Genomic DNA, 111,469 nt, shown 5'->3' with positions numbered 1-111,469 from the left:
AACATTCTCTGGGGTTCGCCATGCCAAAGGAAACTACGACGTAATCTGTTGATCCTCTTGAGCACCCCTTTCCGCGCCTGAAAAACTATGAAATGGTATATTGGGATGGAAGAAAGCACCATTTTTACTAGTGTTTCCCTTCTAGAAGTTGACAAGAGCTTTCCTTTCCAACCTGGCAGCCTGGCGCCAATTTTATCTACTAACGGCTGGAATTCGATTTTTCTTAGCTTTCTTGTATGAAGAGGTAGCCCTAGGTATTTTCCTAGAAAAGTTCCAATTTTCCTGGGGAAATTCTGGATGAGTGCCGGGATCGAGTCGGGCTCCACTCTTATCGGAAAGATCTCCGTCTTCTCCATGTTGATTTTTAGCCCCGAGCATTCTCCGAAGAACTTTAGGATTTTTTGAAAATTCCTCAACTCTGTAGCAGTCGGGTTTGCAAATATGGCAACATCATCTGCATACAAAGAGCATCGCAAATTTGCAGCCTTGGGCAATACCGGATATAGAATGTTCCGTTGTGCCGCATGCTCAATGATACGTTGTAGCGGGTCTATGGCAATAATGAACAATAATGGTGATAATGGGTCGCCCTGCCTGAGACCTCTTGCATGAGGAATATTCTGAGCCGGTTTGCCATTGATGAGAATTTTTTATGATGAGGTGCCCAACTGCTCCAAAGCAAGAGAGTTGGAAAGAAGGCAGTCTAGCTCATCCCCATTGATGCTCACAACACGCAGACACAGACTTGTTGGGCTTCTCAGGGGGCCAAGTTCAGGTGCGGGATGGAGGCCACAACTACGAAGTTTAAGGTACCGAATTGAGTTCCCAATCCCATCAGATAAAAGTGAGCATGGGAAGTTGTACTCTGTCTTGGTGCGACGCACCATGAGAGTGAGTTCTTCGATCCCTGGTTTAACAGCAACCTGAAGCCAACTGTCGAGATAACGACTGATGTCATCGACTTCGCAGATGTAACTGCAATCAAGCTTGAATATTTTCACGCCAACGCCAGAGTGGTTCCTGATAATGGTGTCAATTTCACGGCAGAAGTTGACGCGACACACACTTGGCTTCAAGCCAATCATATCTTCATTGAAGATGAGATTTGGACGACCTCTCTAGGACCGTAGAAAGGCACGAGACACGCAAGCAGCACGAGCAGCTTCACGCACTGGCATTAGGCAATGTATATAGCCCAAGATATCCTGCATGCACAAAACACAGGATAAAATCTATATATGGTGGTTGTAATTTGTAAACCTAAATTGTGATCTTCTTTATATTCTTTCTGTCCTTTTTCGTTTCTTGAATTCTGTTGCTTGGAAACATCTTTTTCTTCTATTAATTAATATATATTAACCAGTAGGGGGCTACCCATCCTGTTTCCTCAAAATTTTTTTTTTGTAAAGCTAAATTCTTACTTCGACCAGAGAAACAAAGCAGTAGAATCACACAGGGTAATGGTTTCACAAGGAGTGCTGCATTACATTTTGATGGTGTAGTAGAAGCCTAGAAGGTAACCATTGTACATATAGATGCTTCCGTGTCATTCTATATAATACAATTGAGAATGGTTGCACATGAGTGTGTTCATCACATGCTGCCAAAGTATAGGAATCAGGTTATTGGTGCCATATGATGAGAATTTTTCTCCTTGTTCAGGTGAATGGCACAAAGAAGAACAGAATCCACTATTCAGGACCATTGATGCCTCCTGGAGTGAACAAGGATGAGATTCTTAGGGAGCATGAGCGACAGATCCAACAAGCGGTGCGAAGAGCCCGCCTTGATAAGGGAAAGGGAAAGCACAACGGTGAGAGAGACCAGTCAGAGGCACTGCTGTATACTACCGGGAATGTCAGGGCTGATCGCTAAAAAGTTCAGTTTGGCGTCGACCCTGATTTGAGCTGTCATCAAAAGCACAGAAAATAGCATTGAATCCCTTCTATTTTTCCGTCCCCACCTCAAGTGGAGAGGTTTTTGTTTTGCCAGAAACTCCACTCCTGATGCGGTTTGGTACCCAGGAGACAGCTGACAAAAGAAAACCTGTTTCTGTAGAGATTTACCGCCCCAGAGTTTAACATAGGCTGTCTGAAATATTTTTCTGAAGATTTGTTGGTTATCAATAGTGGTCAATTGTATATCTCAAGAGTACTCTCCCCAAAAATGAAAATTGATCCATACACTTGTTTTGGCATATGACAAGATGAATACAGATCAAAATACAGGCCACTGCTATCCTCTGACGTTGTGATTCTGAATGTACTGATGCCTGAGTGATGTGTTTTATCCAGTTTAGATTCCTTTGAGCATCGAAAAACCAAAGATGGATGGTTTTCTTGAAAATCACAGATCTTGAAAACCAAAGGCCATAGGAAACAGGATTTGACATTAGGTTGGTTCAACCACTAGTTGCGACAAAAACAAAAGCTGGATGGTTTTCTTGAGAATCATCCTGGTTTCATTGAAAGGGCATCTACATGCACTTGTGTTGTCACATTGCATCTCTCGCTGTCTCTTATTCTAGCAATGCGTAGTGATCTTGGAATCAGTGTGCGGCAACATAGTACATTTATTGAATCATTCGTGTTCATGTTTGCCCCTGAAAATAACATCTTCCACCAAAGGGAAATTAATCCTAGCCAATCTCTACTTGTTTAGAAGTTCTGTTTTTTTTCCCAGGGTTTAACGGTAGCGAGGAGGACAGCTCCCAGACATCAGCATGTCAGAGGGACCGTATGCTGCTGGAGGTATTCTTGAGCTCAAGCTGGAGTGGGATGTGCTTGTTGCAAACCACATGGTCCGACTTGACAGGCGTCAGATCAACGATGTTCTTTCGCCGAAGATTGTTCTGAAACGAAAAACCCATTGCTGTATGGGCAGTACACAGCCAGCCGAAGAACTGAACTCCATCCTGTGGTGCTGCTGGAGCGCAGTTTCTCCACAGTCCACACGAAGTGGGAAAAGGGCCACTGATGTTGAAATTACCCGGCAGTTGTTTGCCGGCCATCGTCCCAACTGCCGGTCAGGCTCGCAAGACCCGTTTCTGGACGCACGGTGAAGGGAAGGCCGAGGTATCTGCGGGAAATTCCCATCCGTGCATGCATCCAAGGATTCCCAGGAATTGTTAAAGCAAAAGATCTCACAACTCAAATTAGCTTACTAGCCAATACACATCGTCACATCGGGGAACACCACTGTGCTGTAGTAGGCCACATCATCATGGTTAGACGAACAGACGAACAAACAAGTTATTAGGTGATAAAAAAACATGAACATGGATAATCTTTCCATTTTATTAGTCTATATTTTTATTGTGCTAATTGTTCTGCCAACGAAAACCATGATAAAAAATATGGACATGTGCATAGAGTGAGTATGCGTGCGTTGTGAGTGTCTGAGTTATACGGTGAAATTAGAGAATTGTAAGCCTATATTCCTCCAGCCGTGTTCTTTAAGTGCGAAGGGACCGTGACGCCTAAGAGGAGAAGAGGGTCAATTAACTTGAAAATTATTTCTAAAACTATGGCATCTAATTTTCACTTAGTCAAAACCTATGCAATATGAACTATCTAGATGTTTTTTTTTAAACGACCGGCAGGAGTTCTGCCCGGCATATATTAATAGAGAAGAAGAGTAAGTTCAAACATGAAATAGAAGTTCCAAATTGGAGTAAAAACCATAAAGTCAAAAAGCTCCGCTAGAGGACTACTCTCGAGATAATCTCCTTGAGCCTCTTGGCTCCCGCAAGGCACCAGGTCCTCGCTTCCTCCTTGATTTTCGCAATTAGGCTTTCCGCAGTGGAATGGTGTCGTTGAAAAATCCTAGCATTGCGTTTCTTCCAGAGCTCCCAAGTCACCAGGATTGTCAAGGACCGAATGGCTTTAATAGGCATACCCTCAGCCTTTCCGACTGCACGCCACCAAATGGACACAGATTCAAAGGAAGCCCAGCCTGAAGGGTCCGGGAACTGTCCCTCGGTCGAAGTCCTTACTGCAGACCAAACTCGTTGGCTGTATTGACAATGTGCAAGCAAGTGTACTATTGATTCATCCGTGCTATGACAAAGAGGACATAAACGTTGGTTTGGCCATCCTCTTCTAGCCAAGCGATCTGCTCTCCAAAGGCGATCTTGGACAGCCAACCAAGCAAAAAACTTGCATTTTGCTGGTGCCCAGGACTTCCAAATTAGAGTATCTAGTTCGGTGTTTATCGAGCCGTGAAATTGCACCATGTAAGCTGATTTTGTTGAATAATCACCATTGGTGTTGAGCGTCCACTCGATATGATCAGCTGTGTTCAAATTGAGGTGCACATGCTGAAGACGATCCCAAAGGGCGACAAATTGTGTCAACTGCTGAACCGTGTTGATTGCTAGAATGTTTATGTCCTGCACCCATGAATTGCCCTGCAGCGCCTGTTGTACTGTTTTGTTCTTCCTTTTGCTTGCTGAAAAAATGGCTGGGGCTATGTCTTTTGGTGATGCACCATCCAGCCATGCCGAATGCCAAAAAAGAGCCTTGGCACCATCCCCAAGTGTAATCTTTGTTGCTGCATTGAAGAGTTGCCGATCAGTTTCATCACAGGGTACATCCATTCCTACCCAGGGTTTGCTTTCAGATCGCCAAGCATGCCATGATAGAACTGATAGCACCTTCTAGGCGTAGATCTAGTGTGTAAAACATAACTTAGATAAGGACTTGGTGATGTACCTCGCCGCATGCAGTGGCAGCCATGGCGCCGCCGCAACGTGGCCACTAATGTCGGAGTAGAAGTAGCATCGTAGTAGGGCGCGGTCCAGTAGCGACACCGATGGAGCTTCCCGTCGCTCACAGCACTTCCCTCTTGATCAGACTAGGGTTAGACTCGATGGGGAACTGGCGGCGGCAGTGAACCTCGTGTCTTGTGCCCCGGCCCCCACCTTCCTCTTTATAGTGCTGCGCGACGGGGGCCCATCAGCCAGGAGAACGGCTGGGCGCCCCCCGGTCAGGGCGCGGATCAAGGGCCAAATTGGCCGTTGGGCCAACTTGATAGAGATCAACCTAACATTCTCCCCCTTAATCTCACCTTATGACTTAAACTTAACTTACTTTATCTTTTTCGCATTCCATCACAAATCAGTGCATAGAGCGTGTCTCATCGTCATGGTCAGTTGCCATTAGATTAAACAGCTACAATGCATTTCTCTGTTTTGAAACAGATTCTCAACTAGGCCCTTAGTATCCAGAAGTCATAGGCTTTCCCGTAAACCCATGTCGGCTGTGTGTTCTCTGAACGCACTGGGTGGTTAGCCTTTGGTAAGCGGATCCGCAAGTACTTGCTTGGTACTTATATGCTCAATGCTTTCAAAATGATTCTAGATTTTCTCCTTTACAACATATAACTTAATCTCAATGTGTTTGGCAGCATACTTGACCTGTTGTCTTAGGAGTTAACTACTTTAAATGGTTATTGCTGTTGACTACCATTGTTAAATCTGGGTACATATTCACTTAACCACTTTTGCCTGTTTCTGAGGCATCATGACAAGCTATACTATGGTATGCATCATTGATAACACAACAACTGTTTTATTGGAGCTTTTCCACAATAATACTCTAACTATGAGTGTTAGCAACTACTGTGGATTTCACTACACATCTCGCCAAAACTTAACATTTGTACCCATAACTATTTGAGAGTACTTGTTCTTTCTTACTCAGTATGAGGTCTATGATACTTTGCAAAAATTGTAAGACATTCTTAACTCCATTCCAGTGATCTATATTTGGACTGGACTTCTGCCAAAATATCCCGGATACGTAAGCTACGTCAAGGTAAGTTCTTACTTATACATTCATTAAGCTTCCAATAGCTGAAGCATATGGAACCATGTTCATTTGATCGATCTCATATCGGTTCCTGGAACACTGAAAGTTTCCAAATCTATTACCCTTGACTATATGAGCAGGAGTAGGTTTACTCGCATGCATATTGTCGGGTTCATAAACCCGGGGTCCCTCGGGGACCGGCTTCCACGCCAAGGCTTGGCCCAAGAGTCTAAAAACAACAGGCCGGAAGGGCGGCCCAGTCACCGACCGGAAGGTCTGGCCGAAGAGGAACATCGCCCTCTCGTTGGCTGTTTCGGCCCACCTCTCCGACCGAACGGCCTCTCCGATCAGAAGGCCTAGCCCAAAAACACTACTTCTAGCTCCGACCCCGTGTCTCCAACCGAGGATCGTAGAACCCTGCTCACCACTCTTCTCCAATCGGCGCACTCAGAGCCGACTGGAGCCATCCGACCGGGGACGCCCACTCGGTAGGAACCAGAAGACGTGCGGAGAAAGGCAAGGCAAGGCTCACAAGTCAAAACTATTGTACCAGGGACCATATCCTGCACGGAACAGTACTCTGCAGTCACCCTGACACAAACAGTATTGTAGGGGCCGCTAAAACTCCCATACGGTAAGGCCCCCCACGTGCCTCTAGGCATCGATAGCGGTATGGGCGCCAGGATTTACCGTACCGGGTGAACATAGCAAAACTCCTAACATGACTCTAGGCATCAAATAGTATTTACAGGTACCGACGTCCACCATCCCTGAAAAGGCAGCATGACCTCCCATGCGCATCTGACATTCTACAGTTACATCAATAGTGTTGTAGACGCCTACCACTATCTTGTACCCGTCGGTGTGGGCAACAAGGCTCGGAAGGCGTGGGCAACAAGGCTCGGCAGCATACGTACCCTCACCCTCTCACTTGTAAAGCCACCCCCTTCATCTATAAAAGGGAGTGCGCTTCCTCCAACGGAAAAAGACCGATTCTAGTAGGCCAGAGTTCATTAGATCGATAGCTCACAACCACAGAACCACCTGGTTCGGACCTCAAGCACCCGCTTGAACACTTAGCTCATAGCGAAGTTCCTGTCACTCTCGGCCCTTCCGACCGGAGCCGACCGAACCTCTTGTATACCCCCTCTTTCTCCTTCCCATTTGTAACCCCACTGCAAACTTTAAGCACCTAGGCTCAGGAATAAAGTCACCGACCGACCCCAACTGGATGTAGGGCACATTGCCTGAACCAGTATAAATCCTATGTCATTGAGTGCTAGGACACCTCTGATCACAACGTACAGCAAAACTACAAATATTCACTAGTTGGTCACTTTTTGCACCGATAGTTGGCACCGTCCATGGAGAGGACGTTGTACGTTCAACACTTTTTGGTCATTGGATGGCCCACTTTTCCGCCACCCTCGCCGTGGTGGGCTCGGGCGATACGATTCGCTTCGGCTCGCTGGAGTTTCCCGCACTCTCACCCACTGGGATGTGGGTTCCACCCATCTTCGAGCTATCCTAGGCCTTCCTCTTCGGAAGCCTAAACTTCATCGCCGACCGGCTCGGCGTGCTACATCTCCGTGAGGAGGCTCATGCCCCGGCACCCATCGGAGGAGCGCCCTCCATCAACTCCGGGACGCGTGGCTTCAACAACGCGGCATCTGCGCTTTTTTTCGAGCAAACTCTCTGCTCAAACCCCGCTATGAGTAATATACCCGCTATTATTTACTTACTATTCTCTATCTTCCACCGATTACCCGGCGGAACCCCGCCCGTTGTCCCCAACGCAACTGCCGTATGGCCAGTTCCCCTATGGCCTCGCGTCTTCCGTGGACGCATACACCTAGGGGCTCCGAAGGATGCCTGCGCCGCCCCCTCTCGCATTCGAATTCATGGGAATGGTGAGCTATGCTCCCACCTGTTTCCTCGACCTCATGGATGACGATGATGAGAGCGACGGCTCTAGCATCGGCGACATGGCACCTAGCCACCGTCCATCCCGGAAGTGCGCCATGGTGGACCCTCCGGGACACCCACCGGCGGAAGTGGAGTCCTCACGGACTCACACCTCTCCAGACCCTCACGCGGAGACCCCCGAGCTCACACTTGAGCACGGGGAGGAACTACGACAACGGTGGCTGCATCAGCCACCAACTACGTCGGCATGCCAGGCGCACCACACTGCGCCCTGCGCACATAGACCGACAAGCGGCGCCCGAGGGCACACCCGTCAGGTCCAGCACAACACCATGGATAGGGGGAACAATCCCCCGCACTTCGCTCGGGCGAACCAGGACATTGCCACCACGACAATGCTTCTGCGCGGCCTATCCGAGCCGAACGACCCTCATGAGCAGGCGATCCACCGGAACCTCCGGGCTCTAGTGGAGACCGCCGCCATTCAACAAGCGGAGTGCTCCATATCGCGACACTGATACGCATCCTCACTCTCCGCTAGGGGAACGAGAACATGACAGATGGGTCGCTCCACCCGATCATTGCTACAATCGCCAAGTGCGGTACAGGAGGCCGCACTGGCACCTCGTCTTGACCCAGCGACCGCTCTGCACCAACCGCCTATATTCGTGCAGCTTGGACTGAACCGAGACACACTGCAGCAGCGACCGGAGTCCCAGCCATGATAGCTCGGGACCACGGACCTTTGGCCAAAACCCCCAATAAACGCTGCTCCCGCCGCACTGCGACAGATTCCAGGGCAAGGGCAAGGCCAAGCGTTGGGATCAGAACGAAGGCCCCTCCTTGCAGAGGGGGAAAAATAGAAATAATCATCGCCGACCGGCCAACTCTGCGTTGATCGCCACGGCTGATCATGCGGGCACGTAGCCCCAGCAGGGCCATTCCGGCCACTTCCATGAGCTCATGGAGAGCCCATGCACCAACCACGACTACCCCGTAAAACACCTCTACCAGGACTGCCATCTCCTCAAGCACCTTCTACGGCAGGCTGGCAGGCCGAAGGAAGAAAAAGGCAAGGAAGCAGCAACCAAGAAAGGGGGCGTAGCGGGCTAGGATTCGGACGACTGAAGGACGAAGTGATCTGACCGGACACGCACCGACCGAAGGACGACAACAACGCCCTTCTCTCTGAATGCCTGGAACAACTATGTCGCTTTTTCCCTAAGCTTCAATCTTACCATTATTACTTAGTATATGCTCCGGTAAAAGCACCCCGACCCGAACACTTTTTGGCCTGGGGCGCTCGGGGGCTCCACTAGGGTACTATCATTATGCTTAATGACTACCTCCCCTTTTTGTTTACATGTGGTGGAATTTCTTCCTACCCAACCAACGGGATAGTTTGTTCCTGAGTTTTACTTTACGTAGCTTTGCTTTAAAAACATTCCAACCGATCGCACCCCGCCTTTCCCTACGGTCACGAGCAGCCGAGCCTCGCAGGGCCACGCCCCGGGCTCCCAGGGTCGTGGCCTACGGGACAAATAGGCAGGTATGAGAAAGAAAGAATAAAAAATAAAATTATGCTAAGGAAAACTAAGGAACGAAAGGGAACAGGCTCCCCCCAACGGAGCAATTCCATCACAGAAAATAAAACAGACTATAGTCATTAAGCACACAGTAATATTTACATGGGGCTCCCCCATAAACTTAAACTTCTACCTTCACTAAACTACTTATATTTTGCAAGCTATTGGACCGGCCTGGCGGCATCTGCTGCCGGAGCAACCGATGGAGGCGCAGGCTGCTCACTCCTCAGCGGCACGACATTTGACTTGATCGGGGCTGGGGCAACGTTCACCTCCGACCCAGGCTCCACGCCGTCTGTAGACTGGGCAGCGTCTTCTCCGCACATGCTTCTGGCCATGTCTTCACGACGGATGTCCATCACCCACTGGGCAGAGACTTGCTCTACCACCGACCTTGCGTGCGGTAGCAAGCCCTCCCCGATCGACTAGATGTCCTCCATGCTCAAGCCTTCAGTATACCCGCTATAGATGGCAGCGAAGTCCAAGTTTGGATAGTGCAGTCGCCACCGATGTCAGCACCCCCGACGCCCCATAGAACAGCCCACTCCTAATAAGGTCCCGAACCACATTCAAGACCTTCGCCAGCTAGACCGCAGGAGCGCTAGTGCTGGGCACCGACCCAAAGACGTCTGAGACGACAAGATGGGCAACGTTGCGGATCTAGTCAAGATCCCCCTCAAGAGCATGTCGCTCTTCATGGGACTTGGCCAGTTCCTTCGCATTCTGACTGACGGTCACCTTGATCATTTCCAGGTCCTGCTCCTAGCGTCTTCACCTTTCCACCCAGCTCTGAGAGAAGAGCGACAAGCTTAGAAACACGCTGAAGGAAAAAACCAACAACAAAGAACAGAAAAAGCACGTACCGACATGGAAGTTCTCAAGGATGGAGAGATCCTCCGCTTGCCGGGCCACCTGCTCACGCTATCGGGCACTCACGTCCTCTATCTCCATCACCTGGCCCCGGAGAGCGAGCACCTCCTGGTCCGCCTCCGACCGGTCCATCCGCTCTGCCTCCAGGGCCTCCCGTGCCGACTCCAGGGCGGCCCGCTCCGATGCCAAAGCGCTCCGCTTTAGCTCAAGGGCCGCCAAGGCCTCCTAAAGCCCCGCCTTGGTGTTCGCCAGGGATGCTCACAACCCCACCTTAGTCTCTGCCTAGTAGGCCTTCGCCGCCTCAAGCCCTTGCTTGGCGGCAGTCGCCCGCTCCGCTGCACACTGCCTCTCTACCTATGCCGTGGCCGCCTCGGCCACCCAGTCTTGGGACTCGTGGCGGGCGGACTCCACCTGACACTCGAGCTCGGCCATCCGAACGTGTTTCCGTCTAGAGGAAGTGAGACTTGCGGGATGACATCTCCTTTAGACTCTATGAAAAGCAGGCGCGCTAAGGCAACCAACAAAAGGTTCAGACGTCAAGGACAAAGTATGGAAAACTCACCACCACGGCAAGCTGCAGGTTGACCTCCACCAACTGCTGAGCAAACCTAACCTACCTCTAGGCGTTTTCAAGCTTCTCGGATAGGTTGGTGAGCTCGGACACCGTGGCATGCCCTTGCTCCCCAAGGATCTCCCAGAGCTAACGCTCCTGGGAATACTGAAGGACAAACCATGCCTCCGTTTGGTCCTCAGGGTAGGCCCACTCTAGGTCACCCTCCGACAACTTGCCGAAGGGCCCAGCCTCTGATTGGACCACCGCCAGCTCCCACGGTGACACCGGTGGCCGCGCCACGATATCTGCCTCGTCATTAGACAGATTGTCCACCACTTCATCCGCGTGGACCACCACCAGGCGTCCTAACTCTGTCCTAGATGCACTTTCCTCCAGCACCTTTGGCCTCGACGGCTAGGATGAGCCGGGCGGCCCTCCGCCCGGCGAGGCTGGGAGCTTGGTCTCCCTCTCCTCTTCCATCATGATCGGTGGTGGAGGGGCCGTGAGGGTTACTTCCGACGCAGCCTCCACTGTCGGCACCAGAATCGCCGCCAAAGTCAATGCCGCCGTTGTCACTATGGCAGCAACTGCCAACGGAAGGGAAGGGCTAGCCGCCACCATCCTGCTTCCCCCGTCGCTCACCACAGCATGTTGTAGGGTGGGCCTCTAGGTCTCTTGCAGAGGAGTCGAGGTAGTGCTTAGCCCCATCATCCCTCGGCCGCTGATAGAAAACTGCAGGTAAGTCACACTCTAAAAAGACTCAACCAGCAAAAGATTGAAGAGCAACAAAGGGAAACACATCGAGAGGTGAGCGACATGACTCTAAAGGTAGGCCCTGATGATGATGGACCTGCGGGATGAAGACCGCCCCTAGGCTACGACCCGTGCCCCCTCGCCTCAGACGGGGGCAGAGTCATCCTGACCGGCTCCTACCTGGCCTCCGGGTCGCTACGACCTTCGGCTCAGGACTCCCTGACCAGAGCAACAGGCAGAGCATCTACCGGTTGCAAGTCACGCGACGTACGGGCACCAGTCTGCTCCTCAGACCGCCCAACTTACTCAACCGTGTTTGCCACGGGCGATGACGGGACCGGCGACACCGCCAAGGGGTGCAGTGACCATGTTCATTTCGCCGCCTGCCCGCCAACGGCGTCCGTGCTCGCCGTATGCTTCCTTGGCGCGAGAACCACCGCACGCCACATGGCCTCATGCTCCTCACCAGCGGACGTCGCTGTAGGGTCACGACGCTCCATCGAGGTCACAATGACCTCCCGACTCTCCTCATCGTCGGAGAAGACCATTCTGTCCACATCCGTAGGATCATCCGACATGAGTTCTAACTCGACGTCGCTCCTACGTTCCCCGGCCTTCATGTGTCGGGCGACCTCCCGCTCCTCCTACTTTCGCCAAACCTCCATGGTTCTCTTCTTCTTCCTAGCATTTGCTGCCTCCTTCTGGGCAGCCTGCTGGGCCATGCCCTATGGTCCCTTAGGAAGGTGCGGCTAGGACTTGTACTTTTCAAGCCCCTATGGAACAGATAACCTAAAATCAGGAAATAAGAAAAGCAGAGGAAGAGGCACAAATGAAAAAGGGATCATACCAGTCTGGATACGACCGAGGCATTGAACGGTATGGGTTTCCCCACAACTGTCTCCTTAGGCCTCAGCTGCAGCACCCAACCTAGGTGACTCCAGACCTCGTCGTCTGGCAGGTCCTTCCGGCGATGCACGATCTAGGTCCGACTGGCCGCTGTATCTCCACATCGGTCGCATCCTCTCCGCCAATGGCGCAACCCGGCGGCGGTAGAGGGTGTGGAACACCCGCACCCCATCAAGGCCCTGCTTCATGAGCCCTCGGAGCTCCTCCTCGATGACTCCCACCTTATGCTTCTTTGTGCGGGCGCAACCCCACGACCAGCTATCCTACTTCTCCGGCCTCCCACCGGTGAATGTCGGGAACGGCGCCGCCGCCAGATTCCTGATGTAAAACCACTCCCTGTGCCACCCCCGGTTGGAGTCACAGGGGGTGTACGCGGGGTATGAACCTCCCGTGCTCGGCTTCCTCTATAAGGCAAAACATCCCACCAAAGCGGTTTTGGCCGAATTCCCCACCATTAGGGTCCTCCCGGAGAACAGTCATCGGAAGAAATCCACGTGTGGCTCCATCCTGAGGAAAGCCTCATAGACGGTGACGAAGTCGGCGATATGTAGCACCCCATCGGATTAAGGTGCTGCAGCTCCAGACCCCACTCATTAAGGAGTCCACGCAAAAACCAGTGCGCGGGGTATCCCATCCCACGCTCATGGAAGGTGAGGAAGGACACCACCTCATCGGCCCGAGGCTGTGGAAACTCCTCCCCCTGGGAACCCTCTAGTGCGCCACCTCCTACGGCGACAGAAACCCCTTCTTGATGAAGGCCTCCAGCACCGACTTTCTCATGGTGGACGACCTCCAGTCCGACATTTCACTCCAAGATCGCAAAAGGATTGGTGAGTTCTTCTCTTCCCCCTCGCTCTCTCCCCTTTCTTTCCTAGAAACCTCTGTGGCTCTCAGAAATGCTCACGGCAAGAAGGAAGAGGGAAGGCGGCGGTAGACGAGGAACAAGCAAAAGAACAGAGTGAAAAAACACTCTCCCTTCTCCTACTTAAGGAAAAGGGAACAACAGTCAGGGAAGGGTGCGCCGATCGGGGAAGACAGAACGGCGAAGCGAGGAATTCTCTCTCTCTTTCCCATTTAATGAAGATAAGACACGCCCTGACCGATGAGATGTGCCCTGCGCGATAGAATGGCTCCTGATCAGAAGGGATGTGGCCCGGCCATGGCCCACCACTACCGCACAACCAACCACTACCGCACGACGAGCACAGGAACCAAAGCGCCACCACATGCGGGTAGCTTCCTGCTTCCCTAGGCCAGACCTAGAAGAACCCAAAGCAAAATCTTCCGTCGAAAGAAACAATCCAACCCCCTGAGTCGGTTGAATCACTTAGGATAGACACCAAATGATAGGTAAGGAAGCGAAGGGGCGCCCCATGTAGGCCATGCCGACTCCATCACAAACGATGAGCATGGGTCCCGATCAGACATTTCTGACAGAAGCTCTCTGAACCCTGTCACTTAGGTCATCAAGGTGAGCATGCATTCATTAATACAAAAACTATTCGCACAAAGGCTCACCCATGATTGACGAGCGCAGGTCCTAGTCGAACATTTTTGACTGAAAGCTCTCCAAACCCCGTCACTCAGGCCATCAAGGTGAGCATGTGTTCATTAATACAAAAACTATTCACACAAGGACTCACCCATGATTGATGAGCGCAGGTCCCGGTCAGACATTTCCGACTGAAGCTCTCCGAACCCCATCACTCAAAGCCATCAAGGTGAGCACTACCAACCCCCTCTATTTCCTTACAATCATTTCATACATCCATACGCGCATTCATTCCATACGCCCAAACCTCTTGGATGATTTGGGCCCTGAACCGCCCGGGGGCTCGGAAACTAAGCATCGCACGTGCAGCAAAATGCATCACAATGTTTCAGTGTTGCATCACAAAGTGGTGGTTGCCTCATTCGACATGAGCAACCAACAGAGCCAGGGGAGAAAAATGTAGATGAGCCCCGTGCGGCCCTTGCCCGGTCAGGCAGACCGGGTCATCTCAACCTTCTCATTCGATCCTGAACCTCTCGCCAAGCCCATAGAATCTCCATCGAGGGGAGGCCATTATGCCACCCGGGTCGGTCTCCGGAATGACCCAGGCATCTATCGGGTTGCAGGTAAAGGAGTAGTGGAATGTCACAAGAGGGCTATGCCGACCCCGTCATGAATGACGGACCTAGATTCCACTCGATCATACCCGTTAGCGAACTCACCGAGCGGCGTCATTCGAGCCCGAGCGATCGGGACAGGCGAAAAGACTCAGCCCCTCCGGTTGTGAGGAACCGAGGATGGGGTAATGCACACAACTCACATCGACCCCTATGAAGGCCCAACAGGGCTCGGGGGCTCAAGACAAACACTAGGGACTATGACCCAAACTCGCTAGGATCCACGACTCTGACTTGCCCAGTCCCACGGCGCGTACCGACGCTAGGACCCACAGGCACCGCCTCGTCCGATCTGTAAACTAACCAACTAACTACACTTCCAACTGTGCTCCAAAAAACTAGGGACCATGACTCCAAACTCGCGTCGACTCTGAACTCACGTCATCCGTCTACGCTTCCAACTACGCTTCAAAAAACCTGGGTTTGCGACCCCGATCTTGCCCCACGACTCCAACTCACTCGATCCCACGGCGAGCATCGACGCCAGGATCAGTGAGCTCTGTCTTGTCCAAAATACGACTCTGAGTCGCTCGATCCCACTGACGTGCAACAATGCCAACATCAGTGAGCTCTGTCTCATCCAAGACTGACTCCCTCGTTCGATCCCACAGCGTGCACCGACGCCAAGATCAGCAAGCATAGTCTCGTCTAGCACAAGACTCCGACTGACTTGATCCCACGGTGTGCATCGATGCCAGCATCAGTGAGCTCTTGTCTCGTCCAAGACTGACACCCTCGCTCGATCCCACAGCGCGCATCGATGCCAGGATCAGTGAGCTCTGTCTTGTCCAAAATATGACTCCGACTCGCTCGATCCCATGGCGTGCAGTGACGCCAGCATCAGTGAGCTCTGTCTTGTCCAAGACTAACTCCCTCGCTTGATCCCGTGGCGTGTATCGATGCTAGGATCAGTGAGCTCTGTCTCATCCAAAATACGACTCTGACTCGCTCGATCCCACGGCGTGCAGCGACGCTAGCATCAGTGAGCTCTGTCTCGTCCAAAACTAACCTGCTTCACCCGATCCCACGACGCGCATCGACGCCAGGATCAGTGAAGCTCCGTCTCGTCCAAAACCCTTGACTGACTCCCTCGCTTGATCCACGGCGTGCATCGATGCCAGGATCCACAAGCTCTCTCTTGCCCAATCTCTCAAAATAGCTAAAAACCACCTTGGCTGCACAACGACACCTTGGTCGACAAAACTCCATCTCAAAATGAACCCCCCCCAAACGGTTCTGCCTGAACCACATGGGGGCTCGGGGGCTACACCCACGGGTGCGCTTGTGCGCACCCGCCAGCAAGACAAAAATCCCTCAGACGATTCTACCCGAATCACCTGAGGGCTCGGGGGCTCCTATCAGGTTCATAAACCCGGGGTCCCTCGAGGACCGACTTCTATGCCAAGGCTCGGCCTAAGAGTATAAAAACAACAGGCCGGAAGGGCGGCCTAGTCACCGACCGAAAGGCCTAGCCAAAGAGGAACAACGCCCGCTCATTGGCTGTTTCGGCCCACCTCTCCAACCAAACGGCCTATCCGATCGGAAGGCCTGGCCCAAAAACACTACTTCCGGCTCTGACCCCACGTCTCTGACCAGGGATCGCAGAACCCTGCTCACCGCTCTTCTCCAACCGACGCACTTAGAGCCAACTGGAGCCATCCGACCAGGGACGCCCGCTCGGTAGGAACTAGAAGACGTGCGAAGAAAGGCAAGGCAAGGCTCCTAAGTCAAAACTATTGTACCAGGGACCATACCCTGCACGAAACAGTACTCTGCAGCCACCCTGACACAAACAGTATTGTAGGGGCCACTAAAACTCCCATACGGTAAGGCCCCCACGTGCCTCTGGGCATCGATAGTGGTATAGGCGCTAGAATTTATCGTACCGGGTGAACATAGCGAAACTCCTCACATGACTCTAGGCATCAAACAATATTTGCAGGTACTGACGTCCACCATCCCTGAAAAAGGCAGCACGACCTCCCGTGTGCATCTGATATTCTACAGTGATAGCAATAGTGTTGTAGGCGCCTACCACTATCTTGTACCCATCAATGTGGGCAACAAGGCTCAGAAGGCGTGGGCAACTAGGCTCGGCAGCATATGTACCCTCACCCTCTCACTTGTAAAGCCAGTCCCCTTCATCTATAAAAGAGGGTGCGCTTCCTCCAACGAAAAAAGACCGATTCTAGTAGGCCAGAGTTCATTAGATCGATAGCTCACAACCACAGAACCACCAGGTTTGGACCTCAAGCATCCGCTTGAACACTTAGCTCATAGCAAAGTTCCTGTCACTCTCGGCTCTTCCGACTAGGAGCCGACTGAACCTCTTGTACACCCCCTCTTTCTCCTTCCCGTTTGTAACACCACCGCAAACTTCGAGCACCTGGGCTCAGGAATAAAGTCACCGACCGACCCCGACTGGACATAGGGCACGTTGCCTGAACCGGTATAAATCCTGTGTCATTGAGTGCTAGGCCACCTCTGATCACAACGTACAGCAAAACTACAAATATTCACTAGTTGGTCATTTTCTGCACCGACACATACTTTATTTCTTTAGAATCTTTTCTAAGTATGCCTTTGCGATAGTCCTAATACCCCTTTTCATCTATATCGGTGAATTTCAATTTCAAGAACTAATGACACTTCACCAAGATCATTCATATTAAAACTTGAGGACAAGAACTTCTTCTTCTCCAATGGCAGATTAACATCACCACTAGTGAGTAGGATGTCATCTATACATAGGATGTGGAAAGTGAATTTTCCATTCTTGAACTTCGCATAAACGCTATTGTCCTTCTCATTTTCTTTAAAACCCAAACTTTCTTATCATTTCTTTAACTTCAAATACTACTATTTATAGACTTGTTTTAACGCATAAATGAATTTCTACAAGCGGCATCCCATACATTCTTTTTCTTCCATGACTAAACCTTTGGGTTATGCCATGTAAACGTTTTCATACAAATCCTTGTTGAGGAATGCTGTCTTTACATCGATCTGATGTAACTCTAAATTGTAATGTGGCAATAACACCATTATGATTCTAAAATAATCATTGCATGAGACTAGAGAGAAAACTCTCATCGTAATCTATTCATTCTCTTTGCTTAAAGCCTTTTGGTACAAGTCATGCTTTATATCTTTCCACATTCTCTTTGGAGTCATATTTTGTCTTGTAGACCCTTTCACAGCCTACTGTTTTGGCTCCATTAGGAATTTCTTCTAAGTCCCAAACATCGTTGGTATTCATCGAATTAATTTCAACTTCCATAGCTTCTTGCCATTCAAACGAGTAAACGCTTCTCATGGCTTCTTCAAATGAGGTCGGATCACCCTGCATTTGAATTTCTTCACTAACACAGACTTGATAGTCATCAGAAAACTGGTTTACTAATTTTTTGAGACCTTTTGGGGCCTCAGCTACTGGCACTTTCATATAGGGCTGTTGTTGCACTTCATTGCTAAGAGGCAATTGATTCTACAGGCTTCTGTATCATAAGATCCTTGTTTACATTATTCATCTTCTTCGAAGAGCCAACAATAGGTGTTGTATAAGTCATACAACATCAACAGGTATTGAGAAAATTCGTTGTTTTAAATCACTGAAGTGGGCACGCAGTCTCACTTCTCTTCAAGTTATAGATCTCTACATACCATGCTCCCCCAGATCATCCCATCTTTTATAAAGATAGTGTATCTTCAAATTTCTTATTTGGGTTTAATCTGTTAAAACCTTATATGATGCTTTAAGCACCGCCTTAATATCCTTGATGGTGACTACGCTATCTTCCTCTCGGAACTTAAAAAAAATCTAGGAATTTAGCTATTTATCTGCTTAGAGGTATCGTTATTGTGACCGTTGTACTCATCTAACGGTCACATTCATCTTAATTAATCTTTATCTCACTCTTAATGAAGAGTATCTTTCTTAATTGATCTTACTATTCCTCTCCCTCGAAATATGGTATGAACTTTACTGCCATAATTTCAAGAACTATTTATAAAAACTATGAATGAGGAGACACTTATAACTTACTTCATTCACATGACTACGTCATACAAACAAAGTTATTTCTTAATCTGTATAGGAGTACACTTTCTTCATTCCACTTTAAGAACTCATCGAGGTCTTTTATTAGTAGTACTTTTGCAAGTCACGCTTGCATCTTTTTCTTATCTTTTGGTTAGTATTGACCATGATGGTGCATTTCTATTGTGCCATGGTCAATACTAGGATAGCATAAGAGCTACCTAAACTTCTCTCGCTATACGGGATACAATAACATATGAGTCATCACAAAAACTTCTCTCGCCATGCAGGATGGACTAGCATAAGTACTATGCCAAACTTCTCCCCATGCGGGATAAATCTATATACAAACATGCATGCTTAATCCAACGTTGGTCAAATTTGACATGCATGTTACTTATTGCAACTCAAATCATAAAGCATTCACTTATACTTTATTTTCTAATTAAATCTTTCCATTGGTTCTAATTTAATCAGAAAATTAGTAAACTAACAACCAAAAAAGCAGTCCTGAACTGGCTTGACTCAAGCCTTTTCATTCACATAGCCCAGCATTATAGCCTGTTGGCATGCAGCCAAGTGATCTCATCGGTTAAAAAATAAAGCTTACAAGATGCTTCTGTAACAATTCTACATCACCGTTGGGCAGAAAATAGAATTAATGCACAAAACTCATAAATTAACTTGAAAGACATATAACTACTCTTCAAAATTAAATTCTCTCGTTAGTTCGAATTTAATTAGAAGATAATCAACATCATTGCAGCGAAAACTTGATAATAAAATACATTCTATTAGTTCAGGAAGCATTTCTTGGTCCTTATCTACTCTTTGACAAATTAACCATATTGGTGTAAAATTTATCAGAGATTTAAACCTCAAACTTAAACTCATTATAATATTGTCATCATGAACGTTGGTCAGAAAATGACAATACAATAATCTGACTTAAAAAATTGAACTACTCCTTCAATTTAAATTAGAGGATAAACATAATCATAATTTACTGAACCAAAGTCAACTGCTCTTCAAATTAAATTCTCCCGTTGGTTCAAATTTAATTAGAAGATAATAAACATTAAACTTTGCAGCGGAAACATGAAAATTTGTTTATCTATTTTTTAGAAGTATTTTACTGTACTCAACTACTCTCTAAAAAAATTATTCCGTTGTTTTAAAATTTGACAGAGATTTAACATCAAAACTTGTCAAAATTCATCTAAACTGCTTATGAAAATATAAAACAAAAGTTTTGCTACTGTGCTGCGCTCTCAGCGAAATTTGGCCCAACGACCCATCCGCCAGCGCTCTCACGTGCGTGGCCCAGCGTGCTACCGCGCTCTTTCGCGGCCCAGCATGGCAAAAATGGCCCACGACGGTCGCTCGCGTCACGCTCCCCTCCTAGGCCAGGATTTCCCTCGCCTGTGTGGGCTGTATTTGGTCCAGTGAACGCCGACCATCCATCGTGATCCGATGGCTAGGCGGCGACCATGAATGAACAAACCCCCCTCCCGTGCGACGCTCCCCAGAACCCTAATTTCACTTTCTCCCTGTCGTTTCTCTCTCTATGCCACGGCACCGGCTTTCTCTCCCCTTCTCACCCCGAAACACAATGGCCAGAGAGAAGAGTGGTGGCGTCGCCATGGCGCCCTTCGTCGGTGCACGCGCGCGGCTGCAGCCGCACGCGGCGCCATTGAGCGGCACCGCGGTGGTGCTCTTAGTCCCCGACACGCGCTGCAGTGGGGCTCGCCCTAAACCCTAGCTCGAAGTGTGGCGCCACCACGGGTCCCCTCGCTGGAGCGTGCGCTCCCTAGTGGGTGAGCGCACCGCCATCAAGCGGTAATGTGACGGTGCCCTCGATCAGAGCTCGCGCGCACGGCGATGAGCGCGGTTCGGCTATCTCCTCGCGTGCCGGCGAGGCGACAGCAGGGCTTCTTTCCGCGCGACGGCTGTGGTGACGACGGCAAGAAAACCGGGTAGGTCCCTCCCCTCTCCGTCCATTCTTCTAGGGTTAGGGTTAAGGTTAGGGTTTCGGGTTAGGGTTTCGATCTGTTTCTACAAATCGAATCACCTCCTTCTACTCTATTTTCTACCTCGATAAGCTAGATCTACGCCTAGTTAGGCGCTCTAGGTACCATTGATAGAACTGATAGGACCTTCTAGGCGTAGATCTAGTGTGTAAAACATAACTTACATAAGGACTTGGTGATGTACCTTGCCGCCGCGACATGGCCAATGATGTCAGAGTAGAAGTAGCATCGTAGTGGGGCGCGTTCCAGTAGCGACACCGATGGAGCTTCCCTCTTGATCGGGCTAGGGTTAGACTCGGTGGGGAACTGGCGGTAGCAGTGAACCTTGTGTTGCCCTAGCCCCCACCATCCTCTTTATAGCGCTGCGCGATGGGGGCCCATCAGCCAGGAGAACGGCTAGGCACCCCCGATCAGGGCGTGGATCAAGAGCCCAATTGACCGTTAGGCCAACTTGGTGGAGATCAACCTAACATGCCACAGCCAATGTAGGCGAAGTGCTCTTGCAAACTTGTAGAGGTCAAGGATACCTAGACCTCTGAGCTTGGTAGGGTGGTTACAGTGCTTCCAATTTACCTTTCATTTGCCAACTGGAATGTGGTGAGCCCCGACCCATAGGAAGCGGCGTCTTTTGTAGTCCAGTTCCTTGAGGACGTCCTTGGGAGGGTTGAGAGGAGTTAGGAAATAGATAGACTGAGAGGAGAGGACAGATTTCACAAGAGTATTGCATCCTGCATGGTTGAGTAGCCTCCCTTGCCAATGAGCTAGGTGACCTGCTGCCTTGTCTAGAGGTGTCTGGCACTCTACTTTCTTCAAGCGGCTGAGAATGAGGGGCAAACCAAGATATTTGAAAGGGAAGCCAACAAGAGCTGTCGGTAAGTCTGTAAGAACCGCTCGAACATTGATGTTACTACATCTGATCGGCGCGACCAAACTCTTGTTAAGGTTGGTCACTAGTCCAGTCACCTGGCCAAAGTGGTGAAGGATTTCCTTGAGTGCAGCAACATCACTTGCAGTTGGTTATAGGAAGATGACTGCATCGTCAGCGTAAAGGGAGGTTTGCAACCTTGCCCATCGGCCCCTGAGCTTTGTTAGAATCCCTCGCTCGGTGGCTTGATCCTAAATGGATACAAGTGGATCAATGGCCAAGACAAATAGGAGTGGTGATAGAGGGTTGCCCTGTCGTAGGTCTCGGCCATGTGAGATTAGTGGGCCAGGAATCCCATTGATGAGGACTTTGGAAGTGGAGGATCCCCAGAGCAAGGCAAGCCAATTGTGCCATCTTGTTGGGAAGCCTAATCATTGCATCAGATCTAGTATGTACTCCCAACGAACGGAATCAAAAGCCTTGGCAATATCAAGTTTGACCAACAAGGTTGGGGTGTTCGATCTGTTGAAATATCATGCAAGGTTGCGAACATACATGAAGTTGTCATGGATTGCTCTCGTTTTGATGAAGGCAATTTCGTTGTTGGAGATTAGCTAATATATGTAGGGTTGTAGTCGAAGAGCCAATAGTTTGGTTATTATTTTTGCAACCCCATGTATCAAACTTTTTTGAAAGGACGGCAAAAGCTTTCCCACGGATTTTATTAGACAATGAAAAAGGAAAAAACGAGCAAAAACAACTCTCTATTTACATCGGCGTGATGAGCTAAAACATGAAGAAGAAAGGCCGTCAACTGACAGAACTACAAAGGGTCGGGAAAAGAAAAACCCTAGCTCGTGCACCACCAAAAACAAGAAAACCGCGACTACATGAAAACAAAACGGAGAAGGATCTACTGCTAAATTGCCGTATTATGTCTTGGGGTCATCGCCAAAGAAAATTGATTGATATCATCTTTGCATAACATCGCGACTTGTCTTGGGCTTGAGCTTCTTTGTTGGAAAGTTCGCCTATTTCTCTCTTTCCAAATGTTCCACCAAAAGTAGATTATGATCCCATCAAAATGCCGCCTTTGATTTTTGTTAACTTTTCTCCTACATCTTCTCTAGTAATTATGGATCGAGCCACTTGTGTTTATAGAGCTGAGGTCTGTTAACCCAAACCACACCTTGATCAACTCCCAAACTTCCTTAGCGAAAGGACAATCTTTGCATAGGTGTGTTGGCGTCTCTTGATCATTTGCACATAGTTTACATATAGGGTCATCCGTCCATCCTCGCTTCATCAAGTTGTTTGCGGTCAAGATTTTTTTGTGTATTAGTGTCCATGCGAAGAATATGCATTTTGGTTCCGTTCTTGCCTTCCATATTGGCATAATTCTGAGTTTGGAAAAAGTCCCCTGGAACTGAATTTTATAGGCGCTTTTTGTGGTGTACTCTCCATTTTCTATCCAGCGCCATCGTATATCATCTTCCACATTGTCGATCAGTTGTGTATCCTTGAAGGCCTCCCATAGGTTGACAAACTCAGAAATCTCTTCATGTGAACTTGGAGGGTATATGTGGTCTATCCATCTGTTGTTTCCTAGAGCCTTTTGCACTGAAATCTTCTTCCTGCGTGTCTTATGAAACAAACTAGGCGCGATTGTTTTTGCCGCAGCTCCACTTATCCACGAGGAGGTCCAGAACAAAGCTGTTTTTCCATTGCCAATGGTTACTATGGTTGATGCATTAAAAAGCTCATGATCGGTCTTGTCACATGGGACTTCCAGTTCTGTCCATGCTCTTTCCTTTTGTTTCCACTTGAACCACAACCATCTCAGTCGCAAAGCTCTTGTGAATCTCTCTAAATCCATGATACCAATTCCTCCATTTTCCTTTGGAAGGCAGGTGGTGGGCCAGTTAATCAATGAATGTCCTCCGGTAACATTCTCTGGGGTTCGCCATGCCAAAGGAAACTACGACGTAATCTGTTGATCCTCTTGAGCACCCCTTTCCGCGCCTGAAAAACTATGAAATGGTATATTGGGATGGAAGAAAGCACCATTTTTACTAGTGTTTCCCTTCTAGAAGTTGACAAGAGCTTTCCTTTCCAACCTGGCAGCCTGGCGCCAATTTTATCTACTAACGGCTGGAATTCGATTTTTCTTAGCTTTCTTGTATGAAGAGGTAGCCCTAGGTATTTTCCTAGAAAAGTTCCAATTTTCCTGGGGAAATTCTGGATGAGTGCCGGGATCGAGTCGGGCTCCACTCTTATCGGAAAGATCTCCGTCTTCTCCATGTTGATTTTTAGCCCCGAGCATTCTCCGAAGAACTTTAGGATTTTTTGAAAATTCCTCAACTCTGTAGCAGTCGGGTTTGCAAATATGGCAACATCATCTGCATACAAAGAGCATCGCAAATTTGCAGCCTTGGGCAATACCGGATATAGAATGTTCCGTTGTGCCGCATGCTCAATGATACGTTGTAGCGGGTCTATGGCAATAATGAACAATAATGGTGATAATGGGTCGCCCTGCCTGAGACCTCTTGCATGAGGAATATTCTGAGCCGGTTTGCCATTGATGAGAATTTTTTATGATGAGGTGCCGAGAATGGCTGATATCCAATCACACCACTTCAGGCTGAAACCGAGTGCTTTAAGCACCTCAAGGAGATATGGCCATTCTATTGAGTCGAACGCTTTTGAAATGTCCAACTTGATAAACAGTGCCGGCTTCTTGTTCTTGTGTAGGAGTTGGATGACCCTTTGCACATAAATGAAATTGTCATGAATACACCTCTTCTTGATGAATGCATTTTGAGCATGTGACACCAATTCATTCAAGTGTGGCACCAATCTTTTCGCCAACAACTTAGTGATGATCTTAACCATGCTGTTGATGAGGCTTATGGGTCTATATTCGGATAAGGTCCTTGCTTCCTGTTTTTTCGGCAACAATACTATATTGGCCTCGTTGAACAATCTCATCTTAGCATTTCTGTGGTTATAGAACCTAAGTATTGCTGCGTAAAGATCATCTTTAATTATTTCCCAACATTTTTTTGTAGAAAATCCCAATGAAACCATCTGCGTAAAGATCATCTGGAAGGGAGCGTACGCGGGAGCCATGGAGCATATGGCACTACTTGACTTGACTTTGACTCGCACCCCACAGACACACATCCTGCATCGATCTATCATCACTACTTGCTCCTCACTGTACAACCGCGTAGCGTCCAGAAAACACCGTCCTTATCTGGGAATCGACTTCATCCAAGGATCGGATCCGATGGGTTTGCAGTTGCAGTAGGTTGGGATCGTCCGGAGACCGATCGTCGGTGGCATCACCTTCAGCAGCGGGCGCGGGGCGTCCTCAAGGTAATCATCAGTTAATTAATCACACTAGACGAAATTCTGCGTGCGTGTGAGTTGATTGATCGAGTTACGTTCGGCGCTAGCTGCAGCAGCTCTTGTTAAGTTTTTGCATGGTTAATTAGATCGGTTCAACGTACTGCTGCGCTTAATCATATCGTGCGTGCCTCATCTGGCTGGATGCGTCTCACTTACGATGTCCAATAAATATTGCACATGTCCCACAGCTACCTCTCCGATCCCTTCTTCGTCATCTTGTCAGCTCGGCTGGCGACAATTGGAGGCGGCGACGCCCCCACAGGCCACAGGCCACATCCCATCCCACAGCTACCGATCGTCCTCGCCGGCGCACAACACGCCTCCTTTAATGGATGCCTGCGGGCCGCTCTGCAGAGTGCCTGCGGGCCGCCGCATCATCCGCCCTAGATTTTTAACTATATACCTGCAGAGCCTGCTAATGCCTGCAGTAGTTCCTGCAAACGTCCTGCTGGGCTTTGCGGCAAAACAAGCAGCAGGTTGCAGACATCTGCAGACGCCTGCATGCTAGTACAACTTATTGTTCCTTTTGGCTAATTCATTAGTTATTCCAACCATTTAGACTTCTCCATACAGCTCAAACATGAGCATACGTCAATAGTCAGTCACATGATCATTTCAGATATTCAAAGAGGATATAAGGTTGCTCGTCTAATGGAAACATCGCAAAATTCATATGCCAATATAGGGAAACGGAGAACTAAACATTGCTATAGCCCACAAGTACCAATTAATTTCTGCGTCTACAGCTTCAAGTGAGGAAGAGTGTTGAACAGTGCCTGAAGGATGAATATGGCATACACCAAAATTAGAGCTTCAGAAACGTTACCGATCCATAGACACATCAGTATTCAGTAACCACTACTGCTAAATTACGAGAAACATGAAGCAACCCCACGCCGAAGCCACTCTCTAGTGACCATACTTCTGGAACTCCCACTCACTGTTGTCTGCAATGTCAAATTACAAATTAGAAGGTGAGACGGTGTGGACGGGCATGAGTAACAGATAACAATCACATTGATTAAGAGGTAGAACCGCCAGGGCTACTGACCAAGAGGGCACACCTGACGGGTCTTTAGCCAACGACTGATACAGTGGAAATGGAATGCATAGTTGCAAACTCCTGAAAAATACAAACAGATTATCAGTTCTTTCCAAGTCAAGTTGACTGCTAAGAGTTCCAACACTTTACAAACCAGTCTAGGAATGCAATTAACAAACAAGGGGTAAGCTAACCACTTAGGCTAGAAATATTAAAGTACACACATGATCGCAGAAGTCTACTTATTGCCCTTAACTAGAAAACCATTTGAATAACACCCTCATCTTTCAATAATTTTGCAGCGGTTGAGAAAGGTACACAAAGAGAATGTTTGGCTACAGAGTGTGACCTTGTTTTTTTGAGGAAAACTAAGATTACTATGCATTCATACTGCAACATGCGTAAATACCTAAACAAGGAAGAATTTGCCAGATATAAGATTAGCCAAAGTGCACATTCCTAACCAAAATAAAAGGTGTCAAAGATAGATAAAGCATTAACAATAGATTTGATGGATAGCTATATGAGCATACATGCAATTTTTTGGAGCATTGGCAGCTACTAAACTAAATATCAGGACTGCAGGGTAGTAAACTACCATAAGAACTGCAGGGTACAAATGTACAAGACTGCATTCTACTACTAGTAGCTTCACTGCAACCCATCGTTCCGAGGCTTGCATTCTACTACTACTAAAAGCCGTCAGGGACTGAAATCTGGTACTACTGCTGAATGCTGATCATTTGGAGAAGGAGAGATTGGCAAATCGCCGCGAAGGCGTAACTGCCCAAGCCCAACCAGAGCGCTAGAGAGACTGTGAGTAAAGCAGTGTACAAGTGTGTATGTAGACTGTGTACAACTGTATGCGCTAGAGAGACTGAGTAAGGCGTACTCCTACACGGACAGACCAAAACCCTCCATGCCTTTCTTGTTCAGTAAAAACTCGGATCCTACAGATGATCCTTGTGCTCTCAAGATATATAAGTACATTCTTAACTGTTCCAGAAATTGTTTGTGGACAGTGGCAACGACATTGTAGAACGATAACAGGCTACTGAAGAACAACTAAACTATTTCACTTGTTTGCTACACTGACACCCAATATGTTTTCCAGAAAACATGACAAAACATGGACAGTAAGAAGAGAGAGAGAGAGAGAGAAGGAGAGAGAGAGAGAGAGAGAGAGAGAGAGAGGCAGCATACCCATGTAGTTGATTCTTATGAAAAATCTTCAATGTTGCTATCTTGAGTGGTAATTGATATTATATCCAAGTAAGAAGAGCCTACAAAATTAAAAAAATGAACATATTTGAACAAATCTAAATGTCTGAAACACATAAAAGGACTAAAGGCTTTAGTCCTTTCCCTTCTTCCCAGCAGTTCCTTCCTTACTTATCCGATCCGCTGGCGTCGGTCGGCCCGTACATAACTAACAGAGCCCAAACTGCGTCATCAATGTAAAAGATTCAGACTCAGGAGGATCAAGTATAATCTTGCAGGTTCTGTCTGCCAGTAATTCTCATGCTCCCAAGTGAACCCTAGCAGCGGCTACAATGGATGGTGAATCCAGTGCCACAAAAGATTACCTGGAGCACATGCTACTCGATCAAAGTGCAAAGCCAACGAAGCTGCCGTTAGCACTACTGGAAGCCATCACAAATAATTTCTCTGATGATCAGGTGATAGGCAGAGGTGGGTTTGCAGTGGTTTACAAGGTACGGTATGGGTAACCCTTAACTAGTAGTCTCCCAATTCAGTTACGCTTTTGATTAACTGCAGCTGTCTTGCAAATAAACTTATCTTTCATGCCTGTCACAAATGCAGGGAATGCTACGAAATGGTCCGATCGCTGTGAAGAAGTTGTCTAAAACGCTTGATATGCAGGAGAAGACATTCATCCAAGAGGTTCAATGTCTCATGAAGTTGCAGCACAAGAACATAGTGCGATTTCTGGGATACTGTGCTGACACACAAGGAGAAATGACAGAATATGAGGGGAAGTCTGTCTTGGCAGAAATACGAAACAGGGTGCTCTGCTTTGAATTTGTACCTAATGGAAGTCTCCATGAGCAAATCACTGGTAGGGTCATGTGGTATGTAGTGCATAGTCACAACATTATTTGTTTTTGTGGAATTATTATATATAATCATATATATATACATATATATATATATATATATATATATATATATATATATATATATAGTAGTGTAGCACATAGTATGCAGTTTTTATATTTATATGATATAAAAAGGGCGTACCTAGTGAAGAGAGACCCCGCACAGAGTGGGAGTTCTCTGCACTGGGTACGCCCTTTTTATATCATATACATATAAAAACTGCATACTATGTGCTACACTACTATATATATATGGCATCAGAGGACGTACATTATTTGAAACATGAAATCCTTCCTACTCGCCCTTTCACAGATGCATCCTGTGGACTTGAATGGAGAGTGCGCTATCAGTTGATCAAGGGAATTTGTGAAGGTTTACACTATCTTCATCAGAATCATATTGTTCACTTAGATCTCAAGCCTAATAATATATTGCTAGATAATAACATGGTGCAAAAAATTGCGGATTTTGGTCTCTCAAGGTGCCTTGATGAAAACCAAAGCAATTCTATTACTTCAAAACTGATTGGATCAATGTAAGATTTTGAAACCCTCTTGAAGGCTAAGCTTTTAGGTATGAAATATATTGTATTCTCTTTTGCCATTCGTCCAGCACATTAATTATATAAATGTTCTTGCAGGGGCTATATGGCACCAGAATTTTACAATCGGCAGATCACATTCAAGCTAGATATGTATAGTCTTGGTGTTATATGGAGCTGTTGACAGGACAGAAGGGATATTCCACGGTCGATAAAGTAAGAGAAATTTATGAATTGGCTTTACAATAAGACATAGATTTTCAAAAAGCTTGTCACACTTTTACTGTGCACAATGTACATAATTTCTTGGACATTGCATAATATCATTCTCAGGATACCTACACTTTGTCTGCCTATTTTTTGAAGGCACACTTTGTCTGCCTATTGGCAAAAATTCGACTTTTTTCTCGCACATGTAGGAGCTGTGTATCAATATATTAAGAAGAAAAGGGTTTAAGAAACCCAAGGTACAGCCATGTTTTTAAGGAAGAACCTAGAATGAAAAAAACCCAACACAAAAAAACAGAAAGATAAAACACCTAATACCAAGAGGGGTAGGAGGACAACTCTTCTTCTTAATACAATGATATGCAAATCTTTTGCGTATTCGAGAAAAAAAGAGAGGTAGGAGGACCCGGAGAAAAAAATCAACTTTATATGTTGCAAAATATTTTATGCAACATGATGTAACCTTTCTATTTGCAACAGATAGTTGGGCTTTTGCTGATAGACCCAAATAATGACGAGTGGTGTCATAAGCACGTCTAGGAGCGAAATCACATTTTTTATTTCAAATGGAAATCGTGAAAACATTTCTTATTGAGTATATCAAGGCAATGACACCGTGTCTGTGTGGTCGAGGTCGATGTCTGCCTAGAAAAAAGGTGTTTTTAAGGTTTTCTTGCGTGGGTGTGCTATGTAAGGGCTCTTACTGTCGTGCGGGACCCACAGGATACCCGCAAGGGAGAGAGAAGATCTAGTCTAACTAGGATTCTTCCCATGTAATCTTAGTAGTAGTATTATTATTCAGTAATCCTACTAGGAACCCTCATTGTAAACCGACTAGAACTCTGGCCTCCTGACTATATAAAGGAGGGCAGGGCTCCATAGATCGGAGGATTCTAGAGTTCAGCAGAACAACAGAACGTAACACACGACACTTTACAATCAATCCAACGCAAAGGCTAACGCCGACTGGACGTAGGGCTATTACTCGATCAAGAATCGAGGGTCCGAACCAGGATAAATCGATTGTCCCTTGCGTTTACCGTCGAGTTCTGCATACGCTGAAGCCCGAACATACTGCCCCTGGGTACTCCCGTGGCAGGCTATCGGTGGTGAAACATCGACAGCTGGCGCGCCAGGTAGGGGCTTTCGGCGACTTTGCATCCGAGAGCTCGATGGACCACAACAACATGATCTTCCCGACGGGATCAACTTTCATCTTCGGTTCATGGCGGCAAGCTTCAAGGCTGTTTCCTCGAAGATTCGGATCATCATGAAGAATTTCCTATTTCGACGACTACGACAGATCAGCTCGCCAGAAGATTCGCGCAGCTCATAATATCCGATTCAAATCAGATTTCGCGGATGTACGCATCTGACTCGAATTCGAGTTCCGTATCCAAGGTGAAGTTTTATCCGAGTTCTTTCGAGAAACAGAGTTCTTTTCCGGCAGGATTCCAGAGCACAGCCTCAACCTATCAAGAAAACAACTCGGATTACACTCAGAGTTCTTTCAAGAAGTCGATTCCTTTTCCGTTTGGACTCCGCAACGTGGCAGAATCCTATCAGGCACAGTTCGAAAGATCCTTCAATCCAATGCTTGGGATACCACTGACAGGAGCTCAGGAGGGTCTCATGCTAACTATAACATCGCAAGACTATATCGTCCACTGGCCAGGTTCCGTTCCTGAAGATAGCGGAACCCGACTAGTCGGCACGACGACAACAGCAATTCTACCCTACCAAGAAGGGGATTCGATCTGCGACCTTGAAGCCTCTACTGAAGTTATCAACGACTGCGAGAGCATGGAAAACAACGCCAATGGCAGATCAACTCATACGCGAGAAGTGTTCATGGTCCGCCGTCCCCGATCACCATTGGTCCCCCCAGAAGCACCCGACATCAGGTCATCGGACGAATCTAAGTCCAACATATCACTCTTTATCCAGGGGTACGATGGTGAGACCAAAAATCAGAAACAAACCAGAGAAACAAAAAACAAATTAAAACAAGGACGTCAACGCCGTGCCCAGCAACGCAAGGAGGCTTGGGTCAGATACGAGTCAGATCTGGTCGAGTATAATAGAAGAAAATCTGAGCAAGAAGTCGAAGAGAGGCGTGCGGCGAATACACCCTATGATAGAATCCGAGAAGCACTAGAAGAACTCAGAGCAACTGCACATCTCGATGAAAGACAGGAACAACTCTGGGATTTTTTTCGGACAGCAGTTCAAAAGACGCATGACGAAAGAACCCGCTTAAAACCACCTGCCAAGTCAACATCTCACGAACAGGAAGGTCAAAGTAAAAGGAAGTCTGCTTTTATGAGACTTGTACCAAGTGGAAGTCACAATAGAGAAAGTAAAAGGGACCATAGCCAAAATTACCGAGTTGAACAATCAAGAAAGACCAGAAGCAGGGTACCTGCCCAGACAGCATCACAGAACTATTCTCACCAAAACAATAGTTGGTAGGAAGGAGGTGCTGAATCAGAATACTAAGAAGCTGGGATGCACGATAGATTCCCCTGTTTCGCAAACAGACTAGCTTCAATACGACTACCTCACAAGTTTAAACCATCCAACCACTCTAAGTACGATGGCAAGACTGAACTAAGGCAGTGGCTCAGGATATATTCGCAATCAATCGAACTAGCTGGAGGAGACGACGATATCAAGACTTTGTTTTTTCTCATGGCCCTCGAAACTATGCCCCTACAATGGTTCGACAAATTGAACCCAGGATCAATCAGGAATTGGGAGGACTTGCAAAGAGCTTTTTGTGAAAATTTCGCGGGTATCATTACACACCCAATCACCCACGCAGAATTAAAAGGACTGAACCAGAAAGGAGGCAAAAGTCTTAGAGATTACTATCGACGATTTGGCGAACTACGTGCTCAAGTACATGACATCACCGAACGAGAAGTAATCGAAGCTTTCTCTCATGGAATCATGGCTAGATGGCAATTTTAGGACATCAGCAAGGAAAACCCGAGAAGCAATGAAGAATTCAGACGAACAGTAGAAAAGATGATTACTGCAGAAGAGAAGACACAAGAAAGGTTCCCGGATAGAAACAACCGAGACAACCCGGACAAGCAAAATCATCGAAACAACAGACATCAGGAAAGAAAACATGGACCAGACAACACAATAGCAATGGCTGACAAATCAAAGAAATTTTCAAAACCTAGAAGGTATGACGACATTGAAAACATGCGTTGCATCTTACACCCCAATGGAAAGCACACCATCGGAAATTGCTACACCTTCAACGAATGATACACAAGAAAAGATAGCAAGGGAAACAATAAAGAAGACAATCAGAAAAAAGAAGAAGACAACACTGAAGACAAGGGATTCCAAAAATCCAGGGGACGGTAGCAGTGATCTTCGTCGAGGCCCTAGATTCTAGAAGCAAGCATCAAGAAAAGTTAGCTCTATAAACAATCATGGCAGCAGAGCCGGCTACTCCAAGATATCTCAATTGGTCACAGTATCCAATCCAGTTTTCAAGAGAAGACCAATGGACTAGCATAGGAAACGCAGGCCACTACCCACTGGTTCTAGACCCAACTATTGCCGGTATGACTGTCACCAAAGTACTAATCGGCGGGGGAGCTAGACTCAACATCATCTTTTCAGAAACACTAAGGAAGATGGGACTGCAACTCGCTGGGATGATCACACCAATAAGTACACCTTTTTATGGCATAGTACCCAGCAAAGCAGCCATGCCACTTGGACAAATTACTCTACCAGTTACTTTTGGAACCCCCTCAAACTACCGCACAGAGTTCATCAAATTTGAGGTTGCAGACTTTGAGTCATCATATCACGCAATACTCAGACGACCTGCACTAGCAAAATTCATGGCGATACCGCATTACCCGTACTTACTGCTCAAGATGCCAGGACCTAATGGAGTCCTTTCCCTTCGAAGTGACTTGAAACATGCTTTTGACTGCGACGTTCAAGCAATCCAGATTGCAGCCAAAGCACAAGACGCCAATGGTAGAAAAGAAATAGCCACTATTGCTGCAGAAATGAGCCCAGAAGAGCTAGAGATACCGGCTAAAAAGCCCAGCATCCTAGCACCACCAAAAGAAGCCGACGTCAAGCAAATCGACCTGGGCACCAGTGATGCCTTCAAAACGGCAACCATCAACGCCCACCTCTCGGCAAAATAGGAACTCACGCTCACCAACTTTCTTCGGGACAACAAAGATATCTTCGCTTGGAAGCCGACCGACATGCCAGGTGTCCCAAGGGAGTTGGCTGAGCACGGAATCAATGTCAATGAAGGCTCCAAGCCTGTAAAACAACGGCTATGACGATTCTCACCCGACAAGAAGGCAGCGATTAAAAAGGAAATCACAAAACTGATGGCAGCCGAATTCATCAGAGAAATTCTTCATCCAGATTGGCTGGCAAACCCGGTTCTAGTGCAGAAGAACACAGATGAGTAGCGCATGTGCGTCGACTACACAGATCTCAACAAACACTGCCCAAAAGACCCATTCGAGCAACCACGCATTGATCAGATAGTTGATTCAATGGCAGGATCTGCCCTATTATCCTTTCTTGATTGCTATTCAGGATATCACCAGATCGCGTTAAAAGAACAAGACCAGAGCAAGACATCTTTCATCACTCCGTTCGGTGCTTACTGCTACAAGACCATGTCGTTTGGACTCAAGAACGCTGGCGCCACATACCAAAGAGCTATCCAAACTTGCCTTGGGGATCAGATAGGCGAAAACATGGAGGCATATGTGGATGACATAGTAGTAAAAACAAAGAACCCGGACACTCTAATTGAAGACTTAAAGCAAAGCTTCGAAAACCTGAAAAGGTGGAGATGGAAATTAAACCCAAACAAGTGTGTATTCGGAGTTCCCTCAGGACAACTACTCGGATTCCTGGTCAGTCACCGCGGAATTGAAGCCAGCACCAAGCAAATTCGAGCCATAACAGAGATGGGCCCACCTCGAAGTATCAAAGATGCGCAGAAACTAACAGGCTGCATGGCGGCCCTCAACCGTTTCATATCAAGACTCGACGAAAAGGGGTTACCTTTCTTTAAACTACTAAAGAAAACAGACAAGTTCGAGTGGACAAAAGAAGCCGACGAAGCCTTCAAAAGACTTAAGGAATACCTTACCTCCTCACCTGTCCTCACACCTCCAAAGAAAGACGAAGACATGATGTTGTATATTGCGGCCACTTCTACCGTGATCAATACGGCGATAGTCGTAGAAAGAGAAGAAGAAGGGCGCATGTATAAAGTACAATGTCCCATATACTACATCAGCGAAGTACTATCAGAATCAAAGATCCGGTACCCGCATGTACAAAAACTACTCTACGCCCTACTGATCACTTCGCGCAAGCTTCACCGCTATTTTGAAAGCCACAAGATTACCATGGTGACAGATTTTCCACTCGGAGACATCCTATGCAATAAAGACGCAACGGGGCGCATATCTAAGTGGGCAGTTGAGCTTGGTGCTCTCAATGTCGATTTCACCCCATGCAAGGCAATCAAATCTCAAGCCCTTGCCGATTTTGTTGCTGAGTGGACAAAGATTCAACAACCTATGTCAAATACCATCTTTGACCACTGGAAGATGTACTTTGATGGATCACTCAAACTAGGTAGAGCCGGTGCAGGTGTTCTCCTCATTTCTCCAGACGGAAAACAACTCAAGTATGTTCTTCAAATATTATGGCAAGCTACAAACAATGAAGCTAAATATGAAGCCCTCATCCACAGGCTACGAGTGGCAATAACCCTCGGAATCAAGAGATTACTAGTATACGGCGATTCAGCAGTGGTCATCAACCAAGTCAACAAAGATTGGGATTGCACCAAAGAAAACATGGGTGCTTACTGTGCTGAAATACGGAAACTTGAGAAACATTTTCAAGGATTAGAAATTCTACATGTCCTGTGCGATTCCAATATTGCAGTAGATGTCCTCGCCAAGCTCGGATCAGACAGGGCGAAGGTCCCACCCGATGTATTCATAGAAGAGTTATAAGCTCCTTCTATCAAACAACCCGGTGAGATAACCCCTAAAATCCAGGCTAAAGGTGCTAAGATCTTGGTAATCAACATTTCATGGAGCCAAGTTTTTATCGACTATATCAAAGAGAATAAATTGCCAGCAGATAAAGCAGAGGCAACCCGAGTTGTTCGCAGAAGCAAAAACTACATCCTAGTAGGAGACAAGCTTTACAGAAGAGCCGCATCATCAGGAGTACTCCTAAAATGTGTCTCATTTGAAGAAGGCAAAGAGATCCTACACGAAATACACTCAGGTTGCTGCAGAAATCATGCCGCTTCAAGAACACTAGTTGGCAAGGCATTTCACACCGGATTCTACTGGCCAACCGCTTTGAAAGACGCAGAAGAACTTGTCAGAAAATGCAAAGGTTGTCAAATGTTCGCAAGACAAGCTCATGTGCCAGCTCAGAATCTCATCTGCATCCCACCCGCTTGGCCTTTTTCCTGCTGGGGGCTAGGACCAAGTAGGACCTCTTAAGAAAGCAAAGGGCGGCTTCGAGTACATCTTTGTAGCAATTGACAAGTTCACCAAGTGGATTGAATACAAACCACTCGCGAAATACAGCGCAACCAAAGCAGTCGAGTTCATCCAAGACATTATGCACCGTTTCGGCATGCCTAATCGAATCATCGTAGATTTAGGTTCCCCTTCACAGCAACAGAATTCAAAAGTTGGACACAAGACTGCGGTTTCAGTATAGATTACGTATCTGTTGCACATCCAGAAGCCAACGAACAGGTGGAAAGGGCTAATGGACTCATACTAGCCAGATTAAAACCAAGGTTATACAAAGAACTAGTGGACTACGGATCCAAATGGATTGAAGAATTACCCAAAGTAGTATGGGGGCTACGAACTCAAATAAGTAGAGCCACTGGTTACTCACCATTCTTCCTAGTTTACGGGTCAGAAGCCGTACTACCTGCCGACTTGATCTGGACATCACCAAGGATAGAACAATATGACGAAGGAAGAAGCAGAACACACCAGAAGATTAGAACTCGACAGCTCAGAAGAAGTCAGAGTAAACGCTACCCTCCAATCAGCCAGGTACCTACAAGGTTTAAGACACCACTACAACAAGAGTACCCAGCCTCAATCACTACAAGTTGGAGACCTAGTGCTAAGAAGAATACAAAAAACTGACGGACGTCATAAATTACTCAGTCCATGGGAAGGTCCGTTCATTGTCACAAAAGTCACCGGACCCAGCACATACAAGTTGATAACCGAAGATGGAAAAGAAGTCAACAACACATGGCACATCAGCCAGCTGAGAAGGTTCTACATGTGAAAACAACTCAAGGAAAAACAGATATACAAGCCACAAGGGACCAACGTTCGTAAATCAACAAAGACGATGTTCCTCGACAACATATGTATTATTATGGGTTTCATTCATGATCAATAAAGATGATATTCATCGACAACATGTCTTATCATGACTTTTCATCGAGTTGTTTTCACGAAACAAAAAAGCAAAATAGCTAAAAATATGCCTGAGCATCCCGGCCGAGAGCAAAATAGCTGAAAAGATGCTTGAGCCCGCCGATGAGGGTAGCTAACAAGCTAACACCCGAACCAAAAAGAAAAATAGCTGAAAATATGCCTGAGCATCCTGGCCGAGAGCAAAATAGCTGAAAAGATTCTTGAGCCCACCGATGAGGGTAGCTAACAAGCTAACACCCGAACCAAAAAGAAAAATGGCTGAAAATATGCCTGAGTATCCCGGCCGAGAGCAAAATAGCTGAAAAGATGCTTGAGCCCACCGATAAGGGTAGCTAACAAGCTAACACCCAAACCAAAAAGCAAAATGGCTGAAAATATGCCTGAGCATCCTGTCCGAGAGCAAAATAGCTGAAAAGATGCTTGAGCTCGCCGATGAGGGTAGCTAACAAGCTAACACCCGAAACAAAAAACAAAGCGACTGAAACTAAGCCTGAAGCATAAATAAGAGAAATTTCAAGACAAGACCCTCTAGCTCCTTGTGCCAAGAAGCAAGAGGCTCGGGGGCTACACTCAGATGGGAGTACTTTTTCTTCAGAAAAGCACAAACTAATCAGGGACCCCAAGAAGCGATACGCGGTTTCGCTTAGCAAAGCACTCAGACGATGTTTGTACCTCTTGGTAGGATCTCCCAGAACTCAACCATAAAGTGCTCGGGGGCCTAAGCGAAGAAGCTGAAAAGAAGAAACTGAAGACGCTTGAGATCTCCGGTCCTAAGTCCTTTCAGTACTAACAAGAGCCCAAAGTTTGTCAAGACAACGTCCTATACCGAGTTGTTTACATGGCACAAACAAGGGCTAGACAAGCACTCGACAAATCAAGAAAGACTATCAAGATGACACGTAGAGTTGTTTACATGGCAAAGACGAAGGCAAGACAAAGTACTCGGCAAGTCAAATAACTCTGATCACTTGGACAACTCATCCAAAGAATAAACAAGGCATCCAGACAAAGAAGACATGAACAAAAATCTTCATTCAAAAAGAAGTATAATGTCATATTACAAGGTGCGAGCATAAAGGTCAATTACATCAGGCGTCATCATAAGGGGAAGAGATAACAATATTAAGATTATCTACAACTCTACTGGCGAAGCCTTCGACCTCAGGCTCCATCCTCTCAATGGCATCAATGTATTCTTGACTACCGGCTTCCCCTGCTATCTTGGACAAAGGCGCCTCTGGAGCAAGAACTCAGACCTGGGCCAGGACATTCTTGGTACATAGTTGGGCGCACCTCTTCACGAACTCTTGGAAATGAGTCGAAATCCAAGGAATTAACTAAGCCCAAGATTGCCCATCATCCGCTGGAGTTCGGAGAACATCGGCTACTGAACAAAAGTATTTCCACAAAGCTTTCCAATTTTCAGTAGCCGTCGCTAGCTTGCCAGACAAGTCTTCAATAGTTTTTTGGGCCTACACAAGATCCCTATCAGCTCCACGCCTAATCAACTTAGCAAGCACGAGTTCTTCTTCAGCATGAGTAATTACCTCTTCGGCCCTGTTCTGACTACTGCGAACGAGTGTCTTCATCTCCTCAATACCCTCGGAGAGTTTTTGCTTTTCAACCCGGAGAACTGGACAAAGCACCAAACAACAAGTCAATAGAAAGGAAAGTTCGAATACAGAAGGAAACAAAAAGAACCCGCAATACCTCTGCACTCGTTCTTCGCAGCATCCTTCTGTTTCTCTACCTCTACCACCCGGGCACGAAGAGTTTTCTCCTTTTTTTGGTGTGTCTGACGCTCGGTCTCCAACTCAGGCCCGAAGGAGGTCAAGATCAGTCTTTAGAGAGCTCACCTCGGAGGACAACTTTTTCTCGGTTTCAGACGAGAAAAAGAAGCCGGTATGATCACGAGAAAAAGTCTAAGCAAATAGAGAGAGAGAAAAACAAGGCGTAAGGACGAGGGAAAGACAAAACGGCCTAAGAAAGAACCTCAGAAAGACTTACATGGAGCTTCTCCTCGAAAGCAGTCGCAGAGGACGCCAAGCTCCCCCAGGCTGCGATCAGCTCAGACAACCGATGAGTAGCATCAAATTGCTGCACCACATCATCATCCAAGGACTGGACCACCAAAAACAAAAAGAGGAGAGGGAGAAGACGGCCGATGTAAAAGAGGCACAGCCAAGGCAGTCTCCTAGGAAGTCCCGGCTACCTCCCTAGACGAATCCACCGCCATGGCCACGGTCACCTCCGGGGCAACCAAGTCAACAACAGCATCATCACCAGAAAGCCTTGTCTCCCCCACAACCACTTCACTGACCGTGTGATCCGAGTCCTGAGGCTCAGTACTCGGTGGCACACCAGAGGGCTGGCAAGAAGTCGACTGGAGGGTCAAGAGAAGACGAAGACCTGAAAGTTGATAAAGAAACTCGCCAATAAGAACAAGAGAAAAGGAGAACAGAAGCAAAGAGATGAAACCCGAATTCACTCACTCAGCTATCTTTTTCTTCGTAAAACAAAAAGAAGGCCGCGCAGGGGGAACAATGGCAGCAAAAACATCACCGCCACTCGGTGACAGGAGCGGCGGGGTAGGTACCAGAGCCCCAAAAGAACTTGGTACCAGAGCTACCGAGGAACTCAGAGCCAGAGCCCTAGAAGAACTAGTACCCGACTGACCGCTTACTACAAAGAAGTCAAGACCAAAGTTAGAACAAGAAGAAGTGCTCAACAAAAGAAAGACAAGTAAACAACTCACCGACGCGTAATAAGGGGCACATTATCGTCCTCATCCTCCTCAGTCTCTAGCAAGATAGCTACTGCGCCAGCTAAAAATGAGAGAAAAGAACTCGGTCAAAGTCACAAATAAATAACAGAAGGACCAAACATATTAATATGCTCACCTAGGAGCATGCTACCTATAACTAGAGTACCTAGATGAGCACTCAGCTGGCGAGACTTCTTAGAAGCAGGTAAACCGGATGAAGAACCATCCGCTCGCCCCCTCTTCGGCACACTACGAGGACCTCGGGGGACTAGACGAGGAACATATTCTTCATATACATCAACAACTCCAGAAGAAACTCCAGGAAACACTGTGGTGATTTGGAACTTACTAGTTGCAGAGGCCCCAGCAAGGTTCTCCCCAGTATTCACCACGGTGGGGAAGACATCAAGGGGGATCGGGTCAACAAAGTTGCGCCCCAATTCCTACAAAAAAGAATAAGACAACAAGACAAGGAAAATTAAGCAAAAGAAATACAGAAAGTACCCGCACGAAGAGAAAACGACTTATAGCTGGAGGCGGGTTGATAGCACTATACTCAGGGACAGCAAGCGGGACGATGGTTACTCCTTTCAGCATCTTCTAAAGATGCTCGAGCACCTCCTCATCAGTCAACTGAAGGGCGGGGACCATACGAGAAGGATCTTCCGCTCTAGAGTACTCGGACCCAAAATGCTCTCGGTCCTTCAGAGGCTAGACATGGCGGCGAAGAAAACTAGAAATAATCCCAAAACCGGTCAAGCCCTGCTATTTTAGGGTACTAATCCTCTCAAGAAGCGGCTGGATCGCCTGGGTCTCAGCCACCATCACAGGACTTGTATCCCATCGGTCATTAACCAAGGGACCAGATCCAGAATGAACAGCGAGAGTAGGAATCAGATTGGCGGCATAAAACCAGTCGGCACGCCAATCCTTCATAGAATCAACTAGGTTGTAGTCGAAAAATTTACTCTTAAGACCCTGGTGAAACTGAATCCTGCAGCCACCAAGAATATTGGTTTCATCGCAGCGAGGCTGGGGCTTCAGACGGAAGAAGTGACGAAATAGAGAAAGAGAAGGGGGAATTCCAAGGAAAGTCTCACAAAGATGAACAAAGACAGAAAGATGAAGGACAGCATTGGGAGCGAGATGATTCGGGCTAATCCCAAAGTAGTTAAGAAACTGATGGAGAAAAGCAGAAGCCGGAAGGTAGAGTCCAGCACGGATAAAGGAAACGAAAAGAACAATCTCACCAAGGCCTAGAGCGGGGACCCAGGTGCTCGCCCAGGGCTCTCCATTCAGCAATGGTCTTGCTCTGGATCAAACCATCGCTGACAAGTTCCCAAAGCTGATCTTCGGTAGTCGTCGGAGCCAGCCAAGACTTCTGGGCTGCCCTCATGGCCACAAACTCCTGGTTCTCAATCACGGAAAGTGATGATTCCTCATCCACGAAGGTTGCCTGGGACTTGCTTGTGGCCTTCTTCTTACCCATGTACTAACGGAGGCAAAAAGAAACTAGGGGAAGAGAAAGCTTGGACGGCGGCGCTAAGAGGGCGGCAGCAATGGCGACGGCGGATTTCCGAAAGCTAGGGTTTCAAGGCAAGAGAAGGGCAGTAAAGAAAAAGAAGATGAAGGGTCTTTAAATAGATTTTACACCGGTAAAAACACTGGCCCACCAGGCCCATTTTTACATAGCATGAGGACGCAACGGTCCATTTACCGACACAGCTAAAACGTCGGACGGCACAAATCCACACAACGGTACGGTTCAACGGGCAGATCTCAGACTTATCTATCCAGCACCACGGCGGAGTTTTCACATCGCTACAAAAAGAACTCGTCAACCACGGAGCAACGAAAGGCCACCTCTCAAGGAACAAAAGAACCCAGTTCTTAATAGGAAGAACTCGAAAACTTCATAAGCAACAAGGACAATACAACAGGAGAAAATATGACAACTCAGAAGACAAGACTCTTTTTCATTACAAGTGACGTCAAGAAATACAAGATTACACATCTTACAAGACCCAACAAACTCGGTACTACGACAAGCAAGGTAGCAAAGAGGAACCCAGGACATAGCTAGGCTCTGGAACGACTACGTGTTCTAATTTACTACTCGGTAGAACAAACCACCCTTGGCTACACTGTTTTCTTCAAAGGACGAACGCAGTGCATCCAAGGCGGAAATCAGTAGCATAGCAGGAAAGCATGGACCAAAGGAGGCCTGCGTCTGTCTACCCAAGCCCGACGTGATGCAGGATCAGGTGTTGATCTACACCGGACAGCCGTAGGGCAGACAAAGAGCACCAGCCAAGAACTGCCGGATGAAGGAACGAAGCCCACATCACAAGACTTCCTCCAACTACCGCCACCAACTTCCTAATGCAACGCCGCTGCGGGATTAGTCTACCTCTAATCCCTATCACAAGACTTCCTCCAGCCACGACAAGATATACAAGAACTACAAGATACGCCCGGGGGCTGCTCTACTTCACAAACTATCATATCCATGACTACAAAGACTTCAGGCCGCGCAACAGAATGCTCGATGATTCAAAAACAAGCACCCCAGGAGGGTATTTATAGACCAAAAGAGCGGTGCACATGGACCGGGAGCACCAAAGGTAAAGACCTGACAAAGGAGACAGTGAAAAGACAGAACTCAATGAAAAAGGACTCAGGCATGAAGGAACAATGATCAAGGACAAACATATTCGGAAGGATATACCACCACTGTACAACCCGTCAACAAACAACATTTACACCCAACCAACTCCATACAACTACATCTGACAACAGCAGACTAACGGAGAATATGCCAAGGCTATGCACCCGAGTTCTTTCTGAATAAAAGAACCCGGATATAAACTCGGGGGCTGGATGCCGCAAAACTACTCGGTTGATGACTTGCATGAAGATCCGAGACCCTTGAGTTGATTATTCTATAATCCAAGACCCGGGGGCTGCTTCGGAACAGAAATTTTTAAACAACATAAAGATTCAAGACCCTCCAACTTTTTGTTCCAAATAGCAAGAGGCTCGGGGGCTACACTCAGTGAGTGCCCTTTTTCTTCGAAAAAGCGCACGTCACCAAAAGACTTCCTCAACGCAGATCACTTCAAGACATTACGACAAAAAGAACCCAGAACGAGCCATATTCGAGTTCCTTTTGATAAAACTTCAACGAAGAATAAGAGCAACTTCAAGACAAGATCCTCCAGCTCCTTGTTCTAAATAGCAAGAGGCTCGGGGGCTACAACCAGATGGATGTACTTTTTCTTCAAAAAACACTCACCACTCGAAGATCCCAAGAAGCGCTACAAGGTTTCACTCCAGAAAGCACTCGGATGACACTTGTTCCTACTCAACAAGACCTGAAGGAGCAAAACGAGACTTTCAGAGCTCAACCATGAAGTGCTCGGGGGCTTGTCGATGCAGGACCCATAGGATATCCCGCAAGGGAGAGAGAAGATCTAGTCTAACTAGGATTCTTCCCATGTAATCTTAGTAGTAGTAGTATTCTGTAATCCTACTAGGAACCCTCATTGTAAACCGACTAGGACTCTGGCCTCCTGACTATATAAAGGAGGGCAGGGCTCCATAGATCGGGGGATTCTGGAGTTCAGCAGAACAACAGAACGTAACACACGACACTTTACAATCAATCCAACACAAAGGCTAACGCCGACTGGACGTAGGGCTATTACTCGATCAAGAATCAAGGGTCCGAACCAGGATAAATCGACTGTCCCTTGCGTTTACCGTCGAGTTCTGCATACGCTGAAGCCCGAACATACTGCCCCGGGTACTCCCGTGGCAGGCTATCGGTGGTGAAACATCGACACTTACCTCTTTTCTTCTTCTTAATACAATGATATGCAGCTCCTTAGCATGTTTGAGAAAAAAAAATACAAAGACACTGTCATGAAATGAGTAGTCTTTAAAGAGAAAACTGCCATAAAAGCTATAGGAGAGGACTATAAATTAAAAAGGCACATAAGTAAATAAAATGTAATGGGTTATTATTCGCAGGGATAAAATACATTTTATTTCATCTTGCTCGGGACACATGGAACACAATTTTGACACATATAGAACCTTTCACTGTTAGAACTGAAATTGTGTGGCACATTGAGTATGACATTTTGGGTATACTAAGCACTCCACTTTCCCATTTCTATATCCATCACTCTAACCTACGGTTGCAACTTTTTAGGTACTTGAGAGTTGGAGGAATAGGTTGGAGATACCACAGCAGGACACATCTTTACATCAAGTACAAAAATGCGTTCAGATAGGAATAATGTGCATAGACCCTAACCCAGAGAATAGACCTATCACACAGTATATAATGAAGAAGCTTAATAAGGAGCTGGAATGCAGCGATGAAGAAGGTGAGTTGGCCTGGGTGTGTGGGTGTGTGTGTGGTGGGGGTGTGTGTGTGGGGGGGGGGGGGGGGGGGGGGGGGGGGGGAGGCGCGGAGGGACCGATGTGTTGCTTTCACGGTTTCTTCTCTCCAGTGTACCTTTCTGTCTGGCTGCTTGTTTCGGGGTTAGTTGAACATGATGACCGAGCTTCATTTCATTTATACCTTGCAGATGTCTGGGGATCATGTGCATCACCTTCTAGAAACAGCTACCAACTCTTCGCATGCGGAAGCTTGTTCCTATACCTTGTTCTGTAGATTAATAAGGCTGCAGGTTAGTATCTGGGGTATGGCATCACATTCAATTTGTACTTGCTATGTCAATTTGACCTGATGGCATGATTTCTGGGGATTCTCGTGCAAATTGGTACGAGGATGTCATATTGTGATGGTAGCCTGGTAGGCCCTCAGCTTCATTTTAGTGGTCCGTTGAACATGATGACCGAGCTTCATTTCATTTATAAATTAATGCTTTTCCATTGAACTGATTCAGCTTCTTTTGATCTTACAGATTCTTTTTCAGTGAATGGCTTCGAGAAAGACTCCCATTGGAAGCACACGGTAGCAAACAAAGAGCATACAGCGGTGAGTTTAAATTTGTCCCAATTTATTTATATACTAGTCTTAAAGTTCACAAAAATTGATAGAAATGTTGATTTATTATATCCGGTTTTGGCATATGATAAGAGAAATACACATCAAACTACAAATCATTGCTATCCTCTGAGCTCCGATGTGTATGGTATGTTGAATGTATTGATACTTGAGTTATGTCTTTTGTTTTATTTGCATTTTTCTCTCGGCATCCAATGACAAAACAGGATTTGAGTAGTCCAACCACTAACTACAAAAACTAAAGCTCGACGGTCGTTTACTTGAAGTTCACACTGATTTTAATTTGTTGACATGGCATATATGCCCTTGCGATTGGTTTAGTTGGTGCAGAAAGGGAAGTTGCCGCAGCTGCTGGAAATTGGAAGTGAACGGGGAAGGAGCCAAGGAAAGGTGGTGTTAGGAGTTAGGACCGAGGGGGAAGCCAGGCCATGGATCAGGGATGTGCCCAATGGAATCCAGGGGGAGCATGTCGCGGCAGGGTGGCCGAGATGGCTCATGGAGGTGGCAGCAGATGCGGTTCGTGGGTGGCAGCCTCGGAGGGCAGACTCTTTCCAGAAGTTGGACAAGGTTTGTTATTATGATGGCCATTACTTTTGCAACAAATTTGTCACCATCCTTGCTACCTTTTTCATTAGCTATCTTCATGAGTTATTGCCTATGGGCATTGTTATACTGTTTTTAGGTGGTTGATTATTTAATGGCAATAGGATATTTTGATAGGTATTGAACTCAACATGTTACTGGGGCTCACAGAATTTTCCTAATGTCATTCTTGAGGGTTTGGAGCAGTTAAAAAGGAAAACGGATTGCAACACTAGAAACACATTGCGCTCACACCCGATTCCCCATTTGGATGTCAAAATGAAATTTATTTTGTATCACCGGGTCGCGCCATTCCATTTTTGGCATAAAATGCATAACAAAATACACAAAGTAGGCAAACAAGACACACACCGCCTTGATCAATGCTGCTCCTGCTAGATAACTTCTTTAGCACATTTAATAAAACCACTTTCTACTTTTTTTTTATAATAGAATAGAACACAACATTTTTTCCTCGAACATGCAGTAGAGCTGTGTATCGTCATTTTATTAAGAAGAAAGATAAAATGTACAAGGGTGGGGGCAGAGACATGTTCAGTTCAACACTATTGTGTGTAACAACCACAGAAACATTTGGCCTTGCACCATTATTGAATGCGCAACCATTCCTGAATACAACTGGAGCTATAGTATCGAACCACCTTTCAAAAAAAACATCATATGTGATCTCACTTTTCTCATTTCATATTTAAATATTTTAGATCCGACAAGGTACGCATAGCAGCACTTACAAAGCCCGTGATCTTGAGAATGGAAAATTTGTGGCTCTGAAGAAAGTACGGTTTGACAATATGGACCCTGAGAGTGTCCAATTTATGGCAAATGAAATTCACATCTTAAGAAAGCTTGATCATCCAAATGTCGTGAAGCTTGAAGGTCTGGTGCCAACATGGAGCGGCTTGTATCTTGTATTTGAATATATGGAGAATGATCTTGCTGGACTCTTGGCTACACCTGACTTCAAATTGACAGAGCCTCAGGTTTACCCTCTAGATTTGTTCTTTAGCTTTCCATTTTCGAAAGATTTCCATTGTAATGAGGTTTTAAGTTCTAATAACTTCGAATAATGGATGGTCATTTCAGGTGAAGTGTTTCATACAACAACTGCTTTCTGGACTTGACCATTGTCATAACCGTAATGTGTTGCACCGGAATATAAAGTGTGCAAGTCTCCTACTTGACAATAATGGCATTCTGAAAATAGCAGATTTTGGTCTAGCTACATTCTTTAATCCCAACCAAAATCAACGTTTGACAAGTCGTGTGGTAACATTGTGGTACCGGCCTCCTGAGCTTTTGTTGGGTGCTACTAACTACGGCACTGCTGTTGATCTATGGAGTGCCGGTTGCATTCTTGTTGAGTTGTTGGAAGGGAAGCCTATCATGCCAGGACGAACTGAGGTACTGTTTGGCCATTCTTGTTGCAATCAAACTTGCAGATGTTTGCATATAAGAATAATACTATATTTTCTACCTACCATAATTCTAAGAATGCTATAATATTTACTAGCCACTACTGCCCGCGCTTCGCTGCGGGTGATGTGCTTGGTATAGGAAAAATTTGAAGAAATATGGCTCACATGTCTAATATGTTTTCTCATCGTGTTGGTACGAAAGGTTGGTCTCAGTATTGTAAATGAACATAGAGGCTGGTTGTCATTAGATGGTGCCTATTCTAGGCCAGCAAATTAATGACATGTTAGTGGAAAGAAGTATTTGATGGAGCTGGGCTCAAGCAACTAACACACTTAGATTTAAAGTACAACATTGGATAGGATTACATTATAGGTGGAAATAGCAAAAACTACAACACAAATACTTCTCCTAACGCGAGAGTTTACAAAAAAGTGAATTAGGATACACTCCCCTTAGGCAAAACTACAACACGCATCCAACAACTACGGATGACAACAATGACAAGAGTACACTACAGGAGGACAGTGACGAAAAGCACTACTACTACGGGTACAGCATCCCAAGGCAACTAATCTACCTTGGAACCACACATCTTTATTCCTGTGCTCGACGGATTTTTCTACCGCCCTGGCTATGGATCTGCTCTTCTCATGGCAATGGCTGAGTGAGAGGAACCAAGGGTTCTGCTTCTAACACTTACGAAGGTGGAGGTGCTGACGGTTCTACATCACCGGTTCTCCTTTCATGCGGGTGGATAGGGATCACCTCCAAGATCGGGGCATCCTGCCTTTCATCAACCAGCGTCCTCCGCTTGGCCCTAGTGAACAGATAGGCCTCACCCAGCTGATGAACATGCCGATCTTCGGCCTCCTTCAGAGCTTCTGACATGGCAGTCTCCCGGCTCTCAGCAGCTGCAGCACTGGCATACGCTTCGGCGAGCTGCACCTGGAGCATCCGAGTGAAGATCTCGGCTTCTTCAGCGCGCCGGAGGCACGCCCTCAGCTCCAAGGCTTGCCGGTCATACTGCTCATCCAGAGCAAGCAGGTACGTGGTCAAGTGCACTACGGTAGGACTATCTTCCTGCGCATCCCGCCCTTGCAAAGCCTCCATGCGAGCCCTCCATGCCCGTCGATTCCTATCCAAGGGTGGAAAGAACCTCATGGGGGTACGGGCAATGGGCTCTTCATAGAGCTGGCAAAGGTACCGCAAGGCTTTGCGGGCCACAACCTGGTAGGTGTCGGTGAAACTAAACCCATTTGCGGTCACACTCCAGGCTTCGGTGATGTCGGGGAACTCTTCACTCTTCCCAATGTAGACAGTAACCTCACACTGATCGGTGCCATGCTTCTCATACTCACGGCCCTCATACTCGGGACGATCTTTGACTCCGAGCTTTTGCAGGGTGGCATGCAGGATTCTAGGAAAACCCTCAACGTTCAGGCAGTAACTACTAACCTAGGCTCCTGCCATTTCTAGCAGTGGCTACAAAGAAGGGCTGAGCAAAAATCTTGTTCAAAGGGAAAACCTAAGCGAGCTACCAATGGCTAAGGCAGGCTCTGCTTATAAAGGCGGACCAGTCTGTGGTCCTGGCACGGTTCACCAGGGTTCCTGCGCGGGATCACTATGAACGAATCGACCAAATTCCGCGTGTTTGAGATGAGTGACATGCGGTGCCACTATTGAGTAGTACGACTGTAGGGCAAGGGTCTGACAAGAGCGTAGAAAAGGGGTATGAGAAGACGTGGGTCACTACTGACGTGACTCACGGGCGAACGCGGAGCACAAAGCCATAGTGCAGACCTAACTCTGTAACAAGCACGAGTAGGCCATGCACACTACGACACGCGTGACACCTATGGATGGCGTATCTGCCAACAATATGGCACAATAATGCACAAATAGGCTATGCATTAATGCACATCCTATGTGTTCGAGGTGAGCGATGTCCGAGGCCATTAATGACTAATACGGCTGCAAGCCAAGGTTCTGACAAGAGCCCAAAAAAGAGTGCAGGGAGACTTGGGTCATGGTAGGCGTAACCGCAGGCGACGCAAAGCACAAAGCCACAAGGAACGAGTGCCTCTGCAAGTATGGATGCAGATGCAATTATGGTAGCTGTAGTAATGGCAACCAACCCAAACCACCGACCATCTCGGGAGTAATGTGCACACAACCCAAGCCGTGTCTTAGATGCATGGATGCATGTGTAAGTACAAATGGCCCTACATGGTCAGTGAATCATTTTTATCTGATGGTAAGGAGGAGAGGCATCAAATGTGTCCACCTGCCTGATTTGTTTTTATCTGATGGTAACATGAAGAAGAGGCATCAAATGTGTTCACCTGCTATCGACCCACCCTGCGTAGGTGAAGATGTCCAGTGCTTTCAAACTTACTTAGTGAATTTCTGGATACCTTAGGGAATGGCTTCGAACACTGCTCGTTTCATGCGCGTAAATATCTTGCCGCTTTCCTTTTATTGGTCTCCGCACCAGACTAAATAGTGGACTACGCTAGGACCAATAACCGCTCCACCATTACAAAAGGCCAGTGGTGCTCAAAGGAAAAGCTAAGTAAGCTAAAGTGCGTCGAGTGATGGTACCAATGGCTAAGCGAGGCTCTGCCAAATCCGCTGGTGCTATGATAAACTATATTCGGCAGATCTAAGTGGCTCCAGTATCACCAAAAAACAAATGGTGCTGATTCGGTACGTAACCAAAGGTTTCAGGGGCACGCAGCCCAGCCGTACAAACAAAATGGTGCTTATTCAGCAAGCTAAGTGGCACCAGTATCACCACAAATCACACTCATTGCCCACGTAACCAAATCAACACCCTCTCCTTGCAAACCCTAGCTTATCCCCTAGCTAGAGCCACCCACCGAGTAGGCGAGCACATCTATGACCTATCTAAGACGGTTGTTGCACGTTAAGAAGCGGATCGTTCATCATAACATTAATAGCCATTGCTGCCCGCGCTTCGCTGCGGGTCATGTGCTTGGTATAGGAAAAATCTTGGGAAAAATGGGAAAATATGGGAAGGAAAGGTAACCTGGCTCTTTTTCATTACAATGTTGTAAACGAACATAGATGTTGGTTGTCATTACATGGTTCCTATTGTAGGCAAGCAAATCAATGACATGTTAGTGGAAAGAGGTATTTGATGGAGTTGGGCTCAAGCAAATAACACACTTAGATTTAAAGCACAACATTGGCTAGTATTACATTATAGGTGGAAAGAGCAAAAACTACAACACAAGTACGTCTCCTAACGCGAGGGTTTACAAAAGGGTGAATTAGGATCCACTCCCCTTAGGCGATACGACAACACATTTCGTAAATCTAGAATTACACGAAAGATTACACGACGTCGAACACTAAATTACACCTGGATTTAAAGTTACATGGTTAAGAGCAACCTAGTACAACCAAGGCTTACTCCAGAAGTCGGGATAGACGAGGGCAATGGAGAAACAACAAGATAATGATTATCCAAAACATGGCATATGACCAACAGATCCAAAAACAGGAGTCTGAGAAGTCAAACATCATGAACCCTAAGACCAAACTAACCAACGGCAGACTTGAACTTCTTCGAAAACTAGATCCCTTCTTCTCAGATTACACCATCGCCTCTGTCAGATGAACCTAGATCCACAATGATGACTGGATCCCGTAGCTTTGCTTCGGATTCGAGAGAGATGACGATGAAGAAGAAGAGCAAGGACCAAGGGCATCTTATAGTGGCGAATGGAGATGGGGTGCAGCGCACCGGAAGTGGAGATGGCATGGATGGGATACACTGCCGGTTCATGTTGTGGGGATAAAGTCGACCATGGCACACTCCCCACGTAAGCGAGCGGAGGGGGGAATAAAGGAGAGGAGAGAGGGTTCGCTCGACGAGGGAGGCGTGCGGGCAGCCATGTCCCCAAAAGAAGAAAGAAGGGAGGGGGGTCCAGTACGGGGATGAGGGCGAGGATCAAGAGCGGACCGGAGGCCGGGAAAAGGAGGAGCGCACAGCGCACAAGGACGGTGAGTGCGGCACGATGTCACGAACATGCGAGGATAGGGTGCTAATGGGCCCGACACCGACGGCGTCCGCGGGGCACGCGGTGACAACGACTCAGCATGCGTAGCGTGGTCGAGCTGGGCATAGTGCTTGGGACTTGACATCCACTCAGGCTTTTCTAAGTACTCCCTACTACCCAAGGCTAACTTTTTCTAGGTGTTCTTCTTTCCTTCCCTTCCTTGTCCACAACATGCGTCAAACTTTGTATGAAGTGAGATCGCAACATACATGCTTCCTCTGAAACCACCTCCTCTTGTTTACTTTGAGAGAAAACTATTGCATCAACCCGTTGTGGATTTCCCGTTCAAGCACCCGAATATTTGTATCAAAAGTGGTATGGCGCTATAACTTGGTAAAGGCACTTGGTCAATAACCTCAATACCAGCGCGTGCCGAGCAGCGTCACCATGTGGCAGCTATTCCACAGGGGCCTTCGATTTCGTCGCGACACCATAAGCTATTAATCTGTTGCTTCTCTTAATCCAAGTCTGATCTTGTTGCTTCTCTTAATCTGCTCTATCTTATTCCAAGTCCTTTTGAATTAGATTCTTGTTCCATGTTATTCCAAGTTAGATCTTGTTGCTTCTCTTAATCTGTTCTAATGAATCTTATTATCCATATGTTAAGCTTCCAAAAGATCTTGCTTCGCTTTAATTAGAACTTTGAATTCTATGGTTCATTTTTTATGCATTTTGAAATGTTTTACTTTTCAAAAGGAAGCCTTTCAATCAAAACCGAACAATTTTTTTGTTTTCAACTCCTTTTGAATTAGCTTTCAAAATATATTATGTTTAGAACTCAAGAAAATATTTCAACCATGTTTCACAACAAGGGACAAGGACTTCAAATTCAACAACGGATTTGATTTAAAGAGATTCAAGTGTTCTGCTGGGACATCCATAGTTAGTCGATACAATGTCCTATGTTATCCAATCCCGGCTGGTCTACTCGCATCCGAATGGCAATTTCTCTTGTAACCCACTTAACATCACCCTCAAAAACCCTAAGCACGTCTAACAAGACTTAAGGTAGATGGACGCAATAACACAGTGAAATAAATAAAATGCATATTCTAAACATCCTTATGCTGGTACAACATACAGGCACTTACTCTCCCATTCTCGACACATCGTTCACCTTTCCTATGATCGGACTACCTCAACAACTACGGACGAAATACAACGGAAATATTACAATACCGGTGGACAACGACGAAAGACACTACTAAGTACGGGTACATCATCCTAAGGCAACTAATCTACTTTGGACCACGCATCTTCATTCCCCGGCTCGGTGGATTCTTCTAATGTCCTGGCTATGGATCTGCCTCCTCTCTTGGCAACGGCTGAGTGAGAGCAATCAAGGGTTCTACTTCTGACACTTCTGAGGGTGGAGGTGCTGGCGGTACTGCAACACTGGTTCTCCTTCTTTCTAGCGGGTGGATAGGGATCCCCTCCACGATCAAGGGATCCTGCTGTTCAACAACCAGCGTCCTCCGCTTGGCCCTGGTGACAAGGTAGGCCTCTCCCAACTGATAGGCATGTTGATCTTCAGCCTCCTTCAGAGCTTCCGACATGGCAGTCTCCCGACTCTCAGCAGCTGCCGCACTGGCATGCGCTTCAGCAAGTTGCACCTGGAGCATCCTGGAGAAGATCTCGGCTTCCTTGGCTCGCCAAAGGCACTTCCTTAGCTCTAAGGCTTCCTGGTCATACTGCTCATCCAGAGCAAGTAGATACGTGGTCAAGTGCACCACGGTAGGACTATCTTCTTGCGCATCCCGCCCTTGCAAAGCCTCCATGCCCGTCGATTCTTTTCTAAAGGTGGAAAGAACCTCATGGGGGTATGGGCAACGGGCTCTTCATAGACCTGACAAAGGTACAGCAAGGCTTTGCGGGCCACAACCTGGTAGGTGTCGATGAAGCTAAACCCGGTTGCGGTCACATTCCAGGCTTCAGTGATGTCGGGCAACTCTTCACTCTTCCCAATGTAGACGGTAACTTCACACCGCTCAGTGCCATACTTTACATACTCATGACCCTCATATTCGAGACGATCTTTGACTCCGACCTTTTGTAGGGTGGCATACAGGATCTTGGGAAAACCCTCAGTGTTCAGGCAGTAACTACTAACCCAGGCTCCTGCCATCGCTGGCGATGGTTGTAAGGAAGGACTGAGCGAAAAGCTAGCTCAAAAGGAAAAGCTAGGCGAGATAAAGTGCACCGGGTGATGGTACCAATAGCTAAGCCAGACCCTGCTTATAAAGGCAGAGTGGTCAATAGTCCTATCGTGGTACACCAAGGTTCCAGCACGAGATCACTATAAATGAATCGACCGATTTTTTCACGCTTTCGAGGCGAGCGATGTTCGAGGCCATTAATGACTAATACGCCTGCAAGACAAGGTTCCGACAAGAGCCCAGAAAAAGAGTATGGGGAGACGTGGGTCACGGCTTGCGTGAACCACAGGCGACGCGAAGCACAAAGCTACAATTTAGCATTAACTTTAGAATAGGAATGAGTCAGTCGTGCACCATACGACACGCGTGACACCTATGGATGACGTATCTGCAAGCAATACAGGCACTACAATGCATAAACAGTATATGCATGAATGCATGTCCTATACATTCTTCTACTGTTGCCAACATATAGAGCAACCATCCTTAGATTTTTGGCATACCGATCTCTCCATGTAATTAGTCGATACTATCGGACTATGCTCGGGGTCAGTATACCTGTAGAGAATTTGATTAAGCCTACCTAAGTCAGCAGAGTGCCATCTATCCTGGATACATAACCATAGTAATAGGGCTACTTATATAACTTCACATGCAGCGTCCTAACTTTTTGGAAAAGAATTTGTTGTTAAGTTTTAGTTTAGAAATAGGTTCTGAAGCTTTATTTCCTCATTTATGCCGATGGTGCTGCTGGTAGTGTTGGGAACACGAGCGGTGCAAGGAAGGCAGCGGATCTTTGGCCGTAGTCCACAGCGATCGCCCTGATGTTTGCCATGGTGAGGTGGACACTGGAGGTGCTAAGGGATGATGGGACGTTGCACGACTGGGAAGTTGAACCTGCACTGGGTAGGGAGCCATACTAATGTCGACCAACTCCAACCACCGACCACCTCGGGAGCAACGTGCACGCAACCCAAGCCGTCTCTTAGATGCTTGGATGCATGTGTAAGTACAAATGTTCCTGCATGGTCGGGGAATTGTTTTTATCTGATGGTAAGGAGGAGATGCATTAAATGTGTCCACCTGCCCGACTTGTTTTTATGTGATGGTAGCATGAAGAGGAGGCATTAAATGTGTCCACCTGCTTTCGACCCACCCTACGTAGATGAAGATGTCCAGTGCTTTCAAATTTACTGAGTGAATTTCTGTATAGCTTAGGGAGGCACTCGCCATGTTGTTTTATATACTTTGCACGTTCAGCCTATTGCACTCCTTGTATAAATTCTCCGGGGACCACCATTTATTGCTTCATCTTTATCGTGTTTTTTTGCCGGGTCTTTACCGTGCTTTTAGCGGACTATAAAACTTTATTCGTCGATAATTTTGAGTGTTAACACCTAAGTACTCTCTCCATCCTAAAATGAATATACTTCTCACTTTTCAATATGTTAGATAATTTTAAATTTAATCAATAAGATAGATGGTGTGGTTTTAAAAACGCGGCCAGACATAGCGTGATGTGAACCTCAGGAATTCCCTTCTACTTTGTCAGGACCATACAAAATCTTACAGACACGGTTGACGCTTTCAAGACGTTGAAAAAGTTAGCTCAAATTTGGTCAACTCCATTCTTTTTAAGTTGATACTTCGCTACCTGCGGTCGGGGAGGAGCTGTGCCACCGGTGCTCAGGTTCTCGCCATTAATGGTGTCATGTGGCGCCATGGCTGCACAGGGAGATGGAACGACGCTGTAGCTGGGCGGCACGGCGTGTAGCGGGGGAGGGGGGGGGGTCGATGCTCGGCATGCATGGCCGGTAGCTCGTAGCGTGATGGTTGGCACGCATGCGAGCACGAACCGCGTGCATGCTGCTGAGGCCTTTGCTTGTGCCTGCGTGCTAACTTTGCATGGTGCACGCAAATGGAGGGCGACTAGTTAGCATGGTTAAAGGTAACAAGGTGCATGCGTGGTAAATGTGGTGGTTGTCTACGCGCGTGCTTGCCTTGCTCTATTTGCTGTGCATATACGATTGTGCTGCTCGTGCTGCTGCCATGCATGGAGAAGGGAGCGGGAGGAAAGGTGGGAGGTGAGACCGCTGTCATGGCGGGGTGCGAGCTGCCGTAGTCGGCGAGGTAACAAATTGTGCGCTTATCCACTCCTGCGCTCTGACGGTTGGCTGCACAGCTAGATGTGGACAACGCACGGCCTCTGCTCTTCAGCCGGGTTTTTAGGTCCGATGCAAACCACTCTCCTATTGTTTTTTGCATTGAACCCCAGTTTCTTCTCCTTGTAGGAGCTAAAGCAATGAAGCTAGGCGGTCACCGGTCACTCCGGTCCCAGTTCATATTCTAAGGAAAGCTGGAGCCCCCATGGAAAAATCCTTGGCTCAGAAACGAGAGCCGAAGACAAACACATTAAGGCCTCGTTCGGCTTATCTTAAATCTGGCTTGTTCGACTTCTTTTTTCAACTGAAACAGTGTTTATCTCACAACGGTTCATCCAGGACAGTGTTTTCCACCCACTTTCAGCCAAGTTTCAGCAAACCGAACGGGGCCTAAACGTTTGTGGATAATTTAGTACAACCAATCAAAAAATTGCTTATCTTCATGCTCTTTGTATCCATTTTCTAACACATCCCATGGGTCAACGAAAGGAAAAATAAGCACTCAGTTTGCCTGATCGTATCAGCCATGTTTATTAGCCATGATACAATATTTTTCTCTCATAACAAAACAGCATCAGTCAGCTTATAAGCCACAGAAACGATCAAACGAACAGGGTGAAGATGCCCATGCATGGTGTTGAGCTCTCCCTTGGGCTTGGGGTGGTTGTCGTATATATGTCTGTGTCCATCGCCATCCCTATAGGGGCTGATAATCTGATAACACCAGTCCGACTTGGAGACCAAGTGTGAGCATCTCTAACAATGCACATATAGATACTCTATAATCTGTATCCAGTTGCGATTGACTTTCTCTAGTTGTCAGATAGATTAGCTCTTGTTGTAGGTTTGTAGCCCAATAGGAATGTTGATTACGTTAGTTACTATGTTTTAACTCTATTGGTTATACTACCTTTTTATCCAAAAATCTTTTTTTGTGTTCTATTGAAAATAGACTCTACATCCTACACTTTATTATTAGTTACTCCATCCATTTCAAATTATAAGTCGTTTTGATTTTTATAGATATGAAGAACACGTGGACCTAGGACCAACTGATCGCATCTCCATCCCCAATTCTCACATCTTGCAATCCACCAAGTTCAGCTCTGCTCTTAAGTTTGTAGGTTCAGTTCAGAAAAATGTTGAATAAATGAGAAGAAATCAGGGTAATTTGAACAGAGCGAACAAAAGCAAGGAGCTAACAAGTCTTTACAATGACATAAAACCTGAGAAAAGGAGATGTTGAAGCTGCTGCCCGTGCTTCGCTGCGGGTGATGTGCTTGGTATAGGAAAATCTTGGGAAATATGACTCATATGTGTAATATGTTTCCTCATCGTGCTGCTACGAAAGGTTGGTCTATTTGGTACATTAAATAGGAAAATATGGGAAGAAAAGGTAACCTGGCTTTTTTCATTACAATGTTGTAAACGAACATAGAGGCTTGGTTGTCATTACATGGTGCCTATTCTATGCCAGAAAATCAATAACATGTTAGTGGAAAGAAGTATTTGATGGAGTTGGGCTCAAGCAACTAACACACCTAGATTCAAAGCACAACATTGGCTAGGATTACATTATAGGTGGAAAGAGCAAAAACTACAACACAAGTACGTCTCCTAACACAAGGGTTTACAAAAGAGCGAATTAGGATCCACTCCCCTTAGGCGAAACTACAACATATTTCGTAAATCTGAAATTGCACGCAAGATTACACGACGTCGAACACTAAATTACACCGGGATTTAAAGTTACATGGTTAAGAGCAACCTAGGACAACGAAGGCTTACTCCAGAAGTCGGGATAGGCGAGGGCAATGGAGAAACAACAAGATAATGATTATCCAAAACATGGCGTATGACCAACAGATCCAAAAACAGGAGACTGAGAAGTAAAACATCGTGAACCCTAAGACCAAACTAACCAACGGTAGACTTGAACTTCTTCGAAAACCAGACCCCTTCTTCTCAGATTACACCATCGCCTCTGTCAGACGAACCTAGTTCAACAATGACGACTGGATCTCGTACCTCTGCTTTGGATTCGAGAGGGATGGGGATGAAGAAGAAGAGCAAGGACCAAGGGCATCTTATAGCGACGAACGAAGATGGGGCGTAGCACAATGGAAGTGGAGACGGCATGGACAGAATACACTGTCGGTTCACGCTGTGGGGATAAAGTCGGCCATGGCGCGCTCCCTGCGTAAGCGAGTGGAAGTGGGGAATAAAGGAGAGCAGAGAGGGTTCGCTCGACGAGGGAGGCAGTGCGGGTGGCCATGTCCCCAAAAGGAGAAAGAAGGGGGGGTCCGGTACGGAGACGAGGGCGAGGATCAAGAGCGGACCAGAGGCTAGGAAAAGGAGCTGCGCATAGTGCACGAGGACGGCGAGTGCGGAAAAGTTATTATTCGAGTAGTCTGGAGTGATCGAAATGCCTAAATTGACGCAATGTCCCAATCCCAGTGTCCGGTTTGACCGCGCTACGCACGCATCGACACCTGTGGACACTGTCGATACCGGGACCCACCTGCGTTCAGCTCTCGTTTGGCTATGGCGCACTCGCCTTGTTCACTCGCACAGTTCCTTTTTCTCTCCTTTTCTTGCACCCTGTCGGGTCTCGACTCTCGCCCTCGCCCCCGTACCGGACCCCTCCTTTTTCTTCTTTTGGTTCCTCCCTCCACTCAAGCTCGCGCAGGGAGCGCACCATGGCCGACGCTCTCCCCACCTCGTTACCCGCCAATGTTTCTCTTCCATGCCGCCTCCACTTCCCTGTTGCTTGGGTGCGGCCGATTTAGCTACATTTACTCCACACCCATGCAACCAGCAAAGCGCACAGCAGGCCGCATGCAAATTAAATCCGCGCGCACCGCCAGTGGCCACTCACCCGCGCTCCTTTTCCCGCACACTGGTGCTGTCCTCTCAGCATCACGCCGCTGTCTCTTCTGCACCGCCACCCACGACACCGCTCGTGATGTCACCTCCATTGGCCCGATGCTGCCGCTGTTGTCCCCCACAAACCTGATTCCCTCTGCCCTGAATGCTGCTCAGTGCTGCCGATAATGGCGCGCACCCACCCTCTAAACCCGCCATCAATCGCCTATATCCTCCGTCACAACAAGACACTCCACACTCAACGCTAATCACCCGCATGAGCCCCTATTCAAATGCCAACCTATTTCAATATTTTAAGAAAAAGCCTGAGAGAAGTGCTGCAAGCTGGAGACTATCGAAGAAAACATCAAGTAGGAGCCGGAGTACATTGTCAGAAGGAAGAAGCCGACACTTTCAAGATGTGCTTAGATGAAGCTGAGCTCACCATGACCATCTTTGGTATCCTAATTCGTACTATGGTGGCAGCAATCATATTGTATATCCTTATAATGCGCCCGCTACCCTACGAGAGGCCCTGAGATAGTTGTTGAAATAAGAAGAGTTGAATAAATATTCAAGTTTCGCGGATTTATTCAAATTTCGAGGGCATAGGGCCTGTCCACAACTTGGCTACGTATGATTATGTTATTTCTTACATTCACCAAAGAAATAGCGGCACAATTCCTATACCAGCTATATTGTGATGCGAGGTCCTCTGCAATTGTAATTGTGGTGAAGTTTTTACGTAGCTAGCATAGTATCAGTGCTGGGTATCCATGTGAGTTCATTGTCAGTAATAACTAAATAAAGTTTGGACATGCTGCACTCTAACATTTAAGATGGTGTTTGAAAAAGAAAATGGGGATCTTATCTGTAAGGATAAGGTCTAGGCACGCTTTAACTTTTGATTTATGGATCCAGAATCTGTAGTAACTTTCCTTGTATCCCTTATTTTCTTCTTTTCTTTCTGTCTCTTAAGCCTCTAGCTGTTTGTTTGTACTCTTTTGTTCCTTGCTTATTTTTAATAAATTGCCTGTAGGGGCTGGCAAGCCCCTCCAGTTTCGTCCAAAAAAGCATTTTATACCTCTGCAACTAAGAGGTTAATCGAAAAGCAGGATCATGTTTACACCTTTTCATCTCCCAGCCACTGGCAGGCTGCATACACTTTACTGCCACAGCATCACAATTCTTCTGGTAGTTTATAAAATTTATGTTTTCAAAATGTATCAACTCCTCCATTTCTTCTTTCCAGATCCGCAGTCTAGAGTAAGGAGAAGATCATAAACAGATACAAGCTAACTTAAGCACATGAAGATACACCACTTGAATACAGGGATAAATACAACGTGTCAGAAATTCAACCCTGGTGTGAGGAATATTTTTTTTTGAAGGTCGTGTGAGGAATATTTGTCTGGTGGATGTCATTGCCATCTTTTTTCTTAAACGAGTTTTACCTCTGCTTTTCAGAAAGCAACAAGTACATAAGTCTGCTGGGGTTACCAGCTTCCGCAAAGAGCAGCAACACCTATTCTACTACAGAATTCAGATTTCAGCTACATCTGACAGCATAACAGAACTAGGCTGAAAGTTCTTGAGCCAACCCATGACTGCATCCTACATATGTCGAAAGGCTTCTTATCTCCTTAAGCAAAATCTTCCACCTCTGCATCAAGGATACATAAATGTAGAGCACGTCAGCTGGAGATTTAGGAATTTTTTTCTCTATCGCCATCTTATCCCTGATGGTCCACATAGCCCAAACAAAACCTGCAAAAGCAAACATAAGCAATCTGATTGGTAGGGGCCCCTTGCCCTGTAACCAAGTGCAACTAAACTCCTTCAGTGAACGAGGAACATTTTGTAGCTTGAAAACTTGAGCAATCACACTCCAAATGAATTTGGCAATGTGGCGCTGGAAGAAAATATGATCCACAGATTCTGCTAAACCATAGAGGCAACAATTAGCAGTCTCTTTTGAACCCCTTTTGATGAGACTTTGGGCAACCTGTAACTTGTTACTAAAGATTTGCCATAAAAAGAACTTGATTTTCAAGGGAATCTTTCCTTTCCAAACATAGCCAGCCACCCTGCTAGCTACCCCTCCGTCACTAATGAATCTATATAAGGATTTAGTGGAGAATGTCATCTGGACCCCTTATGTAGTAGTTTCTCCCGATCTGTTGAAACTAAAACAGAAAATGTTAGAGCACGGGGAAAAAAAGATGGTGAATCCATCCACATTGAGAAGGCAAAGAAATGGCCATAGAAATCAGTAGTTTGTACCTTGAGCCTGCGAGAGAAAGCGGACTGGTAGACAAGATTTCAAACGATTTCATACAAATCACCTGAGCTCAGTTTCCAAAGCTGCCAAGAGCAACAACCAATCGAAACTAAGAAACATCTAAGTGGGAAAAAATAACGGAAATAGAGGCATGGATGGCTGGACATTACTGAAACAGCAATACTGTATTCTTCAACCAAAGGCTCCTTCGTCGAGTCAATTTGTTAAGGGTCGTCAGTTGAAAGAGACACGGTAAACCTCTTAAGAAATATGTTGGGAAAGGGTTCCGGTGATAGTCGACAAACAGTGAGTTGTTACTTAAAGGAGACATTGCAAGATCAATCTGAGTACAGCCAAAACAGAAGATATATTAGTCAGTTTCTCATAAGCAACCATATGAAAATCCAATTGATGTCCAATCAACCAAAAAAAAACTATCACCGGCCAGATATTTGCTATACCCAAATCTGCTATTTGGAGCCCACAACTGAAGAGATTATTACCTGTGGCTTCCCTTGCTTGAAACAGGACCATGTGCTTGCTCATCGACGTACAAGTTTCCAAGGTTACCAATCTCTAGAACAGTTTCACATGCTGATGACAGCAAAAGATTTTCGTACTGGTGTTGTGCATTGTCCACCTGTAAAAACAAATTCACGGTGATTCGAATAGAGGCACAACAGGGCATGTGAATGCGTGATACTTCTTAGGCAGACCATCATCGTTTCATGAGTGCAAACTACAGATGGGCCCACCACATCATCGGCGACACTTGTTGACAGAGTAAAAAACAAATTCACTATTGTAGGCCTTATATTTTCTAAGTCTCTAAATCTCTATACAGTTGGTTATATACATACTAGACTACCGGTTCAATCACAAACTCGTGGTTCATAATTAAATCCTTTATCCTCCACTCCTCAGTTTAAAAGGTACCATGAAAACCTGCTTACCAGGTTTTCTATGTTATCTCTGAACAAACTTCCATCTGCAGCAGCAAGTGAATCAAAAGCTAGGCTGGATTTACAATTCTTTTTTAGTAGCCCAAGTGTACGATTAAGGAGGTTTCCAGTTCAAGTGAGTAAGTGAGATCATTATTAACACGTAAAGATGCATAGGTAACACAAACAAGGAGCACCAAGTGAAGAAAGAAGGCAAATGACAACAATTTCAGCACACATGAAAAGTATATACATGTTTCAGAAACAAAGGTAATTTAAGTAGAAATACCAATTGTATTAGCAAGATGACCATTGACTATATTGATAAAGCGTTCTGCTGAATAGTCCCCATCATTGCCGAATTCTACTTCCCGCAAGAAGTGCCTAACATCATCAGCCCCAAATCTTTCTACCAGATCTTTTGGTTCAAGTGTGTTGCCTAATGACTTACCCATCTTCATGCCATCCTAGGATTTTCAAAATACAAGCCATTGGTGCATGAAATAAAAGTGACTTGCTGAGATAAAGCATGAAAGGTGACTGAGAATCTAGATACTTTTTTTTGTACTTATGGTAGAGTGCTATACTGTCATCAGGGCTCTATAAGTGGAAACAAGTACAATTGTAAATAGGTAAGATCACCTTTGTCAAGAATCCATGACCAAAAACTGTATCAGGAACACTTAAACCTGCTGACATTAACATGGCTGGCCAATAAACTGCATGAAACCGTAATATGTCCTGAGACACGCACAAAAAGTCATGTAGATATGTGCCTCTGCATCTCTGTTCATGCAGAAAGGTGGGCATGGTTATTTGGTTAGCAACAAACATTGTTGTACAGGCAAATCACTGAGCACGCGGTGTAAAGCATCCATGAGCGAGGCATTCGTTAGTATAAGATGGGACCAAAGAGAGATAAGCACCATGGTGTCCACTGTTGGTGGACCGTGTCGCGGCGGAGGCGGTATGACACGCTGCGCGGTCCGGCGGGGGCCGCGGGAGGACTGAGGACAGCCAGGTCGGGAATGTTGCTTTCACAACTCCCATTAATTCATTCTCAACCTTAAGAAATTATTGCCTACCTGTGTTTTAACTGATGGAAATATGCTCCAGAACCGTAGAGTTTCGTCGCCTGCTCCTGTTACTATGGTCTGCAAACTACATCTCACCATCTTAGCTGCTCTCCTCAACGAGATAGATAGTAGTTTCTGGGTTCATCATTAAAACAATGTACAAACTAACTACATTCGGGCTTACCTATCCATCAGGCGACGACGCAAGGTAAAGCACACGCATTGTATGTCCGGTTAGAGTTGCAACCTGTCTGCCCCCTAAATAATCCAATAGTCAGTGAAATTAGGTTAAAAAGAAATGGCCCCTGGTAAACTGTATAAGTTACGCCATACAAATGACATCACTACAAAAATTGTTTATTAAGAAGCACTTAACCGGTGTATGCTGCACAGCAAGTGGTTTTCATTGCTTAGTTTACATTTCTATTGTGTTTTCTGCTGCTCGTAAGTCAATGTCTCAGCCCACATAAACAAAATTACATCTTTGGCGTGGAATCCAAGATGAATCTAATTAATAACTTGCATATGGAGTCACACCATGGAGAGCTTTTGATGCTTCATACCAAAAGGGCACAATTATATGACAATGTTCTTACTGATCAACTGATGTGGAACTAATCATGCTATCAATGGTATTATACAGCAAATGGTTTTCATTGCTTGCTTTAAGTTTCACTGTTGTCTTAAGCATTCCTTAATTCAATGTATCATCCCATAGAAAGGAATTATTATATTTCAGAAGCAAGCCGAGAAAGACTGTGTTGCGCAGATTGGAAGTCATTCTATAACTGTATCCAAAGGATGCAGTGTACGGCTGGCTTACTGATCTATCAGGAGATGCTAAGTACCTAGATCCACAACATATAAGCTCACCTTTGACATGGATGGATATTTCCACACCATGATTTGATTTTGGGAATACCCATGTGTGCTCACAAGCTCATTCACATTTTTACACCACGCAAGGTTGCAAACCTGCAACAGAAAGCAAAAGATGAGGATAGCAGCACCACACAACAGAGAGATCATTAGCGGTCAGAACTACTACTTGCCTGGCTGCCTGTGTCAATTGAGTTTAGAACATTTCCATTAGCCGTGTTCCAAAACCTGATGCATCTATCAACTGTTCCACCTCCTAATACTAGGAGTCCTTGCTGATGTGGTGACCACGCTATTGCTTTAACAACGGCTGTATGTTCTGTCAACCGCAACACTGGCTGTTGCGATCGTTGCGGAGTTGGTGTCTGAGAGGAAGTTGGACTAGATGCAATCATAGGAGTCGCGATCCGAGAAGGCTCCTGGCTGGCAATTGGAGTCATTTCTGTTCCCATGTCTCTCATAGAGACAGACCTAACTACAGGTGTTGGTCCATCAACTATTGAAGCATTGTGTGCAGGTTTAAGCAAATCAGAATGGACGAGACCTGAAAATAGAGCATAAGATGAATTTTCATCAAAAGTGCACTGAAACATACCGATATTCCAATAACATAGAAACACACGGTTGGTAATTTATTTATTCTACACACATCTGCGAACTTCTAAGTGCAAGCAGCTAGCATATAATAAGAGAATGATGTAGTACGCCTCAAATATGTCCTGATCTGAATGCCCATTTATCCTGGTAGTTATTTTCCAAAAGAAAATATAGAAGTAAAACATTTAGTTGGTGCCTGGTGGGAATAGAGTGCCATCCTTATGTATTTGTTAAATGAAATACACGTAACTTTTTTGGGGTCCAAGAAGCTGCCATGATGAAAAGAGCAGCTGTCCAGCTGAACATCAAAGGCAGACTTCTCTGCACGGGCAGCTCATGATGTCACACTTTACCTGTCCCCAATTCACCCCGCTCCAGCACTTCAAACTTGCAACCAAATGTTCTAAATAATCCTTAACTCTTATCTCTTCACGCTACATTATAAGATATAACTAAATTATAGTTAGGACTCCAATGTTCAGACACACAAAACAGACTGGAGCTGAAATCTAATGCATTATAATCCGGAATATGACCTCACAATTACAATATGTATCACTGCATTATAATTCTATAATGTACTGCACTAGTCTATATGTGCTGAAAACAATAAAGAAATCGATAGCATGGCAAAGTTCATGCTTACCATCTGAATTCTTAACCAATGGTCCAGTGTTGGTAGGCACATCCGTGACCACCTTAGCAACGGCTGGTGGACGGCCTCCATGTTCAGGAAATGCCAATGCGAACTTCTTTGGCACAGTTCCAGCGGAAGGCCCCGCACGGCCAGTACGGTTTGATGTCGGGCTGGAAATCCACTTCTCGGCGTCGTCCCACTTGGACGGCGTTGGCTGAGAGAACGGCGGCAGTAACGCGGCCACCGCGGTCAACCTCTTCACCGTCGGCGGCCCCGATGAGCTGCTCTCCGAGTCGAAGCTGTCGTCGTCCGGGGCTCGGTTTCTTGACCTGTGGCCGCTGTTGCTCGACATCTCGGTGGAGGTGGAGCATTCCAAGCTCCCTGTCGATGTATTCGGTATTCAGTATCCGAGAACTCATGCTCAGCAAATGGTAAAAGGTTGAATCATATATGAATAGTTCGATGATTGGTCAGGCGATGGACTTACTCCGGTCGTCGAGCTCGCCGGAGTCGTTGGCCTCCGGCGATGTGTCCTCGCCATTGTTGCGCTGGTGTTTCTCTAGCCCGCGAAGCATTGCTCGCAGCTTAGCTGGAGAGAATCCGCCGGACTGGGGCAGAGACTTGGAACGGACACGCCTCCGACCGGAGCCAGCGCGAGCATGCAGGAGGCGAGGGCGCAAGGGAGAAGCGGAAGGGGCGGGTGGGCATGGCGCCGTCGCCATCGTGCAGCTCGCTGGCCAGGCGGGGGGTGCAGCGGCAGAGGATGGATGGCCGGTGCAGGGATGGATGGGCGAGGAACCTCCTGGAAGGATACGGGGTCCCCTCCTCTCTCTCCTCTCCGCGCTCTCGCTCTCTCCCTCGCTCCTCGTCGCGACCGCCGAGGCTCCCCGCACCCTGTGCGCGGCGCAACGGCATCCCCCGCCACGGCGCCATGGTGCGCCGTCCAGCGCCGGTGGCCGCGGCCGCCTCCGAGCCCCTGCTCTCCCCCGGCGCTGCCTCGTCCCGCCGGTCCGCGTGGCGCGCGAGAGAGAGACGCGCGCAGCGGGGGGAGGGGAGGCGGCTGCGCCCACCGCCGGGGCCTGGCCACGCCGGTGCGCCGGAGGACGACCGATGCGGCCGCAGATCTGGAGAGAGGGAGAGGGAGAGGAAGAGAGAAAGGCGCCGCCGGGCCGCCCGCGTGGAGAGAGAGAGGCAAAGAGAGAGGAGGTGTTCGATGTCGGCCCACCGCGCGCCATCGAGACCAAGCGCGAGATGAAGGAGCGCCTCACCGCGCGCTGGGCCATGGGCAGGTTCATCGGCGGCGCCTCCGCCGATGTGCTGGACCCGCACCTTGCCCGCATGCCCGCCGTGGAACGCGCGCTGGGCCATGGGCAGGTTCATTGGCAGCGCCTCCGCCGATGCGCTGGACCCGCACCTCGCCCGCACGGCCGCCGTGGAACGCGCGCTGGGCCATGGGCAGGTTCATCGGTGGCGCCGCCGCCGCTGTGCTGGACCCGCACCTCGCCCGCACGCTCGCCGTGGAACGCACGCTGGAGATGGTGCTGGAGCTCGCGTTCCGGTGCATGGCCCCCGTCCGACAGGACAGGCCCGCCATGAGCGACTGCTGCAGGGCGCTATGGGCCATCAGGAAGACGTACCGGGACATGCTCGCCGCCGACGCCACGCCGTAGTTCTCCGACCGAGCCACCACCACCGGCAGCGCCGACAGTGGCCCCGTTCGGTGGCTGAAAAACGCTGGGCAACCGCATCCTCTTCCTCCTGCCCGTCCTCGTAGTAGTACTCCCCGTCGTTGCAGCGGAGCTCAGGGTAGTACCCGCCATCGCCATCGACGTAGCCGTCCTCGCCCTCGAGCAGGAGGAGGTCCTCTTCCTCCACGGCGGCGCTCTGCGCGAGGAGGTCCTCGCCCTCGCCATCGGGAAGCGGGATGCCGAGGTGGAGGAACTGCAGCCTGTACTCGCGAAGCCTCACGCGGAGGCGCACCAGGCGGCGCGCGCGCTGCGCGAGCAGAGCGCGGAGCTGGTCGATGTCGGCGGCGTCGAGCTCCATCTTCTCGTCGGCGAAGCGGCGGAACTGGCTGAGCTCCATCTGGACCTCGGCCTTCTCGCGCTGCAGGCGGAGCATCATGGCCATGGCCTCGCTGGCGGCGCTGGCCGCGGTGAGGCGCTCCTCCTCGACCTCGGTCCGCAGCGCCGACGCCGCGGACTGCGCCGATGCCACCGCCTCCCGCAGTGCCGCGCACTCGCCCTCCGCCTCGACCCACGCCGCGGGGCCCGCCTCATCGTCCCCCGCCTCCCCGCTCTCCTTCCCCTTCTCCGCGCCCAGCTTCCGCTTCACGGACCGCCGCCACGGCACGGCCGACGAGGAGGAGGAGCAGCAGCACGGGCACCGCTCCCCGGCGGCCGGCGATGGCGACGCGTCGGGGTCCTAGTCGTGGTCGTGGTCGTCGTCCATGGCGGCGGCGGGAGGCCAGAGGATTCGGGGAAACCGCAGCGAGGCGCAGGCAGACGCGGAGCCTTTCCTCGTTTGGATTTGGGAGCGCGTGTCGCGCCGAGCTCTGCCACCCGCGCAGGCGGCTGAGAAATGGAGATGGGGATGGGTATACGGGATGAGAACCGGAAACGAGGACGGGATGGGGTCAGGTGCACACAAATCGACAAGTGATACATGCGTGCAAAGCGAGGACGGTCCCAGCAGCATGTTCGTGTTAGGCACCGTCCATGCATGTACGCGTTAGGCACCGGCCATGCATGCCGACAATCACCTGCTTCACCTGGCCGGTTGAGACGCGTCTCATCTGAGCCGTGAAATTTCGATCTAACGCACCAAACAAAAAGAACTGACGTGGACATCCTAGAAGGCCGCCGATTCGGCGTGCCTTCATATCTTTAATGTGAATCTTTTCTTTTATTACACTATTTGTTAGAACAAATTTGGTGCAAAAGGTTTAGAAGATGAATGCGGGTAAGTTCCTTTGATTACTTGGACAGTGAAGGGCATTTTCAGTTGAGAATCTAAACACATCAAGGAAAATGATATAATGTTTGGCTCAAGATGCCTATAGTTTATGCATTAAGACATTGTTAATGTTTTAATATATATATCTGCCCATTATTATTAACATTCATAAAGGTTTTGTGATAATAGGCCTAATTTTACTTTGGCATGAGCATGACCAATTCATACCAATTTAAAGTAATATTTTTATAACTTTTTATCTTCAAGATAAATGATCAATTTATTTGCCATACATCTTGGTAGTTTTAAATTTTTTATCAATATGATTTGCAATGATCGATTCTTTTGTGTTAACTCATTCAGGTAGAACAGCTGCACAAGATTTTTAAGCTTTGTGGTTCACCATTAGAGGAGTTTTGGGCTAATTTGAAGTTATCCCGAGTTACCATATTCAAGCCTCAGCATCCGTACCACCGATGTGTGAATGATGTATATAAGGACTTCCCTACTACTGCTTTAACACTTCTGGACCATCTACTTGCTGTAGAACCTGGGAATAGGGGTACCGCTGCATCTGCCCTTGACAGTGAAGTAAGTATTGGCCCTTACATTTCTTGATGTGCATCAACCTGTTATCGCTTTAAATCTATAAAGCGGGGGAAACCTTTTATTCAAAAAAAAAATCTTCTCTTTGTTTTCTCAGCACATATTCCACCAGAAGTATGTCATGATCCCATCAAATTTTCTTCTTTGTGTTTTCTCATCTTCATCCTGCATTTGCGCCAGAATTTGTATAAAGATCCGAAGACGACTATGTTGTCCACAATGGACAATCCAAGAAACTGTTTTAAGAGTATTGCCAGCAATAATTTATCAAACTATGATGTATAGTGTGTACTTATGTGGTGTTTGCCATGTTAGTCTAACGTCCCCCTGTTTTTATAGCTAAGCATGGACTTTGACATTATCAAAGTTTCTTTCACTTTTTTTGTGAATTTTATTTCTTGTTTTTCATTCTCTAAGTTGCAGCCTTGGGCCCTAGAGATTCTTCCGCTTGTTTCCCTTGCCAGAAATGGCTTTTACAATTAAAAATGTGAACATGCATATGAGATGCTAAAATTGCTACTAGGTTTATATGTGTTAACATCCAAATATTGGTATGGATCTGGATGTTCTATGTAGAAATACTTCTCCATTCCAAATTATAACACATTATGGCTTTTCTCTAGATACTGTTTTTACTTTATATCAGTACATAACAAGCCAAAACGTCTTATAATTTGAAATGGAAGGAGTACAAGTTTAGTGAAATTGATGTTATTATGTTGTTTCTTTTTATAGTTTTTCACAACAATGCCTTGTGCCTGCGATCCATCAAGCCTACCCAAGTGGCCTCCAAGAAAGGTGAAGAAGCTACGAGGTGATTCCCTCTCACAAACCATGGCATATTAAGAATCAGCATTGCCAATCTTCTGTTTGGACATTTCTTATTAAATCCAAGTTCATGGTTTTGTTTGCAGGCAAAGACCACCTGGTAGGGGACCTGATGGCAAGGGTGGAGTTGTTAGAATTTTAAGCATTATTCATGTAGAGAATTAGAAAAACATCTCCCACCCTTATGGTTGGGTGATGTTTCATAGTGTGTGTTATATAATTATATATATATATCTATATAATATATATATATATATATATATATATATATATATATATATGAATATATATATCTATATTTATATATATGTATATGTATATATTCAGTATAATATATATATATCTATATATTATTATATTAGACTACTATCCAGTAGCTGGCTACGATAATTATTCTGTAGCCACTTTTGAGTTACGATAATACTATGTTATTTACGAGATTATAGTACTCCTTACTAAGTGTTTATATAACGTTATGTAAATATCCCCATGATTATGTAACCCAACATCTCATCATGTATTATTTTGGTAATAGTATCAATAAAATTATAGTAATGGAGGTGCTACAGAATAACTTATTTTGTAGACGGCTATATCCTCTCCCTTATATATATATATATATATATATATATATATATATATATATATATATATATATATATATATATATTTACAAGATGAGTACAATACAAGTCATTGTGTTTTATGACTTTTTTGTGGGAGTACAACTTTACGACCGAAAATTGTGTGTCTATCACTAAGACCTAGTAGAAATTGTAATTAGTTGTGTAGGATTTCCATATATCGCTACAAACTGTAATTTATCATGATATGCTAACTGGAATTGTCACAAATCTGTTACTATCAGTTCTTCATATCTTTTTATTTAAATTTTAACATGCTAGCCGCAACTCCACAAGTTATAATTTTTTTTCATTTTCCATTTAACAGGGCACAACCCATATACGCCATTCCAGTCTTTTTTTTTTTTGAAATATAAACAGTTATTTTTATAAAAAAACATAGCAAACAAACAATTATTTTTCCAAATTAAAACAATACTAGATCCCACGGACTATGCCTATTACAAGATTATAAAAGATCTGCTCCCTCTCCCTGTTTATAAATTCGATTTCAGCGACTAGTTGCAGGGCCAGAAGGTTTCTGAAATAATACTGGCACCAGCTAGCATAGTGCCAACAATAACTTTAACTTGTGCAGTTAGGCCAGTAATAAGATGATACATATTGATATTGTGCTCGGAATACAAGCCTTCCATCATCAGTATTTTATAAGGCACCGTACCGTACCTCTGGAAGTTGAGGGATTTTTTTTTTTGAAAGACCCGGAACAAAGCCGGCATATATTAATAAGGAGAGAAAAGAATTACATGCGCAAGCAACGCAAACGACTTCCCAGTTTAACAGACTGTCAATCTGGGCGAAAAAAAAAACTTAATGGACTACTCACAATCTACGGATACAACAAGAGGCCATAACAACTTGGCCTCCACAATCAACCCATATGCATCTTCTAACTCCCTAAAACGACTCCCAAACATTTTCTCCCGACATCCTAGGACATCTCTGCCTACAACCTGCTTGCAGAAAGCTCCATCCGATTCTCCAAGGCAATACCTTAGCCACTATCTTGTACTCCCCAACGCTAATAAACTGGATGTGGCAACTCACTGACCCACAAATAACACATGTGCAGCCCATTGAAACAACATGACCGACTGTTGCTCGAAAAGTCTGCATGAGCACAATCATCAGACCTCCATCTCGGCCATCCCTGACTCTGCTGCTATTGCAGCTAGGGCCTTGCAGAGCTCCTTGTTGCCCAACTTCGCCGCAACCCTTATTGCCTTGACTGCCTCCTCCGGGAGGTCCTGTCCGAAACTTTCAACAAACTCTGTGATTGCTGCATCCGGCGCCGGTGACTCGCCATTGATAAAGTCCAGCTCGCGCATAAGCTTTTGCTGGGCTCGCTGTGCCACCGGCACAGGGGATGGACGAGCGGCCAGACGCAGGCTGGAGCAGGGTGGGAGCCAGTGTCGTACTGCGTCGTCTGGTACTCGACCGGCTGGCCTGTTTCTGAACAACTGGAGGTGAGTCCGGCCTCGGTAGCAGCGGCTTTGGGACCTTTCTAAACATCTTCCTACAGAAGGAGGTGCCGATGTCCTCTGTCTCAGTGCAACCATCGATGTTCTCTGCCCCCTGCAAATCAGCATGCTCATCGGCAATATTTTCAGCAGCCGCAGCACTCGCCGTTACAGGAACAACGGCAAGGTCCGAGCTGACACTTCGGCCCACAGAAGAGCCAAGCAGCGCTACATCAATCTCCCTACTATTGACTTCGTCGGTGGTCCGTTCAGTAGAGCGGGTGTCCTCGCCGCCGTCATCTGGGTAGGAACAAGGTCTGGTCACCGGCAAGACCACGTGACAGTTGGCCTCCATCATCATCGGGTCCTGGGGCCCGAAGAAGTGACTATCCGGAGTAGTCGTCATCCTGTGGGGGTCAGCCAAAGGATCATGACTTACCGGCCAAGTTGAGGGATTGAATGTCTCGTTACTTGCAGCCTGAGAATCGCCGCCATCTTCTTGACATGGTGAGCCCTTTCTTTTAGGCACTGAAGAATCCATCTGCAGTTCGACAAAGCACAGTGACGAGTTGTTATCATTAGAAGGAAAAAAAAACGAGCTCAAGGAGAAAATCATGCAACAGTCGATTGAAATCTGCACCCAAAATTTTTAATCTGCTCTTCCATTTTCCAAGAGCCATGCAAATAGTGGAGATAGGGCAACAGCAAACCTAGTTCTCTACCAAATTGAAGCGACAATTATGTAGAAACCAACTCGAATGGATCAATGAGCGGCGCTAACAAGATACCACTGCACTCTTGTTCTTTAACAAGATACCTTTACACTTATAGGCCATGGGCCTTGGGCTCGGATCCGCTTTCCTTTACCCTTGGGGGGTTGGGCCTTGGGCTCGGATCCGCAATCCCTCCTCCATTTCTAGTTTTTGGTTTGGATGATTTTAATAATTTAAGTTTAAATAAATGTGACATCAAAATTGATCTATCTGCAACACAGCAAGGCAATAACTATCGAAATAAAATATTTTTTTACAAATTATGTGTGGTCACAACAGCTTACATTTACAATTTTGTACGGAAATTTCGTATGCCATTGAAACACATGTCATGTAGGTTGTAATTTTGTACATACACATTGTGCTCGTTTATACTGTGGGTATAGCTCTGAAAAAGAACAAATGGACTCGAAGCTCAGTGCTCACACCGTGCCTTATTGCTGAGAAGCTTTGCTCAGCCATATTCCGTCTCTGTTGGGTTTCGATTTGAACTTTGTAACAATCTTTCAGATAATAAGCAGCTTTAAATTAGAATTTGTCCACTATAAAGTTGCAACTTGCAAGTCTCAACTCTCATCAAGTAAATCTCATATAAAGATTGTTTCATTCGAGGTAATATGAGAAAGGTATAATTTCGTTAAAAGTCACCCGTCGATGGGCTAATTATCACTAGAAGGAATTGTACGGTTACACTATATATATTTTTTAATTTAAAATTTGCGCCATATGATTTGCCAAAAACATATTTTCACCATTTCAACCAGTATCGTATTGTTGCCCTTTGTTTCGATGAACGGTAATGCTGGAACGAGACTTGTCCGTGGACTCGATGCCCAGAAGCCTATCCGTTCATGTTCTCGTGCCCTCTAGTCATTGCAATTAAAAAAAGATTCACACATCACCATGACTCCACTCCGCGACCGGCTCCGCCGCGGCTCCCGCACGCCTCCCCCTTTACCGCACCTTCCGCTAGCCTTCCTCTCCACCGCCGCCGCACCGGCACCGCCGCGGCATGCTCGCCGTGCGAGGCCGCACCACCCGACTATGGTTGTTGCCTCCACCGTGGGCACCGCGTACGCCCTATCACCGGGGTAGCGCAACTGCTCGCGCGGGGGCTGCACAGCCGCCAGCTCGCTGCCATCCTCCTTCTCCACTGCGACCGCACAGCCGGATCCCGTTGTGTCGTGCTCCACCCGCCTGGCTACCATATTTTGCTGAAAGCCCATGCTGCAAGTGTATGTTTCGAGTTTTTATGTTTCAGAGGTATGTTGCAAGTGTTTCAAATGAATGTTGCAAAATAAAATCGGGATATTACATATGTTGCAATGGTTGTACACATATGTTGCAAATGTCTATTAGCAATGTTTTATCTGTGTTTTTTCAGACGCATGTTGTAAGTGTTTTTATCTGGATGTTGCATATGCTTCACCAATACGTTGCAATGGTTACAAGTGTTTTCAGGTGTTTTTTTTTTCAAACGTTTCAGAAGTATGTTTTGAGTGTTTCATCTGCCTTTAGACGTATGTTGCAACTATTGCATTTGGATATTTCAAAAGCATATCGGGTGTTGCATGTCTCCTCCTCACCTTCTGCTGCATTGTCTCGGTGTGTGTAAGGTCGAGATGGCGACTAGAGGGGGGTGAATAGTCGTTTCTAAAATCTAATCGCGCCGGCTAACCGAAACAAATACAGAATTATAACAATCGGTCTAGCCGAGACTATACCCCTCTATCTATGTTCTCTAGCACTTTGCAAAGATCCTAATTAAGCAACAAAGGTGCCGGGCTAGTTAGAGCTCACCTAACCAATTCTAGAAGTAAGGCCACACAAACCTATGCCACTAGTACTTTATGCAATGAGGGAGCTCCTACACATGCTTGTAAGCAAAAACACAAAGCTAACTAAACTCACTAGCAATACTCAATAACAAGGCAACCAATGTCAAATTAGAGAGCGCAAATACTTAGCGACATAAACTAAGCAATGTGACTAACAAGGTTACTCTGTTAACTATTTTTCTTTTCAGAGAGATGATTTATTCCTCTGCCTTTCCAAATGATGTTACTCTGTTAACTATGCTTTCACTTAGTGCACGTTTTGGACACCTCTGTCACGGAAGGGAGATGCACTGCTACATTTTCAAGCATGGACTCGGTGCCTCTAACATACTGCAGAACTCACTTGTCGATATGTACTCAAAGTCTAGACAGATGACAGCTGCTCAGAGAGTGTTTGATCAGATGCAATGTCAAGACAGGCACGCCTATACTTCATTGATTTTGGGCTATGGAATGCAAAGAGAAGGGCATCTATCACTGAAGCTCTTTGATGAAATGATCGCCAACAATATCAAGGTGGACCATGTAACTATGGTTGCTGTTCTTTCAGCCTGCAGCCACTCTGGGCTGGTAACTCAAGGGCAGCTACGATTTGCTGAGATGTTTGATGTGTTTTGCATTGCACCAAGGGTGGAGCATTTTTCTTGCATGGTTGATTTGTACTGCCGTGAGGGTTTGCTGAGTATGGCTGAGGAGATAATTAACAAGATGCCATTCCAGCCAACTGCTGCGATGTTGGCAACTTTAATTGAGGTTTGCAGGATCCATGGAAAAACAGAAGTTCGGGATCGAGCTGCAAAGAGGATGCTGGCCATGAGGACAAACAACCCCGGTCACTACAAATTGATTGCAAACATGTATATATCAGCAAAACGCTGGCCAGAACTAGCCAAGGTTAGATCATTAATGAGCGTCATGGAGCTAAATATGATTCGAACTCATTCCCTACTAGAGTCAGAATATGACATATGTCCAGTTGAACAAGATTGTTGCTTAAACGGCAGTATGCATGGACGCTTGTCTGATGACACGACAGATACTGATTTCTCTAGTAGTGAGGAAGTGAAATGCAATGAAGCTTTTGGTGGGTAACAGTAAAGCTGGAATCCAATAGGCTATTTTGGGATCATGGTTTCATTTTAGGCAAATATCTTAACAGCTTGTGTTCTTCGCATCATGGAAGAGTGTCGGAGACCTAGTACTGGGGTACCCAAAGAGGAGGAGCTAATAACCATCAAATGTTGATGCTTCCGAACAGACAAGAACACAACTACACTTCTTGTCCAACGACCGAAGGTTGGCTCCGCCTCGCCCGACCCCTGTGGGCTGGACTCCGCCTCGCCCGACGTCTGGGGGCAGACTCCGCCTCGCCCGATGTTCGAGGGCTGGCTCCGCCTCGCCCGACCCCCGAGGGCTGGACTCCGCCTCGTCCGATGTCTGGGGGCAGGATCCACCTCGCCCGACGTCTGGGGGCAGGCTCCGCCTCGCTCGACGTCCGAGGGCTGGCTCCGCCTCGCTTGATGTCAGGGGGTAGGCTCCGCCTCGCCCGACGTCCGAGGGCTGGCTCCGCCTAGCCCGACGTCTGGGGGCAGACTCCGCCTCACCATAATTACGCACGCAGATAAGGCGGGACACTCAAGTCAACCGCAATACCGAGGACCATACCCTGCACACCTGCAGGAAAGTACCATCAGGATATGACCAGACGGGCGCTTTATACCCTTTCAGGCATGTCAGAGCCCAAACAGTGTTGCGGGCGCCGACATTTATCCTACAGTGTTATGGACGCCGGCATTTGCCCTCGGACACGAATCCTGATGGAAACATACGACAACCACAACGGTCCAAGAAGTAACTCATGTCATCTACAGTAATGAACGTGGGGCCTCTATGCCGTCTGTTCCCCATAAGGTCGCGGCTCAGCACCCTGGTGCGTCGCGCCGCCCGCTGGGGCAGGACAGGACGTGACCACTTGCTGAACAAAGCCAGAGTACGGCCCTATCAGGATCAGTGAACGTGCTATCTCTAGCATCGTCTGCCATATCAGCGGGACAGGATCAAAGGAAAAGGAAGACCCGGCACCTTTGAAGGACCTTCTCTACCTCTAGTTTTTCCTCTTTTCTCCCATTTGTAATCCCTGCTCCCCCTTGATCTATAAAAGGGAAGGCAGGGCACCCCACTAAGGAGACGGATCGATTCAACACACCACGCACCACGTAACACATAGATGAGCAGCAACCGAGCTCTCATCGCCATTTCAACCTTTCCATCAGAGACTTGGGACCTGTCCCTCTCTCGACCGTTTGTACCCCCTACTACGAACCTTTCAGTGCTAATAAGATGAGCAGCAGCAGCAAATTGGACGTAGGGACATTCTGCCCAAACCAGTATAAACCTTGTGTCTTTTAGCACACCATCCGGGCCTAACACGCAACAAATACAAATTTACTAGTTGGTGTTTACTCGAAACACCGACAGTTGGCGCCCCAGGTAGGGGACCTTTGCACGTTCCGACATTAACATTAGGCCACTAATGGCTAGCCATGGAATCAGCTGGGTCCCGGGCGCACACGTGCGCTTCGGTGACCTAGACTTCATTGTCACGGTGGGAGGAGAGTTGGCATTGGCTCACGCCACCATCCAACCTCTCCCCTCCATCAGCCTCAACTACGAGAGGTTTGAGCGCCAGCTCGGTGTCTCCCTAGGACCCCAGCCATCCAGGGAGGACAAGCGTCCGCCTCACCTTTTCTGACGCCACGACATGGCAGTGGCTCGTCAGAGGAGAACCTCTCTCTCTGGAACACCACATACGAAGCAGCCCTGACAGCACTTCCGTTCGGTCTCCGCAACGCTGCGGCGACCGTTAGCCACCTTGTGGCACGACGCATGATCCTGCCGCCCGTGAACAACGAGTTCGTCAGGGTGATCGAACACGTCATGGAATCTCTCCACAACCTCCTCGTAGAGGAGACAGGGTCATCCTCTAGCTCTAACTCCAGTAGGGGGGGCATCACCCCTCTCGGGAATGCTTCATGATGGGTACCCCCGAGGGACACATCGAAAGTGTCTTCGAGGAGGAGGCTACCCCGACGGACAACCTCGGCGACGAGGCCGAAGGGGAGACAGTGGCCCCACCTCACATGGGGGTGGAGCAGCTGAAAGCCCGACACTGGGAGATCGAGGAAGCACGACTCCAGCTCGTGCAGGAATGCGCAAAGCTCAATCGGGAGATAGAGCGCCACGGAGATGGTGGGCGCACACGCAGCATGGCCCGCGATGTAAACCGGAGGATCATCGCCGATGATGAAGCCCTTCCTCGCTTCGCTCGGGCAAGCCAGAACATCACCGCTGCAGCCGCCCTGCTCCACGGTCTTCTAGAGGCCACGACACCCGAGGATCGTCGGGCCCACCACGAAATTCGCATGCTGCTCTAGCGTGCGGCGGTGCAGCAGGCAGAGAGCTCGTTGTCTCGGCGATGCGAGCTCGATGCCAGCCAACACACGCTCTCCGGGCATCCCGGCAAGGATGCATCGGTCCACCAGGCACCATAGGGCGGCAGGCAGCGCGCCACGGTCCTGGTGCATCAGCGTCTCAGCCATAACCAGTGACACACACAATACTCTCCATGCTCGTAGGCGTACCCATAGTGATCCAGGAGAGGGAGCCAGCCATGGCTATCATCCTCATCGTGGTGGACGCTACAACAGCGGCGAGGACTGAAGTCTAATCCCCAGTCTGCCGGACCCTCAGGCCTACGCCTGCCACATCCTCAACGCTGCCTTCCCGTCAAGGTACCGGCCACCAACCAACATCCCGAAGTACTCTAGAGAAACAAATCCCAGACTATGGCTCGAAGACTATCGGCTTGCCTGCCAAACCGGTGGCGTGGGTAATGACGACTTCATTATCCACAACCTTCTACTGTTCTTGGCCGATTCGGCACGAGCATGGTTGAAACACCTACCGCCCAACAGTATCCATAGTTGGGTGGACCTGAAGGAGATCTTGGTGGGGAACTTCTAGGGCACATACAAGCGCCCTGGGAACCCATGGGACCTCAAAAACTACCAACAGAAGGCTGGTGAAACCCTCCATGAGTACATCCGGTGCTTCTCCCGATAGTGCAACGAGCTACCTAACATCGCCGATGCCGACGTTATAGGGGCTTTCTTGTCCAGGACTACATGTGAGTCTTTGGTTCATAAGCTAGGATGCAAGGGCCGGTGAACCACCAAGGAACTCCTAGACATCGCCACCAGCCATGCCTTAGGAGAAGAAGCGGTCGGAGCGATCTTCGATCGTCTCGATGGCAAGGCAAGGTAGGACTGAGGGCGTCGGCGAAGGCGCCTCCAATCGTTCTGCCAAAAGGAAGAACAAGAAGCAATGGAGCGAGAACTCGCTCGTGGCCGCTGCTGACCGTAAGGGTGGTCGGAAGCCCGTGGAGGGCACTCCGAACCATTTTCTAAAAATTACTCGAGGGGGCATGCCCAAACTATGCTTTCTCGGTCAAGCATCTGTACAAGGACTGCAGCCTCATGTGGTGGTTCTTGTCTGGAGCCTCCAACAAAGGGGAGCACAAAAAGGACCCTACCCCCACTATGGATGACGCCGAGGAGAAGGACAATGGCTTTCCAACGCCGGACGGCTTCCTCATGATCTTCAGAGGATTGGCGGCCTATGACTCCAAACATCGTCAAAAGGTCGCACGCCGCAAGGTCTATACGGCCAAACCGGCCACACCTCCCTTCCTCTGGTGGTCCGAGTCCACCATAATCTTTGATCAGAACGACCACCCAGAGAGCGTCCCACATCCAGGGAGATATCCGCTTGTGGTTGACCCGATCATTGGCACGAAGCGGCTCACCAAAATACTGATGGATGGAGGCAGTGGCCTCAACATCATGTATGCAAGGATGTTCGACAAAATGGGCATCGACCGAACACGCCTTCACCCGACCCGAGCACCTTTCCACGGCATCGTTCCGGAAAGCAGGTCATGCCACTTGGACAGATTGATCTGCCCGTGACTTTCGGGGATCCGTTCAATTATAGGACAGAAACCCTCACCTTCGAGGTAGTCGGGTTCCCCGAAACATTCCACGCCATCCTAGGACGTCCATGCTACGCAAAGTTCATGGTTGTCCCCAACTATACATACCTCAAGCTAAAAATACTAGGCCCTGGTGGGGTCATCACCGTCGACACCTCCTTCTAGCGCGCCTATGAGTGCGAGGTCTAGTGCTACGGTCACACCACAGCAATCGTCTCCTCTAGAGAGCTCGCCGCCATTAAGAAGGAGGTCACCGAAGAAGCACTCGACACCAAGAAGTCGATCGGATCTTTCGAACCGGCGGAGTGCTCCAAAGAGGTCCACATAGATCCCGATAGCACCAAGGGTAAAAATGTGCGCATTGGTACCATGCTTTCCTCCGAATAGGAAGGCGTGCTCGTCGGCTTCCTCCGCGCCAACAGAGACATCTTCGCGTGGAAACCCTCGGACATGCCAGGCATTCCAAGGGAAGTCACCGAGCATACCTTGAAGATCCACCCAGGCTCCAAGCCGATGAAGCAACGCCTACGTCGCTTCGACAAGGAGAAACGCAGGGTCATCGACGAGGGGATAGCAAAACTTTTGGCGGGTGGATTCATCAAGGAAGTATACCACCTAGAGTGGTTAGCCAATCTTGTTCTTGTATGAAAGAAGAGTGGGAAATGGAGGATGTGTGTCGACTATATGGGTGTCGATAGAATATGCTCAGCAGTCCACCGAGGCGTATCCCATGATGGTAGATTTGTCGGTGGGGGTGCGCGTAATCAGGAACTGGATGGTGACACAAGGCGCAGAGACAGCGATTTAGACAGGTTCAGGGTTGTCTGATCGACGTAATACCCTATGTCTTGTGTCTTTGGTGTATTGTATTGATCTGTATGTAGATCCGATCTGATAGATCCTATCCGCTAGGGGACCCCTACCTCTCCTTATATACTCTGGAGGAGGTAGGGTTACAAGTAAAGTAGCCTATTTGGTACTATACAATGTCTTGTAGTGCACGCCGAGCAGCGCCGTGCACGCCTTAATCTTGTGGGCTAGGCCACCTTCGATGGTGCGGCCCATGTCTTGGGAGCCATACCCCCACAGCTAGTCCCCGAGCCTAATAGTAGGTGACATAGTCACGTGGTGCTAGGGTCATAAACTAGAAAACCAGCCGAGCAGGCAGCCAGTCCCCGGGCGTAGCCTCGAGATGAGAACAAGCACATTCACCGCAAGGTGAAGTGTGCCCACTTAGTCCCCGAGCCTGCTAGAAGATGAAGAATGAATCTTGTAACAGGGTCAAAGAAGTCTAAAAGCTTGCCGACGTCGTCTGACATGCGTGTATCAAGACCCTAGATGTGCTGCCTAAGATCAGCACCCTGATCCGAACAACATGGAGCAGCTTGATAGCACACTGACGAGACATAGCAAGATCCGAGCACCGAGGAGTCCCCGGTGTAGCCGGCAATGTCTGACCACCCAGGGTGTTCCCGACTGTAGCTGGCGATGACCGAGAACCGAGGAGTCCCCTAGCATAGGCGGTGATGTTCGAGCACCGAGGAGCGAGGAGTCCCCGGCATCACTAGCGATGATTGACCACCGAGGAGCGAGGAGTCCTCGGCGTCGCTGGTGATGTCCGACCACCAAGGGAGTAGCGAGGAGTCCCCGGCGTCGCTGGCGATGACCGAGCACCGAGGAGTCCCCGACGTAGGTGGTGATGTCTGAGCACTGAGGAGTCCCCGGCGAAGCTGGCGATGTCCAAGCGCCGAGGAGTCCCCAGCGTAGGCGGCGATGTCCGAGCACCGAGGAGTCCCTGGCAAAGCTGGCGATGTTCGTGCGGTGAAGTGTGCCCACTTACTCCTCGAGCATGAAGAAACCGAGCACTGAGGAGCAAGGAGTCCCCGGCGTCGCTGGCGATGACCGAGCACCGAAGAACGAGGAGTCCTCGGCATAGGTGGCGATGTCTGAGCACCGAGGAGCGAGGAGTCCCCGGCATAGGCGACGATGTCTGAGCATCGAGGAGCGAGGAGTCCCCTGGCGTCGCTGGCGATGACCGAGCACCGAGGAGTGAGGAGTCCCCAGCGTAGGTGGCGATGTCTGAGCACCGAGGAGCGAGGAGTCCCCGACGTAGGCGGCGATGTTCGAGCATCGTGGAGCGAGGAGTCCCCGGCGTCACTGGCGATGATCGAGCACCGAGGAGCGAGGAGTCCTCGGCGTCGCTGGTGATGTCCGACCACTAAGGGAGGAGCGAGGAGTCCCCGGCATCGCTGGCGATGACCGAGCACCGAGGAGTCCCCGATGTAGGCGGCGATGTCTAAGCACCGAGGAGTCCTCGACTGAAGCTGGCGATGTCCGAGCGCCGAGGAGTCCTCAGCGTAGGTGGTGATGTTTGAGCACCGAGGAGTCCCCGGCGAAGCTGGCGATGACCGAGCACCGAGCACCGAGGAGTCCTCGGCATATGCGGCGATGTCCAAGCACCGAGGAGCGAGGAGTCCCCGACGTAGGCGGCGATGTTCGAGCACCGAGGAGCGAGGAGTCCCCGGCGTCACTGACGATGATCGAGCACCAAGGAGCAAAGAGTCCTTGACGTCGCTGGTGATGTCCGACCACCAAGGGAGGAGTGAGGAGTCCCTAGTGTCGCTGGCGATGACCGAGCACCGAGGAGTCCCCGACGTAGGTGGCAATGTCTGAGCACCGAGGAGTCCCCGGTGAAGCTAGCGATGTCCGAGCGCCGAGGAGTCCTCGGCATAGGCGGCGATGTCCGAGAACCGAGGAGCAAGGGGTCCCCTAGCGTCGCTGGTGATGACCGAGCACCGAGGAGTGAGGAGTCCCCAGCGTCGCTGGTGATGATCGAGCACCGAGGAGTTCCCAGCGTAGGCGGCGATGTCCGAGCACCGAGGAGCGAGGAGTTCTCAGGTGTAGGCGGCAAGGTCCGAGCACCAACATAGCTAACGACGTTCGTGCGGTGAAGTGTGCCCACTTATTCCTCGAGCACGAAGAATCCGAGTGCTGAGGAGTAATCGGCGTAGCTGGTGATGGAGCAGGAGCGATGGACAGTCTGGTCAACTGGTCGGTGGCGAAGTGAGCATTGAGTAGAAGCGATCGGCAAACAGTCTGATTAACTGGTCGGCGCTGAAGTCGATGATCCTAGCGGTTCGACCAGTTGATTGGTGGTGAAGTCCGAGCACCAGATGATCCGATCACCTAGACAATGATCCTGCAATATAAATATGTAGAATGGGTAGTAGATGATGTACAAATATATGAACTCTGGAGAAAAATCAGCAATGGCGATGAAATAGCGTAAGTAGCTCGGCGATCAGTTGGCGTGAAGATATATTTATATTTAATATAAACTGCCCGAACAGTTAGTGTGTAGCTGAGTCTCTAGCCCTAGCTAGCCCGTTAACCATAACGTGGAGCGCGGAGCTCATGCACATGTAGAAGGAACAGGCGTGACCAAGGAGCCGCTGCCGACCACCCATAACGTAGAGCGCAGAGCCCGTAGCACGTGTAGGGAGGAGCTGGAGACAGGGCTGTCTCTGGAGGCGTCTGAGCATCAACATGTCTGTTCGAGGGTTTGGAAAATCATTTGGAGAGCAAATATGGAGAAAACAACTCGGAGAAACATTATGGCGATTAACAAAGATTGGAGAATATTTAAAAGAATATTAAAGCGTGACTTAGCTTTAGACAGATGGCGTTATCTGGTCGGCGTTGACGGTAGGCACCTAGCGGGCGGTGAGTTGTTGGTGAAGACAACCTCGGAGGTGGTTCTGAGATTGGATCTGCTATCACAGGGGCTGGTGCAGCCAGCGATGAATCGTCGTCGTGGTCCGGCATGGATCTCCATGAGATTGATGATGAGAACGCGTTGTTGATTTGAGGTCCATCTGGCTCACCATGGATCAAGCGCACACCCCTACCTGGCGCGCCAACTGTTGATAGAATATGCTCGACAGTCCACCGAGGTATATCCCACGATGGTAGATTTGTCGGTGGGGGTGCACGTAATTAGGAACTGGATGGTGACACAAGGCACAGAGACAGCGATTTAGACAGGTTCGGGCCATCTGATCGACGTAATACCCTACGTCCTGTGTCTTTGGTGTATTATATTGATCTATATGTAGATCCGATTTTATATATCCTATCTGCTAGGGGACCCCTACCTCTCCTTATATACTCTAGAGGAGGTAGGGTTACAAGTAAAGTAGCCTATTTGGTACTATACAATGTCTTGCGGTGCACGCTGAGCAGCGCCGTGCACGCCTTAATCTTATGGGCTGGGCCACCTCCGATGGTGTGGCCCATGTCTTGGGGGCCATACCCCCACAACTGGGTGTCAACAAAGCATGCCCAAAGGATCTGTTTCCTTTGCCACGCATAGACCAAATAGTTGACTCTACCTCGGGGTGTGAAACCCTCTGCTTCCTTGATGCGTACTCCAGGTACCATCAAATCGCGATGAAAGAGTCTGACCTAGCTCATGACGTCTTTCATCACCCCTTCGGATCATTCTGATATGTCTCAATGCTGTTCGGTCTAAAGAACGCTGGGGCTACATACCAGTCTTGTATGCTTAAGTGTTTTGGGGACCCCATCGGGCGGACCGTTGAGGCCTACGTTGACGACATCATGGTCAAGTCCAAGCAGGCTTACCACCTCGTTGCCGATCTTGAGCAAACCTTTGCCAAACTCTGAGCAAATGACATCAAACTCAATCCCGAGAAGTGTGTTTTCGGGGTCCCGAGGGGCATGCTGCTTGGCTTCATCATCTCCGAGCGTGGCATCAAAGCCAACCTAGAGAAAATCTCAGCCATCACAAGGATGGGCCCAATTCAGAACATAAAGGGGGTTCAGCGAGTTACAGGGTGCCTCGCCGCACTCAGCCGATTCATCTCGCACCTCGGTGAACAAGGTCTCCCCCTTTATGGACTCTTGAAGAAAGCCAACCGCTTTGAATGGACATCCGAGGCCTAGGAGGCACTTGACATGGTCAAACTGCTACTGACAATGGCCCCGATCTTGGTTCCTCCAACCGATGGAGAAACCCTTCTGCTATACATAGCGGCCACCACGTAGGTGGTCAGGGCCACCCTGGTAGTGGAGCGGGAAGAAGAGGGGCATGCCCTCATGGTGCAGCGCCCTATGTACTTTGTCAGCGAGGTACTATCCGACTCTAAGACCCACTACTCCCAAATTCAGAAGCTCCTATACGCCGTCCTCATCACCAAAAGGAAGCTACGCCACTACTTCGAGTCACACCCGGTAACAGTCATGACGTCGTTCCCCCTCGATGAGGTCATCCAAAGCCAGTATGCCATGGGAAGAACCACAAAATGGGCACTCGAGTTGATGGATCAGGGCATTACGTATGCCTCCCGGATAGCGATCAAATCCCAGGTGTTGGCTAACTTCATCGCGAAATGGACCGAGGTCTAAATGTCGTCGGCGGTTGTTGACCAAGAGTATTGGACGATGTATTTCGATGGGTCGCTGATGAAGAGGGGTGTCGGCACAGGGCTAGTCTTCATATCGCCCCTCAGGGTATGCATGAGGTACATGGTTCGTCTCCATTTTCCCTCATCCAATAATGTGGCTGAGTATGAAGCGCTAATCAACGGCCTATGCATTACCATCGAGTTGTGCATCCGACGCCTCAACATCTAGGGTGACTCCCAGCTAGTCATCGACCAAGTCATGAAGGAGTCAAGCTGTCACGACTGCCAAGATGGCTGCATACTGCTGAGAAGTCCGATGGCTAGAAGACAAGTTCAACGGCCTTGAGCTCAATCACATCCCGAGGTGCCTCAACGAGGCGGCCGACGCGCTTGCAAAGGGGGCATCCAGCCGAGAGCCAGTGCCAATAGGTGTCTTCACAAGCGACCAACACAAGCCCTTAGTGCACTACAAAGGGTCGGAACAGGCCAACGTCGGTCTGCCCGATCCAGCCTCGAGGGCTAACCAACCGATGGCTCCGACTGGCCCTGAGGTCATGGAGCTTGAAGAAGATCTAGTGATAGAGCCTGACCCTCTGGTCAACTGGAGAACACTCTACCTCAACTACCTACTCCATGACGCACTACTGATAGATAAGGTAGAGGCTCGATGGCTCATACGCCACGCCAAGTCCTTCGTTCTTGTAGAGGGCGAACTCTACAAACGAAGCCACACCGGGATCCTGTAGCTCTGCATCCCCATTGAGCAGGGGAAGCACTTGCTGAGCGATCTCCACGGTGGGGTCTGCGGTCACCATGCCGTGCCTAGAACCTTGGTTGGAAATGCATTCTGACAGGGCTTCTACTGGCCCACTACAGTAGCCGACGCTGAAGCAGATCATGTGCACCTATGAAGGGTGTCAGTACTATGCTTGGCAAACTCACCTCCCAGCCCAAGCACTCCAGATGATCCCCATCATGTGGCCCTTCATGGTCTGGGGGCTCGATCTAGTTGGACCTCTCAATAAGGCACCTGGAGGATACACCCACTTGCTCATCGCCATAGACAAGTTTACCAAATGGATAGAAGCTCGGCCGATCTCCGCGATCAAGTCCGAGCAAGCCATGCTGTTCTTCCTCAACATCATCCATTATTTTGGAGTACTGAACTCCATCATCATAGACAATGACACATAGTTCATAGGCAAGAAGTTCCTTTGATTCTGTGATGAATACCACATCCGGGTCGATTGGGCCACCGTCACGCACCCCCGAACGAACGGGCAGGTCAAGTGCGCAAATGGCATGGTCCTACAGGGCCTCAAGCCTAGGATCTTCAACCGGTTGAACAAGTTTGGCGCACGGTGGGTCGTCGAGCTCCCCGTGGTACTCTGGAGCCTAAGGACAATTCCTAGTCGAGCCACCGGCTACATGCCCTTCTTCATGGTCTACGGTTCCGAGGCCGTCCTCCCAACTGACCTCGACTATGGAGCACCAAGGATCAGGGCATATGATGAATAGGGAGTCAAGGCATCCCACGAGGATGCCATGGACTAGCTGGACGAAGCACGTGATGTCGCCCTCCTCCGCTCGGCCAAGTACCAACAGGCATTGTGATGGTACCACAGCCGACGGGTGTGGGGCTGAGCCTTTAATGTCGGGGACCTGGTCCTTTGCCTCATACACAGCAACAAGGACTGCCACAAGCTCTCCCTGCCATGGGAGGGACCATACGTCATCACGGAGGTACTCTAGCCAGGCGCCTACAAGTTGAAAACCATCAACGGTGAGGTCTTCACCAATGCCTGGAACATCGAGCAGCTACATCATTTTTACCCCTAAATAAACGCATACTTTCTCTTATCAGTTTTGTCATTATAATCCCTGATCTTTTGTGACATTAGACCCCTACAAGTGCGAGGGGTTGAGTCTCATTCGAGGGCTAGTATGGGTACATTTATCCTGCGAACGTTCTCTATGTCTACCCTCTTTTCTCATGGTAAATCCTAAGAGCTAGGATTTCAGGAACAAGCTCTGAGTAAAATTGGGCGAACTACGAGGCACCTATGCCCCAGCGGCTACGGTGACTTTGCTCACCAGCGTGATTAGAGCTAGCTCACCCGTGCTCCAAGCTTTTATGAACTTAACTATGGGAAGGGTCAAAAGGCACTAAACCACTTTTTGCAAAAAGAGGGAGAAGAGCTAAAAAGCTGTTTGCTGTAACAAAATCTGAGAACTTATCCGTTTTCACACAAATTCGTCACTTGGCTTATCTACCCAACTAAATTCTTGCGTGGGATATCTGCATCCTTTATATCCGTAGGAAATTCTTGTTTCAACAGGTAGCCCGAATCGAGCAAACGGCACGACTATTGCTAGGAAATGGATGTGACAAGCTTCCCATTACAAAGTGATTTCATCACGAAAAGGGACTGATGTATTCATGAATACAAAGAACTATTCACACGGGGGCTCCCCCACAACTTAAATGGTTACATTTGCTGACCACTTCTACTCTAAATACTACTGCGGCCGCCGCGCCACGCTCTCCACTGACAAACGTCCTACCGCTCCGTGGGATCCCTGAGGGTGCCGTCGTCTGCAACGTCGAGCACCACATCGGTGATCGTGTGAAAGGTCCTAAGATGGCCAAAGGGGGGGGTGAATAGCCTATTTAAAAATCTAGAAACCAACCAGAGCAATTTGATTAGTATAACAAATAGCGAAATGCAAACTTGCTCTAGCTCTACAAGGGTTGCAAGCCACCTATCCAACAATTCTAGTTGCTATGATCACTAAACACACAATTTGTTATGTCACTACTCACTAAGAGCTCTCACACTTGCTACACTAAAGAGCTCCACTAGATGAACTTAAACTACAAAGCAAGCTCTCAATTCTAGCTACACTAAAGAGCTTGCTACAACTAGTTTGCAAGAATATAAATGAGTGAGTAGGGTGACTATACCGCTGTGTAGAGGAGTGAACCAATCACAAGATGAATACTAAATCAATCACCGGGAGAATACCAAAGGGCAAGAGACAACCAATTTTTCTCTCGAGGTTCACGTGCTTGCCGGCACGCTAGTCCCCATTGTGTCGACCAACACTTGGTGGTTCGGCGGCTAAGAGGTGTTGCACGAACCTCGTCCACACAATTGGACACCGCAAGAACCTACCCACAAGTGAGGTAACTCAATGACACGAGCAATCCACTAGAGTTACCTTTTGGTGCTCCGCTGGGGAAGGCACAAGACCCCTCACAATCACCACGATCGGAGCCGGAGACAATCACCAACCTCCGCTCGACGATCCTTGCTGCTTCAAGCCGTCTAGGTGGCGGCAACCACCAAGAGAAACAAGTGCATCCCACAGCGAAACATGAATACCAAGTGCCTCTAGATGCAATCACTCAAGCAATGCACTTGGATTCTCTCCCAATCTCACAAAGATGATCAAGTGGGAGGGCTTTGGCTAAGCTCACAAGGTTGCTATGTTAATACAAATGGCCAAGAGAGTGAGCATGAGCCAGCCATGGGGCTTAAATAGAAGCCCTCATGAAATAGAGTCGTTGGATCCTTAGTCTACTAAAAATTAGGGCGACCGGACACGTAGGACCCTAGCGTCCCATCACTACGTGACCAGCGTCCAGTGTACTCTGTGAAACCCTGTCTTTTCTGTATAGGATGCTGGTGGCACCATCGGACTGTCTGCACTCTACGGGCAGACACTCCACTGGTGGAGTTTCAAACCCTTGTTCCCAAGTGCTAAACACAATGTGTATCACCTTCGTGCATGTGTGTTAGCATATTTTTACAAACATTTTCAAAGGTGTTAGCACTCCACTAGAACCTAAATGCATATGCAATGAGTTAGAGCATCTAGTGGCACTTTGATAACCACATTTCAATATGAGTTTCACCCCTCTTAATATTACAGTTATCGAACCTAAATGTGATCACACTCGCTAAGTGTCTTGAGCACCGAAATGAAAAGGCTCCTACCACTTTACCTTTGCCTTGAGCCTTTTGTTTTCCTTTCTCCTTTTCCAAGTACAAGCACTTGATCATCACCATGGAATCGCCATCATCATGTCATGATCTTCATTTGCTTCACCACTTGGAATAGTGCTACCTATCTCATAATCACTTTGATAAACTAGGTTAGCACTTAGGGTTTCATCAATTAACCAAAACCAAACTAGAGCTTTCATCGTGGTGTCTTCGCCAGGGCATCTAGAGACTATGCCATCATGATCAGCCACAACCCTAACAATGACACCTCGGGATGAGGCAACTCCTAGATGAGGACGCTGCCTGCTAAAGTATAGCCGCCATGACTGATGGATGTCTCCAGTATCTCAAAGTCTTGATGAACTGGCCGACCTGAGCGGCTACAAGGGCAAAACCCCCCATCGGTGCAGACCTGGGCAGCTTCCCCACCGACAAGGCTTGCCCAGAGAAGATTCGTCAGAAGAAGTCCACATCTGGCTCCATCCCGACGAAGGCCTCACAGGCAGTGACAAAGCTAGTGATGTGCAGCACCCTCCAGTGCGCCTCCTCTTTTGGCGGAAGCGGCCCCTTCTTGGTGAAGGCGGCCAACACCATCTCATCTATGTTGGATGACCTCCAGCTCAACATCATGCTCTGGATTCACAAATGGATCTGTGAGTTCTCCTCTCCCTCACTTCACCCTCTCTCACTTAGGAACCGCCGCGATGCACGAACGCACTCGGCGAGAAGGAAGAAGGAGGAGAGGCAGTAGCTCAAGAATAGGCGGAGGAACGGGGCGAGAACTGTCTCCCTTCCTCTATTTAAGAAGGAGACGCAGTAGCTGGAGAAAGGCGAATGATTGGGGCGAAAAACCCTCTCCCTTCCCCTATTCAATGCGGATGGGAATTCGATGGGACGCGTCTTGACCGACGAGACATGCCCTGCTCGATGAGATGGTGCCTGGTCAAATAGGATGTGGCTTGGGCATGGCCCACCAATACCGCACTGCCAGGCGTGAGAAACAAGGTAGCTCTCCGCCTTCCCAGGTAGGACCTGGAAGGGCCCAATGATGGAACCTCCATCAAGGGGAGACCAACGGGCCTCCTGAGTCTATCGGACGGCCTGAGCGAACGCCGAACGATGGGGTTGAGGAACCAAACGTTCGCTGAAAGATAAGCACCCTTATTTACTTACTTTACGTATCAATTTCACTACCGAGCCTCCGACCCCAGCAACTGGCAGGGTGCGGGCATCGCTAGGGGGCTACCGAGAGTGTTTACTCGTTTAGACATTCTCTTTGCCTAACCCCTCCTTATGTTTAAAAATAGGAGGCACGGTGTGCGGGTGTAAACTTTGAGTAGAACTGGTCGAACCGCTAGACCCTACACCCCAGTGGCTATGACATTTTTGTTCACCAGCGTGATCGAATTCTTTGTCCCCGCACCCCAAGCTTTAGCATCCGCCTTCTCGAGAAGGGTTCGGAGGGGTCTACCTATGGAATCTAATTCAAGGAGAAGCTGTCAGATCACCCAAGTCAATCGAACGGCTCATATCACTGTCGAGAGAGAGAAACAAAAAATTACAATGCTCGTGTAGGTTACACTAGCCCCATCACGAACGTCGGACTTGAACCCCGCATGGACATATTCGGTAAGAGTTCCCCATCACTCATGCCACCAAGGTAACATCACCGACCCTCACTTTCGTTTCCATTATATCATACATTCATCCCATATATCCAAGCGTTGCATATGCAATTACTACATCTCAATGCTTTGTGTCGCGTCATGAAGCGATAGTCGTCTCATTCGATATGAGTGGCAACTGATCAAGGTTCGAAGTCTAGCCCACGAAGGGATCGAGGCCGCCTCATGTCAAACAGAGCCAGGGGAGAAAAACTAAGATGAGCCCCAGTGGCCCTACCCGACCCTGCTCAGAAGCGGACAGGGACATCTTGACCCTTCTCGTTCTATTCTAACCCTTGAGCCAAGCCCACAGAATCTCCATCAAGGAGAGGCCAACGGGCCACCCGAGCCAATCGAACGGCTCAGGCATCTGCTGGGAGGCGGGTTAAGAAGTAGTGGAATGCCACATGAGGGCTCTATCGACCCCGTCAGCGGATGACGGACCCGGATTCTACTCGAACATGCCTGTTAGTGAGCTCATTGAGCGCAACACTCGAGCCGTCGAGGCAAGTGTTGTTAGCTCAGCCCCTCCAGTTATGAAAACTGAGGACGGGGTGACGTGTGAAACACGATCGACCCCTATCAGACCCCATGGGGCTCGGGGGCTCGAGGCACCCGATCCTAGATCGAGAGACCGAGGTTCGAAGGCCGGCCTGCGAAGGGCCCAAGGCCGCCTCACGTCAAACAAGAGCCAAGGGAGAAAATGCAGATGAGCCTCAACAGCCTTCGCCCAACCCGCATAGAGGCAGATAGAGTCATCTCAACCTTCTTGTTCAATCCAGCCTCTAGCCGAGCCCATAGAATCCCCATTGAGGGGGAATCTGTTGGAAAGCGGGTTAAGGAGCAACGAAATGCCACCCGAGGGCTTTGCCGACCCTGTCACGAGCGACGGGACTGGATTCCATTCGAACATCCCCATTAGCGAGCTCATCAAGCGCGTCACTCAAGCCATCAAGGCAAGTGACATTGCCTTAACCCCTCCGGTTGTGAAAACCTCGGATGGGGTGACAGTCACAAAAATGAGCCGACCCTTGACCAAATCCCCACCACATGTGGGGGCCCAGGGAAGGTTGGACTTGCAAGGAGACCAAATGCACGGTCGTAGAATGATAGCTAAAATCCTAAGGAAGGGGTACGCACAAATACAAGAGTAGTTTCGCTATCCTCTCTTCGGTCTCCAGTGACACTCAACCCCAGCAACCGCAAGGGGTCGGATCTCACTCGGGGGCTGATAAAGGTATAAATACGCCCTTTTTGTTCGAAATAGTCACTGTGTTGAACCTCTTCCTCACGTTAAGGTTAGTGGCAAGGTTTGTGGGAATGAATAACCGAGCATGCCTGGTTAGACTGCAAAAAACCCACGCCCCAACAGCTATGGTAACTTTGCTCAGCGGCATAATCAAAGTTTCCCTCTTACACACCTTGGGCCCTATGGTCTTAGCGAACAGAAGGGTTGGATTGCATGAGCCCTTTTTTTTGAATACGAAAAATGAAGAAAGCAAGTTCAATGAAATGAAACAAAATTACGAATTTGTTTAACGAAACAAAATTACGAATATGTTTTTAAGACACAAAAGTGCCGACACTTGTCCACAGATTATAGATAATATCCATCAAGCCCATTCGACTAACTACCCCGCTCTAGGGGAGAACCATGTCTTCAACTTTGCTCGCCAGGGTTTCCGCGAGAGGAGCCACCGCCGCTTCTATTTCATCCAGCCCGGAGGCTTTCATCGTAATGCGAGCGGGCGATGGCGAAGGCTTGGGTGATCCTTGAGCGAAGAGCTTCCTTCTCCAGCTAGCGCACCCATGCCATGATATCTATGGCACGGGTCACGAGTGAGCTGGTCACCTCCGCCTGCACCACCCATAGGTCGTTGCAGATTACACTAAGGGCAACCTTCAAGACATCAAACTCATCGCTCTCCGCCTAAAGAAGACTCCTCGCCTTGGCAAGATCCATGGCTAGTATGGCAGCGGCACCCTCGGCCATTAGCTTCTAGACTTTTGTGGTTCCAAGCTCGGCCTAGAGAGAGTTGATCCTCTACTGCGCCTCATCATGCTCTCGGATGGCCTGGTCACGCTCCCCGCGGGCCACGTCATGCTCTGAGCAGAGCCTCTCCGTAGTCTAGCATAGCTCGTCTCGCTCCTTGCACAGCCGGGTGACCACCTCGGTGTCTAGTTTTGCCCTCTGCTCTAGGGTCGTGGACCTCTCCTCAGGCTCCTAGCCTAAGATCCCGCTCCTTCTTGGCCTCGGCCAGGAGGTCGACAATCCACTGGTAGGTCTCGGCATCCCGCTGGAGCAGCTCGTCCCGCTCCTTCCGCACTCTGGTGGCCTCCTCCTCATCCCGTTGTGCCCTCTCTGATAGTTTATCAAAAGACTTCTCGGCGTCCTCTGTGTCCTGGCGGGCCTTGGCCTCCCGCCATCAAAGATGGTCCGCCTCCGTAGCAAGGGGAGTCAACTCGGCCACCCTCTATTGGAGTTGGGTGGTCACGTCTTGGTGCAGCCGTGCCTCATCGATGAGGTGGTCCTAGTCCTCCTTGTGTTCGTGAAGGAACCAGGATTTCTCCCTGTTGCGAGCAATAAGAGACTGAAAAAGACGGTGGTCAGAACACAAAAATAGATGAAGAAAGAGGAGGGCGAGAGGCAAGACTAAGTGAATACCTAGCTAGTGGGAATGATGACGTCTCATAGGGCACCCCTAGCTAGGTTCAGAGCTTCTAGCGTGGCCATGATCCCCTCATTGAGACTCTCTCGCTCCATGCCCTCGGTGGCATCATCGAGGGTGAAGAGTTCCAACGACAGGTCCTACGGACTCCCCCACAAGAGTAGGGGCTCATCCCATGTGGGTGGGTGGCTGCCCCCTAGTGTCAGGACTAGGGACAACTCCCTACCGGTCTCCTCAGCAACCACCGCGCTGTTCGGGGGTCCCTCGGCCACAACCCCCTCCAGTCCTGCCCACGACGGGCGTCATCACTTGGGCCACCGGTAGCATGGGGCGTGCCACTGCCTCAGGCGCCACTACCATAGCTTCTGGCTGCGACCCATTAGTCATAACCCCCGTCACCTCTACCTCCATCGACGGGACCTCGTCCGGCTGCGCCATGCCCGCCATGGTCGATGCAACGAATGCGACCGGTAGCTTCGCCCGCTCTGAAGTTAGCAGCGGAATCGCTTCCATCGTCGTTTGCTTGGCAACCTCTGAGGGCGCCCCCTCAGCCTCATTGATCGCTTGACCCATCGAGAGCATGGGCACCACCGCAAGTGGCACTTAATCGGCCAATGAGGCCATGACGCCGGCTCCGCTCTCGCTTGAAACGGGAGCAATGTCAAGCGATGGCTCCCGCCTTGCCTGAAGGGCGATGCTCTTCTTGGGCACCATCGCTAAAGAAGTGCCTTGTCTGACCCATCTCTCGATGCTATAGAAGAAACAAAAAGCGTGAGTCATGATGACAACAGGCAAAAACAGAGAAAACAGAGAAGCTGATGACTTACGTTGGCGTTGTTGGGCGGCGGAGATGTTTGGGGGACGAACCCTCGGGCCTCTACTCCGCCTCATTGGGGCGGGACCGTTTTGAGCCTACCCCTAGCTCCTAGGTAGAGGGACCCACCTCTCTTGCGTCCGACGGTGCGGCAATGGAGTCGCCCCCTCCACCAACACCTCGGGCGCGGCGACAGATCCGGCCACGCTTGATAGCTCTTGAGGCACGGCGATGAGGCAACCCCCCTATGCTGGCACCTCAGGCGTGGCAGTAGACCCACCTGCTCCTGCTATCTCCTGGGGTAGGCCGACAGTTCGGCCCGTCTCCGCCGGCCCCGCGGACGTGCTTTCCCCCACGTGGAATGGGAAAGGCCCATGCACGGATGAGTGGATACCTGTTAATGTATCCTCGCTCGCCGGGTCATCCCACTCAATGTTGGCAACTACCTCGTCATCCTCATCATCGTCATCATCGTCGTCGTCACTGTCTATCTCCTCTTCTCGCTCCTATGCCCACAACTTTTGTTGCTTCTTCCTCCTCTTGTCCTCCTTGTCCTTCTTCTGCCACTCAGCCACGGTGCAATTCACCGCCACCATGAGTGGGTCCTTCAGCAGCGGGGCCGAATGATCCATAAAGACGAGTCTCTTTGGCTGGTTCCCCTGTCTCAATATCAGCATCAAGGGGTCGGGAGCTCAATTAAAAAGGAGGCACGGGGAAAGAGAAGTTACGAAGTCAATGTACCCTAGTTCTGGCTGCATTGGGGGATGCCCTGGTACCGGATACACAAAATCAAGAATGGCGTCGGCATCGTCCCGTGAAGGCTCCATCGCCTCCTTGATGCGCTATGCCACTTCGGAGGGGGAGAGCGCTCCCTCGGCGAGCACCGTCCCGTCAAGCGCCACCCCGGGCGCCATCATGTGCAGGGGAAGCGCGTGCCTCATCAGCGGCGCCACTCTCCGTGTATGGTAGGCACCAATGATCCCTGACCCCTTCACGCCCCTCTCCTTTAGAATTCGAATGGCGGTGAGGTGGTCCTAGATTTTCTTCTTGTCTTTATCCGGGACCCCCACTTCCTCCATGATTCTAGGACCTCTTCGATGAGGCGCCCACTGAACGCTGCAAGGGGGCAGCTGCATCGTCCTTGATGTAGAACCAATGCGAATGCCACCCCTTGTTGGAGGTTAACAAATGCATCGGCGGGTACTCGTTGACCTGGTTGTTGCGGAGCTGGATGCCGACGCATCCCATCAGCACGTTCAGCTCTTGCCTCTTCTCCCGCTTCTTCAGGAGGGTAACAGTGAAGAAATACCACCACAGGTCGAAGTGGGGACTAATCCCCAAGAACCCCTCACACAGGATGATGAAAGCCGCAACGTGCTGGATCCCATTGGGAGTAAGGTGATGTAGCTCCACATTGTAGTAATGCAGCAACCCCCAAAGGAACTTGTGGGCAGGGGTGGTGAATCCCTGCTCATGAAAGTGAGCGAAGGACACAACGTAGCCTTCGGATGGCGACGGCGTGTCCTCATTGCCAGGCAGCCGCCACTCCTCGCATGGTGGTCTACGCACAAAGAAGGCCATGGCGAACGAGGCCCTCTAGGCACTGGAGGGTGACATCGGATCTACACCATGGCTCCATTAAACGATTGGAGTGGATGGATGCGAACTTGACGGTGACTGAGATGCGGATGCGGGAGGCTTAGGCGATTGGCGGCGGAGGTTGTAGATGCAAAGGCAAGGAGGCAATGTACGAAACCTTGGGGGCGAACCCTTTGGTTTTATACGAGCGACGGATGTGAGGAAGGCAACCGTCCGCCTGGATCTCCACGTCTGCCACGTTTCGCCACCACGTCACCACATGGGATATATGCCTGTAATCCCTATCCTTTTCCTCTGAAGATGCGCCAGACGTTTTGCCTTCCCAGGCGGACCATGACTCTTTACCACCAGAAGAGATATGGGGCAAAAAGCGTTCCTTTGGCCCACCTGGGCCCAGGAGTTCGAGGGATGGCCCATCAATGGTTTTGACGACCGTCCCAAGGCAGCCTTACGATGAAGGATGGGCCCGCAAGCGGCCAAAACCCAGGCACATGGGTGCCACAAATATCTCGACCCACAATTGAGTCTCAGCCAGGCTGACTCTTGCCAGATCCCCGCGAACGGGATACCGAGACTCCAATCGAACTATCCAGTTATCAAAGCACCAAATCTCACAGCCATACCCGCGAAGGGTCCGAATTACCCCCCGAGTGATTCTATCAGAATCACCTAGGGGCTCGAGGGCTACACCCGATGGGTGCGCTCGCGCGCACCCTCTGGCAATCGAAATACCCCCCAGGCGATTCTATCCAAATCACCCGGGGGCTCAGGGGCTACACCCATCGGGTGTGCTCACGCGCACCCTCTGGCAAGTCAAATCACCCCCAGGCGATTCTATCCGAATCACCCGGGGGCTCGGGGGCTACTATTGGGGACCTAGTACGGGGGTACCCAAAGAGGAGAAGCTAATAACCATCAAACATTGATGCTTCCGAATAGATAAGAATGCAACTACACTTCTTATCCAATGACCAAAGTTTGGCTCCGCCTCACCCGACCCCTGAGGGCTGGACTCTGCCTCGCCCGATGTCTGGGGGCAGACTCCGCCTCGCCCGATGTCTGAGAGCTAGCTCTACCTCGCCCGACCCCCGAGGGATGGACTCCGCCTCGCTCGACGTCTGAGGGCTGGCTCCGCCTCGCCCGATGTCTGGGGGCTAGCTCCACCTCGCCCAATGTCCGAGGGCTGGCTCCGTCTCGTCCGACGTCTAGGGGCAGACTTCGCCTCGCCCGACGTCTAGGGGTAGACTCCGCCTCGCCATAATTACGCGCACAGATAAGGCGGGCCACTCGAGTCAACCGCAATACCGAGGACCTTACCCTGCATGTCTGCAGGAAAGTACCCTTAGGATATGACCAGACGGGCGCTTTAAGCCCTTCTAGGCATGTCAGAGCCCAAATAGTGTTGTGGGCGCCGACATTTATCCTACAGTGTTATGGGCGCTGGCATTTGGCCTCAGACATGAATCCTGACGGAAACATACGACAACCACTACGGTCCAAGAAGGAAACTCATGTCATCTACAGTAACAAATGTGGGGCCTCTACGCCGTCTGCTCCCCATAAGGTCGTGGCTCGGCACTCTGGTGCGTCGCGCCACCCGCCGGGACGGGACGGGACGTGACCACTTGCTGAGTGAAGCCAGAGTACGGCCCTATCAGGATCAGCGAACGTGCTATCCCTGACATCGTCTGCCGTGTCAGCGGGGCAGCCTCAGAGGAAAAGGAAGACCCAGCACCTTCGAAGGACCTTCTCTGCCTCTGATTTTTTCTCTTTCTCCCATCTGTAATCCCTGCTCCCCATTGATCTATAAAAGGGAAGGCAGGGCACCCCCACTAAGGAGACGGATCAATTCAACACACCACGCACCACATAACACACAGCTGAGCAGCAACCGAGCTCTCATCGCCCTTTCAACCTTTCCATTAGAGACTTGGGACCTGTCCCTCTCTCAACCGTTTGTACCCCCTACTACGAACCTTTCAGTGCTAATAACACGAGCAGCAACAGCAAACTGGACGTAGGGACATTCTGCTCGAACCAGTATAAATCTTATGTCTTTTAGCACATCATCCGGGCCTAACGCGCAACAAATACAAATTTACTAGTTGGTGTTTACTCGAAACACCGACAAAGAGGTAATATGTTTTTTTTTTGCTGTCATGCTACTTGCTTGAAGGGTGGGCCTGGTGCAAGCGGTAGAGTCTTACCGCCAGTGACCGGAAGGTTCCAGGTTCGAGTCGTGGTCTCCTCGCATTGCATAGGCGAGGGTAAGGCCTGCCACTAACACCCTTCCCCAGACCCCGCACGGAGTGGGAGCTCTCTGCACTGCCACACTGGGTACGCCCTTATGCTTCTTGCTGGTACTTTGTCTACATGCTTAGAAATTAGAGATAATTGTTTACACGTGCTTGCTTTTGAGGTTTGAACTACCTATAACTGGGATGTACTTCTATACAACAAGTTTGATATGCTGTATAATTTCCTAGATAGAATTTGTTTGAGGCTTTGAGCTACAATTTTCTGAATTGGCAGTTTGGATTTTTTCCCAGGTTCTTTTACATCTGTTCTTGATTTGATTCTGTGGTATTTTGTCTCACTTAGCAAGATGTTAAAGAAGATAGTAGAGGCCATTTTACCTCTTGTAGTCTCGTGCTAAGTAGTAGAAGCATTGGACTGAACCATTGTGCCCTTTCTTTTCTCGAAAGGGACTCAACCTTAGCAATCTATGTTTCGAGTTCTTACTAACTTGAGGATAATATTGGCGTCTGATGCACTGATTTCTCTTTGTTTGATTGTTCTTTTACAGAGGACCTTGCATTGCTACATACAAATTAAAGATGTCATTTCCAGTACTACCTTCAAACACGATCACAAACAATTTGGCACGGTAATACAAAAATTTGCAATACTATTATCATTTGACACCGTTCTTTTACTGTTTCTGCACTAATGTGATTCATCATGGTCATTGCAATTTTAGAACCAGTCTACCACCTCTGTTGCCTCAGGAGCAGCTGGCCAACCACTGAATTGCCCGAGTGAAGGACAGCTCGGGTAAAAAATTTTAATAATTTATGTTTTTGAACGCAATGGCAGGAGTTCTGCCTTTCAATTAAGTGGGGAAAATAGAGTTTATGTACAAACTAAGTTAGTCGAGGATAGGAAAGGAACCCCCCCCCCCCCCCTCAAGCATGCAAGACACACGGCCCACCGGAGAGGGGGCATCTGCTACACATCATCGATTGTTCTCTTCCTTTGCTCTATATCATCATTTATCTTTGAGGCCACCTACGGCACCGTCTGTATCTTGTTGTCGAAGATTCTCCTATTTCTCTCTTTCCAAATGTTCCAGAAGGTGTAGATTAGTACCCCGTTCAGCCTCCTACGTTCTGATCTTGGCACTTTCGTCGCCACCTCTTCCCACCATGATCTGATATCGTGGGTTGCACCTAGGGTTGATGCTAGATCTGAGTGAAGTTCTCCCACGATAGGATTTGATTCCAACCCCCCCTAGCAAAGGGGCAACATAGGCATAGGTAGAGGCCGGTCTCTAGAGGGCCATTGCAGAGCACGCATTGTTGATGGTGTGGCCACCCTCTCCTCTGTAGGTTTTGTGCCATTAGAATTTTATCTTGCACTAAGATCCAGGCAAAAATCTTGCATTTGTTCTCCACATGCGCATTCCAGATCAACTCTGTACTGAAGGAGGCGAGCGAGCCTCTGAACTGTATTCTGTAGGCCGAGCGGGTGGAGTATTTCCCATCACCGGTCCACCGCCAGGTGATGGTGTCCTGGATGCCCTGCTGCAAGTGCACATCTTGTATCCGTATCCAGAGGGACACAAACTCCTCTATGTGGACAGCGGAGGTGATTTTCCTCTGTAGCTTGCGTATCCAATTGTTGTTCCGGAGCTCTTGTTTCACCGTTCAGTTTTTCCTTGAAACTAGGCAAAACAAGTTTGGTGCTAAGTACCTCGGCGCGTGTCCATCGAGCTAATTCTGGTGCCAAAATCTAGTCTTTGCACCATCCCCCAAAGTTATAATGATTGAGGAGTTGAAGAGGAGACGATCATCATCAGAACATGGAAGCTCGGAGCCGTTCCAAGGCTTGGAGTCATCCATCCATTCCTGCCAAAGCCATCGTAACCGGAGGGCTCTACCAAATCTATCAAGGTCGATGACGCCTAAACCACCAAGATCTTTTGGCCTGGTAATAGTTGGCCAGTTAACAAGGCAGTGTCCGCCATTGGCGTTCTCCTCCCCCTTCCAGAGGAACGATCTCCTGATTTTGTCAATCTTTTTCTTAGCCCATGCAGCTAGAGGAAACACCGTGAGGTGGTAGGTTGGCATGGAGGAGAGGACAGATGTTACTAGAGTGAGACGTCCCGCTCTGTTAAGCCATCTTCTTTTCCATTTGGGTAACCTCTGCCCGATACGGTCTATGAGAGGTTGCACGTGTATCTTTTGTAGTGCTCTGATGTGGAGTTGCAGGCCCAAGTACTTGCAAGGGAAGGTCCCTCTATGACCGTTGAAGGGTGAGAGGACTTGGTCTAGATCAACGTCTGCGCAGCTGATTGGGTGCACCGAGCTCTTTTGTAGATTGATATGTAGTCCCGAGAATGATCCAAAAGCGTTCAGGATGGCTTTGACGGCTTGAACATCGTCTTTTGTGGGGCTGATGAAAATGGTGGCATCATCCGCATACATGGAGGTTCTCCATTTTGCCACTGCGATTGGTAAGGGGGTGAGTATCCCATGGTCGGTTGCCCGGTCAAGCAGCCATTGAAGCGGGTCCATAGCAAGGATGAATAGCATGGGTGAGAGTGGGTCTCCTTGACGGATGCCTTTGGCATGGCTAAAAGCGGCCCCCTGTCGCCCATTAATCAAGGGTGTGGAAGTGGATGTACGCAGGAGGATAGAGATGTACCCCCAATGAACCGTATCAAAAGCCTTGTGGATATCTAGTTTCATGAATAAAGCCGGTATCTTTTGCTTGTGCAACCTTTGAACCGCGCCCTGGACGTATAGGAAGTTATCATGGATGCTTCTCTTTTTATGAATGCGCTCGGCAGTTGGAGACAAGTTGGTTGAGTTGGGGGGCAAGTCTGTTTGCTAACACCTTAGAGAAGATCTTTGCAATGCTGTGGACGAGGCTGATGGGTCTGAAATCAGTAACTCTTGTTGCGTCTGCCTTTTTGGGTAGAAGGATGATGCAAGCCGAATTTAGCCATTCGAAGCCCTGGACGTTCAAGTTGAATAGGCTGTTCATTGCCGCCATTATATCATCCTTAATGATTTCCCAACACGCTTTGAAGAAGGCCCCCGTGAAACCATCCGGTCCTGGTGCTTTGTCGGAAGGCATGGAATATATATTGTATTTTATCTCTTCCTGGGAGAAAGGCAACTCTAGATCGGAGAGATCGTGTTGGTTGTATCCAAGGGATTGCCAATTTAGTGTGGAAACTCTCTGCATCGCGGCGCCAATGTGATTTTTAAAATACTCACGAATGACCTTTTCTTTCTCTTGATGAGCCACCGTGACCCCCCCATCCGTATGTAAACAATGTATGTAATTCTTTCTCCGGCGTGCGTTTGCTCGAGTGTGGAAGAACTTTGTGTTAGCATCCCCACAGCGAATGTATGTTAGTCTCGATCTCTGTCTGATTCTTGATTTTTTGATGGCCGCGAGTCCAGTGCTACGGGCTTTGAGGCGGCGACATAGGTGAAGTTCTATGGCAGTGAGCAACCTATGCTCTTGGGCTGCTTCTAATTGTAGTAGCACTTCTTTCACTATGGCGAGCTGCATCCTTGTATCCCCTATCTTCTCTTTCTTCCAACGCTTGATACCTTTTGCCACACGCGCCATTTTGATATGCAAGCGTTTGATCGGGAGAGCAGTGGTGACCGGTCTATTCCAAATGTCGCGGACAAGATCTTGGAAGCCATCCATCTTAGTCCAGTAATTTTCAAAGCAGAAGGAAGTGCTGTGATTGTGGTCAAGTTGTCCCTGGAGTAGTAGCGGTGTATGGTCCGACATGAGCGAAGGAAGGGAGTGCAAGAAACACGATGGGAAGGACAGCTCCCACTGGGGGGTACATAGTAGTCTGTCGATTCTAGTGAGAGTGGGGTTTTGCTGTTGATTGCTCCAGGTAAATCGACGACCATTTAGCTTGATTTCTTTGAGTCCCAAATGATCGATCGTCACTCTAAATGCCCCCATGAGACGTCGGTTGAGATTGGCGTTGTTCTTATCTTCCGCCTGGTAGATGAGGTTGAAATCTCCGAGGATGAGCCATCTATCATTCTCCGGTGGTGGAATGTTTTTCAGTTCTTGGAGGAATTGAAGTCTGGCCTCCTCCCCTTGCGGCCCATATACCACCGTAATTTGCCACCATTTTCCATCTGCCCTCATGTTGATTTGCGCGGTTATAGTGTTCGCGGTAAGTGCAATGTCGGAGAGGTCGAAGAAGTCTTCGTTGACCGCAAGGAAGATGCCTCCTCGTGTTTGTTCCGCCGGGAGCACACTATAGGAGTTTTCAAATTTCGCTCCGACTGTTCGGCGAACCACATTACGTTCCATAGCTTGCATCTTTGTTTCTTGTAAACATACAATGGTGGCGCCGGTGGTTCTCACGAGCTCACTGACCGAGTCCTGTCGGGCGCCATCATTTAGCCCCCTGACGTTCCAATTAAGTACCTGGCAATTCATCTGTGCCATATGTCAACTAATGGGACCCTATCTAAAATAATTCTTCGGAAGGAGACAAGTAGGAAGCCATCTGTTGGTTCAGTATAGGCAACAGGCACCGAGTTAAGCACACAGAGGCATAAGCACACAAAGATTACGAAAGCATCAACTCGTAGTGGCCGATACAAGGCATAATAATTTATGGAAGTTGATAATCTTTTTACTGGAGCATATCAGCATAAGCAAACTTCAAACTTTTGTTTTTCATTTGATTTGAGGTTGTTTGAGTAGGCTGTTGTAAGATAATCTGCTGCTGGGCTCTTGTATTTTGCTGCAGGAAGTTGGCAATATGTCAATTCCTTGCTATCCTTTTCTTCTCCCCTCTCTACTGCAGCTGGTATGCCAATAGGCCACTAAGTCAAGGCTGATGTAAGCCATGTAGAGTAGTTGAGGCTGATCTCAGCCGGTACTAGTTTACCTTTTAGTTGTTCAGCTACTACTCCTAGATGTGTATACTCTATGGAATGGAACAGAGAGAAGACAATTCAGTTGCTGCACTTGGCCGTGTGTGCTCTGTTCTCACCCCTCTTCTTCCTCCTCTAGCCTATAACCAGTGTGTGTGTGTGGTTGAAGCTGCTGCTCACCTGTGCAGGGAGGTCGGCTGCCAACAGCTGTCAAGTGTAATATGTGTTTGCTATCTCAGTATTTTTTTTGACACGGGGGCTATTGTTAGCTGCTCTTTTTTCTGGCCTCTATGCTTTAGCCTATCCCACAATCACTGTGTTTATTTTTCTGTCCTTTTCATGTGTCTGTTGATTACTGTGTATGTATAGTTTCTTGGTATTGAATCTTTATTTCCGTTATATTATACAAAACTACAGTAGCTCATAACCTATATTAATAAAATAGTGATACTGCTCCGTTAGACCTTCATGGAAACGGATGGGGATGGGGATGGACCGACTTAGAAAGACCCACATATGTTTTTTTCATGGGAAATCTGGGGCATCAAATATGTTGGGATTTATCTGTCAATGTGTAGTAGAAAAAATAATGCATTATATCTCTGGAATCTTCTCCTTGGGAGAGAACCAAACTAACAATGGTGATTGCTTCCATTTTCAAAAAAGTAAGTAGCAGGCCATGCTTTGCGTACCACTACCAGAGTATCAGATACGGCAAAAAGGCAGCGTTCTGTTGGGCACACTTAAGTGGGCGTCTCAGATTATAAGCTGTCTACGCAGCAGCCTGGAGCAGCAACTGGCAACCATAATGACAAAAATGGAAGGCTCCACCGGCAGTGTCCAAATTGTGTCTAGGCGTTTGGTCCAGCCAGAGTCCGGAAGCTCACCGAACATGGTGCCGTCAGAGCCAGAGATCATTCACTTGACTCCATGGGATCTCACGCTGATCACGGTGGACCACATCCAGAAGGGTATCCTCCTTCTCAAGCTCGGAATAGGATGTGCATAACTCATCCAGAAGAGTCCATTCATGCCGTGGCTCCTGAGGTCACCGTGAGCCACATAACCACCCCACTGTACATCCCATCAGTCGTGTGGTCCTTCTTCCCGCTGAACAGGCTGCTGAATGTGGAAGCTGTCGTGAGCTCGCTCCCTGTGCTGGCCGCGCAGGTCACCGAGCTCGCAGATGGCATCTTTATTGCGATGTCGCTCAACCATGGCGTCGCCGATGGGGCTACATTCTGGCTCTTCTTCAATACCTGGTCGGAGATAAACCGGGGCAGCAGCGGTGGAGGTGAAGGGTACAAGCTGTCCACACCGCAGCCTGTGCTGGACAGATGGTTCCTCGACACCTGCCCGGTGCCAGTCCCTCTACGGCAAGCTGGAGGACATTGTCCGGCGACGCGAGTACACGCCGGTGCAGGAATGTTTCTTACACTTCTCTGCGGAGAGCATAAAAAGGCTCAAGACGAAGGCAAATGCCGAGACGGCCACCATCTCCTCGTTGCAGTCCCTGCTCGCTCACCTTTGGCGAGCTGTGTGCCGAGCCTGGGGGCTCGCACCACACCTAGAGACCACGTACAAGCTTGCCATCGGATGCCGCGCTCGGGTGAAGAGTATACCACAAGAGTACGTGGGCAACGCTGTGGTACTTGATGTCGCAAAATCCACCGTCAGCGACGTGCTGGACAAAGGGCTTGGCTGGGCGGCGTGGCTCCTAAATCGTGCTGTGCTTGGCCAACTGGGCCGCCCGGCCCGGCACCGGCCCGGTCAGGCACGGCCCGGCAAGGCATGGCACTAAGCGGCACGGTGGCCCGCCGTGCCGTGCCTGACGTGCCACCGTGCTGAGACAGCAGCCCAGGCACGGCTCTATCAGGGTTGAAGCATGCCGTGCCGTGCCACCAGGCACGGTGGCACGTCAGTGCCGTGCCAGCCCGGGCACTATGAACATTTTCTGTCACAAGCAATTTGGCAGCATCATATTTAACTTCACAAGCACATTTTCAAATCAACAACTCCAGAAATTGAAGTGGAGAAGCAAAATCAGATCAAACACACAGAGAGTTAAGAAAATAGTAATAGATAGGGAGCTTGTGTAATGGCTGTCTCATTAAAAACCCACCTAGGTAAAACTCACCCTTGTTCTTTGTTCTTAATCTTACATCATTGTCCAAGTTTCAAATTACAATCCCATTATAGAAATGATAACTAAGAGAGAAACTAATTGTCCAAGGTCTTCAAAAGCTTCTTCAAGAATCCTTGTCCAGTTGTCCTTGTCCAGTTGTCCTTGTCCTTGTCCTCCACATTGTGCTGCAGATAGAACAGAGTTAGCATTAGGATAATGATGTAGATTTAGTGATGTCCTCCACATTGTGTTAGGTTTTGGTTTAGTGATGTACCTTGGCATCAATAAGCACTAATCAAGATAGAGTTCTTCAAATGCTTCTTTAAGCTCCTTGTCCTCCACATTGTGTTGCAGCCTTGCCTCCATCAACTCCCAGTCTTTGATGCAGGTGAGCATCTCCACCGTCTCCGGCTTTAGCCTCCTTCGCCGCTCCTTGATGATCCTGCCAGTCATGCTAAAAGTGGATTCTGAAGATATGGTAGACACAGGAACAGTTAAAACATCCTTAGCCATGATGGACAGCACTGGATATGTCAGTTTTTGCTCATGCCACCATCTCAAGATGTCAAATGAATCATCCAACTGGCTAACAGTGTCACAGTCCAAGTAGTTAACAAGTTCAGATGCATTAAAACCTGTAGAAGTAGCAGCATGCAGCAAAGCAGTAGCAGATGTATCTCTAGACAGATTAAGAGTAGAATGCAGCATAGAAGTAGAAGATGTACCCCCAACAGAAGAATTAGAATCATCATCATATATTTCATCCCAAGCAGACCTTTTCTTACCGGACAGGTTTTGAGGGACAGTCCTCCTCAACCTAACAGCTCCAAACTTCTCCTCATACTTATTGTAAACATCTGTCAGTCTAGCTCTAGTGCCAACCTGGTAAGCACTGTAATCTGTACTGGTAAGGTTCATCAACTTTCTCAGCACTTTTGAGAAACCTTTCATTTTAGCTCTAGGGTCCAAGATGAATGCAAAAGAATAGAGCAAATGTATGTCCCTCCAATACTTATTATATTTGTCTACCATAGGTTGAATTATATCTCTAAGGTGAATGTTATTAGCATAATTATTCAGGTGTATAGCAATTTTAACAAGATAATGAAGCATAAGTGGAGATGTAGGATAGTAAACACCAGACAATGCAACTGTAGCATCATAGAACAGTTCAAGAAACTTGAATACTTTTTCAGCAACAGTCCAATGCTCCTCAGTTAGAAGCAACTCACCATCTTCAACTCTAGGATAGTTGGCATGAATGAAAGTAGTGAAAGGATCTTTATGAGGAAACAAAGTCTTAAGCATGAGATATGTAGAGTTCCATCTCACATCCATGTCCAACTGAAACTTTCTTGGCCTAAAACCAGCTGCAATGCAATAGTTTTTGTATGTTGCAATTCTCTGGTTAGATGAGTTCAAAATGATATTGCAGTTCTAAAAACTTCAATCAAAGGTTTAAAAAAGTCAAGTGCCTCCTTAACAATCAGGTTGATTATATGACATGCACAACGCTGATGCAAGAACATAGTAGTAACAGCAGATTCAGGATGTCTTGGATCCTCTGCAGGAACCTCAAGACCAAGATATTTAGACAAAATAGGTCTAAGCATACGCATGGCAGAAACATTAGATGAAGCATTGTCCAAAGTAACAGCAAACACTTTTTCAAGCACACCATATTCACCAAGTACAGATGCAACTCTATCAGCAATGTTCTGTCCATTATGGGAACAATCAATAAGCACAAGACCAAGCACCCTCTTCTCTAGTTGCCAATCAGGATTTATGTAATGAGCAACAACACTAAGATAATCCTCTTTGGCATTGCCAGACCATATATTGGAGGTAAGGCAAACACAGTTAACAGAATCAGAAGCAAGTCGTTCAACAAGCTTAACCTTTCTTTCATCAAACATTTTGGTCAAGTCTCTAGTGGTGGTTTGTCTAGAGACAGCAACAAACTTAGGATTATGAGCATTTTTTATGTACTCCTCAAAAGCATTAGATTCACCAAAGCTGATAGGAATATCTACCCTAGCAAGCAATCGACACAATTCAGTACGAGCACGCATAGGACAGTACTCCCAATTACGCATAGAACCATCAGGATTAAAAGAGATTTGAGACTGAGTATAGTTCCTAGTTTTCTCAAGCCTCTTAGCACATTTAGCACGATGACGACGAAGATGTCTAGTGCCACCACTAGATCTACCGGAGTACTCCTTGTGGCAATGGATGCAGACAGCGCCATACCTGATTTTCTTACCTTTGGGACCGATTTTGAAGAGCTTCTTGAAGTCGTTCCAGACATCAGAGGTAGATGGGCGTGATACCTTGTCATCGTCGTCGTTCTCACCGTCTTCTTCTCCACCACCCCCTTCTGCAGCATCAAGGTCGATGGGGTCCCCCTCTGCGCCAGCTCGAGCTCCACGGCCGAAGAGCTCTTCTAGGTCGTCTTCGCCCATGTCGTCGTCTTCGTCATCACCAGGGAGGCTCCGCAGCCTCTCATCTTCGTCTTCATCTTCCATGGCCGTGGCACTAGCCTCCACCGTGTCTTCAGAGACAGCGGGGGGCCGGGCCACGGCCGGCATTCTCACTGGCGCTGGCCTCAAACAGCTGCCAAAACACAAAAGAGAAGAAGAAGAAGAAGTTAGATTGGGAACGGAGAAGAAGAAGAAGTGAGACCAGATCTAGGGTTAGGGTTTCTTACCTCCCAGTCGCCGGCGACGTAGAAGGAGCTCCGACTCCTCCGAGCAGCAGCGGATAAGCGGATCTGTAGAACAAAACACACAAGTTAGAGAAGAACTGAAGACAAAGAAGCAAGATGAACGGGGAGCTGCGGGATGGCGAGAAGAAGTAGAGGTGGGTATCCTACCTGGATCTTCGTAGCTCCGGCTCAGGAGCCGCCGGAGGGCGAGACGTAGAGGAGGGGATGATGGCGAGCCGCCGTCGCCCTCGCCCCTGGGAGTCGCCGTTCGCCACGGCTGACGGAGCGCAAGCGAGGAGACCGGTGCGGGGGAGTGGGAAATGAAGTAGGGTTTCGGCCTTTCACCTTTCGAGTGGGAGAGGGGAGTGAGGCCGGCGTGGCTTATATACACCGCGTTCCAACGGTCGGATCCAACGGTTAGAATCATTTAGGGTTCCTGATCCAACGGCTGGCGTTCATCAGGCCGTGCCGATGCCGGGCCAGGCCGCTTTTCCGTGCCGTGCCCGTGCTGGCCCATGGGCCGAACTCAAGGCCCAGGCACGGGTGCGGGCCGTGCCAGGCACGGGAACGGGGCCATGCGGGCCGGGCCGTGCTTTATCGGGTCGTGCCCGTGTCAGCCCAGCGGGCCTGGCCCATCTGGAAAACTTAGTGTGCTGTGGCGTCGTTTGACGAGGCGAAGGTGAGGAACAATCTTGCATGTTGGGCCCAGAATCCCAACCTGTTGTATGCGAAACCGTGCACATACCTTGACCGGAAGCTCACCACGGTTTCGACGTGTATGGCAATGACTTTGGATGTGGTCGGTCGTTGGCTGTCTGGGGCGGCGCTGGATGGGAAGGTGACCGTGTATGAGGGACACGCCGGTGGAGGCAGTATTAGTGGCGGAGCCACAGGGTATGCCGGCCGGGTTCCCTGCGAGACCACCCAGCATAGTAGTAGTACATCTGTACATATACGTAATTTATACAATACATCTGTTTTTGTAAAAAGAAAAGAATAACTCACCCAGATCATGCTCACGCCAACACGAGACACGGGAGGCCCGCCTGACGCCGCCCACACGGCAAGCCCAGATGCCTACGTACACCACGACGTTCCCAGTTTTTTCTAATCTATATAATATAATCCAAAAAAGCTCGATCAGAGTCGGAGGGAGAGAACACACGGAAGCTCTTTGGTTTATTCTGCTCTCCTCATTTGTGTGCTAGACAAGTTTCACGCGTACAGCCTACAGTGGGTGGAGTGGAATTTAATCCCACCTAGTGCTCTTCATGACTTGATCTAGCAAGAATGGAACCATGCTATATCTCATTAATAGAAGCTCCTGATTCTAAAAAAAAGCGTATAGACAATGGGCGCGTTCGCTGGTCTGGATGGTTCAGACCAGCCGGCTGATCCCCTTGCAAACACTGTTCATCAACCAGCCGCTACAGTGTTTCTCTCTCACAAAACCAGCCAGTTTCAGTCAAGTTTCAGACCAGCGAACGGGGCCAATATTGTTGATTGCTCAAAGAGGCACAAAATATATGATATGGTTTATGAGCTTCTCAAATTGGTATTGCTTTTATCCATGGCAACGACAAGTGTTGAAAGAGGTATTTTTCCGCAATAGTTTTTTGGATGATTGTTGTGGGGGTTATAGCCCTTCGCTCGTACCCTCACCAACCAGGACGAAGGAACTCGTCTGGGGCGAGGGGGAAGCTCGGGACAATGAAGGAACTCGTCCAGAGCGAGGGGGAAGCTCGGGAACTAGTCCCGCATAGGAAAAAGAATAAGTGCCCCAATAATAGGGTTTGGGGAAAGTCCGAAGCCCCCTTAGCCCCTGCCCCTTGGGTTATATTTATAAGGGGATGGAAGGAGGCAATCTTTCTCCCGATCCCCTTTGGTTCACAAATTTACATACAGGTACTCAGGATTAATTAGGCGCTAGGCCTTTTTATATGGAGGGGGGATAGGCACAGTAGTCTCTACCCCCAACAATTGTCTAGTCACTTTCACCCAGCGGGATATTTTCATTGAAGTTAATAAAGATAATATAATTAAGACATTCATGTCCATTCGATCGAAAAGCGTCGAATAAAACAGTTGGAAAAATAGCGTTGTAAATCTCTAGTAGTATGCCTTTTGAACTATTTATATTATATTCCGTGGATGGTTTCAACTTAATCCTTAAATTTAAACCTTATTATGTTACTTAGTACATGTATACTGAATCACGTTGTCAAATTTTACATTTTTTACTGAAGTGCAAAAATAAATTTATCGAATTGTATATAATTTTTTTGGTGGCATACATTGAGGTAAAATTCTAGATCTGCCACTGGGCAGCATGACCTTGGAGGTGTGCCTGTCTCGTGAGGCGCTCAGCAAGCTAATCGCCGACGAGGAGTTCATAGAGGCCGTGAGCGTAAATCGCCGACGAGGAGTTCATGGAGGCCGTGAGCGTCGTGTGAAGGCGTGGTGCCTCGTCGCCGGACGATGCCTGCTGGTGGTAGTTCGCGCCATGTGCACTCTTCTACTGCTTTTGCTTAGTGCTTCTTAAATAATGTTGTGTTCATTGACAGCCCTGTTCGCTGTCGTATTTGGCTTATAAGCCCCAACGAATAATATTTTTCTCTCTCACCAAACCAGCCAACAATACTTTCAGCAATGGCTTATAAGCCAAACAAACCTAAATGAACAGGGCATGATTCGATAGCTAATTTATCTTTTTTTTTTGCATACTTTTTTTGAAACATCTTTTTTCTGCGTACTTTGTTGAAAGAATTCTATGCTTCTTTTGTGCTGTTATATACGAAGTCAGATGCTGCTGTTCTAACTATTTTCTTTAAAAAATGTTGTTATAACTATAAACTCATGTTTAATACTACCTATCCATGTCTCTCCTTTATGCTCATTTTCCATGTGTGAATGCTTGATTGGCGACAAGTTTTATCCATCTATCTATAGACTGCCATCGCCATCATAGGAATACTTACCATGGCCGTGATGGTTCAGTTCAGTACAGTACATAGTGGTTCATATAGCGAAGAAAGTCGGTAGTATGCCACAATATTCCAAACGAATTTGTAGGTGAAATTGGGAAATAATTTTTTGGGGGAAAATCACAAAAAATTGAATTCCAATTCCAAACAAAATCTTAAACGGAACTCATTCTGTGATCCAAGCCAATTTTAAAAATATATCAAAATGGAATGCTAGAAGCCAAAACCCTGGATCGCATTCGCTGACCACGGACGCTCTTTTTTTATATAGCAGAATCTGGAAATCACACTATGAACACAATGTAAACATTCAGAATTATTAATACATTGGTCTTGTAGCTCATGTATGTAAGCTTGGTTTGCTGATCCATAACATATAGGCTTTATGGTCCAGGAATCGTTACTGTAGCCATAGTTATTTTACCACAGAAATAAATACAAAATGTTACATTGCATTTTTTTTTACCACAGGAAGAGGATAGATATGAAATCAAGGAAGAGAAAGAGAAATAAAAATAAATTTTCAAAGAAATGTGTGACAAAAGGACGGCCCAGAAGAAAGCCCGTGTGGGTGCGCTCTCGCTGCGCCCAACAACCCCGACTGGGCCGCCCGTCGCTGCATTTCCCCTTCCGTCCGCTTCATCCCTCCTCGTGGTTACTCCCAGCCCCACCGCCGCCGCCAGGTGCTGAGGCTTTCGTTGGTCTTCTTCGCCGGCGACGAGCACCCACCAGGTACTCCCACCCCTTCTCTCCCCTTCCCTTCATGCTGTGCGAAGCTGAACACCGAAACCCTAACCTAAAGCTATCTACTGGATCCGCCCCTGCCCAACGACATGCATATAACTCCGATTTCTTGACAAAAATTCGATCCGCCCGTGGTTCACTGAGCAAATTCTTCGCAGGGCACGGGCCTCAGGATGCAATGTTTGGTCCGGAATGTCTGCCGAGCCGGAAGCCGTGGAGCTGCAGCGAGGCTCCTGGAGCTTGCCGCTGCTCCCGTAGCCGCGGTTCAGCCGGGGGCGGCGCAGCCATCCTCGGCCGTCAAACAGCTCAGGCAGCCGTACGGGTTCGCTCGTCCGACCGGGGTAGATCAATCCGTGCGTGTGCAGAGCCGGGCCCTTCCTGCCGCCGCCGCCTCCGGTTTCGGTCTCTGCGCAAAAGTTCTCGGTGCGACGAGGGGTTTGTCGACTGTGGGGAATGCGGCTGAGGTTGCTTCTGATTCTGACGATTCCACCTCTCCTGCGGTTGAGCACCCTCCACGCATCAAGTTCAAGAGGCCTGATAAGACCGCCAGGCACATTATGAATGTATGTATGCTGAGTGAGTGTTACATACTTGCAGGAACTATATTGTCACATTATATCCAGTGACAGTGACAAAATCACCACATAAAGATAAATCTTCTTGTTTGACTATGCAGATCCTGAACAAAGAGGCAGCCGAAAAGGTCCGCTCGGAGAGGGAGATTCCTGATGTACAGCCTGGATGTATGATTCAGATGAGATTGGTATATCATTTCCTTGTGTTCCTGCTTTAGTGCTGTTCGGATATGTTTCTGGCACTGATCCTTCCTGTGAATCAATGAACAGCAAGTTCCTGAGAACAAACGGCGCGAATTGACATTGAGAGGGATTGTACTGGGAAGGCGCAATGCTGGGATCAATACAACCTTCAGATTGCGTAGATTAGTGGCTGGCGTTGGAGTCGAGTCTGTCTTTCCACTGTAAGTCAATCCGAACATGCTCTTCTCTACTCTAACTTATACTTTTAATATACTCTGCTTTGTTTTGGAATATATCATGCTGAGGTTGAAGTACTTGTTTTATAGGTTCTTTAATATCCTTGTGCTGCCAGAATTAACTTTTTGTTCATTGATATCTGATAATTATTCAATGACTGCTAAAATTCATGTTTCTACTATCTAGTGGGATATTTCTCCCTGTCCGTTACTATGGTAGACATGAAGTTCTTGTCCTCTGGTTGTGCATAACCTTACAATATACTCTGATAAGTTATGGCCAGCTAAACTATAGATATATGTGTGGTTTCTGCATGAGAAATTGGATGTTTGCAAAACTGGGAAAACTGTTCTCAGGAAATCAGGTTTTGTCCTTCTGTTTGATGTAAATCCATGAATACTATATTAACCATGCTATGACACATAGCTAATGACCGGAAGCAAGTTAATGATGATGTACCGAACAGTTTAGGCGGATTGGCCGTTTTGCAGAATGATGGACATTAACTGCTTGTGCCCTCGTTAGCAAGCATCCTAGTACGAGTGGAG

At 48.1% G+C, this 111,469-nt stretch overlaps 3 protein-coding genes and 2 pseudogenes across 3 annotated transcripts; 4 read left to right on the top strand and 1 right to left on the bottom strand.

Moving 5' to 3' along the window:
- The first annotated feature begins 24,761 nt into the window (after nt 1-24,761).
- LOC136499305 (protein IMPAIRED IN BABA-INDUCED STERILITY 1-like) lies at nt 24,762-68,407 on the top strand (annotated as a pseudogene).
- LOC136501835 (uncharacterized) lies at nt 61,948-65,189 on the bottom strand. Its single transcript, XM_066497363.1, has 5 exons — nt 64,364-65,189; nt 63,886-64,257; nt 62,816-63,186; nt 62,637-62,738; nt 61,948-62,010 (listed from the first exon to the last, which is right to left on the bottom strand). The coding sequence occupies exons 1-5, from the start codon at nt 65,169-65,171 to the stop codon at nt 61,948-61,950; spliced, it is 1,716 nt and encodes a 571-aa protein (XP_066353460.1). The 5' UTR covers nt 65,172-65,189.
- Nucleotides 68,408-72,366: 3,959 nt separating the features above from the next.
- On the top strand, nt 72,367-74,152 carry LOC136499304 (pentatricopeptide repeat-containing protein At1g22830-like). The gene is made up of 2 exons (XM_066495011.1): nt 72,367-72,405; nt 73,140-74,152. The coding sequence occupies exons 1-2, from the start codon at nt 72,367-72,369 to the stop codon at nt 74,070-74,072; spliced, it is 972 nt and encodes a 323-aa protein (XP_066351108.1). The 3' UTR covers nt 74,073-74,152.
- Nucleotides 74,153-101,504: 27,352 nt separating this feature from the next.
- Nucleotides 101,505-109,695, top strand: LOC136499303 (protein ENHANCED PSEUDOMONAS SUSCEPTIBILITY 1-like; annotated as a pseudogene).
- An 88-nt stretch (nt 109,696-109,783) lies between these two features.
- Nucleotides 109,784-111,355, top strand: LOC136501926 (large ribosomal subunit protein bL19cy-like). Its single transcript, XM_066497441.1, has 4 exons — nt 109,784-109,914; nt 110,085-110,489; nt 110,603-110,689; nt 110,772-111,355. Exons 2-4 carry the CDS (start codon nt 110,100-110,102, stop codon nt 110,907-110,909), a joined length of 615 nt encoding a protein of 204 aa, XP_066353538.1. The 5' UTR covers nt 109,784-109,914; nt 110,085-110,099; the 3' UTR covers nt 110,910-111,355.
- The last annotated feature ends 114 nt before the right edge of the window (nt 111,356-111,469 follow it).

The sequence above is a fragment of the Miscanthus floridulus genome, chromosome 13 (genome assembly GCF_019320115.1).
Source record: "Miscanthus floridulus cultivar M001 chromosome 13, ASM1932011v1, whole genome shotgun sequence".
NCBI lineage: Eukaryota > Viridiplantae > Streptophyta > Magnoliopsida > Poales > Poaceae > Miscanthus > Miscanthus floridulus.
This window is presented reverse-complemented; position numbering and strand designations above follow the sequence as displayed.

What these genes read in the sequence shown, in the direction of transcription:
- LOC136499304 (XM_066495011.1), top strand. Translation starts at nt 72,367, where the DNA reads ATGCTGCAAGTGTATGTTTCGAGTTTTTATGTTTCAGAG. An exon ending in CGAGTTTTTATGTTTCAGAG is followed by an intron (nt 72,406 to 73,139) that starts GTATGTTGCAAG and finishes GTGACTAACAAG; the next exon opens with GTTACTCTGTTAACTATTTT.
- LOC136501926 (XM_066497441.1), top strand. Translation starts at nt 110,100, where the DNA reads ATGCAATGTTTGGTCCGGAATGTCTGCCGAGCCGGAAGCCGTGGAGCT. An exon ending in CCGCCAGGCACATTATGAAT is followed by an intron (nt 110,490 to 110,602) that starts GTATGTATGCTG and finishes TTGACTATGCAG; the next exon opens with ATCCTGAACAAAGAGGCAGC. An exon ending in GTATGATTCAGATGAGATTG is followed by an intron (nt 110,690 to 110,771) that starts GTATATCATTTC and finishes ATCAATGAACAG; the next exon opens with CAAGTTCCTGAGAACAAACG.
- LOC136501835 (XM_066497363.1), bottom strand. Translation starts at nt 65,171, where the DNA reads ATGAACCTGCCCATGGCCCAGCGCGCGGTGAGGCGCTCCTTCATCTCG. An exon ending in CGGCGAGCTCGACGACCGGA is followed by an intron (nt 64,258 to 64,363) that starts GTAAGTCCATCG and finishes ATACATCGACAG; the next exon opens with GGAGCTTGGAATGCTCCACC. An exon ending in CAATTGACACAGGCAGCCAG is followed by an intron (nt 62,739 to 62,815) that starts GCAAGTAGTAGT and finishes TTTCTGTTGCAG; the next exon opens with GTTTGCAACCTTGCGTGGTG.